Below are 141,069 nucleotides of genomic sequence, written 5' to 3'. Positions count from 1 at the left end.
TCCCAGCTACCCAGGACCCCTGGGTTTCTGACACTTCATGGCAATGTGGTCATTCTGTGGTTGGCCCATTCCATGCATTGCAGGGGGCTTAGCATTCTGGCTTCCACACCCCCTCCCCCAGGTGTGACAACCCAGTATGTCCCCCTGCATGGCCCAAGTCACCCCTGGTTGAGGACTGCTGCCAGAGACCATTTTGTCTGCTTGGGACTTCATACAAATGCCATTATGTAGTATGCACTCTTCATGTCTGCTTTTACTTGGTGTTACTTCTCTAAAGTTAACCCACATTTGGGATCCCTGGGTGGTGCAGCGGTTTGGCGCCTGCCTTTGGCCCAGGGCGCGATCCTGGAGACCCGGGATCGAATCCCATGTCGGGCTCCCAGTGCATGGAGCCTGCTTCTCCCTCTGCCTTGTCTCTGCCTCTCTCTCTCTCTCTTTCTCTGTGTGACTATCATAAATAAATAAAAAAATTTTTAAAAAAAGGTTAACCCACATTTATTCTAGTAGCTTGCCCCTTTGCACTGCTGAGTAGTAGTCCACTGTATGACCGGACCTCAGTGTATTGCTGCATCTGCTGTAGATGGAGGGGCTGAATAAAGCTCTGCAGATTCTCCTGTTTGTCTTTGGTACACGCGTGTGCTTATTTCTCTGGGGTGCACACTCAGGAGGGGAAGTGCAGGGTCCTGGCGTGGGCCAGTGTTGAGCATTAGTGGACAGTGCCACACAGTTTTCCAAAACACTTGTACCGATTTCCACACCTACCAGCTGTGAGAGAGGATGCCAGTCATGGGGCTCTGGTCACAATTTTTTTTTTAAAGATTTATTTATTTATTTTTATTTATGATAGACACAGAGAGAGAGAGAGAGAGAGAGAGAGAGAGAGAGGCAGAGACACAGGAGGAGGGAGAAGCAGGCTCCATGCTGGGAGCCCAACGTGGGACTGATAGCGGGATTCCAGGATCACGCCCTGGGACAAAGGCAGGCGCCAAACCACTGAGCCACCCAGGGATCCCCTCTGGTCATGATTTTAAATGCACTGCAGGGCCAGTGCAATCCTTTTGATATGCTCCAAGTCATTGTGTTGAAATTCATGGTAGGAGGAGTTAAGCTCACAGAAATCGACCAGAGTGCGCCAGTTTTAATAATGCTGTATCTGCCACTGGCTTATTCTCAAAACGATAAACTCTCATAGTTCAGAACAATATAAAACCCTTTTCTTCCTGTTGGCCATTTATTGAAGGCATGCTACGTAATCCAATGCTAGGCTAAACAGGTAACACCGAGTCTTCAGGCACATCTTCCTAATCCGAGGGGGCGGTGGGGCAGGATTAGTCCTGTTTGAAAACAAGGAAAGTGAAGCTTAGCTAGTGCTGCTTTGCAGAGCCTCACATTGTGCCCACCGTGGCGTAAGTCCTCTCTTGTCTGGTTTCCTCCTACTCTGATGTCACAGCCTCTGTGGAACGGGCAGATGATGTCCACTTCTTGTGGATGAAGTTCGCCTGAGTGACAAGGCTGGTCCCCTCTCCATCCCGCTGCCCACCAGGAGGGCAGCCCCACCCGCGTCCTGTGCCTGCAGCTTTCCCGGAGGGGCCACCACTTACAGCTTACAGCTCCTTACTGCCCTTACAGCTCCTGCCCTTACAGCTCCGCCACACCTTTCAGTGACACATTTGCCACCTTGAGAGCCAATTCCCAAAGCCTGGGGCAAAACCCTGAAAGCAAATACCCTCATCTAAAAGCATCACCAGTGGTTGTCTTTGTAGGTTGCTTTTAAAAATCTATCTGTATATGTATTCCGAGTTTTCTACAATGGGTCTTTTTTACTTTCTAAGTTTAAAAATACTTTGTGCTCCTGTGTCTCCAAGCTTGAGTTGCCAGCCCAGGATGGCTGGAGCCCCTCCTGTCCTCCACTTCCTGAAGACCAAGGGTCCTGGTTCCCCAAGACCTGCAGTTTGGTTTTGTTGCAACCCAAGGGGCTTATTTTGATTCCAGTAATTCGGGAACACATCTGCCAAGTCTACACCCTCTTGGAATTCATGTACTGGTTTGTGAAGGACCATGGGATTCACTGCGTGTGTCTGAAGCGCAAGTGTCTAATTGCACGTTTCAAATATGGGGTGTGCGAGCCTTTTGGGCATCGTGTGCCGTTCCATTGGGATGAGCTCAGCACAAACAAAGACTAAACCTAAGGATTAAATTCTCCTTTAAATACTTAGGGGTTTCCAACTTCTAGGGAAAGTATGCCTGGGAAAAATATCTTTGAGGTTTCATCAAACACTTGGAAAATAATCTGAAAAATTTTCCAAACCCTGGATGGTTCCAGCCTGAATCCTAATTGATACTTAATAACTATAGGGGCTTCGCCAGTCTATTCTTAGTACCGTAAATGGCTAAGGAGTCATCTGTACTGAGAATTTGTACTGGTGCAGATGAGGTCTGGGGGTCGTGCTGCTCTGACCAGTCTCTCCACCATCACAAACCTGTTTTCTTCCCCTCCTCTCCCCCCACCCCAAATACTTGCCCCACGGCCACCATTAACCATTATCAGAATCAGATCTTGAATCAGTTTCAAGTGTATTTATTCACTCTTCAGACCATCAGTTGAGGCACCAATTCAGTGCCAGGTTTGATTTGTAGTTACGGGGAGATCAGAAGTGAAAGGAGGTGAGGATTTGAACCAACTCTGAATTTTGACCATTTTGATGAGTTCACAGTCAGTGATAGGAAGCTGGGCCCAGGGAATAGGAGGGATGTAGTGCTTGGGTTACAGAACAAGACCTGTGGGTGGGGGAGCCCAGAGGAAGGGCAGACTGGGCGGGGTGAGTTCAGTCTTCTTCTTTCTCAAAATTATTTTCTGTCTTTCTTTGCTTTCTACGTTGATTTTACTTTTAGCTTGCTTCTGTCTACAAATAGTGTGCTGGAATTTTTTTTTTTAAAGATTTTATTTATTCATGAAAGACACACAGAAAGAGAGAGAGAGAGAGGCAGAGACACAGGCAGAGGGAGAAGCCGGCTCCATCCAGGGAGCCCGATGTGGGACTGGATCCCGGGACTCCAGGATCAGGCCCTGGACTGAAGGCAGTCACTAAGCTGCTGAGCCACCCATGGGATCCCCAATGTGCTGGAATTTTGTTTGGAAATGTATCAAGACCTAGAAATCAACTTGGGGAGAATGTTCAACTTAATTACATTGAGTCTTCTTCTTTTTTTTTTTTTTTTTTTTTAAGATTTTATTTATTTATTCATAGAGACAGAGAGAGAGAGGCGCAGAGACACAGGCCGAGGGAGAACAGGCTCCATGCAGGGAGCCCGACCTGGGACTCAATCCAGGGTCTCCAGGATCACGCCCGGGCTGCAGGCGGTGCTAAACCACTGCGCCACCGGGGCTGCCCCACATTGAGTCTTCTTAATCCATAAAACACAGTATCCCTCTCATTTTACTTAGGCCTTTTTTTTTTTTTTTATTTCTTTCATTGGCGCTTTGATGAGACCTACAAGCAACATACAAGTTTAGTTAGATTTATACTTAAGTGTTTCATTTTGAGGAATAATTGAAAATGGTATTATTTTCAGGATTTCTGTTATTGTCTATTGCTAGGATATAGAAATATAATTGAATTTTGTTTGTTGACCTCATATCCTGTGACCTTGCTAAACTCATTATTTCTATCGTTCTTTCATAGATTCCATAAAAGTCCCTATATAGACGATGATGTATGCAAATGGGGATAGTTATGTTTCTTCTTTTCTAATCTGTATGCCAGTGATTTCTATTTCTTGCAATCTCTCTCTGGTTAGACCTTCCAGTAAAATGTAGCATAGGAATATGGCAAGAATATATGTACTTGCTTTGTTTCCAATCTTAAGGGAGGTCATTTGACCTTTCCTCATCAGTTATAAGGCTAGGCAAGGAATTTTTAAAATGTCCATTGTCAGATTGACGAAGTTCCCTTCTCTCTCAGGTTTCTGAGCATTTTTATCATGAAAGGATGTTGAGGTTTTTTTTTTTTTTATCATGAAAGGGTGTCACATTTTTTTCTGCACCAATTTTGATAGTGATTTCTTCTTTAGTTTATTAATATGATGGAGGATGCTGATTGATAAATACTTTTTTAAAAATAAAATTTAAATACTTCACCAGCCATGCAATCCTGGGATAAACATCATTTGGTCATGGTGTGTTGTATTTTTTATATATTGCTGGATTCAATTTCCTACTATCTGTTGAAGATTTTTGTGTCTGTGTTCCTGATGCACACTGGCCACTTTGCATTTCTTGTATGTCTTCGTATGGCTTGGGTATCAGAATAGTACTGCTCTCAGAAAATGAGTTGATAAAGATTCCTTCCTCTTTTATTTTCAGGGAGACACTGTGTCGTTTCTTCTTGAAACATTTTGTAGGATTCACGAGTAAAACCATCTGGGCCTAAGGATTTCTTGTTTGGAAGGTTTTTTAATTTTAATTTTTTATTTTTCAACTCGGGATGGCATGAACTCATGACCCTGAGTTTGAGACCTTGAGCTGAGATCAAGAGTCAGATGCCTAACCGACTGAGCCTCCAGGCACCCCTGGAAGGTTTTTAACTATGAGTTCAATTTCTTTAATAGATGTAGGGACTCTCCAATGGTCTGTTTCACCTTGGAAGAGTTCTGGTAATCTGTGGTTTGTCAGGAATCTTTCCCATTCGTCTGTGTTGTTGAGTTTAAGAGGTACTTAAGCACAGAGGTGCTTAAACTATTATTTCATTAGCCTTTTAGTGTCTGTGTGGTCTAGTGATAGCTCCTTTTTATTCTGGATGTTGGTCCTGTTTCTTTCCCTCTTCTCTTTCTCTCTCTCTCTTTTCTTTATTTTTAATTTTATTTTATGGTCAGTTGTGCTAGAAGTCTGTCAAATTTTACTGGTCTTTTTGAAGTACCAGTTTCTGGTTTCATTGCTTTCTTCTATTTTTCTGCTTTCAGTGTCATTGATTTTTGCCTTTCATCTTTATTATTTCCTTCCTTCTGCTTGCTAACAGAGTCTGAGTCATCCAGGGAGCAAATGCACTTTGGTCAAGCACGCACAGCCGGGAATCTCTATTTTTAATATTAATAGTAAGCGCTATCACTCATTAAACACGTACTTGCACACTGACCCTTATGCACTTAGCAGTTACTAAACACTTCATAATTCTCTCATTTATCTGCCCAGCATCCCTGGAGGTGAGTCAGGGTTACTATCCTCATTTACAGCCCAGAGGAGGGAAGTGATTTTCTCGAGGACCCACAGCAAGGAAGTGTTCTGGTAAAGATTCAAACACACTCCCTTTTTTTATGGTGCCTTGTAGCCAGGATAAATTAAAAAATAAAGTTCTGAAGCCTTCCAGGTATAGCTTACCTTCTGCTGATGAGTTGCAGAATTTCAATATGTGACTGATCTCCCCTCCTCTCCTGAATAATCGACCCATCAGCCTCCCTATCAGCAGGTGCTCCACAGAGACCTCGGGTGGAAGCCAAGTAGCCAGTGCTCTCTCAGATGACTTCGGTTTACTGGTGGGAAATGTCATAAAGAACAGTTAACTTCGGAAAGTTTGTACATTTATGGCTTTCTGTTTTGATGAAGGTTTCTGGGAAGCTAGAGACCTCTTTCTGTGTAGAAAGCTGCCATTTCCCCACCAGTGTTGGCTCTTTCTACAGATGGAGCAAGCTCACGTCATTCATGGGAACTTCTTAACCTTCCCTTCCGCTGACCCGTCCAGTCTTGGTCAGCAGCACTGACTCAGAGAGGTCCGATTCTAAGGAGTTGGAGCCAGAAATTTCCCCGACTCCGTCATATTGATGAATCTCTGGAACAGGTCCGGGGAAATAGGGGGGCTACCCCGAGACCTTGCTGAGGCTGTGGGTGTGCACCAGAGGTGCTTCATCTGCTGCTCACACACTTGCACGGCTGCAGGAGGTAGACTTGATTGCTGTTCGCAGTTAGCATGCTTCCGTCTGCCCTCGGTTCACAACGAGCAGGGACTCTGCAGCTATAGGTCGGGCTGTTGAGCGAGTAGGTTTCGTCTGCTCCAGGCTCACAGGCTGCCTTGTCCTGGCAAGTCACCTGGCAGCCATCACCCTATGTTTAACAACGTCCTGACGGGGTGTTGGGGGGGGCCCTCCTGGCTTGCAAGTGCCCCGCTAACCATTCCCTCCTCTGTCCACCCCGCGAGATTCCCCACCGTGTGTTTTTCTTTGTTCCCTCTCTCTTCCTCTTTTCCTTCTTGTGCTTTTTTTCCCCTCCTCTTCCCTCCCACTCACTTTTCTTTCATTTTCTGGTTTTGCATGTTTCCCTCTGAAGTAACACGTGCTCACTGTGAACATTTTTGCTAGGCATGGAACGAAAAAAAAAGAACTACCCCATAATCTCATCATCCACATGAGTGATTTTTTTTTTTTAAGATTTATTTTTTAGACACAGTGAGAGCACATGAGGGGGGGAAAAGGAGGGGCAGAAGGAGAGGGTGAACCCTCAAGCATACTCCCACTGAGCACGGAGCCAGTCTCAGGACCCCCAAGATCATGACCCAATCTGAAACCAAGAGTTGGATGCCCAACTGACCGAATTCCCTAGGCACCCCTGAGTGCATATTTTCTTTTGGCCTTCTTATATTCCTTTTTTTTTTTTTTTAAAAGATTTATTTATTCATGAGAGACATAAGCAGAGGGAGAAGCAGGCTCCATGCAAGGAGACCTATGGGGGATTCGATCCAGGACCCCAGGATCACGCCCTGAACCGAAGGCAGACGCTCAACCACTGAGCCACCCAGGCACCCCTATTCCTTTTATATATTTAGGATTTCTTTCTTTCTTTCTTTCTTTCTTTCTTTCTTTCTTTCTTTCTTTCTTTCTTCTTTCTTTCTCTTTCTTTCTTTTCTTTCTTTTCTTTCCTTTCCTTTCAGATTTATTAGAGTGTGTGAGCAGGGGGAGGGGCAGAAAGAGAAGGAGAGAGAATCCTCAAGCAGTCTCCCCACTAAGCAAGGAGACCGAGGTGGGGCTTGATCTCAGAACCCCTGAGATCATGACCTGAGCCAAAATCAAGAGTTGGCTGCTTAACCAACTGAGCCACCCAGAGCACCCCTACATTAAGAATTTATATATTTAGGATTATACCCTTGGTATGACGCTGCTGTCCTGTATTTTTGCCTAGTGTATTTCATAAACTTTTCCCCTGGGGCCATGGAAAGAACCATCATTTTTTCTGGTTGTTCTAGGGATCCTGGTGTGCATCTTTAACTTTTTTGCAACCTAGTTAAGGTTACTATTGAATTACTCCAGAAAGATGCAGGACCCTGGCAATAGTGTATTTCCATTTATCCCTCCCCCTGACTTTGGGCTCTTGTAGTCTGCACACTGTAAGCCCAGCAAGGCAGTATTACAGTACTTGATTTAAACAATCCAGTTTATCGAGATGCTTGGGTGGCTCAGTGGTTGAGCATCTGCCTTTGACTCGAGGTGTAATCCTGGGGTCCTGGGATCGAGTCCCACATCAGTCTCCCTGCATGGAGCCTGCTTTCTCCCTCTGCCTGTGTCTCTGCCCCTCTCTGTGTCTTTCATGAATGAATAAATAAAATCTTCTAAAAAATCCAGTTTATCAATCTGTTCTTTTATTTATTGTGTTTTTGATATTGTATCTAAGACATCCTTGCCTAACCACAAGATCACAAAGACTTTCTCCTGTGTTTTCTTCTCCTAGAAGTTTAATTGTTTTAGGTTTTACGTTTAGGCCTAAGATTGGATGCAGTTAACTTTTGCATGTGGTATGAGGTGTAGATCAAGGTTAATTTTCTGCATGTGGCAGTTTTTCCAGCACCTTTTGTTAAAAATACTCTTCTTCCCCTATCAAATGTGTCTTTCACCTTTGCAAAAACTTGACCATTTATGTGTGGGTCTGTTTCTAGACTCTCTGTTCTGTTCTGTTGACCTCTTTATCTCTCTTGATGCCAGTACCACACAGCCTTGCTTTCTGTCCTATATGTATCAGAGTCTAGAGCAGCAGTGTAAATCTAACTTTGGGCTTTTCTCAAAGTTGTTTTGACTACTTTATGTTCATTGTATTTCCATATGTACTTTAGGATGTGCTCATTAATTTCTTTTTTCTTAAAAAAATTTTTTTTTTTGCTCATTAATTTCTACCAAAAAACAACTTGCTGGGATTTTGATTGGAATTGCATATAATGTATAGATCAATTTAAGTTCCTCAAATCCTGGTCCATGAGTGAGCATAGTGTATTTCTCCATTTATTTAGGTCATTAATTTCTCTTAGCTCAGGTTTTGGTATATAGGTCTTTTTTTTTTTTTAAGATTTTATTTATTTATTCATGAGAGACACACAGAGAGCGAGGCAGAGACACAGGCAGAGGGAGAATCAGGCTCCACACAGGGAGCCCAACATGAGACTTGATCCCGGGTCTCCAGGATCAGGCCCTGGGCTGAAGGTGGTGCTAAACCGCTGAGCCACCCAGGCTGCCCTAGTATATAGATCTGATCATCTTTTGTGGGATTTAGACCTAAGTGTCTTGTATTTCATAAAATATAATAAATGATAATTTGGAAATTTCTGTTTCCAACTGTGATTTGATTTGTCTGTTCCTTTCAGTTCTATAAGTTTCTGCTTTTTGTATTTTAAGCTCTATTATAGAACAGGGATTTTATTTTTAATGAATTGGCCTTATTAATCATTGTAATGAGTTCTCTTCATCCCTGGAAATATTCCTTGTTCCGAGGTCTGCTTCGATACTAATACCACCACTCTGCTTTCTTTCAGCCAGTTTATTTCGGTGGGTTTACATCTTTCTATCCCTTTCACCTGTTTGTAGCTTTGTATCTAAAGTTGGTTTACAGGCAACATATGTTGTGCCCTGCCTTTTTGTACAATCTGATAACCTCTGCACTTCAATTGTTTAGACCACTTACATTTAATATAAACTTTAGCAAAGTTGAAGTGAAACCTGCCATCTTGCTCCTTGTTTTCAATTTGTTTCATCTCTTCTTTGTTACTTTTGCCTCATCTTTCCTGCCTTCTTTTAGATCAATTGCATGGCTTATCTGATTCCAATTTACCTTTATTATTTGCTTACAAAAATTTAAAAAGTTGAAAGTTCATTAGGGGCATATAGAAAGTAGAGGTTTTCCCTACAATAATGAGACCAATTTCAAGACCATTGGCTAAGGAAAAGGTCAACAGTAAGGATGCACATTTGGATTTGCTGCCTCTGGTTACATGAGGACACAGAATACATCTAACACCAGAAGCATTTTATTCCTTAAGCTCACAGTTGTGGTATCTGTGGTTGGAATCATCAAAGGAGCAAAGTGGAGAGTTCTGGAAATTTGGGAGAGACTAGATAATGGGCCCAAAGCCCAGCCATCATGAATACCATGCTCACCACTGTTCCCCTTCCTTGCCGTTCTCCTTCCTTCCCTCGTGCTAAGGCAGGAAGCTGCATAGTCCATGTTCCAAAACTGCCCTGGCCAAAGGATATTTCTCTTAACTAGTATTTTCCAGTTCTTACTATCATTAAGTGCAGTTCTTGGGTTAGTTTGCATGTCTCTGCCATATCAATTTTAGGGAGCATTTGGGGGGCTGGTGATGTACTAGGCACTATATCCAGAGTTTTACCTGCACTAATTCATCTCCATCTCCCAACAACAGTCCTGGGTTCACACTGTTATCAGCTCTACTTGATGAGATCCAAGCCTTTAGGGAAGCTACTGGGATTTAAGCCTGGGGTGTCCACTGATCAGAACCCATGGTCTTAGCCCCTAGCTTTCCCAGGGAGGGTTCCATCTTGCTTAGATCTCCTAGTTCTGTCTTTCCTTCCCAGTGGCTGAAATGAGCCATACGTAACTTCACAAAGCCTTCTAAAACAGCTGCCATCTTCAACTGTGAGCCCTGTGCTTTGCTGGGGAGGCAGAGGGAGTGAAACACAGTCTCTGTCCTACACGTGCTTGTCATAAAAAGAGGTGAGAGAACAGGTAGCTATTGCACAGTGATGCTGTGTAATGAGGCACCTGTAACTCTGTGCCTCTGTCCTGCTCCCATATCTGCAGGTCAACGGAGAGCAAGGGCAGTGGAGTCACCTGGTCTAGGCCGGGCTCAGCTGGGCTTGCCTCCAAGCTGTAGATTTGATCCAGTTCTACTCCATACATCTTTGTTCTGTGCTTGGTTCTCCAAGGGTCACCTGGCACTGTCCCCTTGTGGCCATGGGAGAAACCCATTAGTCAAAACAAGTCACACAGCCAAACTCAAAGTCAAGAGGTGAGGAGTGCTCTCTGCACTCCAGAAGGCCGTGGTAAGCTCCAAGGCGATGGGGCCATAGAACAGTCTTCTAGCAGGGTAAAGAATTGGGCCCGGTAACTCAGTTTACCTTATACACCTCTGTAAAGTAATTTGCATGATAAATGGGGAAAGGGAGGAAGCTCTCCATGCTGAGGAACACAGTTGTCAGCAGCTGCCACCCCAGCCACATACCTTCACAGGGCAGGTCGTGTTTGTGCTGGGTCTTCCCAGGTGGGGATGGCATTCCTCAGGGAGAGGGGTAGAGCACATGCAAAGGCCCAGGGACACAAAAGGCCCCTGTGGGTTCAGAGGGCAGGAGAAAGTTGGGTGTAAGCATCTGCAGGTGGGGCACGGGGTCGGGTGCAGGAAAGGGGGATGACCCCAGAAAGCTGCCAGTAATGGAGCCAATTGGGATCTGTAAGCGCTGGAGGTGTCTCAGTCAGGCGTGGGTTTGCCCATGAGGCTTCTGGCTGCAAAGTGGGCAGAGAGTGGGCACAATAATGACTCATTTATGAGCTTTTAAGTGTCAGGTACTTCATACACCTCATTCACATCTGAATCTCATAAACAACCTAGTGAAATAGTTTTGTGTGTGTTTTTTTTTTTTAACATACAAATCAATGAATCTTTACTTACGTTAAAGTCTTTCCTCATTGGACAAGCTTGCTGAGCTGGAGGCTTGAATGTGCTCTCTTGTAGGGGAAGGGAAAGGTCAAGAGCAGCTCTTAACATGCCATATGATTCCATTTATTTGACATTCTACACCTGGCAGAGCCAGGGCGGGTGGGAGGTGGGGGGAGGTCGACTCGGGAGGGCCACGAGGCAGTGGATACATCCAGTGTTGTGTTGTAGTTACGTGGGTGGAGAGGTTTGTCAGAACTCCTTAGGCGGTGTGCGCTGTACTATAGAGGTGACCTCTCGTGGGGGTTGACCTCTCTTGTAGGGGTGATTTAAAACTCACGTCTGAGGCCTTCTGCTGGTGAGAAGGGGGGTCAGAAGAAGGGGATCAGGTCTTCAGAACACATGGATTGTGCCTTCCTCTTGTATCTCAGGGTACATGGCCCTTTCCCCTCCCAGCTGAGGCTCCCGTCTGCCTTGGGGGTGGGGAGAGACGACTGGGCTTGCTTAGCAGGAGCTCAGCAAGAGAGGAGGAGTGTGGCTCTTGCTTTTATGTCCTTATCGAGATGGTAGCCCTGAAAGCTAAAGTGGGTAGAAGACAAAAGAGTTTCCTAAGTCCCTTTGGCTCCCTTCCCACTTAGGCATCAGGAGTCAGGCCTGTTGAACTTGACTGACAAGCTAATTACCCAGAGGGAAGATAAAATCCAGGGCTTCATGAAAGAGGCATCCTTGTGGCACAAGGTGGGAAATCCTTCCCTCCAGGTTCCAGCTAGGGAGAGGGAAGATGATTAAGAGATGGAGGCAGTGGAGGTGAGAGCCACCTCGAAGTGTGATGTGGAGGGGAGACCTCTGTGCGCCGTGGCCCAGATCCAACGAGGCAAGGGGATGGGTGTTGCAAGCAAGCTGCAGCTGCTGGTATGGCCTGGTTAGCTGTGACCAGCCAGAGGTGAGCCCAGGCTTGCTATAGTGGATTGAGTGGGGCCACTGATAAGATATATCCAAGTGCTAATTCCCAGAACCTGCAAATGGGACCATGTTTGGGAAGAGTCTGCAGATGTGAGCAAGCAGCAGCTCCCAAGCTGAGTTCGTCCTGGATCACCTGGGTGGCAATGTTGAACGTTGTTGTAGGAAGAGAAGGCTACGTGAGGACAGGGAGCAGCGGTTGGGGTGATGTCGCCACAGGGGACATCTGGAGCCACCAGAAGCTGGAGAAGGCAGGAAGGATTTTCCCCTAGGCCCTTTGGAGGGTGCATGGCCCTTCTGACACCTGGATTTTGGACTTCTGGCCTCCAGAACTGGGAGAGAGTAAATTCCAGTTGTCTTAAGCACCCTCAGTTTGTGGTCATTCGTTATGGCAGCCCCAGGAAACTAATCTTGCCTCCTATGTCTTGTAAATGGGTCTGGAGGGTTGGGGGTGGGCGGTCCCCCATCAAAAGCACAAGGACCCCAAACCCTGTCCCAGGAAGGGCATCTCAGGAAGGGGAAAGCTGAGGGAGACACAGCAGTGAGAGGCTCCAGATGGCACATCCGTGGACCTGTGACCAGAGCCTTTCAAATGAACCAAGAGGAGATCAAATGAGAAACCGAGATGTGCTAAATGTCCAGTTTAAGTACTGCCCCCCGCACTACCTTCCTCACCCTTTGCTTCTGAGCATCTGCCCCATCCTGGGGAGGTGGGAAACGTGTGGAGGATGGCAGCTCGGGGAGACACCGAGGGTGTGCTGGGCTCTCTGCCCACGGCCTCGGCCCCTTGCCAGTCCAGCCAGGTCAGGGCTTCTGCAGGCGCGTCCAGGTTCCCCGTGGGTGGCAAGCTGGCTACTGCCCCCGGACAGTGCAGGCGCTCAAGGGCCGTGGGGGTGCCGTGCAGCCATAAGGGCTAAGGAGCCCACGGGAGTGGCTTGTGCGCACCTCCCAGGCCACGCACAATCTAAGACTGGTCACTGTCCAGTTTGCATCTGGAAAGTGTTAACTCTGATCACTAGAAAAATAATCAGGGCAAACCCAGGGCATTTCTGGTAAAGAGGCTGTAAGGAGGCGCCTGTTGGAGCCCGATGACTCAGGGCTATGCCGAGCGCTGTGTGGTCTGCGAGCCCAGCAGCCTTGCCTGCCGCAGCGCTCGCCTGGGAAGCGGCTTTGCTGCGCTCTGCTGATTCATGGTGGTTTCCCCTCGAGGGGTGGCACAGGAGCCCCTGGCCCAGCTCAGCAGCCACCCGAGGCCCTTTACAGATACAGCCGATCATGGGTCTGTGCCAGTGTCCCATGGCTGCTGTGACGAGTGACCCCAACCTTAGAGGCCAAAAACAACATAAATTTACCATCTCAAGTTCTGCAGGTCTAAAGTCCAAAATGGGTCTCACAGGTCTCAAGTCTAGGTGTGTCCAGGGCTGGTTCCTTCTGGGGACTCCTGGGGAGAATCTGCTTCCTGGCCTTCCGGGGCTTCCAGAGGCACCCACGTCCCTTGGCCCGTGGCCCCTTCTCCACCTTCAGCGCATGTCATTCCCACCTCTGCTCCTGTCACCCCATCAGCTTCTCTGACCTCTGACTCCCCTGCTTCCCTCTTATAAGGACCTCTGTGATCACACTGGACCCTTGAGGGAATGCAGGATAGCGTCCTCGCTTCAAGATCCTTAATCACATCTGCAAAATCCCTTTCACCCTGCATGGTGGGTGGAGCAGTATCCCCCTCCCCACAACATTCCTGTCTACTTGGACCCTCCAAATGTGACCTTATTGGAAAGTAGGTTCTGCACACGTATGAGGTCAGACTGGATTAGGATGTGCCCCGATCCAGGCACCGGCGTCTTGGGAAGGGAAGGGGAAGGTGACCAGGATGCACAGGAAACACGGCCATGTGAAGACGGAGGCAGAAATGGAGGCAGAGGAGACTTGGAAAGCCAGTGGTTGCCCACGACCAGCGGGAGCTGAGAGCAAGGGACATTGACTCCTTGATTTTGGACCTCTGGCCTCCAGAACTGGGGGAGCACATGTTTCTGTTGCTTTACCGCCTTTATGCGCTCCCCTTTTGTGGCTTTTCATCACAAGGGGTAAGGGGATAACATGTATACATAACATATATTCATTCATGTGACATAACATTCATGGGGGCCCAGAGTAGGAGGGGACATCTTTGGGGGTCATTATTTAGCAGTGCTGGAGACTGGCCTGGAGGTTCTGGGGTTCACAGCCTCAGCTGTGCACACATGGGCAGGTTGGGCAGCCCCTCTAGGCCTCAGTTCCTTTACGTGAGAGAGGAGATAGCAGCACATGCCCTGTAGTAAGCATGAGGACTGCCAACAGGCTCCGTGGGCCGTATTAAAAAATTTTATTCCACAAGTATGGAGTGGGGCACCTGAGCGTTTGATTGGGGCTCAGGGCTGAAGGCAGTTGGGCCCTTGGAGAAAGGTAACGGTTTCCTGTCCAGTGATGACCCAGCAGCGACCAAGCCAAGGGCAACGCAAATTTCCAACTCAAAGGTCAGCAGGGAGGCAGGACCTCGGCCTGAGCTGCATAGCAACTTGTATTGGTTTGTTGCCATAACAAAGTATGGCCGACTGGGGGCTTAGACAACAGAAATTTATCTGAGGCCAGTCATGGGAATGACCTCATTTTACTTTAATTACCTTTTTTTAAAAAATCATAATTTTTGTGTAATCTCTACACCCAATGCAGGGCTTGAACCTGGAACCCTGAGATCAAGAGATGGACGCTCCACCAACTGAGCCAGCCAGACGCCCCTCCTTAATTACCTTTTTAAAGACCTATCTCCAAATACAATGTCAATCTCAGGTACTAGGGGCTAGGACTTCAACATGTGAATTTGAGGGTGGGGGGGGGGCACAATTTGGACTATGTCAGAAATACAGAATATTCCCTGGGTTTTTTTTTTTTTTTTTTTTTTTTTTTACTGGACAAGTGGCTATTTTGGAGGGGAAATGTTTGACCTTCAGAATAATCTCCTTGACAATGTTTGTCATTCCAGGACATGATCTGTTAGTGTTGGCTGCATAACAGAGTGCCCCAAACTGTAGGGGCTTCAAACAGTGACAGTGTATTATTCTCACGTTCTGTAGGGTGGCAATCTGATGGTGCTTCTGTGCTCTTGCTGGGCTTACTCCTGCAGCTACAAGTGGCTGACAGCTTGAGTAGGGCTGAAAGTCCAAGGTCACTCATACGAAAGCCAGGCAGTTGGTGCTGGCTGTCAGCGCAGGTGCCTGGCTTTGCCTCCATGTGGCCTCTCATCCTCCAGGAGGCTGGACTGGGCTTCTATAGGGCACAGCTGTCCATGGATCTGAGAGATGAGAGCAAAGGCTGCAGACCCCTGAAGTCCCAAGCTTGGAACAAGTACTCTCACTCCTGCCATAATCTGTTGGCCAAAGTCAATCACATGGCCAGCTCACGTACAAGGGAAATGGACTCCACCTCTTGAGGAGACAAGGGGCAGGACACAGGGAGGTGTGGGGTTCACTGGGAACTTTCATGATAATGATCTATAATGATTCACAAGGGCATTTCTCTTTTTGAGAGACAGTCTCAGTTTTGGCTTGGGATGAAAGCAAGACCTAATGAGCACCAGCTCCCAGTCAATGAGCTGATGGTAGTGATCTGAAATACCTGCACACAGGATGAGGTCACTCTTACATGTGTCCCCAGGTCAAAGCACCTGCTAGGACTTGCACGTCTGCAGGACTTATGAATTCAATTATGCAGCCAAAGCCGATCACTGGCCATGGAAGGTTTGTCCTCCATCAGAGGCCAGTACGGCCTATTTAAGAGGAATGCTGAAGCCACCCCATCATTTGGAAATAAAAGTCTCAGTTTACGTGGTCTAGGTGAGAAGGAAGATGGACCTGGCACATTCTATTTATTAATGGCTTCAGTTGTTGCCAGTGCCAGCTAGTTTCTCAGGAGTCAGAGAGGGTTCTGTTCTACTCAGCAAACACTGGTGAGCGCCTGCTGTGTGGTGAGGGCACTGCATTCATCCTTCCTATTCTTTTTTTTTTTTTTTTAAGATTTTATTTATTTATTCATGAGAGAGAGAGGCAGAGACACAGGCAGAGGGAGAAGCAGGCTCCATGTAGGGAGCCCGATGTAGGACTCGATCCTGGGTCTCTAGGATCACACCCTGGGCCGAAGGCAGCGCTAAACTGCTGAGCCACCTGGGGTTCCCCATCCTTACTATTCTTTTGTCTGTTGCTGCATAAGAAACTATCCCAGCACCTAGTGGCTTGGGGCACAGCAGTCACTCATTTTGCTCATATGTCCACTGGATCTGGAGTATCCATTCCAAGATGGTGCACACATACCTGCACACTGGTACTGACTATTGGCTCCTTTTAAGAAGAGGAGACATCGGGCAGCCCTTGTGGCTTAGCCGTTTGGCACCGCCTTTAGCTGGGGTGTGATCCTGGAGACCCGGGATCAAGTCCTGCGTCAGGCTCCCTGTATGGAGCCTGCTTCTCCCTCTGCCTGTGTCTCTGCCTCTCTGTCTCCGTGTCTCTCATGAATAAATAAATAAATAAAATCTTAAAAAAAAAAAAAAAAAAGAAGAAGAAGAAGAGGAGACAAGAACAGAGCAGAAGCTGGAAGAGGAAAGAATCCTTCCATTCCAGCTCCAGATGGAACACAGCCCCACCAACACTTTGATTTCAGACTCTGGGTTCTGGGAGAAAACAAATTCCTGTTGTTTCTGTCCCCTCTTGGTGGTCATTTGTTACCAGCTCCAGGAAGCCAGTGCAGTGCATTCATGTACCCTGCTTTTCAAACTTTGGGCACAGACTACTTGTTTCTTGGGGTGGGTGTGATTAGGGAGGGTGCCTTGTAGGAGGTCATGCTTGGGAGGGACGATGTTCAGAGAAACAGGAGTATGGACAACTTGAAGAGCAAACACGGAAGGCAGGTTTCCAACAGTTAGCTTGTTTCCAGCCACTGCGCCGTAATGCGGGCTGTTACTAGTGCCGTCTATGGAGGAGGACGCCGGCAGACAGAGAAGGTGAGGCGGGTGTGATGGAGCTTGGATTCAAGGCCCACAGGGGAACTGGAAGCCCAGTATTGTGAGGAGGGGTGCGAGGCCCACTCCCCGGCAGGAGGGGGCCGTGTGGTTTCCATTCTGCGGCCTGGCCCTGGCACGGAGGGCCCCAGGTCATAGACGGACCCAGCACACGCCCTGGGGGACATGGGAGAATGAGCAGCATCCGGTGGCTTGGCTTCCTCCCAGGCTGACAGAAAGGTTTAGAATCTTCCCGAAACACCACACCCTGGGCGTGAACCTTGGGGCCAAGCCTACTCTGGAGAAGCCTGATTGTCTCCCAGGGAGAAAGCAATCACCGTGGCAGGATTTGCCAAAAGAGCTGGATTTCCGAGGAGTTTCCAGTCATGGTCATCGGTGTTCTCTGGCTCCTAGGCTCGGAGATTGGGGAGACCAGACGGCACAGAAACTCCGGGGAGGGCGGGAACCTGGGCGTGTTTGGACATTGGTTTGGGCTGACCCGGGTTAATGGTTTCAAGGCCCTGTGAGCAAGGAGTTTCATGAAATTATGACGTGAGGTCTCCTCTTTCGTAAGGATGTGAAGACTGAGCTGTGGGCCGTCCCCATCAGCCTGGCCTTCGAGTGCATCCACTCTACCTCTCAGTGCCTGCTGTCACGCTCGTGTTGCCTGACAATGTTCCCTGGGTGTCACTTGATTGACCAGGGATGGACATCAGCTCCCGACAGGGCCAATTAGATTCTCTCTCTAGGAATCAGAACTGGGAGGTGCCCGGGCACAACCTGAGCTGGTCCGTGGAACCAGGGGGATGTGAAGCCACACATGCTGGGGGGATGGTCACGTCCACAGGGAGTGGGCGACGCCTGGTCACAGAGGGAGGAGGAAGGGACCCCTAATCAGTGCAGTGAGACATGCACACAAAGTACTGCCAGGATGCCTGACACCCTCCAGGACTAATTCTAGTTCTTTGAGGGTCTTAACTGTCCTTGGGTTCCACAGCTAGCTACCATCCTTCCAGAAGACCCCTGCTCACCTGCACTGACTGCCCCCAAGGGTTGCCTGCCTACATAAATTGTAGAACTCACTGTACCCCTTTTTCTGCAGCAAGTCGAGCAAACCCATCCCACTCAGATCCCAGAGGACCACACGATTGGTACCTGTCAACCCAGAGATGTCACCATCTTTCCTGACCTTCTGGTTCCTCTTTCTAAGCCATGTCCATCACAAAATGGTACCCCTGCCCCATGTCTCCTTGTCTCAAATTGTTAGTGACCTTTCATGCATATTAAGGCTCCCTGACCTGGTAGCTGCTGAGCGGGTGTGGCAGGAACAGACAAGAAGCTGGAACTCCCCGGCCTTGACTCTTGATGTCCAGCCCAAGAGCTTCTGGTGAAAACAGCTGGTGAAGAAGATGTTGGTGAGAGTCCAAGACCCACCAGTCCTGTGGCAGCCTCGTCGAGATCGGAAAGAAAGACCTGGCCTGTGCTCTGAGTGGGAAAACCCTTGGGACTGTCTGAGGCGACCCACTGTTCTGCACCTCTGTGTGTGGCCTTCCTATCAGCCCACCCCGGTTCTGAGAGAACAGGTGGGCAGAGGGATGGAACCTCTCCCTGATGTCGAGACTGCGCTTGTACGCTCCCATCTCCAGGCTGGGCTGCATTCTAACCAGAAAAAACTTTTCCTTTGTCTCAAATACTCCATGACCTGACTCCTGCCTGGCTAGCAAACAGGATCCTTTTCTGGGATTTCCAAGGATATAAGTTTCCAGTCCCTTCCCACAAGGACTCCTGGGTGCATCTTGGCCTTTCCCCATGTTCCCCATGACACATCAACTTACTCGAATTCAAATATTAATTTTTGGAAATTAGATTCTAAGATGGCACAGTGATGGAAAATTGTTGATTAAGATTAAAATTCTGTCTCTTGTTTTAGTTTGCTGTCTCTAATAACAATAATATTAACTAATTCTTGCTATGTGCTAGGCCTTGTCCCAATTATTTTCTATTAATTAATGTATGCCTTTAAGCTATTTAATGTTTTAAAGGCAGCCCCCCCAAAAAAATCAAGAAAAAAATAAAGGCAGCCCCCCCAAAAAAATCAAGAAAAAAATAAAGGCAGCCCCTAGGGAGAAAGATGCCATAGTTATCATCTACCTTTTACAGATAGGGAGTTGAGCACTAGCCAGCGGCTTGGAAGTGGAGTTGGGATGGGGACCCAGCCTGACTGGTGCCAAACGGTGGCACCAACCAGCAAGTCACAGACTCATCCTGCCTCTTTGGAGCCTTGGAGGCAGTTGTCACTCAGTGAGGTCAGGTGAGTTGAGCAATGACACACAGCAGGTGCCTGGTAGAGTCAGGATTGGAATTCATCCGTGGACATGCGAAGATGGTGCTCATTCCACACGACTGCCTAGCTTAGCCCCTAAGAAAGATGGATTCTCTTTTATTGAGTGTCTGCTCAGTGCCAAGCTGTGTTTTCATGTATCTTGTCTGCAAATTCTGTGATCTCCATCTATTGAGAAGTGTGACCTGTGTCTTCTCTTCTTGACCTTTGTGGCAGGCTCGGTGATTCAACTAAGCATACTAAGCAGGAGTAAGGTTCTCTGATTTCCAGTGGTGGGTCACAGAAGGCCATGAGGGAAGTAAAATTCTGACTATCCTGAGACCACCTTCCAGGAAAGACCATGTAGGGGTACCCCAGTCAAGACCTCCCGCTGGGCTCCCACCACGTGGGTAACAACTCGGCGGATGTCCAGCGCCGCTGAACCTCAGATGCTGCCCCCCACCCCGCCAACATCTGACAGTAACCACACGAGAGACCCCTAAGGAAGGACCGTGCAACCAGGCCTTTCCCAGACGCCTGACCTGCAAAACTGTGAGCAAAATAAAATGGTGGTTTTAAACCACTACATTTTGGAGTTGTGGGGGTGGGGGGAGAGTTGACAGGCTCATGTGTGTGAGGCTCCATGTCCGAGAGGCATCTCTCTCCCTCTGGGTTTGTCTTTTGTCGAATAGGAAGTTGTTCTGGACCGGTCTGCTCACCAGTGGATAGTCCGGTGTTTGGAACAGAGCCTGGCACACAATAGATGCTTAATAAGTGCTAGATGAGTAAGGGGAATGAACCAAGAAAGATAACAGGATGCCTGTGTCTTTCTTGGCATTTGAGCTGCACCGAAGCCCTGGCAAGCGTTTGGGCTTTCTGAATCTGTGCCACGCGTGCCCTGCCCCACTCTCTCTCCTTCTTGGCACCCCCATATGCTCTGACTCCTCTGGATGCCCCCGATGCTTGAGATCCCAGAGGAGCCCTGTCTGCCCTGCTGGCCCTGCAGAGGACAGGGCTGGTGCAGACTGACCCTGCTGGAGCGTGTGGAAGGAGCAGGAGACCATTCCCCATCGTCATGCAGGGACGTGCCAGGGGAAGACAGGCTCCTCCAGCCCTTGTCTGCATGCAGTGGGCCAAGCCGCTAGCCTTGGTTTCTTCACCTGCCAGCAAGGGCCTTGGATTTACGCGTTTCAAAGGCAGTGTCTTCTGGCTCTAAATTGATTGGTATTTACCTGCACGGGTAAAGAATGCTAAATGCCTGCAGGCCAAGTGTGGCAAGAGCAAGGCTGCTGCTCACCAGCTGTGGGACTAAGGACACTCTTCTTCTGGCCTCAGGTGTCTGATCTGTGAAATGGGATCATTTCCACCCTAGCAGAGTCCTGTGAACCGGTACCGGTTCTTAATGAAGGGAAAGCGCCTGGCCTGGAGCAGAGTTTCTTCATCTGCACATTGGGAATGCGCACGGGTGCATGAGTGTGTGTGTGTGTGTGTGTGTGAGAGAGAGAGAGAGAGACAGAGACAGAGACAGAGAGATGAGTGGAGTTTTCAGCCACCGTGTAGAGGATGGGAGTAAATATAGCAAGTGTGTATTCTGTGCCGCAGTTTACAGAGCCCACACCCTTCCCGGTTTTATTTGCTACAATCCCGGGAGGTCACTTCCCTGTTCCCAGTTTCCATGTGAGCCGCAGAGAGAAGGGATTTGGTCAACGTGCAAACCCCTGGTGGAAAGTGCTTGGCACCTCGCCGGGCGCCCATGAGCGCCCAGGGGAACCCAGGGTCGTCACGATCGCGGAGAGAACCCGAGCGCGTCCTGCGCGCAAGCCGAGGTCTGGGGACGCGGGGTCCGGCCCGCCGCGCGCCCCCCGCCGCCCGCACCCCCGGCGCCCGCGGGCCTCCCCGGGGGAGGGGCCGGCCGGGCCGGGGCGGAGCGTGGAGGAACGGCCCTATCGGCGCCGCCGGGGGCAGGGTGCGGAGGTCCCATAAGAGCCGCGCGCCGAACCCGCATCCCCGACATCCCTCGGCTGCTCCGGCGCGGGGTCCCTGCCGAGCCGCTGGGCCCGCCGTGTCCGCCCGAGTGTCCGCGCTGCCGCCGCCGCTGCACGGAGGACGCCGGCGCGCTGGTGACAGGAGAGCCCCGCGGAGGTGAGTGTGACCTGGCTGCCCCTCCCCGGCTGCCCTCCGCCCCCGCGGCCTCCGAGGCGCCCACCTCCCCGAGCCGGGGCCGCCCATCCCTTGGCGCTGACGGGTGCGGACCGGGCGCCGCGCGCGACCTGCGGCTCCGACCGGCTCCACCGCTGGGCCTTTCGCAGATGGAGAAACTGAGGCTCACAGGGACCAAGGCACTTGCCCAAGACCTCACAGCCAGGGAGCAAGGGGGTGGGGGGCTCAAAGCCCGTCTGACCGCAGATTCAAGCTCCTGGCGCGGGTACTCTCGCCTCCCTTGCTATTTGCTGGGAGCATCTGTTGCGTTCCCGTCTGCGCGCGGGGCTCAGTAAGCGGAAGGCCGATGGGTGAGTGTGGCAGGGGGTTGGATGTGTCTTGTCTACCCACGTGTGGATGGCCAGGCCGATCCTAACGGAGCTGCTGTTCTGCTCCGGTTTACAGGGCCACACCCCTCTACGCTTTTATCTGCAACAAACCTGAGAGGTAGCCTCTCTCTTCCCATATTTCAGATGAAGATACTGAGGGTCGGGGAGGGGGAGCGAGGTGTCCAGTTAAAGCGAGGGCTGCAACCCAGCTCTCTCTGCCTCCAAAGCTCCGGATGGATGTGTCCGGGTGTGAGGCTTGCCAGAGTTCCTGCGGGCTTGGGAACACACGCTGGGTCTCTTCAGTCAGAGTGGACATCCCATACACTCCTTGTGGGGGAAGACTTGTGCTGGAAGCTGAGGACTCCACTCTGTGGTCCTGAGAAGACGGGCTGCCCTAGATGGCCAGAGCCAGGGAGGCCCCTCGTGTGGTACAGACCCAGAGCCTCCCTTGCCCAGGACTCGGCTGGGGGACGAGCCAGAAAAGGTTAGGCTGATGCCTGCTTGTCGAGGTCTACCCTGAACGGGGCATCTTTTAGCCAAAAGGTGAGCTGCTGCTCCTGCTGAGAGAAGCAGCTGGGGGCCTGTACTAATGCCCAGCTGGCCTTGCTAAGTGGGTTTGTAATTTTCCACCTTGAGCATTTGGGTGCCACGTTCTGGCAGAGGAGGGTGACCCTGCCTTCCCTAGTAGGGTCATCTAAGGTCTAAACCTGCCAGGGGAGAGCCTGGGGTCCAGCAGAACAAGATGAGGGGCATGTCCTCTTCCCCAGGCAGACTGAGAGGGGGCCTTCTAAGGTTCTCTGTGCACCTGATTTTCTGATCTGGTAGTTTCCACGTGGGAAAGAGGAGCAGAAGGTGTGGGAGCTGTACTGCTGGTGTGGCAGGTATGAGACCGTGCCCCTTCCCCGCATTTCCATCCCTGCCACATACATGGGCGGTCAGCCTCTTGATCCCCATTTCATAGCTGAGTAAACCAAGGCTCAAAGAGGTAAAAATGGTGCAAAAGGCCCCCTAGCTGATGTGCCATGCTGTCACCCCCTGGTTTGTCTGGTTGCAGACCCTATACTCTTAACTGCTGGGCCCTGCCTCCTTTAAGACCCTTCTCGACCCAACCACTAACTCCACTTTTGGACCTGACCTTCGCACAAAATGTGTTGTCTGAGAGGGGCTCCAGGGAAAATCTGTCAGCAGAGTTAAGCCCAAGTCCCCAAGTCCCAGTAATATACACCCTGGGGGGAGAAGGAGGGCGATTTTGATTTTTTATGGAGTCTCTTAAGATGTAGGAGTGGGAATAGTAATAGTAACATTTATAATAATACCAGCAGCTGACATTTACCTGACACTCAGAATGAGCCAGATGTGCCCAGGTTTTACACAGATGATCTCATGGACTTCTTTATGAGGCAGCCACTAGACTGTCTTCCTTTTTACAAGGAGGAAATTGAGTCTCGGTGTGATTAAGGCATGTACGCAACATGACATAGCCAGGGCTGGGGAGAGCTGCCCTCCAGGCTGGGTCGCACCCCAGATTCTGGAAGAAGGTGCTCATCCCGTGGCTAGCTGCTTGACTGTCACAGCTGAACTTGCTGGGCTTCACGGCTTCTCAAGCCATGTAGGATCTGGATCCCTGCCCGAGTTAGGGGTGGGCCTGGGGAGAGGATGCCCTGACACAGGGGCTTGGGCTCCCCTCTGCTGACAGGTACCAGTGTCAACATGCAGGGAGCCCTGCTCTGGGACCCAGATCAGTCCTGGCTCGCAGAGCCTGCCACTGGACTGGAAAGGAGAGCTGGCTTGGCAGGGGAGGGCCTGGGGCCTTGGCAGAAGCACACGAGGCCTCTGGAAGTCCCACACTTCATCCCTCCCTCAAAGACCCCTCGTTGGATATCTGGCCTTTTGTAGGTTGCATTTGAAAACTGGCTTTTAGAGGCGGGACCCTCAAATACTGACCTCTTTGGCCTTGTGGGAGCTGGAACGTTTCTTTGCTCTGTCACCAGTGTAATTTACTACGTATGGGAGGTGCCTCTGTGTCTGCTTGCTCCAGACCTAGGAGGATTTTTTTCTTTTTTTTGTAAACTCACTGGTTTTTGATCAGTCCCAGATGTGCAAACCCAGCATCACTCAAAGGGGCTGACGGCTTGTCAGGAAAGGAAAATACAACATGAGCATCATTGCACTTTATCTTCAGTTAATGGAGCTGAGTAGCTGCTCAGACCTTCTTGGGATGGGCACCCCGAGCCTCTCATAAAGTCTTAAATGAAACACGCTGTGTTCTGGAACAGGAAGGGTAGGGCCGATCTAGGTGGTGGGTGGTAGGACCTGCCATAACCTTTCTTCTTTGAAAAAAATTATTTTAATGTGGTAAAATATGCATAAGCACCAAATTTGCCATTTTAACCAGTTTAAAGTATATAATGCAGTGGCATTCAGCACATTCACGACGCGGCACAACCACCACCTCTGTCTAGTTCCAGAATGTCTCCATCACCCCCAGAGGACACCCTGCTGCCATTGGCCCCTCTCTCCTCGACCACCAGTCTGCTTGCTGTCTCTGTGGATTTGCTTATTCTGGAAATCTTATATAAATGGATCGATATAACATGTGGCCTTTTTTGACTGGCCTCTTTCACTCAGAGTCCGTCCACGCCGTAGCATGTGTCAGTGCTTCGTTCCTTTTTATGGCTGAGTAATATTCCATCGTGTGGATGCACCACATTGCAATTATCCATTCTTCCATCATTGGGAGTTCGGGTGGTTTCCACCTTTTGGCTGCCGTGAAAGGTGTTGCTGTGGACATGTGTGTGCACGTCTTTGTTTGGACATCTGTCCGCAGGTGTTCTGGGTGCGCGCCTAGAAGTGGAATTGCCAGGTCACACGGTCACTTGACATTTAATGTATAGAGGAAATTGTGTTTTCCTTCTTGGCTTAATCTTGAAGAAGCATAGACCCAGGTCATCTCGTTACACAATAGATCAAGGCCCTCGACCGTGGACGCAGGGAAACCTGGCATCTGGGTGTTCTGGGGGAGGTGTTGACATTCCAGTAGGGTCACAGTGGCAACTGGCAGAGAATCCCGTCTGAGGCATCGTGCCCCAGGCAGTGCAGTTGTGGGTGTTCACGGGCAGATACCCCTTGTCCAGGCCGGGAGGACAGGCAGTTTCTCATGGTTCAGCCCCAGGGAGATTTATCTTCTCTGATTGTCTCGAGTGCTGTGTCAGCTTAGACAAAAACCACAGATTCCGGGGGAAAAAGAAATTCATAATGCAGCTCATGCAATTTCTGGACCATCATTTAAAAAATATTATAAATTATGAAATCCCACATTTTCAATCCAAATTTCTGAACTGTGTCCCATTGTGAGTGAAGAAAGGCAATATCCCAGAAGGAAAAAAGAATAGAGCTTCCATTTCATTTGTAGTCAAATGGTCCTGGAGTCAAGCCTGCTCTAAAGTTCTTCTAGATTGGAAAAACAAGAAACAGCCCACTCTGATCTCCCTAGGATTGGGAGCTGGATGGTACCTGCTGGGATGGACTTGATAACGGCCTGAGAACTCTTTCTAGAACAGAGGCAAGGAAAGATGATTGAGAGTGCCCCAAGCGGAAGGACCATGTGTGTGCAAAAACTTGGAGATGGGGAGGGGCCTGGCACTCCTGGAAGGTGGCAGGAAGTTTGGCTAGAGTCTGAGCATCAGGCCCAGAGTGGCAAGTGTCTGCCCTTCGGGTGGTGTGAGTTTGGATTTTCTTTTCTTTTCTTTTCTTTTCTTTTCTTTTCTTTTCTTTTCTTTTCTTTTCTTTTCTTTCTTTTCTTTTTCTTTCTTTCTTTCTTTTTTTTTTTTGAGAGAGAGTGCACATGTGTGAGCAGGGAGGTGGGGGGGCTGCAGAGTTGGGGGGAGGGACAGACAGAAAGAGAGAGAGAGAATCCTGAACAGGCTCCAGGCCCAGTTTACAGCCCAAGTTAGGGCTCGATCTAATGACCCTGAGATTATGACCTAAATTGAAATCAAGAGTTGGATGCTTAAACGACTGAGCCACCCAGGCAGCCCTGCATTTTGATGTCCTCCTACAGGCTGTGGGGCTTGTACTTGAGAACAGATTACAGTGAAATAAGCAGTGTTCCCCAAAGCATGGGGAGCCATCCCCACCAGTCCCCAAGGTGACCTAGCCTGTGCACAGACCGCAAAGGCCCCAATCTATGGGCTGTCCTTTTAGGTCAAGGTGAATGTGGGTGGTGCTTTCCATGCCTAACGCTTCCCCTGCACCCCACTCACCCTTTATAGCAAAGACAGAGCACCCTCAGCCTAACAGCCTGTGGCTGGCATCCATGACCAGATGGGAGACCCTCAGTTTGTTCTGTTTTCAACACATAAACTTTTACTCTTGCCTTCCGTTCAAGGCAGATGGGATCATGTTCTTTGCAAACAGTGATGATGGGAAATCACCCTTTTCTTTTTTTAAGATTTTATTCATTTATTCATGAGAGACACACAGAGAGGCAGAGACATAGGCAGAGGGAGAAGCAGGCTCCATATAGGGAGCCCGATGTGGGACTCGATCCCAGGATCCCAGGATCACGCCCTGAGCCAAAGGCAGATGCTCAACCACTGAGCCACCCAGGTGGCCCAGAAAATCATCTATTACGTGTACATTTCTCCGCACCCTTGGTGTGGGCCATCTTACAGAAAAGTACAGAGTATGGACTATAGCAGGGGGCCGGTGAGAAGAGAGGTATGCCAAGGTGGGAGCTGGGGAAACGCTGAATTAGGGTGGGGCATGGGATTTGGGACTGTTGCGATCTGGGGCCATGGCTGTCAAAGTGGGGTCCCCCTCCAAGGAGGGCACAGCAGTACCTGGGAACTTGCAAGAAATGCAGATTCTTGGGCCCCATCCCAGGCTTCCTGAATCAGAAGCTTATGAGGGTGGGGCCAGCAATCTGGGTTTTAATGAGGCTCCTGTCACTTTCTGGCACAGGCCTGGATGTGAGACCTGCCACCTCATACAACTGATGAAGACTTGCCCAGGGACCCTGACACCGAGATGGGCTGGAGACAGCTGGCTAGTGGGGGTGGATGTGAAGTTGTGTGGAAGGTTCTGTGTCTAGGGCCTGGTGCAACCAGAGAGCTGTCTCATGGCCAGATGGGAGTGAGAGCCTTGGGGGCCTGCATGGCCACCTCCCTGCAGGGTCAAGACGCCCCTTGACATGTTGTTGGTAGGTTCATAGCTTTCCTTCTAGAAGAATGCTCAGCTTGTTGGCACTCATTGCTCAGGGGCCGGAGGGTCTAGTATCTTCTTTCAGAGCACATTCACTGCCCCTGGGTGTCCAGGAGCTTTCAAAGTCCATCTGTTCATAAGCCCAGAATGCCCACCCCCCGCCCCAAAACAATGAGCTGCTCCCCTCACGGCAGTGTCTACCGTCAATACCTCTGTGTGTACGGCTGTCCTCCGCCACCATCCCCTCTCTCTCTCTCCTGCCCCAAACCGGCTCCAACACAGCCGGTCTGTTCTCTTCGGGGGAAGCGCCTGGCCGCTGAAAACCCTGTTTATTCCCGGGAACCGTCAAGACTCGGGCTTCACTGGCACTGAAGGTATTTTCAGCTTTGGCATCGCCGGACAAAGTGCCCTCTCAGACTTGGGATGAACTGGGCCCTGTCTGGGAGAGTCGGTGTCTGGCCCCAGTGGGAGGCCCCGGCCGGCTGTGGGGCTTTCTCGGGGTTGCACTCTGAAGGGCTGTCAGGGGTCAGGCCCTGCAGCCTCCTGAGGCTCCTAGGGACAGCCTTGAGGATCTCCTCCTGCAGGCTGGAGTTTTCCTTGCTGCCTCTCATGCTTCCCTTGATCTGTTCTTAGAAGCCAAAATGACTTCAAACTTAAAAAAAAAAAAAAAGTTGTATTAAAGTTTCACATGCCAGAGAGGAATGCACACTCATTGGCTCGCTGGCGGGCGACTCTTCCCCAAGTGCACATGCCGGGCCACCGCCCCAGGGTGGGCTGCAGAGAGCCTGCCGGGCCCTGGGCCCCTCCCACAGTCCCGCCCCCAGGGGTAACCATTCCCCCCTCTAATGGCACAGGTTGGTTTTGTGTGGTCCTGAACGTGACATAAACAGAACCGAGCATGTTTAATCCCTGGAGTCTGGCTTCTCCTGTTGGGTTGCTGCCTGTGTCATTGCATGCTGATGGGCCTTCAAAGCATCAATCTGACCCTATCACCGTCAGCTGTACCGCCCCACTGATGCTTCAGGACTCCTGGCCACCTGGCCCTGCCCTCCTCTGTGACCCCGCTGTCCCCCAGCTCACAGATTTGTGCCTGTCCTCGGTCATGCCAACACGGTGAGCATCCCTGAGCCTCTGTCCTGGTGGTCCCTGCTGTCTGGAGTTCCCCTTCCTTGAGATTTCAGTGAGACCTTGCTGTCCACCCCAGCCAGAGCGGTCCCTGTCCCTTCGCCTACCGAGAGTTATCCCATTCCCCGGGCGCTTTTCTCACACCTTCTGTTTCTGTCTATTAGCTGTGATGTCTCCTCCCTCCCTCGAAGGCAGGCTTGCTTGCTTGCCTGCACATCCGGACTCCGTGGCCACCTGAGGGCTTGCCCTGAGATTCTTGTCCGCATGGCAGTGTGGAGATTCCATAGGCTGGTGCTGTGGGATTCTTGAGCACCAAGAGTTGGGTGAGCCGTGTGCCTTCAAGCTTGGTACATGAGCCAGGGGCCGTGACTCATCCTTCCAGATACCACCCAATACTGGTGAATCAGGCATTTCGGCAGAAGGCGGGTGCAAGTGCTGCCAGACCCGCAGCCTGGAGCAGAAATGATCGGAGGAGGGAAAGACACAGTCGGTAGCTCCAGAACCACTAGTTCTCCCCTCATCTTCTCACCCTCCCTCCTCTACGCCTGAGAGCAATTCAGAGCCTCATCGTCCTCTTGAAGGACTGGAAAATCAGAGGCTGAGGAACCTTCTGGGCAGCCCGAGGCTCGCCGTGGTGCAGTCACAATTCAAACCCGGGGCTCACCCAACAGCCACGCTTTCCCACACCCCCCTGGGGCAGCCCTGGACTGCTTGTCTTCGGGAGCCTGTTTCCTGATGCTTATCTGAAGCTTTGCTAAACATCCACACATGGGCAGGAAGGCAGGCGAGGGGCGCTAGGAGTGAGATACTAGGTATTTTGAGAATATATTAATTTTTTATCCAGTCACTTTAAAATGGCTTTTCTCATATATTATCTTGGTTTATATTGGACATGCCTGGTTTTTAGTTCTTTTTTTGAAAAATGAGTTCTTCTTTTGCCCAGGTCTTTATATATTCACAGTGTAGTAGTTAAAAAATCGAGGGGCACCTGGGTGGCTCAGTTGTGCATCTGACTCTTGATTTGGGCTCAGGTCAGGATCTTGGGGTCATGAGATTGCGCCCTGAGTTGGGCTCTGTGCTCAGGGTGGAGTCTTGAGATTCTCTCTCTCTCCCTGCTTCTCTCTCTCTCTCTCTCTCTCAAATAAATAAGTAAAATATTTTAAAAAAAGATTGGATGGGTTTCACATAGGCTCTTGTTAGCCATCTGTCATTGGTTGTGGGCGACCCGGGGCTGGGTGCAGAGTGGCCGCAGGGAGGGGAAGGGGCTGCCTCCTGCTGTGTCCACCCCGCATCCTGAGAAGAAGAGTTTAAGGAAAACCAACTGGATCCCATGGAGGAGGGGAGACACCCCCTTATGCCGTGGGTGTCTGGTGCTCACACCCAGACGCTCCTCTCTGGAGGTTCGGCCAGTCCTGGGATCTGCCCCAGACATGTTGCGGGGGGGTCCCTACTCCCCGCTCCCAGCCACGGCTTCATTCCTAGAATTTTGGGTGGTTTGTGGGCATGAGTGAGATCTACCCTTGGCCTCAATCTTATTTGTATTTCTCCTCTGTGCTTCAGAGGAAGAGCAGAGCCTGGGGCCCCCCTGGCCTTTCGGGTTTGCTGCTGCCCCGTCGGGTGGGTGTGTCACTGCATGAGCCTGGCTGACGCGTGCGGAGGTTAAAGCTGTCCTGATGTTTCGGAGAGCTGTCCCTACGGGCCAGGGCAGGCCAGTGATCAGAGTGTGACGAAGCATCGCATCCTGCAGGCATTCTGCGTGACTGGGAGCAAGTTGCTTATCTGTTTGGAGCCTCTGTTCCCCCGCCTCTAGGACGGGGCCCTAGCGGTGATCCCATCCGGGTGTGGAGTGCGGGGAGTGGAGGGCCCACTGCAGTGTCTGCTGCTCCGTGCACGCTCCAGAACTGTTGGCTGTGGTATTTGTGATAAATGTTTGTGGAGCAGTTAATACTCACTGGGGTATGAAGTGGAACAGGACTCAGTGCCAGCCAGCGGTGTGCTGGAACCGGCTCGTTACGTTTTGTTAAATTTTTCAGAAAGCTTGTGAGCCAGTTAAACACAACCATCATTAAACATCAAATTATATGAAATTACAGTTAAGTAAGTCCTAGGTAAAACGAAGGTAATGAAAACTCACAACTTAGCCCGCCCTAATCTTTTACTACACTTTACTATTATCTCTGCCCGCAAGGTGATTGGGGTGGCCCCATCCCTGTGATAGAAAGACCACATGATGGTGTGCCATCAAGAGTCCTTCTAGAAATTCCATGTGCGGTGAGCTCCCATGGGTTGCCTGAAATTGGCCACAGTGGGAATATTTATACCAAGGGAACTGATGAACACTACATATCAGGGTGATTTTTAAAAGTTTTTATTTATTAAAAAAAGTTTTTATTTATTTATTCATGAGAGAAATAGAGAGGCAGAGACATAAGTAGAAGGAGAAGCAGGCTTCCTGTGGGGAGCCTGATGTGGGACTCGATCCCATGACCTTGGGATCACGCCCTGAGCTGAAGGCAGATGCTCAACCACTGAACCACACTGGCGACCCCAATTTTTTTTTTTTTTGAATGTCAGTTGTTAGACCTTTACCAGCATACACTGGTTCCAGCCCTCAAGAAGCATGCAGTCTTCGCTGGAGAGGCTTAACACAGTGATGGTGAGGTCTTGGGCACCTACCACTTGTTAACTCAGCTAAGACTGAGCCCTGGAATGAGGTGGAGCTTCATGGCAGTCACGGCAGGTGAATTGGGTCATTGTCATCAACATGAATGAGTATGTCCCTATGTACAGGCAATTCCTGGCCAGATAGTCAGCATTAATGCCCTACACCCAGTTCATTTTATTTTTTTAAATTTTTAATAATTTTAAGTAGGCTACATACCTGATGTGGGGCCCAAACTCACGACCCCAGCATAAAGACTTGCATACTTTACTGACTTTAGCCAGCCAGGCTCCAGACCTGGTAGTTTATGACATCCTGGAACCTGCTTACCCAGAAGCCTGGGAGAAAGAGGCCATGGCTCAGGCATGAACTGAGCAAAGCATGTTTCCAATTTAGGGGACAGATTTTAACCCCTGCAAGCATTAGACATTTAATATGATTTTAAAAAATTAGTTTTTGGGACGCCTGGGTGGCTCAGTGCTTGAGCGTATGCCTTTGGCTCAGGTCGTGATCCCGGGGTCCTGGGATTGAGTCCCACATCAGGCTCCCTGCATGGAGCCTGCTTCTCCCTCTGCCTGTGTCTCTGCCTCTCTCTGTGTATCTGTCATGAATAAATAAATAAAATCTTTAAAAAAATAAAATAAAAATTATATTTGTGTCAAGGCAGCGATGGGACTTTGAAATAATGTAATGAAGAGAGAACAGTCTTCACTCCCCATTATTAATCCTGGCCTTCTAGAAACTTCTTCAAACAATGCATGTGGGGCACATGTAGCATCACCATCATCGTTATAACAGCTAATACTTATGAAGTACTCCTGTTCATGATCTCGTTCATTCCTCAGCACACAGCTCATCCCATGACCCTAACCAGGCCAGGTGGATGAATCCCTGCTCATCTGTGGACCCTCCGGCGAAAGGACGCTGCTTTCTGGAAGCCTCCTGGCACACAAGCACGTCCGCAGACCTGTCTGGCTTGTTCACCGCTGCATTGCCAATGTCAGACAAGCCCTGTAATTCCCCTGTACCCTATAGACGTGGCAGCCGGGGCCCAGAGAATGTACGTGCCCGCGCCACGCCACTGGTGAGGGGCAGTGTCGGCAGTTGGCTCTGCTCTGTGTGCCCAGACGGCCCGTGCGGCGGGGAATGATCCAGCCAACACCACGCACAGCCCTTATATGGCTCTCCGGACCTCGTCGGGAGGATGAGACCCGCACATTCATTTCATAAATATTTATTGAACACGGACTTGTCAGTTGTCGACGCTTCAGCAGCAAACAAGCCCGGCAGGTCTGGGGGTGTGACTCAGCAGTGACCCTGGAGCTAAATCTTAAGTGAAAGAGCAGGAATTAATCGGCCTGGCCCGGGCCAGGGAGGGGGCAGGTTGGGGCCGCGGGATGAGCTGTGGGAACAGCATGTGCAGGAGGGAAGAGCTTGGCACATCTCAGAGCTGACGGCCCACGAACTCAGGGCTGAGATTCATCTTCCTGGCAGGCTTTCCCAAACACAGGCCGAGGCGGCCCTGGCCGGAGGACGCCCGGAGCGCCCAGCGCGCTCTCTTTCTCTTATTGCTCCCCGGGGGAGGGTTGGGGGGCGGCCTTGCCCCGGAGGTAACCACGAGGAGACCCCGATGCTAGATGGGCCCCGGCGGGGGTGGCGGGGTGGATGCAGAGCTGATACCACGACGTGTGTTGACAGTTCCACCTGGGACACCTGGGTGGCTCAGCGGCTGAGCACCTGCCTTTGGCCCACAGTGTGATCCTGGAGTCCCAGGATCGAGTCCCACATTGGGCTCCCTGCGTGGAGCCTGCTTCTCCCTCTGCCTGTGTCTTTGCTTCTCTCTCTCTGTCTGTCTGTCTCTCATGAATAAATAAATAAATAAAATCTTAAAAAAAAAAAAAAAAAGGAAGTTCCACCACCTTGCAGCAAGCTGGATTTCAAGGCTCAGTTCCATCTTGAACCTGGCCGCACAGCCTCACCAACACCGGGCAGCAGTCTCCTAAACTCAGTTTTCTTTTCCGTAAAATGGGGTTGGAAACAGCCACCACCCTGGCGGCTCCAGATGCGTTGAAGAGGTCTGGGCAGTGTTGTAGGAATTTGATTCCCTGTGACTTTCATTTGCCAGGCTGGGGTCTTGCTGTTGGCCATGAGGCTTGAAAGCCTCATTGCTCCCCGCCTCCCCACCTCCCTGGTGGACTGACATCTGCATCCTCGTGAGACCTTGGCACTGCTATCATGTTTGTATTCTCATGGGCTTGGTTTTGCAATTGTGGCAAAGGAGAACCGTAGCTTCTGGTGAGTGTTTCTGCCGCGCGGTACGGCCGTCCACGACACGTATCTCAAGCCACCAGAGATGGGCCCAGGCTGACAGAGTGGAGGAGGGCTTCTCTGCCCTAGGGGAACCAGAGGTCCAAAGAGTCGATGCCAGAGGTCAGAGGTCAGCTCGCCATGTGGGAGTCAGGCGCGGCAGCAGAGGGAGGTTAGATGGGTGCCACGCCCAGTGATGGAGGCATGTTTTGATGAAAGGTCACTGTGTTGTAATGTTTTAGTCCCCTGAGGTGACACATGGGTGCCTTCTCAGTTCCAGAACCACTATCTGACCCAGAGGCCGGTGTGGAGGGGGCTGCCGCGGGGTCCTCTCCCCCACGGGCTGCTGCCAGGAACCCCTCCAGGAAGCCCACTCCCAGGGAGGCAGGGCAGTGTAAGGAGAGGGCCCGGGGCCAGACAGGCTGGGTCCCAGCACACTGTTTCTGCTCACCAGCTTTGCGACTTCGGGCTCTTCTGGAAACCTCAGAGGCCTTACCCTCTTCCTCTGTAATGGGAGCATTAGAACCCAAGCCTCTGAGTTATTGGGTGGGTGAGATGAGAAATCCAGGGACTGGCACACAGTAGGTCTCCCTCCGTGTCAGCCTCCCTGGTCGGTTGAGCGCTGTACTTGTCACTGGGAAGCCCCAGGCAGCCTCAGATACTGCCTGTGTCTCATTTAAAGAAAGGATTTTAATGTTGTGATTGTAGGTGGGAAAGGGGCTGAAGTACTTTGGCCCTAAGTTCTGGTTGAGCTGTTGGGGCAGTAGATGCACAGGCCTGGGCTGCCGGTGATGCCGCAGTGAAGTGGGCCTCGGCCTCCTGGTGAGCCGTGTCCCCCTTGCCTCCTTCCCACAGCAGCCAGTTGGGTATTGGGAATGCAGTCCTGATCATGCATGTACTGCCCGACGCACATATTAGGTTGCCAGAGGCCCTACAGGCCAGGGGGCTTCGCCCACAGAGATTGGTTTTCTCGCACTGCGGGAGGCTGGACGTCCGAGCCCCCACTGCAGGCAGGGCTGCTTCCCCCCGAGGCCTCTCTCCTGTGCCTGCAGGTGCCACCTTCTCCCTGTGTCCTTGCACAGCCCTCCCTTGGTGGGTGTCTGCATCCCAGTCCCCTCTCTTATGATGACAGCAGTCAGACAGGGTTGGGGTCCGCCTAGTGACCTCATTTTAACTTAATGACCTCTTGAAAGGCCCTATCTCCACATACAGTCACACTCTGAGGTGCTGGGAGCCGGGCCCCCAGCCTGTGAATCTGGGGGAGGCCACAGCTCAATCCAGAAACCCATACTTGTTTCCTTTGTGCCAGCACCATGTGGGGCCCCTGGGAGGAGAGCCACTGGCTCTGTCCTACAGTGCAGACTTAGCAGGAGTGGCACGATCCGGGCCTCGCTCCTCCCCAGCTCCCTGAGCTCTGGCCAGGCCAGAAGATGTTCAGGACCAGTGGTGCACGGGGTGTACTTCCTGTGCAAGCCATGAGCGGTGTGACTCAGGGCGTGTGCATTTCCCAGGCAGTGACTGGCCGAGGCGAGGCAGAGGAGGCCCTTGGAGAAATGTCTTGTCCCCGTCCTTTCGGTTGTGTTCTCCTCTGTCGGGAGGGTGTGACTATACCCTGTGAGTGATGCTCCCATGAGTGGTGCTCCCATAAGTGGTGTTCCCAACTTGGAAGCTGCCCTCAAGGCTTTACAATTTCTCTTTGGGGCCATGCAGACAAGGACCCGCCTACAGGTCCTGCGTGCAGGTTGTTCCGTCATGAGCACAGTGAAGGCACCGTGTCTTGTCTCTTGAAATAAGGCTGCACCAGTTCAGAACTTGCCCGAAGGATGCACTTGGAACCAGCAACTGCTTCCTTGTCTTTTCGTGCTTTGACATTGTTTCCCTTTTATTAATTGATAATTTAAAAAAACCAGACAAGTCCAAAGGATAGCAAGGGCTCCCCACCTAGGTCCTGTCCCTGTGGCCACCCTCCTTGGGCCACCACTTTGTGGGTCTTCCCAACTCGACCTGTCCCTGTACAGTAAACAGAGGTGGACAGTTTGCCTTATTTGCTTAAGATTTTTAAAATATAAATGATATATTAAAAAATCGAGACAAGGTCCGTCGTATTCTCCTTCCCAGATTTTCTTCCCTCACCCTGGAGTCAGCCAGCATCATGAACTTGGTCTGGTTGTGTTGTGGTTTTACCATATAAACACGCACACACACACCCCATATACATATATGTACATGCAAACACACAGACGTGTGTATGTGTGTATAACATATGTATATAACCTGCACACGTAGCATACACCTACATGTATGTATGCCTATATCCACATCTACCCATGATTTACACAAGATATGGTCTGTATGTTTTAAAATTTGCATAAATAATACCATTCGTGTCCTATTCTCCAGCTCACTTTTTTAACCCAACATCGTATTTGGGGTTTATTTGTGCTGATGCTTATGGGGCTCTAGGTTATTACACCTGTCGTGTAATACTCCACTGACTCCCCACTATTTACCTGGCCCTGGTGACAGTTGTTTGAATGGTGCCCACTGGTGATTTAAGCCCCACTCAGGCTTTAGTCTAGTTGAATCACATTTGAGTTGTATGAACAATTCATGCCCCATGGCTTCGGGGATGCCCTGGCCCTCAAGCTGCCAAGGCGCAGAGTGCAACAGACCCAGTTCCGTCCTGAACCCAGAGCCTGGTGGGTGCTCTGTGACGTTGGTCTCTGCTCTCGCTCCATCACGGATCACCATCTGGCGTCACTGTCTTGGCATCTCTGTCAGCTTGGCCTTTTGCAGCTGGAAAAATGTTCATATATGGCCGTGCAACTAACCCTGGAGAGAAGTCAGGACTCCAGGGGTCTGCATTACTGGTTCGATTCCCAGTAGGGCAGGCGAGGGCCCATGCACAGGTCCTTCTGTGCCGTCAGTTCCCTGGGGCTCTGCATCTCACCCACTGCAGAGGATGCCAGGCCTCCCTGCTGGACGGTGGCTATTTTTGTCTGAAGCATGGCTCGGTCAGGACCCTGGAGAGTTTCCAGGGTTGCCCAGTTCCCATGGCTCCTTGGCTCCCTGCTCTGCCTCGCACTCGTCCCTCTGCCCCTCTGCGTCGTGCCCTGACGATGCCTCTGCTGGATGTTGTCTTGCAAACCTAGCCAGCTGCAGCCATGAGAGCTGGCTCCTGCTCATGTGGAGGAAGACCAACCAATGAGCTCTGGTGGTAGGACAGGGCGTCCTGGTGGCCCAGGTGGCCCAGCACCCTGGCGGGGTCCTGCAGCCCCTTCCTCCAGCACTGCCCCACTGCTGGCGACTGTGGTGTTCCTTGCCTCTCTCCCCAGCCTAAGTGGGAGGTCCCCGAGTCGAGGCACAGTGGCCTCTTTCGTCTTTGTGTCCCAGGGGCTGCCACAAATAGATGCCTAGTCAGGGTTCCCCTGACTGACCGACTCTCCCTTGGAGGTGAAGCAGAGGCGAGATGTATGAATAAACACACACTCCCCAGCCCTGCCTTGTCCTCTCGGACCAGACAAGCCAGGATGAGGGTGACTGCACCTGTCCTGTCTGTGGGACCTTCGGTATTGAGCTTCCGGGAGCCTTGGTTTTCATGTCTGCAAAGTGGGCAGAGTGATAGCTGCTCTTCGCGGCTCGAGCCCAGGCTGGAGCTGGGTTCATGCTGACCGCCCTCCCCCGCCCTGCCCTCTGCTTCCCTTCAGAGCTCGCGCCCAGCACCGCCTCCGGAGCCCAGCCTGCCTCCCCTGCCCGGTCCTCGCCGCCTGCGTGGCACCATGAGCCTGAACGGAGTCGTCCCCTTGGGGCTGGTGCTGCTGGTCTGCGGAGCCCAAGGCTTTTTCCTGCCTAACGTCACCCACTTAGAGAAGCTGCTCAGCAAATACCAGCAGGACAAGCCCCACTCCCGCGTGCGGAGGGCCATTCCCCGGTCGGACAAGGAGGAGATCCTCATGCTTCACAACAAGCTGCGAGGCCAGGTGTACCCCCCGGCCTCTAACATGGAGTACATGGTAAGCGCGGGCGCTCCCACGGGGGCCGGGGGCCTCTGCTTTTGTCTCCGGGGTGGGGGTGGGGGTGGCAGGCTCGGGGTCTCCTGCCTCTGTTGTCGACATCACAGTGGCACTGGGGAGTCCCCAGGACAGAGGAGCCCGGCCCAGGCGCCCGCCCCTGGCTCCCCACTGGCTCTCCTCCACGCTGGTAGAGGCTCTCAGGGCTGGGCTTTGGGGAGCCCTGAGACCTTGATGTGCCCTTGGCCAGTGGGAGCCTCGGCCTCTCGTGGTTCTGTGACAGTCTGATGACGGAATGCCTCGCACAGGTGCTCACGCCTGGGGCCACGGTCACCGTTGGGACTGTGCACCTGGGCTGCCCTGCTCTGCTTGAACAGCAGCGGGGCCGAGCCCGTGAGAGATGGGGTGTCTGCCGGTGAGGGGCTGGCAGAGAGGGGACAGTGGAGGGTCTCCCACGACCCTGGGGAGATCCTGCACGTAGGGAGCAGAAGGGCTCCCCGATCCCTGCCTCCAGCCACGCCTCTCTGTTGCTGCCAGAACCACTTCCTGCCGTCCCAGCCCCACGAACACACCTGCTGCTTTTCTCTCCTTGTACAGACTAGGAAACGGAGGCCCAGCGTCAGAGCTGGGAGTGGCAGGACTGGCCGCGGGACCCTGACTCTCGGCCACCTCCATGCTCACTTTAAACCTTGGCACCCCCGCGGCTCCTGTCCGCTCCCATGGCCCCTCCAGATGTTTTATCTTGTCTGCTCAGCCCAGCCCCCCAACACCTCTCACGGTGCCCCCACCAGCCCCCCGAGCCCTGCCTCCTGTAACCTTCCTGACCTCCAGGAAGCCTGTCTCCTGCCCAGAAGCCTCAGGGCCCTGTGAGCCCAGGATGGAGCCCATATACTCATGCCTGGCACTTGAGGCCTCCAATCAGGAGTTCTTCTGTCCTGAGAGGCAGCTCCGTGTTCCCCGAGGATGCCACCAGGCCCTCCCTGCCCCAGGAGCCCTGTCCCCACCTCATGCCTCAGCCCATCATAAGCAAGCCTCCCTCCCTCCCCTGGACCCCACTGTCCCTTTCCTGGGTACCTTGTGCTCTGCTACAGGTAGCACATGTGGCCCATGTCCCTCCCACGTGCCTGCGGAGCCCCTCCTGAGCTGTAGGGCCCATCAGAGGCTGTAGGGCAGATGGAAGGCTCACCCTTCTGGGCACACCCCCCCGCCCCGCCCCCGAGCAAGGCTGTCCTTTGGGACCTGTGATGAAGCCATGTCTTCATTCCTTCCAGAACATTGCCCAGGCATTCACTCTGAAGGGGTTGTGCTAATCTTGGGAGGAAGTGTGGGCACTCTTCCAAAATACTAACGCAGTAGCTGCTGGCGCAGACCTTCTTAGGGTTAAAGGTTTCGAGAATTAGCGTAGAATTCTTTGTGACTTTGGGTGTGGACTCTTCCCCCATCCTTCCCGGGACCTCGTGGTTTGGCTTGGCCCCCGGGGGAACAGGACGCTCTCCGCCTCTCTGGACAGGTCAGCCTTCCTCCTGTCGCCTGCCCACTCCAAGGCGCCCACCAGGCAGTAGAGAATTTTCCTCGGCTAGGAGCTTGACTGAGCCGTAAAGCCCTGGGATCCTGGTTGTTTCCTGCCCTGCCTCCCGTGGGGAACAGACTCCGGTTACGATGGTCTTGTCGTCGCTGCTCTGTGCTCGTCCAGCGGGTGTACGGAAGATTCCAAGCGAGGGGGGCTCACATACACAGCAGGGGGCGTCAGTACAGCCCGGAATGAGCCTGCCATGTTTTCCTATTCGTTTACTTTGTGTTATTTCAGGATTGGAGCTGGGATCTGGGTGCTCAGGTCTAAATGGCCTGCCCGTCAGGGAAGCTGAGCCTTTATGACTATTGTTGGGGCCATCCCTGAGCAGGCATCGTGAGGCAGGGAAGGCAGTGCGAGGCCCGGCCGCTGCACCCCAGGGCTGCCCATCTGCTCCTGTCTCCACCCTAACAAGTGGCACCAGCTTGAGAGTGGCTTGAAAATCTAGCTTCCAAAAAAAAAAAAAAAAGAAAGAAAAAGAAAGAAAATCTAGCTTCCCGCTCAGCCCTGCCTGCAGGGGCTTCAGGCTGTCACCCTTTGAAATAGCCTTAGCCCCAAAAGGTGGAATTTAAAACTCCGAAGACTTAAGACACCCTATTTTGAGGTTTTATAAGTGGATAGGCTCTGGAGCCGGCCTGCCTGGGTTTAGGGTAGCTGCCACTTGGTAACCGTGTGACTTTAGGCCAGATTAGTTAGCCTCTCTGTGTTAATGCTTCCTCACGTGCCAACAGGGACAGGAAAAGTACCTTTCAGGATTGTTTGAAGGAGTTGATGAGACGATGCATAAGTAGTAAATAAATGTACTAAATAAAATGTTGCTATTTACTATTTTAGTAACTATTATTATTTTAGTGGAGTGGGACCAGCACGTGGTGACAGCACGCAGAGCAAGAGGCGATCCCTTAGAAGCAAGTCCACTGGGTTGTTAAAGTTCTAAATTCCTGCTGTGTGATCTTAGGCAAGTTACCTAACTTCTCTTAGTCTCAAGGGTTTTGTTTGGGTTTTTGTTGTTGCTGTTGTTTAGTTTTTTTTGTTTTGTTTTTTCTGTGACAATAGGAAGATATTCCCCAAGGGCTTATTTCGAGAACTAAATAAGAAAATGGTGCTAATAAGGTTCTCTGGCAAGTGGCAGGTGTTCAGGCAACAGGACCTAATACTGCCCCTGGCAAGCAGTAGGTGCCTAAGTTGATTTCCTTAATATCCATGTACTGTTTACTGAGCTGCTTTGCATCTCACCTGGAGGCTGGATGCCTGTTCATTCAACCCTCTCCCCAAAACCTCTTCCAGCAGCATCATTGGCCCAGATGGGGAAACAGGCTCAGAGAGGTGAAGCCACTTTTCCACAGTCACGCAGCCAGCACGGGGCAGAGCCTGGCACCACAGCCAGGCTCGCCTCACAAACACTCTCACTGGTGCCTCTCACTGCCCTCTTCTTTCCCTCTTTTGGCCCCCGGTCATCCCTTCATGGGGTAGAGAATGTTCACCTGCGCCTGTCCTTCAGTGAGACATGGACTGGTTGGTGGTGGGGGGGCATGTTCAGCTGGGAAAGCACAGGCTGAGCGGGAGGTGAGGAGGGGCGGGTGGGGCCTGGGGAGGTCTTTGAGGGCTGCAGTGAGTGAGGGTGGGGAGTTGGCGGGGGCTGGGCCTCACCAGGCTCGCATTCCCCCACACACGCACGCATCATTCTGGGGTGACAGTCCTGACATGTAATGCTGCTCTGGCAAGGCCACTGAGCCAAAGAGCCTGTTGGCTGTGAGTAACTCAGCACATAGCCAAACCCCTTTGTTTGGGAAACATCATTGTGACGTCCTACTACGTGCCAGGCACGGCTGGAGCTGAGAGGAGGGTGGGAGGTGAAGAATGGGCCTGGAAGGAGGCCTCGAATGCAGGGAGGGGAGAGCTGGGTCCTTGTTGGGCTGCGTCCTGTTGCAGACCACATGTCAAGTTTGCCCGTCTCCAGCCAGAATTTCAAAAGCCCTTGACCCCCAGAGATCTTCCAGGGCCCTTCCTGCAGCCCTCCTCATGGAGCTGTAAAAAATGTTATGGATGCGGACCAAAGGCACACAAGGTTCATGTTGATCAGAATAAACAGGGAACTTCTGAGAAGCTAGTGAGCCTCGGGCTGGGGTCAGTGCCTGCACAGGCTGTGCCTGATCTCCCTGGACTCTGGGAAGGGCCTCCGCTGGCCCTGTCCAGAGGGATCTTCATGTACACGCAAGCTGCCCCCCACCCCCCGCGTGGATGCTGTCTTATCCTTCATGGAGCATCAGGTGGTCCCCTGCTTGGAGACAGATTCATCACGTTGGTGCAGGTAGTTTATTTGGGAGGGGGTGATCCATAAGTCTAGAAGGCGGAAGGAGAAAGTCCGACGTCACGGCATGCTACGGGGGCTCGTGGTGGGAGTGGGGGCTTGGATCTGCTGCATAAGGGGAGCTGCAGGAGGATCACCCACCCAGAGGAGGCCTGTTCCCTCCCCGTCCCAGGCTGTGCCCTGGGCTTTGGAGAAGGATCCCAGGCAGAAGCGGCACAGGGCTTGGTGGGCACTAAAGGGGAAGGCATTGACGGCAAGAGAGGAGTCTGAGGGCTGAGTGTACCCAGAATGTCCACTGCAACCGAAATGGGGTGCATCAGAGGGTGTGCCCCAGGTCCCCAGAGGTGTCTGTTCTAGGCCAAGGCTTGCCCCTGGATCCTCAGGAGTCTCTGTCATTGAGGCAGGAGGTCGGGGAGGCGTGGGGCTTCATGATGTTCCATATCAGGGGGCCTCCCTGCAATTGGCACGGTCCGTGTCCCAGTCCCGAGATCCCAGGGCTCTTACTAACTGTCGTTCAGTGAGCACCTACTGTGTGCCGGGGGCTAGGGCTCCCCGAGGAGGGAAGAGCGCCTGCCTGCCTGTCTGTGAGTTGGAGCATGTGCTTGATGGCTGAGAGGAGGCGGCCGAGCAGATGGCTGGAGGGCCGCTTGGCGTCTGCTCCACCGCGGAAGAGCACTGACCCCACCGCCTTGTTCACCACGTTCCCTCCCGGGGAGTCATGTGTGTCCCTGGGCCAGCTGGGAGGCAGGACGGGCTGTGGACTCTGTTTCAGACCCTCTGGCCCAGACCCTGCCCATTCAGGGTGGGCTGTGCGGGGGATGAGCTGGATGGGGCTGCTTCTTTTTTTTTTTTTTTCCAAAAAAAAAAAAAAACAGCAGTAAATTAGGGACGCCTGGGTGGTTCAGTGGTTGAGCATCTGCCTTTGGCTCAGGGCATGATCCCGGGGTCCTGGGATTGAGTCCTGCGTTGGGCTCCCCACAGGGAGCCTGCTTCTCCCTCTGCCTGTGTCTCTGCCTCTCTCTGTGTCTCTCATGAATAAGTAAATAAAATCTTTAAAAAAAAGAAGAGCAAAATGCACAAAACATGAAATTTCTGTTTTGACCATTTTTAAGTGTACAGTTCTGTGGCATCAAGTACATTCACAGTGCTGTGCAGCGGCCACCACCATCACCAGGGCTTAGGCGTCCTTTCACTTCCCGGTCGAGGAGCCGAAGGCCATACAAGGGACTTGCCCAGTGTCCCGGGCAGGTGGGAGCCCGAGCTGGAGCCGCGAGGACTGCTGTGGGCCAGGCTCCTCCGAGTGCTCTGCTGCCTCTCCCCTTCCCGCTTGCTGGGTCAGGAACCCACCCAACGTATGCATAGAACCCTGTGTCCAAGAACTGCGCCTGGCCTGGGCTCCACCTGGGGCCCAAGCAGGGGTGAGGGAGCATGGCTGCAGGTTGAGACCCTCTACCCATCCCTGACTCTGGCCTCCTGGTGCCTGTGTGTCCTCTCCCTGCAGACCTGGGACGAGGAGCTGGAGCAGTCGGCGGCAGCGTGGGCTCAAGAGTGCATCTGGGAGCACGGCCCCACCGGTCTGCTGGTGTCCATTGGGCAGAACCTGGCCGTCCACTGGGGCAGGTAAGAACCGCCGTGGTTCCCTCCTTACCTGTGACTTGGCCACCGCTGCTGAGTACCTACTGGGTGCTGGGCTTGGCGCTCACTGTCCATAGTCATGTTTAGCCCTCAGGACCACCTGTGCCATTTACACATCGGGAAATGGGCTCCGCGCCCAGGGCCACTTCTGAGTAATTGGCAAAACGGATGCGAGCCTGCTTGTTGGCTCCAGACGCTGATCCCTGGGCCCAGGGTTTCTGGAGCTTGGGTGTTCCAGTCCACCTCCTTGAAAGGATTCCTGAGCCCGTTGCGGCTGGCCAGCGGGGAGCTGGCCAGGTAAGTGGGAAATGGGAATGTCGCTCTTGCAGTGCTGGGCCAGGGCGTCTTCTGTGCCCTGGCACGTCTGGGTTCTGCTCATTCTCCAAGGCCCAGCCAGTTCCATGTTGAGAGCAGCTGTCCCTCACCTTCCCCTCCTCATCTGGCCATGGGGAGGCTCAGTCTCACCCCCAATGACCCCATAGCTGGAGGAGGGTCTTGGGAGTGGTCTGTAAGATGTTGCCCCATGGGCCTTCCCCGGGGTCAGCTGAGTGCACCCCCGGCTCAGGGCTGGTTTCCTTCGTGGGGAACTTGCCTTCTGGCCAGTGTAGACTCATTAGCCGACCAGACAATGTGGTGTGTATGCAAGGCTCCGGGGTTTGGACCCAGGGCTGGCCAAGGGCTCAGGGCCCACCAGTGCTTTGCCTGTATCATTGAAAAGTTGGACTGGGCTTATCATATCCCCTCAAAGCACAGGTGGCCTGACTTGCGGTGCAGCTCTTTCCCAGCTCCGTAAGCGCCTGCATCGGTGTGACCGCGAGTGGAACGCTTCCCCTAGGTCCCTGCCTTTCCAGGATGGAACCTGCGCAGGTGTCCTGAGGGCTGCAGACGTGTGACTTTGCAGAAGTGAATCAACACGTTGTTTCTGGGTTTTTTTTTTGTCTTCCGGTGAATTCTGCTTTTTTATAAAAATCAGTTTTCCGGTTGCATGAAAAGAGAATGTCTACAGGGAGAAAACCATCATTCCACTGGTCTGGCTCAACAACCAGAATATTCTTGGACTCCTGTGTACCATCTGGCTGTGGGCCGGCATATTTTTACATATTGGTAATAATGGCCAGGACAGCTTTTAATTCTCCCCCCCTTCTCATACGATATCAGACAATTCTTCTGTTCCATAGAGGTCACGGCTATCGTCGTCGAGGCTGCCTTCGGGCTGCCCAGCTGCCAGCTGCCAGGTTACAAGTTAGCTGTTCCATCGGGCTAAGTGCCAGGACTGATGGCGCAAAGGCCACAAAGATCTTGCACCTGCTGGACGCAGAGGGCCATCTGATTTCACAAAGAGCCCCCCTCATCCTCCAGGGGCTCCCGCAGCAGCCTGGCCACGGCACTCCGGGGAAGCAGACGGGCGCGGGTGTCCCCACACGGCCCTGTAGCTCTGTGGCCGGTGGCCGCAGGCGTCCTTCCCCCGGCTGGCCCCGGCCACGTCACTGACCGCCACCATGAGCTCTGGGCTGTGACCGTAATTGTTACAAGACCTCTAACTGCCCGGCTCACCACAGCGCTCTTAGAAACGGCCAGACCCGTTGTGCCTTTTCTCTTGATTCGAAACCGTTTTGTTTACACTTGCTGGTGACGCTGACCTGACCGGGGATTTGCATCCAGTTTATTTTCTTTCCTGGGAGGAAAGTAAGGATGCCAACCCCGTGGATGGGGCCGAGCCAGGAGGCAGTGGTCACTCATGGAGATGACCAGGGTGGGGGCCGGGGTCTCCTCACCTGGGGGCAGATGAGGGCTCAGGTGACCAGATCCTAAATAGGAACTTCTTGAAAGGCTTTGCCCACGTGACAGCAGAGCTCTGCATACCTGCAGGTTTCCGCACCTTGATTTCATTTCCTTCCTTATACCGGAGTCCTTGGGTCCTCAGCAGCTGAAGAATGAAGCCAGTCATGACGAAACAGAAACCTGAGTCCCTGGGCTCTTGTTTGGGGGTGATGGAGACCCGTGTGCCCTCTTCCCCATAGCTGGCTATCTCACAGCTTTTAGGCCTTCCCCGGCCCTTCTGTGCATTACCTGGACAATTACTTACTCATTGTTTTTCTCTGCATTGACTTTAAATGGACTCACGTTTTAAATCAAGTTGTGTTTTAAACAATAATATCTGGGAAGTACGGGGTTCGTGGGCTGCATATATCTCCCCAAATATACATGAGGGTAAGTACATAATTGTAATATGAGAAAATGACTCACTGGGGGCCAGGAAAACGTTTCCTGCACACAGGTGGCTTGTGGACCACCCAGGAACACCCCTGGAACCCAGAGGGGCTCCAGGGATCCCCAAGGTACGCTCCTTGCAAGCTTGGAGTTTAGGCACTGACACAAGTGCTGGGCAGGACTGGGGGCGCTTCTCCCAAAGTAGCCCCTCCTCCAGCCTGCCCCGTGGGCAGCAGTGCTGTGAGCCACCATCTCTGCCGGGTGTCATGGGTGTCATGGTGGCCGGGACGTAACAAGCTGGTCTGCCCCCACAGGTACCGCTCTCCTGGCTTCCACGTGCAGTCCTGGTATGACGAGGTGAAGGACTACACCTACCCCTACCCCCACGAGTGCAACCCCTGGTGTCCAGAGAGGTGCTCTGGACCCATGTGCACCCATTATACGCAGGTAACACTCGCGGCGTCGGCTGAGACCTCAGCTCAGGACCCCCAAACCCCATCACTCCCCTGGCTGTGCAGGACTGCTCCCCGGTTGGAAAACTCTGCTCTGTCATCACCATAATTTTTTCCTTTAATTTGCTGTTACTTAAAGTATAGCTGCTGGGCTGAGCTTGTGTTTGTGAGGCCAGTGCAAGAGACCAACAGTCAGCGCTAGAAACCTGTATGGCGATTTCACATCGCTGGCACTTTTTCCACATGTGTGGTTTGTTTTTGTTTGGGGGCGGTGTGTGTTCCACAAACAGATGGATCTTCAGTGGGTTAAGGAAAAAACCCGGTCCTTCACTCCTTTAGTGCCAGCACCCTGTCTGTAGATCCAGGCCGGATTCTGTGGCCCCACTGTGCCTCGTCCCTGGCTCTGACACACGGATGTCATCTTTTCAGATAGTCTGGGCCACCACCAACAAGATTGGCTGTGCTGTGAACACCTGCCGGAGGATGAACGTTTGGGGAGATGTTTGGGAGAATGCGGTCTATCTCGTCTGCAATTACTCTCCAAAGTAAGAACAAGTTAACATGGTTGTCTGGGTTGGGATGCATTTGCCTGCCATGGAGGACCCAACAAAAATGAGCTTAAACGGTGAAATCTCTTTATTAATTCACAAGACATCTAGAGATTGGTGCATCCAATTCAGCTTAAAAGCTGAGCAGTGTCAGTGAGGACTCAAGCTCTTTCTGTTTTCCTGCTGTACCATCCTCTCTTCATGGTTCCGAGATGGCTGCGGAGCACCGGGCATCACATCTTCCCAAACCAAATGGAAGAGAATGGTAGAAAAGGGCTTTCTCTTAGGCCTTTCTCAGCCCTGGTCCACTTTCCCCTTATGTCACTGGCCAGAACTAGGCCACTCACAGACAAGCGGTAGGGGCACGAGGTTTCCCTAACTGGCTTCGACCAATGACATTGCTCAGTTGGCTTTGCAGGTCATCTTCTGGGACTCCCTGAGCAAATCAGAAATGGGAATAGCTGTCAGCTGGCCCACCAGTGGGGTGTGCCGTGGGGAGAGTCTTTTTTTCTCTGAAAATATGCAGCAGACAGCACTCCAGGAAATGTATTCACGCTAGACCTAGCTTTTGCATTTTTATGTTTTCCCTTCTAGCAAAGACCACATGGAGCCTCTGTGTCTCAGCCCCCCTCCTCCTCCCAGCATCCTGATAGCATCCGGGGGCCATATACCCCTCAATGTACTCATTCACCTCCTTTGCCCATCAAGTATGTGCTGCTTCTCAGAGCACTGCCCTCGCCGCGTATGGCCTGCGGTTTGCACGCTGGCCGCTGGGCTGGCCGCCGCCCTAGCACCGTGCCCTGCACACAGTGTGCCCTCAAGGCATATTTGCTCGGTGACTGAAATGAAACACAGTGACCTCACTTATTTGGTTTGGGTCAGGAGTGGCCTCGAGGAGGCGGGATGAGGGGAATCGCTGAGGTCAGGAGGAAAATACACGCTCTCCGTCAGGCGTCTGGCACGTCCGTGCTGGCCGTGTCTCAGCAGCCCACAGACGTGAGGGCAGGCGGATTAGGTCATCATCACTGGGGAGGGACGCCCGCCCCGTGCAAGAGCTGTGACTGGCCCACGATGGGGGCACCCCCCGGCAGAGTGGCAGGTGGGCGTGAGGGATGATTATCAGACTCTGTATATAGAGAAAAAATACACATGAAGATCCCATGAGAAGCCGCCTTCTGCCCTTCCCAGTGCCCAGCTGCTTTCTTGGAAAGAAGAACACGTAGGATACACACTGGTCTCAAGCGTGCGTGTGCATGGGCTAGCTGGCGCCGGCGGCTGTGACCAAGGGCCAGGGGCTGCGTGTCCCCGGGGGAGGCACGGCGGGGCCGGGAGCTGGTGCTCCTCTTCCTCGCTGCATCCCCACATGGCATTTCTTCAGGGTGTGCACGCAGAGGGAGGCAGGGAGGCCGGGGGGTTCCCCGGTGTCTCCTCTTCTAGGGACACCGATCCTGCTGCATCAGGGCCTTCCCCTGTGGCCTCATTTCACCTCACTTACCTCCTGGGAAGCTCCACCTCCACACACAGCCACCCTGGGGGTTAGCGCTTCAACGTAGGAATTACAGGTGGTGGGGAGACACACAGTCAGTCCGTGGGACGCATGTATACCCACGTAACTACCACCCAGCTCAAGATGGAGCATGTCTCCAGGGGCCTGGGATGTCCCCCGCAGGGGCCACCATTCCCACATCTCTCCCCGCTGGTCAGTGTGCCTGGTTTGGACCCTCACGTGAACCGACCAGCCACGTCTGTCCTGCTGTGCTCAGCACGTCCTGCTCACCACTGTGTGTTCGAGGTTTGTGTGCTGTATTGCCTGTTCACAGGGCCATCCTGATTGCTGTGTGGTACTCTGTGGTGTCCACGGCCTCTTTCCTCAGGAGTCTGAGGGCCTGGCCATGCAGGACGCTGACCTGGGCACCAGAGCTTGCGGCCAGCACCCACAGGGCCCCCGACTCCCTGGACAGCCATCAGACAAGCTTGTTGGTTCAGCAAACGCTCAAGGAGCACGCGGCCCTCTTCATAGGCCCTGGTCTGAGGGCCGCCACACCTCACCCCCTCACCGCCTGACCTCCTGCTGTCACCCTTGTTACAGAGAAGGAGACAGAGGGTCAGGGCTGAGGGCAGCGCTGGGGTGGCGTGCTGGCAGGGCCGAGTGCAGCCCGGGGAATCGTTCTGGACAGCTCGCCTGAGGGAGGCCGGGGCCAGGCTTGGCTTAGCAGCGGGGCTCTGGCTCTCCTTCCTGAATGAGCAAAAGGGTGACCGACCAGGTCAACCCTGAAGGAAGTTTCTAGAAGGAATCACAGAGATGGGTCCCCAGTCACTCCAGCTTGTGCTGCCAAAGGCCCAGGCTCTGAGAGAAGGGCTTGGGAATACCGCTCTGCACCTGCTACCTGGCCCCTGGAGAACTTGAGAGGGAGGTGGATGGTATCCATGACATCCAGAGGGACCTTGGTCCCCACCCCAAGGGCAGAGTGGTCAGAGGCTCTGAGCCCCTCCCCATGTGTGCTGTGTGACCTTGGGCAGGTCACTTAAGCTTTATGAGCTCTAGGAGCCTCCTGGGTGTTGGCAGGACAGAGGGACCTGGTTGATAGGAGCTAAGTAAACACCAGGTCCTCCCTAGAACATGCTGATATTGAGAAACAGCTTAGAAGGAGGGATCTCAGCAGCTTCCAGCACAAAAGTATTGGGGCTGGGTTAGGGGTGGCCGACAGCGTTCAGTCGTGTGAGGCAGGACACCGGGAGATGCAGGGCTAGGTGGTGTTGCACACAGCAGCGCCACGGGCCGAAGGTGCTGGGGAGGAAGGATGTGTCGCAGCTCCCCACGGGGATCCCTCTAGCATCCATCCAACCTCTGGGCAGCTGTCTCTCTTCCTCGTACCTGGCACACAGCGTCCTTCCTCCCCTGGACAGCCCAGGCCCTTGGGCGGTGGCCCCCTGACGGTGTTTTTGGCATGTCCGCAGGGGGAACTGGATCGGAGAAGCCCCGTACAAAACCGGCCGGCCCTGCTCCGAGTGCCCGCCCAGCTACGGAGGCAGCTGCAACAACAACCTGTGTTACCGAGGTAGGAAGTGACTTACAGGCCGCCCTTGGTGGCCGTCCCTTCTGTCTGTGGGTCCCGGAAGAGCTGTCGTCACACGGGAACACGAGCACTGAGGTCAAGATGCCTCTGCCTTCCCTCCCCCTGCCTGTGCAGCCCTGAGCGGCAGGTGTCCCCCTCTGCGGACCCGGGGGTGCACAGCGCCCAGCTCCCTGGGGACACAGGGCTGCGCTGGCAAGTCCTTCCTGTACACATCTCCCACGGCCACCGCCGGAGCGGATGCTGGATGCACACACGTCCCTGCCAGTGTTGGGCTCATGGTTTGCCGTCAACACACAACAAACAAGAAATGCAGAGCGCTTGACTAGACGGTGCCCGTCCCGGATGACCCCCTCCGGGCTCGGCCAGGCTTGTGCCCTGGGTGGTCGGTCTCATCCTTCTACCCTTGTTTGCATCTTGCCGATGCCTCACCCGATTTGTCATCGCTGCTCATGCTGCCTTCCCCCCACGGCTGAGGCAGATCCCTGGCTTTCAGAGGCCGGGTACCTGTCCCCTTGATTCTAGTCAGCCACCAAGGTGTCCCCACTACCCCCGCTACTGTAAGGAGCGCATCTTGCCTAAGGTGCTGCTCACGATTTTCAGTATTTTCTCAGGCTCTCCGCCAGGAGGGACAGAGTGGGGCCAGAGGGATGAGCCAGGGGTTTGTGTTTGGGATGCGCTGTTCATGTGGCTGCACCTGCAGGCCCTGTGACAGCAGAGAGGGGCGTGTGGGAAAGGGCAGCTCTCCACGTGGGGCTTTCCCTGTCAATCCAGTGGGCTCTGGGGTGCAGAAACAGATGGGCTAGGGTGGGGGTCCCAGACCTGCTCGGGGCCCAGGGACCCTGTCATCCTGGCCAGCCGTTCACCTCTACTTCCACCCATTGTGGGGGGCAAGGGTCTGGACGTGTGACAAACCTGTGTGTGCTGCTCCCTGGGCTGTGTGTCATCCACGAGCAGCAGAGCGGCTAGGGGCAGACTTCGAGCCTGGTTCTCAGACCCTTCGGTCACTCTGACCAGCAGGAAGATGAGCATGACAACACCAGCCTTCCGTGGGGGGTCCGTATTTGGTATGAACGTATTGAACGCCTGCTGTGTGCAGGATGTTGCTGGGGGCTATCTATAGGGATGACCATGGGACCTGACACTTAAGGCCCTACCCTCCTAAGATTGGGATTGCCACACAAGCAGCGACATGTGTCTTCCTGGGGAAGTAACTGATGTCATGGGGCTTATAGCAGGAGCATCCACTGTTTTCTGGAGGGGTCAGGGAAGGCCTCCTGAGCAGGTGGCCCTCTAGGAGGGGGATGTAGCCTAGGGGTGAGAGAGGGGTGCTTTTGCAGGGGCAAGAGCCCACGTGTATGCCTTTAGGTGTGAGGGCGGCGTGGCCCTGAGCCCGGGAGACAGGGAGGCTGTTAACTGAATTCCTCCTGCTGGCCCAGCCGTCTTCTCTGTGTTCGAGGCAGGGCTCCACACGCCGTAGTGAAACCCCCCTAATATCCCTGCTCGGAGTCCTGTGTTCACAAGACACGTGGGTTCTAGAGTCTGGCATACCTGCATTAGGAAGAGCACACCCGCCACACTCCAGCAGCAGGCCCCGGGTAGGCCACCCCCTCTCTGAGCCTCAGGCTCCCTGCCTGGAAGTGGGGTCAGTGCAGGACAAGACCATGGGTGGAGGCTGGCCCTTGGGCCTGTCTGGGCCCTTCCCCGGGTCCCTGGCAGGCCGAGCCTGTGGCTGCTGTCCAGTTGCCCAGGAGGGGGCAAGTCCCCCGTCAGATCCTGAGTGCTGATTTGGGGACTGAGAGAGAGAGAGAGAGAGAGAGAGAGAGAGAGAGAGAGGGCTGGCCATTGAGGCTTCTCTTTGTGTCTTCCACTGTTCTTCACTCAAGCCTAATCTCGTCACAGGGCTACTTTGGGGGCCCATCAGGTGCACAAGCCAGAGCTGCTCCGGCTAGGGCTCATCTCTGTGGTTCCTGCAGGTGCATCCTTGGGCCTACTGCTTGCTCTCTCTGAACCTGTCTGTCCATCTGTGACCGTAAGAGTTGAGTCCCTCTGTAGAAGCTTTCCTGGATGGAGGATGTGGAGAGAAGGGTGTGAGATGCTAGCACAGCAGCCTGCACATAGTGCTTTATAAACACCCCCATTCCATTCCCCCTCCCCGAGAGGAGTGGGGGTGGGTGGTACGACTGCACTTACCACCTTGTGTGGGGCCCTTCCTCACCTGGTGGGGACTGTAGGCCCTTTCACCGCCTGGAGGCCTCATCCATGTCACAAACCTGGCAGATACCCGTTCCCCCTTGGAAACACAGCTCTGGTGTCACACCTCCTCCAGGGAGCCTTCCCTGACTACACAGGCAGTGCACCTGTGCTCTTTCTGCACCCAGACTCTCCTTGAACCCCGGTCACCTGGTGCTACAACTGCCAGTTCGCTCTGAGGACTCCAGGGTCATGTAGCAGATGTGTTCTGCATGCCATCTGAACACATATACTGCCCATACCCACAGAGGATCATTTTCAAAGAACAAATGCACACAAAGACACCTTAGATGCTGGGTTGCCCACCCAGTGAAGCCTCTGTGCTTGTTTTTTTATTTGTGGTGGAAAATACCCAAGTTCCCTTGGCAGGCGTCCCAGTTTTCTTAGCTAACCATGCAGAAAGTCTCCTGTAAAGCAGCTTATCTGCATAAGCTACTTAATAAGCATTGATTGAGGGTGCCTGGCAAGGCCTTGACCTATAATGGAGATAGAGCAGGGATAAAGATAGACCATACGAGAAGCTTCCGTCCCTCCAGGAACCACGTGGCGATCAAGGGCGTGGGCTTCATGGAAGGCCAGCTTGACACTCAGCTGTGTGAGCTTGGGCAGGTAGCTTAGCCTCTCCAAGCCTTGATTTTCCTTTCTGTGAAATGGGGCTGACTCAGGGTTCCTAGGGAGCCAGGAGAGCACGCCAGGCAAGGGCCGAGCCAGCAAGTCATCATTCAGTTGGTGTCCAGCAAACATTAGCTCTGAGTGCTGTCACTACCTACAGAACCAGGTAGGAGTCTGGAGGCTGATGTGAGCGATGCTGTGGGGCCCGAGACCCCTGGTCTGGAGCTGGACGGTGCACACAGTAACCTTGCCATGAACTTGGGCATGGAATTTCCCCAGGTCTGCGCTGCTCTGCACAGAGGATCTTAATTAGGATGTGCTCAAATACAGCCTGTCCTCTGGGTAAGCATTCCACTTTTCATGTGTGTGTCTGAGGGCGAGGACTGTCTGCCCATTTTCTTAAATAGTGAACCCTCAAATGCTTTAGACTGCTTTACCAAACTATATTCGGCTGAATAAAGCCACGATTATGAGGTATAAAAATCCTAAAGGCCAGTGGAAGAAAACTCGGCTCATTCCAGAGATAGCTCTGGCCTTCCGTGAAGCACAAACCTGAATAGCCACATTGACGGGAAGAGCAGGCCAGAATCAGATGTGTACCGAGCGGGGTTTGCAAACCCGGTGTCTTCGTAAAGATTTTGCCTATAGCTTTGGGTGACAAGTGGTGCTATCAGAATTCTCACCGTGAATGTCTTTAAACTCAGCTAAGACTTTTTTTTCCTTTTTCTTATTTTTTACCCGAAAGAACTCAAAGACCAAAATCTTTAAGGGTTAGCTCATCCTTCATTCAGCAAATTTTGTTGAACAAAATTGTTGTGGCTGGGAGCCGGGTGTCTGGCGAGGGGGAGTGAGGCAGGCTGGCTCCTGGCCCCAGGGAGTTTGCAGCTGGTGGGAGGGGCAGGTGGTGGCGACATGCTGTGAACCCTGATAAGGAGGGCCCTAGGGCTCAGGACTGCCATTCCCTACCTGCTTAAATCCCACCCACCTTCCTCACCCACGGTGGTGCTTGTGCTTGGGGGACTGGCCTGTGAAACAGATGCAGAGTGACCCTGCTTTGACAAGCGCCAGAGAATTTGCCCTGGATTTGGATGCTTGTTTTGCATAGCCACCAAACACCTGGTCCACCTTTGGAGACTCTGCGAGGTCGTGGCTCCTAACAAGAAGCGGGGATGAGGCTAGAGGGTTGATGAGCACTTGCTGGCACTTGAATTTTAATCTGGTGCCACAGAAGAGGCCTGGGAGGCGCTCTATGTCACCTTCACCCGGGGGCTCCCAAGGCAGGGTTTCCAGCTCTGGTCCACAGACGCCCTTGGGGGGTGGGTGTGCACACCGTAAGGGTGGGAGGGCTCTCCCGGCAAAGGTGCGCATCGTTAGTGCTGGACAAGGCCTTGCAGACAAATAAAAATAGCAAGATTTTTCTGTGCGTTGGCTGCAATTTACAGCGTGGTAACCTGATGGCCTGCAGGTGGGTGCTGTTGAGTGCTCGCAGGTGTCTTTCAGGATGGAAACTGGAAAATACTTACAAGAAATGGAATCTATGGTTAATTAACATGCTTGAAACCTGGGGGTCATGGTCATGGGTTGTCAATGAACGTGATAATACTGGGGTTGGGAAAACTATGAGGACCTGATGGAGTCACTCTCTTTTTAACCTGGAGTTGGGTCTTTGGCTGGTTGTACGCATTGGACAGTGAAGCTTCGGTGCAGAGAAAGGCGTTGAGTTGGTTGAGCAATGACTCACAGGGGCCCAGAATGGAGCAGAGCGTGCCTGCGGCGGGGTGCAGCGTGGTCCAAGGACACCGACTCGGGTCTCCTGCACCACGGTGGGCACAGAACCTAGGAAGGCTCCCCTCCCCCCAGTGAATACCTGGGACCAGAGGGACCTCAGGGGAGACGGTGCCAGTTTGGGGTCAGAGGGTGAGGCAGCCTCCTGGAGCCGCCTCTTTCGGGCAGGTGGTGGCGTGCAGGAAGAGGTGGGACAAGAAGCCACTGTGATCCCCCAGGTGCCAGCAGCAGCAGGTTTGCACCTCTGGCCTGCCCGGCTGCCCCTGGTCCAAAGCAAACACGGCGAGCAGATTGCCCGGCCGCTGGCCTTGGCCGTAGAACTCCACCTGGCTGGCTCTGCTCCGAAGCGTAACTCTCTCGCTGCCGCTGAGCCCACTCTTTGTGAACGTGAACCTCCAGCCAGTTCAGTTTCACAGTTGCTGTTTTCCCCACAAAGTGCATTTTTGTTGAATCCTCTGTGTTATCTCTTTTGCCCTCTCCACGATTAAGGAGACACTTACAGCCCCAAACCCGAAACAGATGAGATGAACGAGGTGGAGGTGGCTCCCATTCCTGAAGAGAAGCACGTGTGGGTCCAGCCCAGGGTGGTCAGACCCACGAAGCCCAAGAAAGCGCCCGCGGTGAATTACATGAGTGAGTGGGGGCTCTGTCCCCTGCCCCAGGCCTGCAGGGCTGCGGCCACCTCTGTGTGTGGGGGTGCATATAGCGCTCCTGCAGGGGTGTGGGGAGGGGAGTAGGGGTGCTGGGGTTGTGTGGAGAGGTCTCCAGGTCAGCAAACAGTGGGGAACAGGGTAGGGCGTAGCTGCAAAAGCACAGCCCTAAGGTATTTTTTTTAAATGATATCTTTAAGTCGTTTCAAAAGCTAGCATCCCAGGGGTGGTGCTTGGGTGGCATTCCCCCCTGGCCAGTATTTTAAGGTTAGACCTTATCCTTTCAGGACAAGGGGGCCAGCCCAGGGGGCCTGGGCTAAAACTGGGTTCTTCTGGGGGTGTCAGCTGGACGTGGCTCCCCAGGGCCAGCCCTGGTGAACTGTGGCCCCTCACCACCCCATACCGGCTGGTGACTCGGACCCTCACTGGCCTCTGAGACTTGGTTTGCTCATCCAGAAAAGGGGGCAGTAGGACCCAAGCAGGGTTGCTGTGAGGACGGTTAGCAGTAATGGGGGCCACCCAGTGTCAGCTCTGTAGTTATCACCACGGTGCCTCCCAGGGCTCCCCACGAGGCTCCTGGAGGTGCCCAGGTGTGGAATGTTGTTATGTTCACCCCTCATCATGCTTTTCCCTGCCCTGCCAGCTCACTCAGCTCACAGCTCCCTTTGTTCTGCCCTCATATGCTCTGTGTCCCCAGTGTAGTGCCTTTACTGAAGGTTCGGAGCTCACGGGCACGTAACAGGCCTGGGCTGTGTGCCGGGCTTCTCGGTTTCCCCCTAAGCCTCAAACAGCATAAAATGCACCACCCTCCCCCCCGGGCCACGGTTGTGCTCCTGTTTTTTTGTTTTTCAGCTGCTCCATCCCTGCCCTGCCTGATCAGTCTCTGTCCTCTTGGGCCTGCCAGTGTCCTTCCCCGGGGAACTTCTGCCCACCTCATCATTCTGTAGCTTTCTTTCACCAGAAAATACTCTGATGCCCTTGTCTGTCCAGAGGTTAAAATTGTTCCATTTCTAAAAAAATTTTTTTTAATTACAAAATAATATATGTCTTTTGGACCAACTCTAACACTATGCCAAGATTCTGATGTGTCCCTAGAAAACAAACAAGGAAAGCTTGACCAAAGCCATCTTGGCTGGGGAAGGCCTGTAAGTCCTACCCTTCTAGAGCCTTCCAGGGCTTTGGGGCACTTGGTGTGTGCCAGTCCCCCTTCCAAGGCTATGCTGACTTTCTTGGTTAATGCTCACAGAAATAGCACCCGCTGGACTTATCCCCGCTGCTCAAAATGTGGAAACCAAACCTCAGAGACAGGAGGGAATGTGTCCAGGGTTGCACTGCTACTCTAAAAGGGTGGGCCTGGGATTCAAATATCGCAGCTGAACTGTGCAGCCGTTGGGCAGCACTGCCACTCGGGTTATGACCTGGATCCCAGGATGTTCCAGAAGGTTCATCGGTGTGGGGGGTGGTCTCTTTTAACTCAGACCAATCCTTCCGTTTGCATGATGTGTATTATCGCACTTCCATTCTAGCCCAAGTTGTCCGATGTGATACCAAGATGAAGGACAAGTGTAAAGGGTCCACGTGCAACAGGTAAGGTCTAGGCTGAACTTGTTGTTGACACCTGCAGCCCTGTGAAGGGCTGCTGTGGGCTATGGGTCACCTCACAAGTTAGACTGACCGTGATGTCTTGGAGGTCTCTCTGACTGCCACCATTTATTATGAGCCTGGCACACGAAAATGGTCTGTGTCTGTCAACTCAGAGCAGGGCTTCTGAACCGTGATGTACTGACGCTTAGAGCCAGATAATTCTTTGTGGCAGGGCTGTTCTGTGCCCTGGAGGGTACTGAGCAGCATTCTGGCCTTAACCCACTGGATGCCAGGAGCACCCCCACCTCTAGGTGAGATGACAAAATATCTCCAGTAATTTCCCACCGTTCCCTGAGGGGTAAAAATCACTCCCAATTGATAACCTTTGACTAGGGAGTTGGCCCAAGCCCTGGGTCTCCTCCCACCTGGACATATATCCCAGTTAAGTATTTCATCCCTAATGGGGAGGAGAGGCCTGAATTATGGATGCTCTAGGTTATTGGCCTGAAAAGAGTCCCCAGACTGTGGATGTGCAAGTAGCAGATGTGCTGTAGACATGGAGATCTTGCACGGTTGGGGCTCCATTCCACCTGTGTGTGTGAAGGGGGTCACAAGGCAACCCAGGGTTCTGTGCCAGGGAGGTCAGGGAGGGGGCCATGGGAGGGCACGTGTGAGTTGGCGCTGTTGGCCACTGACAGATCCAGCAGGACTGCGGTCTGTGAGTCTCCACTGAAGGAAGAACTGTCAGTGTATTTATTCCCCTGGTAGTTGAATGAATTCATCTAACTGATGGAGTCAGTATTGTCCATTCAGATGTTGAAGAATGTTTGCCAAGAAGGATGGGTTTGGTTTTGGCAGTGCAGCTGCTAGGCCGCTCTTTCTGGCAGCGAATGGCCAACAGGTGCAGTGGCCTCACGCAGAACCTCGGGCTCATGGTTGGAAAACCATGTCAGTGGTAGAGTGGTACTTACTTACTCCTCTTCCTCCAGAGTCTGGCAACCGTTCATCTAAAGGTGAATTGTGGTATTTAGCGCATATGCTAAAAAGAGAAGGTAGCAGATCCTGCTTTATACAATGGGGATTTGGGATTTTGTTTGCCAGGAGAAGCTTCCCTTGGACTTTGGCAGGAGTGTCAGGAAGTCAACTTTGAACAACCCAGGATGAGGTCGCTCAAGGGCTCGTGCAGCCCAAGAGCAGCTGGCCAGCAAGTACTGCAAAAGTAAAAGCAGTCAGTTTGTTGGTGAGATGAGCAACATGTGGCCATGAGGGGTGGTGGTTTAACTGTCCCTGTGCATGGCGTTAGGGCACATTCGCATGAGGCTGGGGTTTTCAGAATGCTGAGATGTCCCTTTGCAATGATGTGCCCTTCTATACTGCAAGCTCATTATGAGAGCAACATGCCTGAGTAGTCAATGCGAAAAAATTATAAGGTTTGGAGACCATCCATCAGGTGGCATTGAGAAAGTTCCAGAGTTGGTAGGTGGGACCCTCTGCAAGCAGTGAGAAGGTGGGCGTCCATCCACACATAGACTATTTGAGGCCTCCAATCAAGAACTATAACTCTCCCACCTGCAAACACAAGTGCATCCACAGTCTGTCTCCTTAAAGGGATCCCATCACCTGATGCTTTGACAAAAATAATATTTACTGGGCCATTTCTTTTCTGATCTAAAAGGTATTCTTGTTTATTGTAAGTAATTCAGGAAAATTCAGGAAAAACAACAAAAAAGTTTAAAGAAAAAAAACCCCCAAATGTCCCAGCATCTTCTTGATTTCCATAGCAATTTGATGTAGTCCCTTCCTGTCTGTTTTCTGTGCCCCGGTGAGGTTACTGCTGCTTATGCATCTTGTGCATTACTGTTTTCATTTAAGATTTTCCAAAGTCAAATATTTTTCAAAGATTTCATTTCTAGCAGATGCATCATACTCTAACATACGACCACACAAACATATGTTTGGCCATTGCTTTGACAGTGCTGGCTTATTTCTAGTTTTTCATGATTATAAACACTTGGAATAACATGTGGGTCTTTCTGACTTCTACCTTGGGTTATACACTTACAAGGAAAGTTCAAGAATTGGAGGATATGAATTTTTAAGGCTTTCCAGAAAGTTTAATTTATGCATTTTCATGGGCATGAGCATTATCATTGAATTTTATTCTATTAAAAAAAAAAACCTTGCAATTTGGCACCTGGGAGAGGCATCTCCTTTCAATTTGTACCTTCTTTGATGACTGATAGTTCAGGATTTTGTGTTTTTTTTTTTTTTTTGGTGCCTTTAAAGTTAAAGCCACATGTCTCTCTTCTGTGAATTGTCCTATTTGCGTCTCTGCCTTCAACACGAATCTCAAACACGTGAAAAGAAGGTCAGATTGAATCTAGAATGGTGCGCATGGGACTATGAGCTCCAGCCTAGGGAAGTTGTGACTCGCTTGGAAACAGTAAATTGTGTATCACTGAAGCTTCTCTCTGATATAATAGTAAAGCTTTTGTAGGAGACAAACCCAGATAAGTTCTTGGCGAGATTTCATCAACACGTTCACCTGTGAAAGTCATCTCCTTTCTTTTCCATTAGGTATCAGTGCCCCGCAGGCTGCCTGGAGAGCAAGGCAAAAGTTTTTGGGACTCTCTTCTATGAAAGTGTAAGTGTCCTGTGTGGACTCCCACCGTGTGTTTGTAAAGGAGGTTGGTGGTTCCTCATGATGAGATTTCCTTTCCACCCCTCAGCCTGAGAGCTGATCCGCACATATCTCTGGGATCACGGACTAGTAAAGCCACTTTGGGGAACAGGGGCTGACCCTCATGAAAGTCCGTCTCCATTCTAGACCTAGCATTAATGTGCTCCACTGGATGGGGAGAAAGGGCTGTTTGTCACTGTTCTTAGTTTGTAAAGCACCTCGGATGAGTTTTCTAAGATAAGCTACTCCAGGAACAAAGACGTGTTCTAGGGAAAGGAAGGTCAGAAGTGGGGTGAGCTTTGGCCTGACGTTTCAGCTTTTTGTGGGTTGAGGACAAACATCCTGGATATGTCTAAGAAGCCTGGACAAAGGCCAATTCAGATGGACTTATGGTGCCCCGTTCTTGCCCCCAGTCATCCAGCATATGCCGGGCCGCCATTCACTATGGAATCCTGGACAGCAAAGGTGGCCTGGTGGATGTCACCAGGAACGGGAAGGTCCCCTTCTTCGTCAGATCTGAGAGACATGGTGTGGAGTCTTTGAGGTAACTATTCTGTGATCAGGATTCCTTAAAACATTTTCCCCCATGGGTTATGAAAACATTGTCGAAATTTCGAAAAGCACCGAACAGTATAATGAAGGAGGGGGAAAAAAAACTATAAAGATAAACTTAACTATGTAGCTCAAAAATCACCCCATAGGCGAATTACCGTCTTTCCCCCAAGTGGGTTTTTCTGTGTTTAACTTGGCTGAGTTTTGACCCTTTCTTGAGTTTATAGGTTTCTTCCTGATTAGCATCTTTTCTTTCTAGAGAATGAGGCTTTTCATTTTAAAAATATATTTACTTTTTTTGCAAGATACTGTTTTTCAGATAAGGCCTGCAGAGGGCTGCAGGGAAGGCTGTCCTCCCCATCCTGACTCTCTGGGGAGCGGTGGGGGAGGCCACATCGTATTCTGTCCATAGAGGCATAAAGTAACAGGGAGCATGGAACCCAACAGTGGCCAAACAGATTGACTGTACCCTTCCCCTGGTCTGTGACCTTGGGCCAGTCCCTTCTGAGTGGCAGTACCTCGCTGGTCAAAGAGGGCCATGGTAGGACCCAGCTAGTCCACAGAGGTACAGCCAGCCAATCTTTAAAATGATAAAGTTCTTCAACAGTCGCCAGGAAAGATCTGTCACCCAGAGCCCTCAGAATGCACCCCTCCTCATGCCCGGGAGCCCCCTCCCCATGCAGGATTTAGTGTCTGGCCCAGCAGGGACACTGGGGACCCTGTCCCAGCTTCCTGCAGCCCTGGGCCATGTGCATTGCATCAAGAGAGCTTCCCCGTGTCAGTGCCCTTCCCAGGGTCTGCAGCAAGGACCACAGTGACCAAAGCCCCTGTGTGTGTTCCAAGGAGTTCCACTCAGGACATTTCAAAAACCACATGAGTCATTCCCCTTTCAAAGGCCTGGTTCTTCAAGAGGTCTTGCAAAATTCCCTCTTCGTTTTAGCTAGGGACTCAGGGGTTGTGTAAACACAAGAGCAAGGAAGTCTAAACGGAAGCAACATATTCTCGGAGGCCCAGTGACCTAATGCTGGCCACACGAGGCTCAGCAGGGGCACCAGGTTTGGGGCCCACGTGGCCCAGCACGCTTGTCACAGAGCTGCTTCTGGGCCCTCCCAACTGCCAACTTTGCATCTGGAACAGAGTTCTTCACATTTTAGGGAGTCTGCAAACAGCGACACAAAGCAAATCAAAGCTTTATTTTCTCTAACCTCTAATTGAAATGTAGTATTTCCTGCTGGTATGAACGTTGGCCCCAAACCACAGTAGCATTAGCAGGGCCAGCAACCCTCTCACTGGGACAAATCTGGTTGTTGCGGCCATCTGAAAACACGGTCTCTGCCATCATTACCCTGAGACAACAGCGGTTAGAAGACTCGCCTCTCTATTGTGTTTTTAATGCATTCACTGGAATGCAGAGTCGTTTTAATACCTCTATAACAATGTCATGAGTAACTGATTCTCTGTTAATCTTGTAAATATATCATACACATTTTATTTTTTTTTAAATATTTTATTTATTTATTAATGAGAGACTTACAGAGAGAGAGAGAGGCAGAGACACAGGCAGAGGAAGAAGCAGGCTCCATGCATGGAGCCCGACATGGGACTCGATCCTGAGTCTCCAGGATCAGGCCCTGGGTGGAAGGCAGCGCTAAACCACTGAACCACCCAGGCCGCCCCTATCATACACATTTTAAAGTCACTTTTCTGTGAAGAGGTCCATAGGCTTCCCAAGGCTGCCAGAGGGGTTCTTGGCACAGAGAAGTTTAACGAGCCCCGCACTGGAATGTTCTAAGGGTGAGCCCTACTCTGGAATGTTCTAAGGGCTTTCAGGCTGATGAGAAACAAGTAGGAAAATATAAAGTTGAGGCTGAAAATAAAATAAATGCAGGAGCAATCTTGGACTTTTAGAAACGATTGTTTGCATTTACCTCCTGTTTTCTTTTCTAGCAAATACAAGCCTTCCAGCTCATTTGTGGTGTCAAAAGTAAAAGGTAAGCTGGCCAGTCTGTTTTTATGGAACTGTAATACACAGGTTATCTTGGGTTTTCCTGGAGATGTCATTCTCCTTAGCTATTGATTGTATTTGATGCCTGTTAACACTGCTGTGCTTAGCCCTTAAAAAGGCATTTGAAAAGAGGCTCCTGATGAGGTCAATTCTTTAACCGGTTCCTAAACATATCTGAACTTGGCATTGGCCCTAAATTGCTACCCCAGAAATGTGGGCCTGAGGTTCTCAGCTGAGTGTTGCAGAAATGCTAATGCCTGGGTGTAAAGCACCTGATAGGAGATAGTCTGTTCCTGCTGGTCCACAGTAGCAACTGGAGCCCTGTGTTGAGAAGGGTGCTGAAGCCCCATTCTGAGCTCATTAGAAAATAGGGCTTGATAGACCAGTATTGTCTGCCATGAGGACCAGAGGAAAACGCAAGGAAGTATGTGGCACATGTTTGCCATCTCTGGCCCAGCTTTTCATATTGCCTATAGTTTAAATTGCCTACGTATTTTTCTATTGTCTAGGGTACGTTCATTCAGCAGGGTGGGCTGCATCCCTGCGAGAGCATGCCAGAAGCAGAAGGGGAGCTGTGCATTATAGTTGCGCAGACTGGGCACTGGACCAGAATAGTCTCAGGCAAGCGGAGGCGCAGGGGCCCTTCCTCAGGAAGCTGGCCTGCCAACCCTTCCTTTCCTTTGGGAAAGCAGTTCTTGTCGTCATAGCCCCTGGATGCACAAAGATCTGGTTAGATGATTTTATAAAAACATGTGGTAGTTTTTTTCCTTTTTACAAAAATAATGCCTATTTATTCCAGATAATTTAAAAATATGAAGAAGCATTAAAAAATTATTGGCCCATATTCTTCTACTTAGAGATAACATTTGTGAACATTTGGGAAGTACTTTTATAATTTATTTTCCCATGATTGAGTATGTGCGCTGGTAATAAACTGATACACTTTTAAAAATTGCAATGGAATTACATAAATTTGGTAACGTGATTTTTTTCCCTAAATAATAATGTATCAGGAAGATGCTTCTAGCCTTTAAATGGTGTTCTAAACCTAATTTTAATGACCTCCCCTGCCTTTCATGATATAGCAACCTGTGGCATATAGAACCAGTCCCCTTTGTTGGATTGCTACACACAAATGTAGGCTGGACCAGAGGCTGGCAAACTACCACCCTCAGGGAAAATCCTGCCTGCCATCTGTCTTTGTAAATAAAGTTTTATTGGCACACATCACACCCATTCATTTACACATCTGCTATAGCTGGTTTCTGCTCCTCCAGCAGTGTTGAGTGGTTGCTACATAGTCCATAGGGCCACAAAGCCAGAAATACTTAGCCTCTGGTCCTTTAGGAAAAGTTTGCCGAGCCCTGGACTAGCTGACGACACCCTCTCAGAGACCACAGGCAGCCAGTATTAGAGCCACTTTCAGACCTCTGTGACCTTGAGGATGAGCTCTAGACCAGGAATCGGAAACCTGCCCTCCCACTATGCCCTATGTGGACCCAGGATGGTCTCTGGCCTTTGGGCCTCTGTTTTTCTCCTCTGTGTAATTAGAATAATACCTGCCGTGAGGATGGGGTAGGGGAGAGCTTCAAAATAGAAAAGCAGATAAAAGGTATCGTTGGTCCCATGGAGAAACTATAGGGGGTGATAACACTCCTGAGCCGTAGACACACTCAGGCCACAGGGCATCTCATCCCTTGAGGGGCCTGAGGTGAGGTGCCAGTCAGTGCCAAGACTCAGCACCTGCTGGCTTCTTGTCCCACCTCTGTTCGAGGACCCAGTGAGCCCCCAGGACCTGCTTGTCCAATGGGCTGTTTCACAGGCTGGTAGCCTGAGACCCCAGCTTGCCAACGACCTCACCGTTTCCCATCATGTTCCTGTCCCCAGTGCAGGACCTGGACTGTTATACCACGGTTGCTCAGCTCTGCCCGTTTGAGAAGGCGGGGACCCACTGCCCGAGGTAAGGCCCACTGGCATCTGGTTTTGCAAATACAGGGGCTGAGAGGAGGCATCATGCTGAGTTGTGGGGGAGGGGCAGGGGGTCATCTCATGAAATGAAGCACAACTGCGTTCTAGGTGTGGCCCTTTGGTGCAGACACCCAGAAAACCGACTTCTTCATGCTCAGAGTTACAGACCCGCTGGACTCCTCCCTGAGACCACGGTTCCCAACCCTGGCTGTGGGATAGAATTGCAGGACGTCACCTTATTAGGAGCTCCAGGCTGTCACCTGTCTGCTTTCAATCAGTTCCTTGATCCTTGTGCTTCATCTGTGACATCTTCTATGGGTCATTTTAGAACCAGCTCATTATACCCCAGCTTTTCTGGGGTGTAACTTGCACACACTAAAATCCAGCCATTGTTAAGTATGCAATTCTACGAGTCTTGACAAATGTACCCAATCGTGTCGCCACCTCCACAGTCAAGCTGGAGAATGTGTTCATCATTCCAGAATATCCCCTCTCATCCCCCTCTTCCTCCACCTCACACCCATGTGTCTGCCAGCCACTGGTCTCCTTTCTGGCATTATAATTTTGCCTTTTCTAGCATTTCATACAAACAGCACCATCATAATATGTAGACTTCTGTGTCTGGCTTCTTTTACTCTGCATAATACTTTTGAGATTCATCTGTGCTGCGAGCATGTCGGCTGTTCCCTCTGTCGTGTTGCTATGTGGGGTTCTATTCTGTGCACAGAACACAATTCGTCCAAGGAATAGGTTTTACATGTGTTTACCCACACCTTAATTGGCTGGTTTTCGGAGGATGATGATTGGTGACGTAAAGTAACCTTTGGTAATGTTGGCCTCTGAAGTATCTGGTAGTCCTCTTGGAAGCTATGAATCCATCTCCTGGGCCTCTAGGCCTATGGACTTTCCAAAAGACTCACCTTAAAACTAACATGTAGACACCCTCAAGGTGTGTGCAGGGAAGAGCCTTGGGAGGGTGCTGGTGATGGAGAAGACACTGGGTGGGGACCCCCACTCCTCCCCTCTGCTGCTCACGTTCCCCCTGGAGCTTTCTCATTGGCTTCTACCACCAACATCACCACCATGCCGATCCCCTTGGAATATTCAATCAAGGATGACAACTTTTTATCAAGTATTAAATAGTTAACCCAAATATTCAAGAGAAGCAGAGGAAATTATTTCAGAAAACATAAAAGAACAAAGATCTTGATCTAGTGCAAGCTTACAAAACACAGGTTTCTGACCTGCCATTCTAGAAAAAGTAGGAAAGAATTTTCTTCCCCAAATTCTTTTTTCTTTTTAAAAATCTCACATACATCTTCCTTCTCTCCTCCCACCTCCCCTCACACCTGCCCCCCTTCCCCCCAGACTATTTTAACTTCCCAATGCCTTTGCCTGGCTCTCTTACCTGCCAGAATCTTATCTGTTGTGGGGCCAGATGGTTTCCAGCCACCATCTTGGTTTCTTGGTCTCTGGGTTCCAGTAACATGGTGTATTGTTGCAGATAAAAGCTAAAAAACCTTTTCTTAAATTCATGCTTTTTACTGATTTGAATCTCTTGTACCACTAGGACCCACCCATTTCCAGTTTGAGGCATTCTCCTCATCCCCTATGCCTTTAAAAGGGATGTGGTGACTGACCCAGTGGTGATCTAACCTCTTCTGCCTTAGGTTATCAGTGCCCCTTCCCTGGAATAGTCTGACTCACTGAGGTGAGGGCCCTCCGCCCTTTCCGCCCTCACCCAGGGAAGTGGCCTTTAAAAAAAGTCTATTGATTATAATCTCTCTGATTATGAGGTACCCATAATATGAATTGGCCAACACCCACAAACGAAGGTTCAACCTCTCCCAATCCCATATTCACCTCTCTTACATATTTATTCTTTTTCACCTTGTTATTTTTGCATGTCTCACTTATATGGAATTTAAAAATTCTGTATGCACTGTTTACAAAGAGGGAAAATATCTACCACTGCTAGGGTGGGAGAGGTATATTTTTTTTCTGAAAGAGTAAACTGTATGGTTGTCTCCTTTCCCATGTAAGAAGTTTATCTTGAAATTCAAATAGGGAAGGCCAGCTGCTTCTCAAGAACTTTTGTTTTCTAATGATCATAACCATCATACAAATGTTTCTTATTTTCCAGAGTTCATTGCCCAGCACACTGCAAAGACGAGCCATCCTACTGGGCTCCTGTGTTTGGAACTAACATCTATGCAGATGTGAGTATGCCAGCATTTTCCATGACCACCTCTCAAAGCATGCTAAGACCTTAGAAACCACGTTCCAAGGCCTGGATACCAGAAACCTGAGATCTCATTCCTGTGCTTCTAGCTAAATTTAAATAATTTATTTCTGCAACCCTACCCTTGTTTCCCCATTTATAGTGGTATTAGTACTTCCACTTATGTATGCTTATGAATGCGGATGCAGGTGTACCTCATGTTATGAAAGTGTTTTCATAGTTTGGTACATTGAATCCTGCTTCCCCATTCATGTGCATTTTTAATATGAGGGCTTTCACATGTCACATATATCATTTCCCCAGATATTTAATAATCTTTCCAGCTCTCTGCTGCATTTATAGAACTGGTCCACTCTACTCACTGCACTTCTTTTTGGCTATATCTTCACTTAGCTAAAAGCACATGGAAGGTGCTACAAATGAGACTAATTTACTACTTGTTCATAACCACTCTTATTACACTGGAGTCCATTCTTCCACATTTTCTTACTAACTTTAACAAGGAAGCTTTAGCTTGATTTTTCTGAGTGAATCTTCCAGAATATAGTCTGTTCTTTCCAGTTGCCCAGGGTTGAGGGACATGGTGTCCCAAAGATGGGAATGTGGTCATAGCCCTGTGCACCAGGCTGTGTGATGTTCTTGCCAAGTTGCTTACCTCTCTGTAGAATTAGCCAACTGGGCCTTTCAAGTCCAAGGAATTTTTGAGGCCTAACATTTCATGATTAGTTCAGCATCACTCATCCCCAGCTAACATTTTTACTCAACTCTTTTCCATCTTCATATTAATTGTTCTCTCCCACCCACCACCATAATCTTTGCCTCCCTCTGCTTCATTTGTTCCAAATTCCTATAAATATGAGGTCACTAAGTTCTGTAAAGTCAAAGCAACCTTCACGACTACCTTTTTTTTCCCCTCATCTTTTTTCTCTCCTTTTTTAAATGAATTTTTTTCTTCTCAGAAGCCATTCAGCCGAAATTGAGTTTTAAAATTTTAATGAAGTAAAATAATGTCTATTAATTGTTATACCAAATGTTTGACCCAAAGCCTGCTATTAAAGATGGAGACTTTGATTTTAAGGACTTAAAAATAAAGAGATAGGCCAAATGATTCTAGCGAAATACAGAGAATAAAGCAGGCGTGGGATCCCTGGGTGGCACAGCGGTTTGGCGCCTGCCTTTGGCCCAGGGCATGATCCTGGAGACCCGGGATCGAATCCCACGTCGGGCTCCCGGTGCGTGGAGCCTGCTTCTCGCTCTGCCTATGTCTCTGCCTCTCTCTCTCTCTCACTGTGTGCCTATCATAAATAAATTTAAAAAAATAAAAAAAAAAAAAGCAGGCGTGACAATATTGCTATCTGAAAAGTGGAATTTAGGGTTAACCATACTGAATAGGACAACACAATTCATTGCGCAGTAGCACAAATGGTATAATTTATGAAGATAAGAGATCAAATATGTACGCACCAAACAACATAACAGCTAAACATATAAAGTTTTTTTAAAAACGCAAGGAGAAATTGATGAAAATTAACAAAAATATAAAACTATCTTTTACTATGTTTTAGGTTCTTTAAAAACACCATTTCTAGGTATTATTGTCCCCATCTTATAAGAAAGTAAAGTGAGGCTTAGAATAACCTGCCTCCAAATCACATAGCTAATACAGAGCCACGATGAGATGCTGTGAGGTTATGTCTTGCTTTAGGTTCTTTTATTTCCCTACTGTACTCTGCTTTGTTTAAATGTACCTGCATTCATAATTACACTGATGTGAATGGGCACGTGAGTGAAGACCTGTATGCAGTCTTTAACTTGTTCACTAGGGTTTTGAGCTTTTAGAACCACAGTGCTCACCGCAGGACTTGGCACATAATGATTGTTCAGTTAATGTCTGTTGAAGGAATAAATAAATAAAGATGCTACATTAATCAATGTTTAAATATTAAGCTCTTCAGAAAATAAAAGAAGGAAGGGAGAAAGAAAGAGAAAGAGAGGGGAGACAGGGAGAGGCGAGGGGAGGAGTAAGGAGAGAAGGAAAGGAGTTCTGTCCATCTCAGAGGTTCTTTCCTGGCCTTGGTTTCTAGGTCACTCTGTATTCTGGGAAATGACGATGCCTTTTGGAAAGTGTCTGTTTAGCTAAGAGATTTATTTTGGGAGAGTTGTCTCCAGATCTTCGAAGGGCCTAATAGAGCCACCATTCCTCCTGCTCACCCATAGTGCATTACTTGGCAGCCCCTTCCCTCCGTGGTGAGCTGCCTACAGGAACAGCAGCAGGGTGTAGCCCAAAGAGCAAAGTCTTGGTCACAGATGCAAATTTAAGACCTGGTTGCGAGATGGTGGATGAGCCTTTCTCCTACTCCGAGCCTCAGTTTTCTTATCTCTCTTCCCTGTCTCCTTCGGCTGCTGGATAAGTTCTCACACTTGGGCATACATCAGAATCCCCCAGAGGGCTTGTTCAAACAGATTTCTGGGCCCCACCCCAGCATTTCTGACTCAGTGAGTCTGGAGGAGAGCCAGAGAATCTGCATTTCTGACAAGTTCCCAGACGATGCTGATGCTGCTGGTCCGGGACGACAGTCCCTTGAGTGTTTTCAATAATGGTGACGGTGACAGTGATGATTATGGTGGTGCCTAGTTATCTTATTTACTAACATCTACTGAGTGCTGCCTGCAGTGAGCCTGCATTCAACCCCTGAGCTCATTGTATCTTCCACATAGTCCTCTTAGACTCTTCCTGGTCCCATGAGGACTAATGGGCAGCTTGTTGGCTATGGAGGGCAGTCCTGGCTCAGCTGTTTGCCAGCTGTGTGATTTGGGGTAAGTCATTTAACCTCCTTGAACCTCTTTCCACTCCTCTGTTAAGAGAGGACAATAATACCTACCTTGCAGGATTATTGAGAGATTTCTCCATCACTGCACAGGGAAACTCATAGAACAGGGCCTGCCTTGGTAAATGCTCCTAAGTGTTACCTATGATGATCCCCCCTTTATATCAACAAAATAGGGGCTCTCGGGGTTAAAGCAGGTCATTCAAGGCCACCTAGCTGACAAGTGGTAGAGGCAGGGTGGGTTCCAGCCTCACTGAGACCACATTTGTGGTGATGGCAGCAGTTAATAAGCATGCAGATGTTCGTGTTACTCGGGCCCTGAGGAAAGTGGACAACCTGTATCTTTATAGAAGCTTGCCTCACGAGGGGAGACACATCTGAGGAAGGGAGAGGAAGGGGAAGACACGGGTTTGCCCAACGTTGTGGTTGCGTGAAGAGGTGTGTGTTGATAATGGACGATAGCTGTGCCTATCTTGTGAGAAAGATCCGGCTGGCTGGGTGGTGTTCATACTCACGGCTGATGTTATCACAGAAAACTTTCTGTGCCACTGGTGTCCAGAATTCCTCTGGGGACCGGAGGCAAAGGACAGTCACAGAGGGCGCAAAACCAGAGCACCCCACCTTCCGGCAGCGTTTAGTTCAGAGGATGCGCCTCCCCAGGAAGGGCCTGCGCGAGGTGGGATCGGGGCCCTCCTGGCACTGCCGTGGAAGTGGCCGCTCGGTCGGTGGAATGAGCTGCAGCTGAGAGGCGGGAGGACTGCCAGTTCGGCCCACGCACGGGGACAACCTGCACGTCTGCATGCACGCAGCGTTAGAGCGCCCGAGAGGCCCTGCCTCCTGATCCTCGGGTGCCTCACAGCCTTTGCAGAACTGGAAACTTAATGGATCGTTTTTTCTGAGATGATCCTTAAGAAGGCTTCCTCGTACAGACAAGGCAACTGACTGTCCCCGCTTCCCTGGGCCTGAGGGGGCGCCCACATTCGGCGCTAGCATCAGGGTCCTGCCCACCCTACGGACTCCCAGAGCGCTGCCTGCACCCCTGGGGCCTCCCAGAGCCCGCTTTGCTAAGGAACCTGCCCTCGTCCGTTTATTTATCAGAGAAGCAAAGATGTGTCAGGACAGGATCGGCCGTGGCCTTTGGTTCCTCACTTCGTCACAGGGGTGAGCACTCCCACGTCGTTGGTGCGAATGCTCGCTTGGGCTCTCGGGCTCTGCCCTTTCCACAGCCCTCGGCATCCCCGGGAACAGGCCGGGCGGCCTCTGCTGCTGAGAGCCTTATTCTTCGTATGCAAAACCAGTGGCTTCTCGGGCAGGACCTGGTTCTGAAGGAGGGGGCAGGAGCCCACAGCCTGGACGGGGGTCCCTAAGAGGGACTGCCCGGGCTCCCAACAGGCTGCAGGTTCAGAGCAGCCACACGTGAGATTTCAAATCTGGATTTTCAAAGAGCCCACTTGAATCCGTTCACTCGCGTCTGGTGTTAGGAACCTGCTCATGGGCTGCTTGTCCCATTCAAAGGGCGGTTTAGGGTACGAACTCCATTCTACATTCTGTGTCTGCACTTGGCCACTTCTGATGCCCCGTGTAAGTAGAATCACACAGGGTTCTTCTGCACCAGCCTACTCTCTTCAAGAAGGAGGTGCCGGCTGGGCTAACCAGTGGTTGGAACCTGAGTCACCCCCCAGGGGATTCCTGGGTCCCAGGCACTGCGCAGACAGGTGGTCTTGAGAGACAGCCAAGCCCAGACCCACCCTCCTGCCGAGTGACCATCATCTGGTGGTGTTTGCACACTGGGGGCACAGCTAGCAGTGGCCTCACCTCCACTCCCTGCGTGGCACATGTATGGCACAAAGCATCCTCCCCCATCTACCCTCAACACACACGGAGTCTGCGGGTAAAGCCACCAGTCATGGCCACGGCCATGGCCACAGGTCACTCGGTCATGAATGAAGGCAGGGACTAGAGTCAGTCCTCCTGCCCTGTAGACATCGGCCTGACTTTCTGTCTTCAAGTTGGCAGGTTGCTGAGCTGGACTGAGCAGCTTGCTCCATCAGCCTGGGTGAACACGTTATCAGATGTCACTGGGCCACCCTCCTGGTGACTCTGTTTTCTGAATATTTGGAAGTCATCAAACTTTAAGGGACCTCATCCGTGGAACATGTTTGTAATAAGACAGTGATTAGAAGCTGTGTTGGTGTCTTAGGGCTGCTGGAATAAATGTCCACAGACTTAGGAACCTCACACTACCTCCTTACTGTCCCACAGTCTGGAGGTCAGAAACCCAACACAGGCCTCCCCGAGCTCAGGTCAAGCTGTCGGCAGAGCTCTGTTCCTTCTGGAGCTTCCAGGAGAACCGGTGTTTTCCTGTCTTCCCCACTTTCCAGAGGCCGCCCACAGCCCCTGCTCGTGGCACCCCCTCCATCGGCAAAGCCAGCGGTGTGGTATGCAGTTTCTCTGACTCTGCTCCCTGTACCCCCCTCCTGGAAGGACCCTTGTGATGACTCCTCACAAACTCCTCGCTTGACTCAGTCACCTCTGTGGCGCCCTTTGGCCACCTGAGCTCACACGGTCCCAGGCTCGGAGACGGGGATGTGGACACCGTTGGAGGCCAGTACTCTGCTGACCACAGAAACATAGACTTTGCTCAACCGGAATCTCTGCTAAGCCACATTCTGCATGACCCTGGCCAAGTTCTTGAATCTTACAAACCCCATGCTTTCCGGCCTATAAAATGGGAATAGCGGTACTCACCCATCCCATTGGAAGATGAAATGAGATCACAAGGCAGAGGCAGTCAGCCCAGGGCCTGGCACTGAAGAGGCTCGGAGTTAGGCATTAGGTCTACTGGGAAGGAGGCTGGTGGCCCCACAGATGGATCGGCTCAGCCCCTGTATGCAGCCCTGGCTACTCGTGAGAACCACCTGACCAGTGTGTAATTAAAATGCTGAAGCTCAGGCTTCCCCCACAGCAGCAGAATCCAGTGGGGTGGGGAATGGGGGGCCGGGCGCTGTCACTGAGTGAAGATGCGGCAGGTGGCTCTGGGTTGCAGTGAAGACTCATGCCCACTGCCAAGGCCAGGGCTGGATTTTACTCCAGGCTGGATGACAGGATCATGGAAGTGGCAGGAGAATGTACTTATGTGGTTCTTCACCTTGAGTGTGTCTCACATCACTTGGCCCTAGTCGGGGGCAATTCTGATTTAGCACGTCAGAGGGACCAAGGACCAGCCACCCCACCCCTGAATGAATCTCCCCAGTTTGAGAAATCTTGATTAATTAGTCCCAGACATTTCATCCTGAGGATCATTTTTCTCCTGGATAAGTAAAGACCCTAAATGAAAGTTTAACTCAAGGATGGGTTTATTATCCAGAAATTCAACTACTCCATAATCTTGGAAAACAGCACATCCTGCCTCTACTTCAAAGCCAGTGGCTCCCTTGGCCCCTAGAATGAGCCTAAAATCCCTTGTGGTCCTCACAGCCCCACATGATGGGCTCTGTTCACCTCTCCCTCCTGTCTTGCCACACTCCACCTGACTTTCTGTATTCCAGCCACCCTGGCTGTCTTTCTGTTCCTGGGACATGACAAGTTCACTCTTACCCCAGGACCTTTGCACAGCCTGTTCCTAGGCTGCGGCCAATTCTTTTTTGTCATCCAGATATAAGCTCAAAAGTCACACCAAGAGTGGTCTTCCCTGATTAACTGTTTAAGAGAGTGCCTCCACCCAGTCATTTTATCTCATGAGCTGGTTTTTTCTTCACAGAGTTGCTTGTTTGCTTGTCAGGCTCCCTCAACTGCATGAAGGCAGAGTCTTTATTTTGTTCCCTGCTGGGTTTCCCTGCATCTAGCACAGTGCCTGGCACATAGTAGGTACTCAGGAAATACTTGCTGAATGAAGGAATGAGTGCATGAATGAATGGTGCCAGGTTTCTCTGGAGAGACCCCTGAGAAATCAAGGTGGTGATGGGTATTTCCTAGGGGTAACTTGATCAATGCCCCTTCCCCAACCAGGCCACCAAGTACTGGTTGGCAGTGGCAGGGTCTTGCCTGAGAGCACAACATCCTTGACGTTGATCATAGCTCTTCTCGCGCTTTTAGAGTTCAAGCATCTGCAAGACGGCCGTGCATGCAGGAGTCATCAGGAACGAGAGCGGGGGCTACGTGGACGTGATGCCTGTGGATAAAAAGAAGACTTACGTGGGCTCACTCAGGAATGGAATCCAGTCTGAAAGGTAGGGCTGCGTTCTCTGGCTCTTGACACCCAAGGCCTGCCACGGGTGCCCCCTGGGGCCCCTGGGAGGAAAGCCAATGACCTTGACCTTGAGAGTAAAACTCAGGTAGGCTTGCACTCATTCTCACCAGAATACCCAAGACGAGCCTGTTCTTTTCTTTTCTGTTTTAAAGATAAGAATGCTTTTCTATGACAATATGTCTTTGTAGACAATTTAGAAGCATCCAATAAGCCCAGAGAAAAACAATCATCCATAGCTGGGGGAGTTGCTGTGAGATTTTTGGTGTGTCTCCCTCTGGCCCTTTCTCTGTGCGTGTTTGAGTGTGAAACAAATAGGATCAAATTATGTTGACACGATGGTTCTCATTTGCAACATGGTAGTATAGGTACATTCATCACAGGAGTAAGGGCAGAGGGTCTGAGTCCAACAGACCAGGCTCTGCTTCTCACCAGCTTGGTGACCACGAGCCAGCCATTGATTTCCTTGCACCTCACTGTTCTCTCCTGTGATATGGGGTCAACAGTGGTCTTGGCCTCACAGAGTCACTGGAAGATTAATCCAGTGGCTGTTTGGTACCTGAGAGCAACAGGCCCTTGGTAGAGGAGAGTTTATTACTCTGTATTTTCACAGAACAGATTCTCTAGGCTGCTCCTAAAACCCACACCCCGTGTCACTGCTGGTGACCCCACGCCATTGCATCCAGTGAGCGTACCACACCTCACTTCCTGGTTGGGCAGTTCAGCACTCCTCCACCCTGGGGCAGGCGGGGGGCAATTGTCACCATGATGACCATCCTCACAAAGGACTGTCTGAAACTGTCATGCTTGTTTCCTGAAATCCTTGGAAGTGACATTCTCAGATCAAAGACCAAGAAACGTCTAAGGCTTTGGGTATGACTTTCCAGAATGTTCTTCAGAAGGGGTCCCAGTACCACTTCAGGCTGCCAATCCATTTTCTGGCACATGCTGTTCAGCCTCACATGTGTCCCTGTTGTCCATGGAAGCATGTCACAGGCCTTGCAGCCCAGGAATCCAGACTCCACGCCCAGGGTCTCCTCTTGAGACCCCCTATGACCTCACATGAGGCACCAGCCTTTCCTGAGCTTCAGTTCCTGTATCCGTGAAATGGGACTTATGACTCATCTTCCCTGAGGGCAGATCCCCATTGGGAGTATATTTGTTCGTAGGGCTGCTGGGGCGAGGTACCCAGACAACAGGGGGCTTATACCGTAGACACTCATTTCCTCGAGGTGCTGGAGGCTGGAAGTCCCAGATCAAGGCGTAGGCTAGGGATAGGGTAGGGGGGACTTCCTCCTGAGGCCTCCCTCCTGGGTGTGGAGATGGCCACCTTCTCCCTATATCCTGACATGGTCCTCTCTCTGTGTGCATCTGTGTCCTGCTCTCCTCTTCTAAGGACACCAATCAGATTGGATCAGAGTTCACCCTTGTGACCTCATTTTAAACTTCATTATCCCTTGAAAGATGCACTCCAAATAGGGGCACATTCTGAGGCACTGGAGGTTGGGACTTAGCCATAGGAATGGGCCAAGGGGGGACACAGTTGAGCCCGTAGAAGAATGGAATGGTGAGATTTTATATTTGAGGGGCCTTCTTTCAAAAAAGAGCGTAAAATCAAGAACACAAAATGTGCCAGGCCCCTGGAAGCGTAGGCTCCCGTGGCCCCCCATCCCCCCGGGCTGCCTGGGAGCCTCAGGACGGCGCTGTCACAAAGACGCCGCAGAGTGACGTGCAGATCCCCCGCCCCAGGGGCCCACACAGGAACTCTGCCCTGGGCCCCGACGCTGCAGCCAACAACTTCTGTGTCTTCTCCTGCAGCATGGGCAACTTTGGGAAAAGCTTAATGAAAGGAAATTCCATTGATTTAATGGGAGGGAAATGAGGCAGCTGATGAGGTGGAATTTCCCGGCCAGGCTGGAAAGAAGTCCCAGGACCCCCCTCCTCTGAGCTCTCTATACCCCTGAAGAGGAACCGGTCATGCCGAGCAGCTTGGCCGGCGGCCTCTGTACTCGCTGCCTGGCTCCTCCCTGAGGACATCGCAGTGGCTCCCTGAGGGCTGCCACATGGCTCAGTGTGCAGCCCCCCCGAGGTGGGTGTCTGGGGAGAGCTGGGGACTGAGATGGGTCCCCAAAGTGGCTTCTTTCCCACTGTCACTCCCACCCCTCCAGACCCCAGTCGTTCTTTCTCTCTTCCCGAGGGACCCGCCCAAATTGCCACTATCATTATAAATATCTTCCAGGCACGCTTTCCCAGGCCCAGAGGGGGCTGATGCCCACTGCACTGTTCAGAGGTTCTAGTGAGTTTCTGCAGCATCTCCAGAGTTGAGATCCTGCTTCCCTTCCTCCTTGGATGCTCTCTTGTGCCTCAGTTTACCCACCTATAAAGGGGAAGGTGATAGCACCTACCCCCCGGGGTAGTGGTAAGGCAGTGGATCTCAAACCCAACCCCACAGACCAGCAGAATCCAAATCAGCTGGGAGCTTGCTAGAAAAACAGATTCTGTGGTGCTCCCCAGACCTGCTGAGTCACAGGCTCCAAGAGTAGGCTCTGGTGGACTCAGGAGGATGATATGAAGGTGGTTAAGTCCCTGGAACTTACAGGCACTGTGTGGGATTCTGATATTTTGCAATTAAGACTCATTTTTTCATTACATATTCATGGGGTTCCAGGACCAGTGCTGGGGTCCACAAGCAGCTAGATGACAGAGTCCATCCTGCAGACACAAAAGGGAAGGACTAGGCCGGGAGGGCGTGCGGGGTCTGATGACATTTAGACATTTGCTCCACTGCTCGCCAGCTGGGTGTCCTCGGGCACGATGAATCCAGTAGCCCTTATTGTTATGTTATACCTTATAAGGTCTGCTGCACACCTCAAGGTGCTGTGGTTCTTACACACAGGGCCAAGCGACTTGTGCATGAGAAACAGTCTGTATGGATTGTCTTTCAGGACGAGGGGGAAAGCACCTTGCAGGAACCCCCTCTTTTATCCTTGTATCTGTCCTACCAATGTGCACCCACTATCAGGGATCATATACTTGGCAAGCCCACACGATGTCCCAGGCACTGGGATCCAGCAGGGAAAATGTAGCCTACCCTCTGCCCATATGGGGTGTGTCATCCAGTGGGGGTACAGATGATGAGACAAATAAGCCCTGCAGCTGTGGGGTCCCAGGCATCACTGTTAGGGAGGGAGGTGCAGGCAGCTGAGCATGTCAAGCAGGGCCCCACCTCACTATCTGGAGGCTCCTCCTTGGTGACATGGCTCCAGCCATGCGCTACCCACCCCTTGTTCAGATGGGATCTTGGCAGCCCTCTGCACAGAGACCAGAACTGAGAAATCTCCCCGGAGCCTGTTCCCATTAGGGACTGTGGGAACGAAGCCTGGGGCTGGTGGGGCCTTTCTCTCCAACCTCTGCCGGTATCCTAGAGTAGGTCACAGTCGGTCCCAAGGGAGTTGTGGATGCTGGACACTCTGGGACCCATTCGCAGCAAACTTCATTCCAAATTTAGGGAATCCTTCAATCACACAAACAAGAGCCTCCTGAATAGAATTCTCAGCACATGGGCCAAAAGCTGCTACAAAGCAGCTTTGGTTTAGCAGTGGTCTTTTTCTAGAAGAGGATTTCCTGAGAGTTTTGAAAAATGAGTGTGCAGAACTGGGACACTGTGAGAGGACTGGAATCTTCTATCTCACACACATGCCTGCAAAGGATAGCAGAGGAAAGGAAAGGTGTCAGGAAGAGCTTTTGACATTGGGACTGGTGTTTCCCTGTGTATTCTCGTAAAGAAGCTGGACATCTGGATGAATATTGGTTTAGGAATTTGTCCTAGACCAGGACTAATTTTTTTTTAACTGATTTCACAAGGATATTGGGAAATAGACCAATGATGACAGATAGCATTCTTGGTCACTTTGTTTTAGCAAATACAAGCCATATACAGAGGTCGATGGTATCTATGTGGATGGACTTCCATCCAAAAGTGGACTATTCAGGTAGCATTTGTGGGGCAGCCTCTGTGCCAGGCACTGTCCTCCTGGGATACATCCAGGACACACTTGAGCCACATAGTTTCTAGTGGACACAGTAAAAAAAGAAACAGAAGGGAAATTTTAGGATTTATTTGATTTAATCCAGTGTACCAAAAGTGTCATCATTTTAACATGTATTAATAGGAAATTATTGATAAATATTTTTTTAATAAATAAGACCTTGGAGATTTAGTGTGTATGGCACACATGCAGCACATGTTTGGGTGAGCCCCATTTCAAGTGCTCAGAAGCCAGTGTGACTGTCGGGACTCGTAGGGTTGGGTGTCTGAAAACCACTTAATGCATACAGAAACTCTGAGAAATAGAGACTTAATGGTTGTTGTTTCCAGATATCATGTGCTCTGCACCCTCCCTCAAGCCAGCTGGACCAAGGCTGGGTGTCAGGTTCCCTCTGCTGTGCAAAGGGGTGGGTTTCCCCCTTCCCGTCCTCTAGGATCTATACATGCTGTAGCTCATCTCATTCCCCCAGCAGCCCCAGGAGGTGGGGGACCCCAGTTATCCCCACTTTATCAATAAGGAGAGGGAAGCACAGAGAGGTTAAGTGACTTGTTCAAAGTCACCCAGCCGACAAGCCACAGAGCCGAGACTTGAACCCAGGCTGCCTGCCCCAGCACCCATGCCCTTCACCAGCACACATGACTCCCACCATAGATAGGTCCCTGAGCCTGGGGACAGGCCCTGCCCAGGAGTGGCCACTGAGCCTACAGAGCTAGGGTACACTTGTTTCTATCTTTAAAAGTATTTATTAGAAAAGAAATACAAACTTACTATTTAAATACTAAGTCTAGGGAGAAAATAAGAGTCGCCCACAGCTGCCCTGTTAACCTCTGTTAATTGGTCATTTATAGCTTTCTAGGCCTTTCCCCCCCGGTGCACATACAACACGCATAAAAATCAAAACGGAGATCATGTTACACTGTTCTAGACTCTTACCCCTAAAGAATACTTTTATATTTCATGAAATAGGGGAAGGGTTTTGATGGGGTTTGGGCTTCTGTGGGGTAGTGCGTTCATCCCTGTGTGTGTACCCGCCACGTGCCAGGCACACTGTCCTCTCCTCGAGGGGAGCACAGGGTTTAAACCACATAGGAAGGACGATGTTTGCCTCTCAGCGTCCTGGAGCTCCTGCTGGATGCCCGCACTGACCGCGGGCTTGACGGGAACGAGCTCCCACCCTCTTCCCACTGCCCCTAAGGAGTGGATGCTTCCACGAACAGATGTGGGAGCGGGCTCAGAAATGGACTAACCAAAGTCCTGCAGTAAGCTCTGAAGCCGCATCTGTCTGATTCTCGTATTCTCTGAAAGATCAGTAAATGGATGAGACTTTGGGAGAATAGGGTTCGAATCCTCAAAACAAACAAAATACATACACAACATACCAATGTATACACACACATGCATATGTACATATTACATGCACATGTGTACATAGAAATGATATTTCTTTAAAGATTTTTATGTATTTATTCATGAGAAACACAGAGAGACAGACACAGGCAGAGGGAGAAGCAGGCTCCCTGTGGGGTCACGTCCTGAGCCCCCCGGCGTCCCTAGAAATGATATTTCTTAATCATAAAAAAGAAATCACACACTTAAAAAGCCAGAAGGGCAGTCCTGTGTTCCTTTCCTACTGCCCTTTTGACGCTGGGTTCCGTGACTCTGTGGAGCGAGCTGTCAACTGGTGGGTAAGCCCGCGGTCCCTCCCAGGACAGGCCGCCCCGCGCCCGGAATTGCCTGCTGTGCTGTCATGCAGCTTGTGTCATGTGGCGCCACATGCCCACTGGTCCCTCCCTGAGTGATCCTCGCCTGCAGCCCTAGGATGCAGTGGGATGTTTGCAGCTCCTCTCGGGCCTGCAGCCTCCCCCTCCCACTGGGACCTGGCTGGGCTGATGTCGTCCTCAGATGTGGCGCGCCACAGCCCGACTGCCCAGCATAATGGTTGGGGGCCTCGAGACACCGGGGTCCCCATCCTGGCTGCGCCCAGAACCAGTATTCGATTTGGGACAAATTGCATCATCTCTCAGAACCTCAGTTCCTTTTCTGTAAGCGGCAAGAACCTTAGAGGTCTTGTGGGGTGGCCGAGAGGGACACACGGGGTGAGATTATGCAATGACCTAGGTGGCATCCGGCGGGCAGTACAGGTGGCCAGAGCTGCTGGCCCCCAGAGGTGTGTTCCCACCAAGGGGCAGGGTAAGCGATCAGCACAAGGCTGCAAACCCCTCACCAGGGCTGAGTTGTGACCCCCGGAGACTGCAGACCCTGGACATTTCCTAGAGCTCCCTTGTCACAGCTCGGCCCAAACAGATGAGCGCTCTGTGTGCCCCGAGTCAGCTAGAGCCCCACCCCCAACACCGCAGGCTTCCTGGCCACACTGGTGGTGCTCCCCAGCTCTGCAAGGGACTTCTGTGTGGCCTTTCTCTTCCTCCCTCCCTTCCCCCCTCCTTTCCTTCCTTCCTTTTTTATTTTTAAAATGAGCGAAACCTCAAGAAATCATTTTAATTTTAAAATGATTCTGAGAAATTAATTTTAAGGGATTAAAAACCTTAATTTTAAGAAACGTCAAAATAATTTTAAGAGATGGCTACCACTGAACATCCCACACCCAGAAATGACCAGTGCAAACATGCTGGTGTGTTTCCTTCCAAATTTTTTTCTGCTCACAAACACCTTATTGCTTGTTTTTGTTTTAACCTAGAGGGGTCAGACTCCCTGTATTGTTAGGTTAACTGTCTTTTTTCAATCAGCAGCAGCTTGTGAATGTTCTCCCAAGCCACGTCCCAGGTAGCCACGCCATCGTGTCAGTGGCTGCACACTATTCCCTTGTGTGGACAGACCACTGCTTGACAGACATCCACGCTGTTTCCTTTCTCTTTTCTGTGATAAACAACACGGCAGAGAACATCTTTGCACAAGCCCGTGTACTTTCCCAACAGTGTCTTAAGATAACTTCCTTTTGGCAGATTAGTCACCAGAACTCCTCTCTCTCTCTCTCTCTCTCTCTCTCTCTGTCAGCAGGGCAGCACTTCTTGCTCTGGGTTAGGCCTGCCCCCAGTGGCTTCCATGGTGGCAAGAATGAAAGCTGCTCCCCTTACCACCCAAGGTCACAGCTGATGCAGCCCTTGCCTGTCCCTCCAGCCTCTCATTGCATTGTTCCTCCTCACTACCCTTCACACACTGGCCTCTCCATTCCAGGGACACACTGAGACCAGGGGCCTTTGCACCTGTTGTCACCTGACTCTGAAACCGCCCCCCCCCACCCCTGCAGCTGCCATGTATTCCTGTGACAGGGGCCCCCTTGTCATTCAGCTGCTGCCTCCTCACCATGCTCGGTCCCATACCCCGCATCCCTCACCTCTGCCCTGCTCTGATCCCATCTCCCAGGGCCTGTCACTGTCTGAGATGATCTCTTACAGGTAATTTGCTGTTATCTCCCACCCCCAGTCTCAGGTCCATGAAAGCAGGAACCTCCCTAGTCCTGCTAACCCCATGTCCCCAACCCCGTGCCTGGCACCTGGTGCTCAGCTGCACACCGGCTGAATGGCAAATTGCTGAGTTCAGAAATTTATTCAGAACTCACTGAGGGGTTTTTTTGATACATTTTATGAAAATGGTTTAAACCCTTTACTAAAATCGTTCAATACCTTTTATGAAAATTGCCCGGAAATGCTGTGCCAATTGACACTCCCTCCTCCTACATATGGGAGTTACAACTAATCCAAGGAGAGAATCGGGATAGGAGGGTGAGGTTTAGGTCTAGGGGGCAGGGAGGCCAGTTTACATTGAATCAATCACACCCACTCTTCCTCAAATACACAGCCGCTGACTTAGCAGGACTGGGGCTCGGTCAGTGTTTGAGGCACAAACAAATGGGGACCCACCTGGAAGGCTTTCCTGAGTGGCCCAGACCTGCAGGAATTCTTTGCCTGAGACAGTGGATGAGCCTGACACTTGTCACATTGACACCCTCGGCGGCGTCAGCACTCTGGTCTGATGTGATACATCAGGTCCCAGTCAGCAGGGCCTGCTCTTGCCTCCGAGGTGGATGGCTTGCTCACTGGGGATGCTTGGTAGATCCAGGCAAGACGTCTAGGTACCTCGGGGCACTTGTCTGGACAACAGCCTGAATGGCCCTCTTGTCCCTGGGTTGTTTAGGGCCCTGTGTCGGGGGAGAAACCACGGCCTCATCTATAGATTTTTACAGAAGTAAGTCAGAGGCACAGACCTTGGTATTTTTACCAGCGTGGCTTGCCCACCATGAGGGATAACTGAGAGCCTTGAGGCTCCGGGTGGTTCTCCCAGACTGTTCATTTGGGCAGAAAATCCGGGGAAATCTTGCAACCCAAAGTCCCGAGGGGGGCCCTGGAACCTGAGCTTTCCAGAAACCAGCAGGGCAGCTGGGGTAACCCCAGCCCCAGCTCGGCCACCCTCTCTGTCCACAGTCTGGTGGGGAGCTGCTGGCAGGGAGGCCGGAGTTCTGCTCTGTCTGGACTCCTGGCTCTCCCTCACAGCCCCATCTCGCCAAATGTTCCCATCTGATATGTGTTTCAAAAGTTCAGTCCCAGGGTAGCCAAGAGCTCGGAGCTGCCATGAGGGAGGGAGAAGATCCCCAGGAATCACCGGATCCCCTGCTTCCTGAGGACTGCTGTCCTTACCAAGCAGTCTGAGAGGGCGATGGCCATCTGTCTGGTCTGGTGGTTTCCAGTCTGGGTCCCTTTCAGCTGGAGGGGAGACTCTGCTGGAAATCAGGCTTCAGTCCTGGCTGGGCTGTTAATCTTATGTTCAGATTCATTCATAATGAGCAAAATGCAAGTTAAAACTCTGTTTGGATGCCATGCCCTACTTTTGAATGGCTGAGCACCAAAAGCTGGATGCCACGCTGTGCTGGCGAGCTCATGGGCTGGACCGGCTGCCTCAAGTGTTGATAGGACTTGTCCATTGGTGGAGCCATCACAGAGGGCAGTTTAGCAAGCTGTCCAGGTTGGTCCTGGGATGCCCAATTCCCCTCCTCGGAGCTTATCTGCAGGTGCTCTCAGACTTGTGTAGAAAGTCCCAGGGACAAGCTAGCACTCCTTGGCGTTGTTTGCAAGAGCAAAATATTATGAGCTACTAAATCTCCATTAATAGGGATCTGGTTGGCTGTCATTGGAATCCTTTAATATAATAGAATATTGTGCCGCTGAATATAAAGCACGGGGGCCTCTTTGTGAACAGCAGCCCACCACAAGCTGTGTGACACACAAGGGCCAACAAGAATGTGGAACCCCTGCAAGCCCCTCGCGTGCTCCTGGCAGGGAGGCAAAATGGGGCAGCTGCCTCGGGAAATAGTTTGGCAGCTTTTTAAAAAGGCAAACATACATTTAACGTATGGACTCAGCAGTGCCACTCCTCGATCTGTATTCAAAAGAAAAATGTGTCCGTACAAGCACATGTCCACACACATTCACAGCAGCATTTCTCATAGTAGCCGGAAGTGGAAAGAATCTACATACCCATCAACTGGGGAATGGATAAAGAAAATGTGGCCTATCCCTGTGATGGAATATTATTCAGTCACAAAAGGGAGTCAAGTACAGATCACGCTACCACATTGAGGGATGAGCCTCACACACCTCCTGCCGGGCGAAAAGGAGCCAGGTGCACACGGCCGGGTATGGCATGATTCCGTTTACGTGAGATGTCCACATCTGTACGGACAGGAGTTGCCGGGGTCTGTGGGAGGGGAACTGATTAAAACTGGACGCAGACGATCTTTTGGGGGTGATTATGATGATCCAAAAGTGGTCGTGGTTGCACAACCCTATAAAATCACTAAAAAAAAAAAATCACTGGATTGTATATACTTAGGGTGAATTTCATGGCATGTTATACCCCAGTAGAGCTGGGTTTTGCTTTGTTCTAATTAATTTATTTATATTAATTAACATAATTTATAATAATTAACACAAATAAATATAATTATAAATTATAATTTATAATAATTAACATAAATAATTTATATTAATTAACACGCTGGTGGAGGAGGGACAGAGAGAGAAAAAAAAAATCTCAAGCAGACTGCCTGCTGAGCATGGAGCCCCGAGACGGCCCTGAGATCATGACCGCTCAACCAACGGAACCACCCAGGCGCCCCATCAGTAGACCTGGGAGGTTTTTTTGTTTTTGTTTTTGTTTTTTAAAAAAATCTTTTGCTAGCTAAAGGATTTAACTGCTGCCCTGAGAGTGGCTGTTACTAGCTGTGTGACCTTGGGGAAGTCCTTGCTTTCTACTGTTTCTGTTTTCTCACCTGCCAAACAAGGCCACTAAGGGCACCCGCCCCCCGAGGAAGGTGAAAGGGCGGGAAGAGAGCGCTTCGCAGCGTCGAGCCGAGGGGGCCGCTCTGTTTTAGTAGCGGTGCAGTGCGGTCGTCGCTGTCACGGTGCCGTCCTGCCAGCCCGCCACATGGCCACCGGAGGAGCTCGCAGGTGGCAGCCCACACCAGGCGGAAGGCTCGTAGGCCTCGGAGGGGCGCTCAGTTCAGACAGATCGGGGCTGGGGGTCCCAGAGTTCAAGACCAGAGCTCCCCGCCCTGCCTGACCCAGATTCAGACCCAGGCCCCGGGAGGAGAATGGGATCTGCCAGCTGTTCCTGGGCGCACGCAGCAGCTGTGTTTGCAGCAGCTGCGGGGAGGTGGCCCTCGGCCACAGTTCCCCACCTGGGGCACGGGGGCGCCCGGCTCTCCCTTCCCCGAGCTAGTCTCTGTAGGAGGCCCTCCAGATCCTTCAGTAATACGCCCTCTGCCTTCTTTTTCAGCCTGAGGACCCCTCGAGACGGAAAGGCCTTCCGGATCTTTGCCGTCAGGCAGTGAATTTCCAGCGCCTGGGAGAAGGGGGCGTGCGTCTTCAAGAGGGCTTCAGGGTTTTGCTTTTTATTATTATTTTGTCATTTGGGAGGGGGGTGGGCTGGGGATATAGAGAGGCAGGAAACTTCCTTTGAATGGCGTTCAGTGTCACACCCTTTGTGCCTTTGTCTCAAACCACACGGAGAAGCAGCGTCCTTGGGGGCCTGGCTGGACAGCTGGTGACTGGTCCTGCTGAGGCCCGGGGGTCCCCATCGGCGCGCCCGCTCTGCACAGATGGTCACCAAGGTGCTCCTCCCCAGTGCTCCTCCGTGGGTGGGAGAGGGTTCCAGGCCCCCGGAGCTGGCAGATGTGGAGCTCATGCAGGGAGGCACGCAGGGGCGGGAGGAGGCATAATGAACACCCGAAGGGCGAGTTTCAAGAATGGAATAGAAGGTGGCTATTTAAAAACTTTGAAAACACAATCTGTCCCTACCAGTGGAATAAAATGGGGTTAATGTTTGCTGGTCAGACAAATGGGCTGGAACCAGGGGGCTGGGGAGGTGAGGCCGGGGCCCTGCCCTGGCACCTGTCCCTGCCGGCACCCCGCCTCCCGCAGGCTGGATCTGTAGACAGCAGTGCTGGTTTATTTAGAGTTCCACGGTAACGCCGAGATTTACCATGTCTTTGTCCTTCCCTTTGTCCACGTGGCCCGTCTATTTGCTTCCGTGACCTTTGGTCTCATTGAGGACAAATGAACCAGGATCCTTTCTTTGCCCCCCACCCGTGTGGCTCCTGGCCCAGCCCAGACTGGTTTGTGCATCACGTTCCCCACCAGGGTCTTCGCTTTGCAAGTGGTTCTGTTGGCAGCCCACTTTTTTTTTTTTTTTAAACTTAGTATCAGTTGGTTCCACTGAGGTGTCTAAGAACAGCCAAAGGAGGGCTGTTTTGTTGCTGCTTTTAAAAAGTGACAATTAAATATGCAGATTCCCCGATCCATCTGATGACCTAGTTTTTAGCAGTGGGAGGAATGGATTCCTTGGTACATTCCTCGCCCAGGTTAGCAGCTCTGGTAAGAGGAACAGTTTGTGGTTATGAAACCATCCTGCGGTGTAATAGCAAGAGACGGTAACACTCTAGAAAGATTTCTCTTCCTGTTTTTGTGGAACAGCCCTTGCCAAATGCTCCTCGGGCTCTGAGGAGTGCGGTGCTCTCTGGCTTCCACTTTACAAAAGTTCTTCATAAGCCCAGACCAAAACCCACAGTGAAATAAAATACCTTTTTGTAAATAGCATTGCTTTGCAGAAGGTAAAATTCCACCCTCCACCAGCAGGCTGGCCAATCTATCACTTCTGTGAACGCCAGTTTTAAATTTTAAGTTCATTCTTCATCAAAATATTGCAAAGGCAAAGGAACTAGCAGGCAGTTTTTTTAAAAAAAAAAAAAAAAACAAACGAAGCAAAACTAAGATGATCTGGACAAGGAAGTCTACCAGGGGGAGTAAGCTGGTGTGTTGTTGAGAGCACCCCTACTTCGTGCACATGCTGGAGGTAAACAGCTTCCCTCCTCCACCTTTGGGGAGGTGCTATAAGCAGTGCAACTCGTAGCCCAACAGAGCTGAAACTAGCAGAGCTGTTTTTCCTTCGTGCACTGTGGGCTCTTAGTAATTTGTAGGTTTTGACAATTTGACCCCAAATGTCAGAGCATAAGAATTTGGTTGGCCTGACAGTTATGTGTCTAGTTATAGCCAAAGATCTGAGTACTGGGAAACTTCTGGATTCTAGGTGTTGTGCTGCTGGACTCTCCATCAGACTTTGCTCTGCCACCAACCTTCTGTGGCCTGTGGCTTTGTTGAGACTACAGGGTTGGGTTTTTAGAATTTGAGACAGTCCAGGGGCTCTTCCCATGGGTTTGCCATGGAAGCATCCTACCCAAGGGAGAATCTGAAACATCTGGTGCTGGTGGACCCCATCCACTATTTTAAAGTTGATTTCCCCGACTGGCAAATGCCTCGGTAACCGGCCGGCCCAATGGGATATGGGATGGGCAATCCTCACCCAGAACCGGAACTTGCTCTCCTTTCTGTACTCACAAACATTTTGAAACTGGAACCGTTTGTCTTCCGAGAATGGAAACAAGGCAGCAAAGTCTAAGCCCCTATAATCAGAGGCCACCTCTCACTTTGCGTGTTAACGAGACCCACCGTGCCATTGGCACGGAACCCACAGAAAGATGACAAATCAGGCCAACAGTGTTGCTGGGTCTCCTGCCTCCAAAATAAAAAGTTCTCATTTCCTTCAGATTTTTGCCCTATCATGTTCTGAGTTTTTATATTGTCTGTAGGCTCACTCAGCCCGCAGCTTACATGTGTGCTTTTTTCTATGAAAAATGATGTATTTTACTACTTCCTATGTACAAAAGTTTATTGTAAATTTTGTGTGTGTGTGCTTTGCATGAACGGGGGCCACGTTGCTGTTGTTTCAATAAAACTGGTTTGATTTCTAAAGTGTTTCTGTGACGTATCTCTTCTGGACAAATTTGAACAGTTTGTGAAATGTTTAAAAACCTCCTCGAAGGCTCTTGGCTCTTGTCAACACCACTTCTACTAAGTGTGTCGCATGTAGGCAGGGAGATGCTGAAGGCTGCAGTATTTTCTGGAGCCTCAGGGAAACCTCCACCTGATAAGTGGGAAGAAACGAAGCGATGTCACAGAAAGTGTGCAAACTTCGTGTAGATGGGGTGGGGTGGGGGGGCTCATCAAAAATGCAGATTCTGAGGGCACCTGGGTGGCTCTGTCAGCTGAGTGTCTGACTTTTGATTTCGGCTCAGGTCATGATCTCAGGGTTGTGAGATCGAGCCTTGCATCAGGCTCTGTGCTGGGCATGGAGTCTGCTTGAGATTCTCTCTCTCCCTCTCCCTCTGCCCCTCCCCCACTCACACACTATCTTTCTCCTAAAAAAAAAAAAAAAAAGACAAAAAGAATACAGATTCTGGTCCTGCAGCTCTAGGCTGGGGCCTGAGGAGTTCTCATGAACTCCTAGTGACCAGCATGCTGCTGGTCCCCGAGAGCATACTGTAGGTGCCAGCTAGAGGCTGCTCCAGGGTCCCGAACAAAGCACCATAGACTTGGTGGTTTACACAACACAGATTTATTATCTCCCAGTTTAGGAGGCTGAAATCCAAGATCAAGGTGGCAGCAGGGTCGGTTTCTCCCAAGGTATCTGTCCTTGCTTGCTCAGGGCCACCTTCTCCCTGAGTCCTGTGCCCTGTTTGTTTGTTTTTTTAAAGATTTATTTACTTATTTATTATTTATGATAGACACAGAGAGAGAGAGAGAGAGAGAGGCAGAGACACAGGAGGAGGGAGAAGCAGGCTCCATGCCGAGAGCCCGATGAGGGACTTGATCCCGGGACTCCAGGATGGCGCCCTGGGCCAAAGGCAGGTGCCAAACCACTGAGCCACCCAGGGATTCCCCCCCTGTGCTCTGTTTGTACGTCCCTAGTCCTACTGGATCAAGGGCCTCACCTGTATGACCCCATTTAACCTTAATTAACTAACCCCTTAGAGGTCTCGTCTCCAAATACAGTCATATTGGGAGTCAGGGCTTCGACATATGAACTTGGGGAGGAGGGAGCATCAGCCCCTTTTGGTGATTGGTGTCATGTGTCCTTGTGTGTCCCAATCCGCCATAGTCATGGGAGGGTTTCGGGGGCTCGGCTGATCTTTCATTTCACTGTCAATGCTTTTGCTTTTGTGTTCTCAGTCCCCTGATATGTTCTTTCCACTGATGGTGGGGATAGCTTTCCTCTGTAAAATGTTGATTTAAAAATAATATATGAGCACTTGTGCGGCTGGATTGCAAAAATCATGGACATTGGATAATAACTAATGTCCGGCAAACACTGGTTTATGACAAGAGCATGGCCAAGTCTGTAGAGATGACCCCACTGGCAGCTCCCCACAGGGCACTGGGGAGCCTCCCCTGCCACCGCCATCCCCAGATCTACAGTCTCTTCCTCCTGCATCCAGAAGTTTTGACATCCCACGATGTCACCATCCTGTGCTCACCCCCTAAGCTCCCAACATGTAAAAGTGGTAGCATCGGCTGGGGAAGGTGGTAGCCACAAGGCAGGGGCTGGCTTCCTCCTCGCAGAATCCACTGGAGACGAGGCAGAGAGTATTGCAAGTTCATGCTGAGGCTGTGGTGCCTGCAGCCCAAGCTGCTGACGTGGGTTGCTCAGTGCCAGGTGACACAGTGACTGCGAGCAAGCACCTGGGAGTCCCCAGGGAGCCTCCACCTCTTACCAGCTCTGGGACTTCAGACAAGCTGCTTTGCTTCTCTGGGCCTCAGGCTGCTCATGCACACTTGTACACGAAATGGAGATTTAGCACACACATACACACACACACACGCACACCCGCCACGGGGCAAGGATGATATCAGGTGAGCTAAGATAGCAAAGTGCTCAGAGGCGGTGCTTGAATAATGATTTGCACCTGTCGGGACAGTTTTGGTTGCTGAAAACATAAATCCATCTAATGGCCCCAGGACTTGTTAGAAATGCAGGATCTCGGGGGCTCAGCCCAGACCCACCAAACCTCTGGAGGTGGGGCAGCACCCTGTGCATTAACAAGCCTCCTGGAAGATTCTGGCGCTAAGGATATGCAAATATCTCAGGTATGAAGGAGGGGGGGTGATTCCTGGAGCCGCTGCTCAGTGATGTAATGTGAGGACTCCTGGAGGACACCTCTACAACCCTCACCCCACCCCCCTGTGCTTAGGAGAGCTGCCACCCCGCACACTGTCCCCACGCACGGGGCTGAGACAGTTTGTTGGGTGGGAGAGGTAGGGCCTCTTCCCACAGCTTGTCTGCTCTCATCGGGGAAGAAATCTTTCCTGGTGTCACCCAGTGGGCCTGTTTTAAATCCCTTTCCTCATAAAGGGCCATATGCCCATTCTCAGGTTTGTCCCAAGCAACTGCTGACAGAACAGGAAGTTCCCATAAGAGTGGAGAGAGGAAGACCAGGGTGCCTCGAGGGCTGTTTTTTTTTTTTTTTAAGATTTTATTTATTTATTCATGAGAGACACAGAGAGGGAAACAGAGACACAGGCAGAGGGAGAAGCAGGCTCCATGCAGGGAGCCCGATGTGGGACTCGATCCCTGTCCCTAGGATCAGGCCCTAGGCTAAAGGTGGCACTAAACCACTGAGCCACCCAGGCTGCCCAGGGTTGTTTTGTGTTTTTTTTTTCTTCCCCAGGGCTTTTTTAAATACATGAAGATTTGCTTCCGTCAGGGTGGCACAGTGCAAGAGTCATGAGTGGGGACCCAGTTGTGTCTGAGTTTGAATCCCAGCTCCATTCTACAAGCTGTGTGATGCTGGGCAAGTTCCTGAACCTCTCTGAGCATCATGGTGTCCTCCGTAAAAGGGCAGTGACACCAGGGTCTGTTCCATGGGGTGGTTATGTGGATTAATGAGGTCACACCTGAGAATGTTCACACTCACACTTGGTGTGCACACAGCTGCCACGTATGTCACTCTGTTGTTTTGAGGTGTGGAGCTTATGCCAGTGGGCGTGTGTCACAGAGAGACAGACTACTACCAAATACAATAAAGATGTTCTAATCGGCAGAACTGCCCAAAGATGAAATGGCTTATGTGAAAAGGGAGTGAGCTCCCTCTCCCTAGAAGGATACCAGCAGAAGCTGGAAGAATCTTGGAGCTGAATGACTTTAAGTATTCTTCCCTGATTCTGGTTCCCAGCAGAGACCTGCCTTTCCCCCACTGCCCTGCCCAGAGGGCCCTGAGGACCCAAGGAACAGGGGCACCGAGCCATAAAATCCTGGATCCTCAAACCATGGCACCTTTATTCGAAAAAAAAAAAAAAGAAAAGAAAAGAAAAAGAAAAAAAGAAAAGAAAAACAACCTCTGGACCTATGTAGAGCCATTGTGTTGTGTTGGGTCATTTTTGTCATTTATTCACGTTCTGTCCAGAATTTCACACCAAACCAAAACCTGTCCTAGACTGCTACTGGGGCTTAAAAAAATCTTTTAGACCCTTAAAAAATAAGGGTAAGTGGATGTTGTTTCCAAGAAGCATGGAGAGGGCCCCTAAACCAATCCCTCCCATCAGCACCTGGCCAGGCTCTGAGGTGGGCAAAGAGGCCTCTTCTGTGCCCTGGCCACCCCATGCTGATGGGAATGGGCCAGCTGGTCAGCAAGCAGCCTCCCAGCTCACCTGACCCACCCCCTTACACCCTCGTGGCTGGCTGTGGTCCCCGGGGTGTTTCCTCCCATCCACTGCCCCCTCCCCACCTGACACAGGAAGATGGTAAAGGGATTCACCTAAGAAAGTGCTCACTATGTGCCAGGTATGGGCTGGGCACCAAGTATGTGCTGTCATTTACTAAGGACATGTCTTGCAAGGACTTGCTCATTCAATTTTATTTGTCAAGAGAAATTCAGGTGCCATTCCACTGTGTTTGTCAACGTGTCTGCTAAAAATGCATTTGGTTGCATGTAACAGAGACCCAAGCACAGTGGAAGGTGGGTTCAGGGATACAGTGCCTGGGGAGTCCCAGGTGGCCGTCCCACTTCCTGCTCTGTCCTCTTGAGCACCTGGCATTCCTCCTTATGGTCAAAAGATGACTGCTTGATCTCCGGCATGCCATAGGCATTCGGCAAGGAAGAGAGACAATGATGGAGGGCAAAAGGCACATGGTAGCTGTCCCTTTTATTTCAGATATGGTATTTTTTCAATTCTAGAATGTCCATCTGGTTCTTTTCCTAATTTTCTAATTTTCCATGAACTTTTTCATTTTTTCCCATGTATTTTGAAGATATTTTCCTTTATGACATCAGCATAGATAGATGTCAGCTAATTCTTCTGTCTGGGTCATTGTGGGGTCATTCACCTTTTCTCTTGAGCAAGAGTTGGCATACTTTTTCTTGAAGGACTCAACCAGTGAATATTGTAGGATCGTGAGCCATAACGTCTCTGTTACTAAGACTCAACTGTGTGGTTGTAGTGTGAAGGCTACCATCGATCAGCACCAGTGAATGAACATGACTGTGTTCCAGCAAAACTTCTTCTTCTTCTTTTTTTTTTTTTTTTTTTTTAGAGAGAGAGAGTGCATGTGGCTGTGGGCAGAGGGAGAGGGAGAGGGAGAATCTTAAGCAAGCTCCAGACCCATCATGGAGCCCAACTCAGGGCTTGATCTCACAACTCTGAGTTCATGATCTGAGCTGAAACCAAGAATCAGACGCTTAATTGACAGCCACCCAGGCACCTATAAAACTTCTTTTTAAAAAGCAGATGGCCAACCTGCAAGCCATAGTTTGCTGACCCCTTCTCTTGAGTATGGACCTTTTAGAGACATTTCTTTGTATGTCTAGTCATTTTGGATTATAACTTAGACATTGTATTAATGCATCATGGAGACTAGATTGTTACACTTTAAGCAGGAAATTAACTTGTCTGGACTCAAATTCTGAATGCTGTCCCTATTGCATTTCAGCCAGCAGCTAAAATAATTCAGCTTTTGTTGACCTCCACTGCTCTGCTTGGAGTCTGCCCTGTGCATGCATGGTTCAAAGGTCAGCTAGAGACTTGGACCCTCCCCTCCTGCAGCTCTCTCCTTTCTGGGGTTTCCTCTCTACTTTCTAGCTGCTGTGTCCTCTGCTCCTTAGTAGACCTCAGGTCCTTAGTAGACGTTTAGCCAACCCTGCATGGTGTTGATTGGCCTGTCTTCAAGCAAAAAGTTAAAAAATGTGTGAGACTCATGTAATGTAGTCCCCTTCCTCCAAAGGTTGACTTCCATGTTTCTGCCCGTCTTTGCTTCTCTCAATAACCATCAGGTAGTTGTGTTTTATATTTTTTTCTGGAGACTATAGTCTCCGTGTATAGACTAGTTGGTTGGGTTATAGCTACTCTGCTAGTACTGGAAGCAGAACCCCTGAGTCTATGACTTAGAAAAACAATGAAAGAAATAGCTTTCCCAGGTGTGTCAGCCAATAAATCTCCACTTACACCCCGATGGCCTGGATTGGGTTCCACAGCCACTCCCAGCTATGAAGGAGTTTGGAGATATGTGTATTTTTAACTGTGTACATTGCAGCTCCTCCTGGAAAGGGGGTCCTGTGGTGAGGTAGAGTGAGGGAAGGAGCCTTGAGCAGGCAAGGTGTGGCCCTCCTGGGAACTTACCACAGGTGTAATAATTTCTTGGGGCCACTGTAACAAACGACCACGAATCTGGCAGCTTAACCAATTGAAGTCTATTCTTTCACAGTTCTGGAAGCCATAAATCTGCACTCTAGGTGTTGGCAGGACTGCACCCCCTCTAAAGGCTCCAGGGAAGAATCCTTTCTCGCCCCATCCAGGTTCTGTCGGCTGTAGTTGGATGATCCTTGGCTTGCAAGCACATCTCTCCTGTCTCTCTCATCTTCACATGGCTTTCTCCCTGTCATTGGATTTAGGGCCACCCTAAATCCAGGATGATTCTATCTCAAGATCCTTAACTAACTATATCTGCAAAGACCCTATTTCAAAATAAGATCATGTTTTGAGGCTCCAGGAGGTCATGTATTTAGGGAGACACTATTCAACCCAATCCAGTAGGTAGAAACATATCCTGCAGGCTGAGGGATGGTAGCTCTCGGGCATCTTATCTCCCTGGGATTTTGTCTGAACCCCTCTGCAGCTTTTCTCCATCAGGGCAGCACTCCAGGGGTTGCTGAGTGGCATGGCTTCAGTTTCTAGACTATGCTCAGTCTTTTTCCTCTTCAGCTTCTCTTGGCTCGAACCTTTAATAGGACACTTCTGAAGGGCAGGAAAGGAACCTGGAGCCAGTGGGTCTGGATTCAAATCCCAGCTCTACCACTTATGATCTGGGAGTCCCAGAACAGGTTACTGAACTTCTCTGTACCTTAGTTTCCCCAAATGTAAAATGGTAATCAGGTTGTTTTGAGGCTCAAACAAGTTAACATCATTTTTTTAAAGAAGCATTTGGAAGCCTGGGATATAATAAAGCTTTATACATGTTAGTTGTTACTGCAACTAATACCATTATTTTAACAAATGTGTTGTGCTTTCCCAGGAATTTTTTCCCTCTGAAACCCTCCCCTGGGCCTTCCAGCAGCAGCCCCTGCTATCCTGCCTTCTACATCAGTATGAACAAAAGGGTCAATTTTGACTTTTAAGTTTCTAGACAGACTTTTTGTTTTGTTTTGTAACTTTTTATTTTTACATAATTTCAGACTTGCAGGGAAGTTGCAAGAATGTTACCAGAATTCTCAAATAAACTCTACTTGGATTCCCCAGACATTAACATTTAACCACGTATGCTGGATCCTTTTCTTTTCTAAATCATTTAAGAAGAGGTTACAGACTTGAGACCCTGTTTGTTCTAAACATGTTTAGTGTGTAATTCCAACAAATCAGAACATTCTCTTACTTAGAGAGGTTTTCTTACATAAATCCTGGTGTAATTATCTAAATTGGGAAATTAAAGTGGGTACGTTATATGATCAAATCTACAGATACAGACCTTACTCTTATTTCACCCACCCGTCCAGGCATGTCCCTGTGGTAACAAACTCAAATCTTGAATCATTCGGTCTCCGTGTCTTTGTAGTATCCTTGACTCCGAACGAGCACTTCACTGTGTCTTCACCTTTTATGTTGTTTTAAAGATTATTGGCCAAATATTTTGCAGAGTGTGTCCCTCAAATTGAGTTCATTTGGCATTTCTTCATTAGGAGATTCTAGAGTCACATTCTGGAAAGGAATCCCCCACAAGTGCTGCTATCTCTGTCTCAGTGTGGGGTAGCAGGACGCACATGTCTGTTCATGCTCTTGCTGTTGACATCATTTTTGATCATTTGGTAAAGGTGGTGTCTGCTAGATTTCTCCACTGCGAAGGTCTTTTTTTTTTTTTTTTGTAATAAATAATTATCTTAGGGAGACATATGTTGAGACTATATAAATATCTCATTCCCTACTAATTTTAGCCTCTACTGATAATTCCTGTCTGAAACAAGTGTTCTAGGGTAGTTGTCAAATGATAACGTTTCTAATTACACTTTTATTAGTTGGCATGATCCTGGCACATGCCCTCTTCGTTTATTCACACACACACAAACACACTGTATTTTGTATTTTATAAATATATGGCATATATTTATATATACTTTATTTATGATATACACACATATACACATTGGGAAGGTGCACTGATTCTTGTTTTATGCAGGGAATCACAATGCCTTACTCTTTTTTTGTTTGATGCTCATTCATCCCATATTGGACAGAGGGAGCCCCTGCCAGCTGGCTTCTGTGTGCTTTTGACATGGCCCTATCCGTTTTGGCACAGCTTTCTGGCACAAGAAGATGTTCTGGGCTCATCTTGTACTTTCCTTGCCCCAACCCTGGAATCAGCCATTTCTCCAAGGATCCCTGGTTCCTTTTAGTGGAGTTTATATCTAAATAGACATAAAACTCCCTGGCAGAGAAAACACTTTGAAGGAAAGGATGCTTGCATCTCAAAAGCCAAATCTCATGGAACATACAACAGATTTGGGGAGAGTCTGATTCTTCACCTACCCAGGCTCTCCAGATAATAGGAGAGCAGAAGCCTAAAGCCGGGTTCTGGCGATCATCTGAGGGGCTCCCCAACCCATGAGGTGGAGCTCCCTCCTACTGGAGAGGCTTAGAGTTTCTGATGCTCGTTTCCCCAGACTCCTTTGCAGCTAGGGTGCACACAAGTGGCTTGCTTCCCTGACTTTGAACTGGGAGCCTCTGATGCAAAGAAGTTAGTGTCCAGAGACTTCTCTCAGAGGAACGGTGGGGGCTTTAGGAGCAGTGGGTAGGGATGACAGATTTAAAGAAAAGAAAATATAATAATAACAATAACATACATTAATATATTATTCATTGTTTATCTGATTCCAATTGAACTGGGTCTCCTGTGTTTTATTTGGCAACGTTGAGTGTGGGGCTGACAAGAGAGTCCAGTTTCCCACCCTGCATGCCCACACTCAGCCACCCAATGGGTAGGTCCCAACAGATGAGTTCTCTGGTGTGATCTTGGCCATTGTTTCCAGCTGTAGAACCTTCCCACCTGGTCCTACAGCCCACCCTGAGATCCTGTGGGGTCCTCCTGTTCTCATAACAAATCCCTCTTCTGTTTAAATGAGTGCAGGGCACTGGGAAGGGCCACTTGTGCCCACCTCTTATGCTGAAGCCAGGTGGGAAAGAAGGGAGGAAGCCCCCAGATCAGTCTGAGAAACTAGAAAGTAGAAGGGACTCATCTACTTCCTTTCAGAACTTGGAGAATTCCCCAGCCCACAGGCTGAACCAACCATCCATCCCTCCTTCTTTCCTTCCTTCCATTGTTCATCCATCCATCCATCCATCCATCCCTCCATCCATCTGATGATTATTGAGCACCTACTGTGTTCTAAGCACTGCTGTAGGTCCTAGAGGTACCACAAATGAAAAAAAAAAAAAACAGACATAGAGGTGTGGAGCTTATATTTGCATGGTGCGGCAGGTGCAGGCAGGAGACAAGAGAACAAATTACCCATTTTATGTGTCCAGTGTAAGAAGTGCTATGAGAAAAGAAACCAGATGAAGGAGGCTGGAAGTGCCAGAGACAGAGGTTGTTGATATGTTAAACAGGGTGGTTAGGGAGGGAAGGTGAGGTCAGGTCCCTGAGAAGGTGACTTTGTAAAGGGGGCACAATGGAGGTAGGGTGGAGTCAGACGTGTCAGAGGGACTAGAGGCTGAGAAGCTGAAAAGGGAGTGTGCCTGGTCCCAGGGACCCCAGGAAGACAGCACAGAGGGAGAGGTGACCTGAGGGCAGGCGGGGGCAGCCATCAGTCGTGGGGAGGACCTCAGCTTCCAGTCCAGGGAACTGGGGAACCATGGGAGGGCTCTGGGCTGAGAAGAGATGGGCTCTGACTTCCATTTCTAAAGGAATGTGAGCTCCAGGAGGAGGCAGAGGGTACTCTCAGAATGAACCAATTTAAACCAGAAATAGAACCAGGCTGCTTTTTGCACAGTGGCCAGTTTTCTTCTACTGAGTTTGTTAGCTGTGAGGGTAGGGAGGGGGGAGGGGGACCTCGAGAAATAAAGGTTCACTACAGAAAAATAAGGGGCACCTGGGTGACTCAGTGGTTGAGCTCAGGTCGTGATCCCAGGGTTCTGGGATCGAGTCCTGCATCAGGCTCCTCACGGGGAGCCTGCTTCTCCCTCTGCCTCTCTCTGTGTCTCTCATCAATAAATAAATAGAATCTTTAAAAGAAAGAAAAAGATAAGTGCACCTTTCCTTGTCAACCTGGGTGTGTGGCTCGAAAACTCATGATGGCTCAGCTGCATCCTTGCATTCATTCCTCATCACGAGCCCGTGAAGCAGGCAGGTGTGGATGTGTCCATTGCTGGGTGAGGAAGCTGAGGCCTGAGGAGGCTGAGCGCCTTGCCAGGCCCCGTGACCCTGGCCCTTGGCCCACCCCAGGCTACCTTCCCTGCGGAGCTCCTCTCTCCCTTCCCGCCTGAGCTTCTGCTGGCTCACCTTCACCTTCTGTGGGACTTTGAAAATCAAGATGGAAATTACCGAGAGCCCAGGCTGCCCCTCTGTCCGCCTGCACCACTCCAACACCCCTGTTCCCATTGGCCTGGAAACAGCCGGCTCCGGCCAAATGGGTCAATTGAGAAGGAAGCATTTGCGAGGGGTGTGGACATGTATTGCCCAAGAAATAAGGTGGTCTTGTCATTCAGGGCTATGTGAGGGCACAAGAGGGCAGGGATGGCCCAAAGGTTCCAGAGTGACCCCAGGCCGAGATTGGAGAGGACCGTCCTCCTCCCCTGGCCAGCCAGGCCCGGAGCAGGCATGATGGTCAGGAGCCACCTTCCCTGGCTCTCGAGGCCTCTGGGATGACCTGCCCACTTCCGGAGGAGGTTGGCAGAGCCACGAGACGTCTGATCCCAAATGGAAAATTGAAACCATGATTCTCCGTCACTGCAGCCATTTGTCACCGGACAAGGACGCATATAAACAGCTTAATAGGAACCAGACCACCCCACCCGCTCCGCTCCTTCCCGGGGCCTCCCCTGCTCACTCGGGGAAGGGAGCAGACACGGTGCAAGGTCAAGACAAAGGGGCCATTTGCTCCTCTTGGCTAACCCACCACATCTGGTCTCACGACAGCCCGGCGACGTAACAGCTCTCAGGCCCATGAGTCCACGAGGAAGCTGAGGCTTGAATTCCACCATTTGGCCAAGGAAATGCAGGCAAGGGGCAGCACCCAGATCCTGGTCAAGGGGCCCACAGACCCAGCTGCCCTTTGTGAATGTGGTGGTCGTGCCAGGGACACGCAGCCTGGGCTTGCCCGGCTGGACCAGGGCACCTGCACCATGTCCCAGCGCACCCTGCCTTGCTGGGCGAGCTCAGCCCCAGCCCCTCCTCCTCGGAGCCCCAGTGGGGAGCCTACGTGCCTCAGAGACTCATCACAGGTACCCGATCTGGCCTTCGCCCCCACACAGCAGGACGGCTCTGAGACTCGGTTTCCCTCACTGCCTCACACTCAGTGCTTCTGCCTTCTGAGGATGCTGTCCCCACGTCCCAAGCATATGCCATCAGCACTCCCTCCCGTGGACTTTTTTCACCCCAGCATCGTCACATGGGGGATAACTGAGGAGTTAGTAGCCCGTGGGTTAGAGTCCCAGCATGGCTCCTCTGTGTGACCTCGGGTGAGCTCCTTAACCTCTCTGTGCCTCTCTCCTCAGCCGTACCCGGGGGACGGTAATAGGCCCAGCCTCATACAGGTGCCGGGGCTTCCAGGAGATAGTGGGTGGAAAGAGCTTACAGCAGCACGTGGACACAGCCAAGCTGCTGATTAACAATAGCAAAGCCCCGCACACGTGCTTGCTAACGTTACGATAAATAAACACAAACAGCTATAAGGATCGCGGAGCAACAATGAGCATTTATACCAGTAACACTCTGATGAGCGAGCGAGTGAGCAGACAACCAGACGGATGGACTGGCCCTGCAGGAACGTGTGTGTCAGCCTGGTTCCGCCGTCCCGTGTGTGCGGACACATGTGTGCGCCTGTGTGCGCGTGCCTGCGCATGTGGGTGTGTGTGAGTAAAGGGAAAGCCCTGGGGGAAGGGAAGTGAGGGATGGGTGAGTACATCCCATGTGACTGAGCCGCTGTCCCCAGGAGCGCTGTGATGCAAGCTGTGTCTTCAAGATCGTGTGAGTGAAACCAGACAACCAGTGTGTTCCAGGAAGGCTTCCTGTGTCACGTGCGCTAGGCATGTCTCAGCTCTTACAGACATGAGCTTATCCATCCTCATGACATCCTACCATGAGTACCATCTTTATCCCCATTCCACAGATAAGGAGACTTCGACACAGAGACGGTAAGCGACTTACGCCAGGTCACACAGGCTGGAGCAGTGGGGTAAGAAGCATGTCCCTCGCCCAGGAGCACGTGGCAGCCACACATCGGGACCACATGACAGGACGTGAGTGCTGACCAGATGCTGGGGCATCTATTTCATCATGCACTTAACTCCTCCAAACTGGGCTCAGAATGGCTGTCATAGTTTCCAACTCATGGGAAGAGACAAGACGAGAAACGCAGTCTTGAGAATCAACAAGTCAGAAAAGACCAAGACGGGCGGAAAAACTGTTGTGAATTAGAGGGACGAGAGGGACGGCATGACCACAAGCAACCGGGCCCTGGAGCCCGGGAGCAGGGACGGCTGTGGAGTGCTTCACGGGGCCCCTGAGCAGCACGGGCTGCGGGCTGGGTGACCGTATCGATCACAGGAGCCTGAGTATACATGCTGTCACGCTCTGATGGCACTACGTCCTCGTGAGATGTTCAGCGCCCCGACTGGGATCGTGCTACTGTCATTAAGGGATTCCTGTTCGTAGGGAATACGCATATTTCCATTTAGGAACAGAAAGGATCGGTGTCTGCACTTTACTGCTGAATGGGATGGGAATAAACCCACAGGCACACACGCAAACCGATACAGCAGTGGCATCAGTGCAAACAACTGGTTAATCTGGGTGGAGCATGCCTAGGAATTCCCTAGATTGTCCTTGCAGCTTTTCTGTAAATTTGAAATTATACCAAAATAAAAAATCATGGGCTATAATAACAAAGAACAGCAACAAAAAAGACACTGAACCCGTACTGTCAACAGTGCCGTGTGACCCCTGGCTCAGGTAAGGGACACCCGCATCATCGAGGCAGGCCCGTGTCTTCTCAGCCCGCTGCGTGGCTGCTGGGCATCATCAAGCTCAGGTGTGCAGACTGCTGCTCAGCGTGTCAGAGGGGCCACAGGTGCCCAGAAACCCTCACCTCCTCCCCCCAGCTCCAGGGGGACAGAAGCACTTACTGTGCACCCGGCATAAGAGTTGACCCTGGTGGCCCCAAGGTCAATGAGACAGACCCACCCCTGCCCTCTGAGGACCACCAGATGTGGGACCAGGATGAGGAGGCTCCAAGGCCGAGGCGCAGGTACCAAGGGGCACCAGCTTGTCTAGGGAGGGTGGGAGTTGGAAAGGCTCCCAGGTGGGAATAGTTTGGGCATGAGGAGGGGAGAAGCTAGGGGAGGAGGGAAGAAGGCAACGCGTCCCCCTACAAGTCTATGCAACAGGCACTATTAACCCTTTTTAGAGGTGAGAAACAGGCCCCAGGTGTGTCATTTGCTCGCCCATGGTCTCGGGGCTGGGGGCGGTAGCCCTGGGATTCAAACCTGACCACTGGCACCCCTTCCTGTAGGAAGGAGGGGTGATGTCTACAGGGAGATGGAGCCCACTAGAGCCCACAGTGGGGGGCACGGGCCCCAGGGCTTCACCCTCATTCTGCCCCATGGACTTTGGTCCTCTACCTGTCACAGCCCCTCGGGTGTCCTGGGAGTGGGGAGCACAACAGGTGTTGACCTGCAGGTAGGGAATCGGGGAGGGGGGCAGGCCCGGCTCCACTGCTCCCAAGTCCTGGATCTGGAGGCTAAGCCTCCATGGTCTTGTCTCTAGAACGGACACGGATAGCGCACCGGGCATGGGCTGGGTGCTCCGCAACAGACTTTATAGCCACAGCGACGATGCTGAGCAGAATGACGATCATCTCAAGGAGAAAACACTTCGTCATTCTCTCCGCTTGTGTCCCAGATGCTACGGAACTGGTCCAGATCTTACTATTTGGCCACCTCCTTTCCTTGCAGACTGTGTGGGTTTATTTTTCCTCTGGTTGCTTTGCCAAAAGCCAGAGTAACAACCCCACAACACCTGCCACTTGGTAAGAGGATAATTTTTATTATTATTTTTAACCAAAAAGGCACTGATTACAGCAGGAAATCCTGAAGTGTGGTCAGCGATGGGTCCCAGCTTGGTACGCCCAGACTCTCCACGTGTCACCCCATGGGGGCCTCTTCCTGTGTCATTTCTGCCCTGGCCTCAGAGGCCCCATGACCTAACCCCAAAGTATAGCCAAGGAGAGGGGGTTTAGAGGCTGGCCACTGGAAGAGTCCAGCAATTTCCTTTTAGGGCTGGACCTGTGACCTCAGGCTACCCCGGCAGCTGTCTTTAGAATGACCCCCACCCCCCCGGTAGTCTTGACTGTGGGTTGCACACATGCATGTACACGCAAGCGCGCTGCGCACACACACACACACACACACACACACACAGGCGGCTCACTCATTGATAAAGACAGCCAGCAATTGGTGTCATTGCAGGACAGACAACAGTCTCCAAACCACGAGCAAGGAGCGAGAACAGCGCTGTGGGGCTGCCCTTGGAACCCTGGTCCCCTCCAGCTCCCGGGAGCAGGGAGCACACAGAACCCAGCAGGGATTTGAGGGACCTCTGTCTCCCGTCTCCACTTCCTGCTGAGCTATGTCCCTGGCGATTCTCTAGACCAAGTGCCAAATCTATCTCCCTGATAAGAGAATCAGGGTGATCATGTCATCCTCAGCGCTTCAGGCGGCCAACACCTAAAGTGCATAGAGTGATTGCCTATTGCTGGGTGATCACTAATCCCAAATTCCCCTGTTCTTGGTAAATGGGCAAGGATGGAGAAAGCGCCATGCCTCCACCGAGCAAATCCTAACACCCACTCTGACACTGTTTACGGGCGGCCCCGAGAGTGTTGGCATTCATTTCATCTACGATGCATTTTCAGAGTGCTCATAGCTCATTGCTCTCTGTGTGGAGAGAGCGGCTCCCAGAGGCCTCATGACTGGAGGAGGGTACATGGGAGGCCCACAAATACCAAGTGGGTGGCATCTGGTGCCGGGGTGGGGGGCGGTGTTTGTGTGTGCAGAACAGGGAGCCTTCCTGGAGGAGGAGTCTGGTCTAAACCCCAGGAGCAATGGACTACAGCCATTGAAGTTTTAATCGAGGGGGAGAGTGCAGTGATGTGATCAGATTTGCTTATTGAAAGCATGTTCAGTGCATGGACAGTGTGGAGAGTGGAATGTTGGGATCCAGAGTGGAAGCCAGAAAGCAGGTGGCAGCCATCGCCCAGCCCTGGTGAGAGGTCACCAGCCAATTATTTCTAAGGTGCTTCTTTAGTGCTGGGCGGCAGGCAGCTTGGGGTGGCAGTCGTGGGGGTGCAGAGAAGTGGGTGTATTGAGAGAGATTGGGACGGCAGCGCCACAGGACTCGGGGGCCGTGGACTCTGGGAGAGGAGGAAGCAGGGTCAAAGCTGCCCCAGCATACCTTGCTTAATTAGCTGAACTGGACCAACAGCGGTGTCCGTCAGTCCAGGTACCTCTTGGCCGAGGAGAGAGAAGGGGGAGAAAACACCTCTGTCATCTTAAGTTAGAAAAGGACGTTTGATCTTATTTTTTTTTCTTTACAGTGTGTGGAAAAAACACAGGAAGAAATTTCCTAGCATTTAACAGAGGTTCTCTGTGAACAGGGGATCGTCTTCTTTCACTTTTCTCCACTTCTCAAGTTGTCATCAATGATCGCACTCTAATACTGTGATTAGGGGGAACCGCGTGAAAATACACATATTTTCCATGAAATCCGTGCTGCTAGTGGAGGTTGTGTTTCTGTTTTCTCTCTCGAGTCACTGGCTGGTAGAAGCCGGGAGAGGGTCTCCTAAAGCTGAGAATTGGTGGCCCTCGGTGGCACCTTGCCCCCGTCCAGCAGGATGCGCCAGTGGGGTCAGCCTTCGAGGTGCGGGGCTACCCTGGAGGAGCCACCTGCTCCAGCCCCCAAACTGGGTCTGCAGACTGCCTTCCGAATTCCAGCAGTTTAGTGTAAATTTTGTGTTTTAGCCTCTGTGTTGCATTCTCTTCCTTTCTCCCGAAGATACGTGCAAACCACAGCTTGACATGGTTGGCATTTTCCTGCAGCTCTGGGGCCTTTCAAAAAAATGAGTGGCGTTCCCTCCTGTGGCTCCCAGCCCGGAGACAGCTCTGGTTTGTTTCATGTCTGGCCCCGACCAGATAGGGTCTGGGTGGGAAGAGCCGCTTGGAGGAAACCTCCATTGGGAAGCCATGTGTTTGCTGGGACTGGGGGGAGGGACAGGAGATTGCTGGGGTGCTTTGAAAGCATGAGCCTGAGAGATGGGGCCTGGTACATCGGGGCTGTGACCTTCAGGGACAGTCTGGGGAAGCCGTGGCTGCACTTTGCTCTGGCCAGAGGGACCGCACTGCTCCCAGAGTGCACAGGGAGGGATGCCCCACCCCCCAGAGAGAGGGCCCAAACCGCTCCCAGAGTGCCCAGGGAGGGATGCCCCCACACCAGAGAGAGGGACCGCACTGCTCCCAGAGTGCACGGGGCTGGATGCCCCCCGCCCAGAGAGAAGGCCCAAACCACTCCCAGAGTGCACGGGGAGGGCTGCCTCCCACCCCACACAGTGAGAAAGGGCCCCCCCTCTGCTCTGCACTGGCAGCCCCTGAGCCTGGGCAGTCTTGCTTCTGCAGGTGCAGGGCTGTGAGCCGGGTTCCTGCGACTGTCCCTCCTGGAAGCTGGGAGAAGTCCTTCTGCCTTGCCGAAGTAGTAGTGATAGTAGCAGGAATTGTAGCAATAATACCAAGAACAGCAATACTGACAGTAACGATCCGAAAAGAAACTGTAGGAAGACTCGTACAGTCGTATCAGTAGCACAGTGGTAATGGCATGGACAGTGGCAGCACTTTTAGGGCCGTGGTAGGAGTGGTCGTAGAGGAGGAAGCAGAGGGATAGTGGCGGCAGCACTAATAGCATCAGTAGCAACAACTGGAGTAATGATAGGAAGAGAGGAACGAGCGGAGCGACTGTCACCGTCCAAGAGGCGTGGTGATGGCAGCAGTAGGAACAGTGCTGGTGGTAGTGATGATGGTACAGGTGCTCACTGCAGCACCAGTAACCGTGGTGATCCGAACGGCGGTGGTAGTAATAGCACGTGTGTATCCTACAGACAGTGCTGAGCCCCCACTGTGTGCCCCGCCGTGACCTGAGCGCCTACTATGTGCCACACCCTGCGCTGAGCACCATGGGGGACAAAGCAAAGATGCCCCGTCCTCACAGAGCTTAAATTGCTTTCTGTGCTTGCATCCAACGTGGTGCACTTTGTGGGGGTCGAGGGGTTGAGGACTAAGGGAAGGTTCTCACTGCCAGGCCTGGGACTGGAGGTGCCATCCCGGTGCCCCCTGGCCCAGTGTGTGGAACATTCAGTCTGTCCTTGGCTCCAAGCTGACCCAGCGTCCAAAATTCCCCTCTGAACCAGTTACATAAGTGTTCCCTGAGGCCTGGAAGCTTCCAGATGGCCCTGCGGCCCACCCTACCAGCTGCTCCCGGGATGTCGGCCCTGGCTACTTTCCTGGGCCCTGGGATTCCTGGAGCAGCCTGACCCAGAGCAGCTGCTGAAACACTGGGGTGAGGGGGGAGCAGGCGTGCTGAGTGAGCACATCAGCCTCCGAAAGTCTCTATGTGCTCCTCGCCCTTCCCAAGAACAGCTACGCCCAGGGACAGAGCTGGGTCCCTGTGATCCTGGACATCTGGGCCCATGGCATAGACTGGCCTCAAGGAAGGCATGCTGGTGACATCGCCTCAGCAGAACAGTCCACACTTGTCCCTCCTGTTTTACTTGGACATGTTCCCGATCCCTCTTGTGTGATGAGCTTCCTCCCACCTGCACTCAGGTCATTCTCATGGCCGCATCCAGGGACCACAGGTCCCCAGACCCCCAGGTCCATCAGATCCCTGGAAGGCTGGTTTAAAGTGCCCATTCAGGGGGGCGCCTGGGGGGCTCAGTCAGTGAAACATCTGCCTTCAGCTCAGATCACGATCCTGGTGTCCTGGGATGGAGCCCTGCATCGGGCTCCCTGCTTTTCCCTCTGCCCCTGCTCATGCTCTCTTTTTCTCCCAAATAAATAAACAAAAACCTTTTAAAAAGAGTTAGAAAAATAAAATGCCTGTTCAGGGCCTCCACCCAGGGAGTCCAATCCCCTCAGTCTGGAAGCGGGCTTGCGGGTCTTTATTTTTGGCAAGGTCCCCAGGTCGTTTTAATGCAAGTCTTCTTAGGCCACACCTGGGAGAAACACTGACACAGATGGTATATCCTCCCTTCACATGATGGGTGAGATGCACATGGGGGAGGGGATCTATTTTATCTCTCTCTATAGATATATTTACGTAGTTAGCCATATATATAGATACAGATATATTGATACATATCATGAGTTTCCTGCAGCCCCCATAACAAATGATCACAAACTACATGGCTTAAAACAATAGAAGTGTACTCTCCCACTCTCTGCAAGCCACAATTCCAAATCAAGGTGTCACACGGTCACCTCCCTCTGAAGCTTCTAGGGGAGGGTCCTTCCTGCTTCTTCCTGCCCCCGGGGGCTCCGGGGTCTGTGGCCGAGTACTCTAGTCCCTGCCTGTCTTCACACGACCTCTCCCTTGCTCGTGTTCGCTCCTTAGCTGTGTCTTATGGAGACATGTGTCCTTGGGTTTAGGGCCCACCCACATGATCCAGGATGAGCTCTTCTGGAGATCCTTAATTACAACAACAAAGACCCTATTGCCACATCAGGCACATTTCCAGGTTGAGGGGGTCAGGATGTGATATATACAAATTTGCAGAGTCTCTCACAAATTGGCCTGCAAACAAAAGGACAGTAAAGGTGCCTGAGCCTGGCTCCACCTCCAGGGTGGGGCCCCCAGCTGTGCCTCATGCCCCCCTTTCAGACTGGGCGGGCTGTGCACTGCAGTCAGTTCAGTGGTTGATCAAATGGTAGATTTAACTTAGAGACCATGACTTCCAGCCGGTGTCCACCTGTTAGCACCTATATCTCCACCCTTATGGTCTCCCTCCCTCCCCGGCCTCTCCTTCTGCTCCTTTCCTGTCCCCTCTGATGCTGACCCTGGGCCCCTGCCCTCCCATGGATCCACCCTCCCTAGGAGAGCTCATCGCATCCCTGGCTCCAGGCGCCCTTGACGCGAGAGAGCTGTTGTCTCTTCGGAGGTCCGCAGCGTTCTAGGGCCCGCGGGCCACTGGCCCCTCTGCTTGGACACCTCCCTGACCCCTCAGCTTACCAGTTGTCAAGAGAGCAAGCCTCCTAGCCTGTCTGAGCCCCCACAGCTGCGTCCGTGAGATACGGATGGACGGCAACCCAGACCCTGGACGCGGCCGCACAGGAAGACACCGAGGGAAGCCGAGCACGGGTTAGGTCTCGGGATCAGAGGTTAGTGTCTTGGTGAGCAGATGCAAACGGCACACGACCCACCTCCAGGTCAGGAGCCCAGTGCAGCTGGGAGACAAGCAGGACCTCGGCCAGGTTCTATCACATTCCAGGGTCAGAGGAGACAGTTGCTCTCCAAGGGTCTGGAAGGACATCCTGCCCTTCTCTTCTCCACGCGTGAAACAGGAAACCAAGGGGGAGATTTCCTGTCCTTCAGCGATGAGCTCTGGGACTGACAGAGGACAATCTAGAACTTGGAACTTACTCTTGCTAAAGTAGAAATGACTGACAGCAGATCAGTTACCGAGAAAGAGCAAGTACAAGGGTTCTGGCCTTGGGGTCCCCTGGCTTTGGTCAGCCATCAAGGGGCGCCTCCCAAAGGAGGTGGTGCAGAATTGCCCGCCACTAGGGGGCAGCAGAGCACCAGGGATCAATTTAGCAATCTAAAACCAGGGGTCCGAATTAATACTCCAATAAGTTGCAAAACTCCTCCCCGACCCGGTCTGGGTAGCCCCTCTTCTTCACTCCAAACGAACATGTGCTTCACTGGCGTATCCTACATAGACCACCGGGTGGAGGTCCAGAAAGGGCCCCGAGGGAAACAGGCATAATTTCTCAAACACAGTTTTGCCCACATAGAGGCAGAAGCACCTTACTCGTGATTTGAGGGAGGTTCCTACGGACCAGCCCCAGGACTGCAGACGTTCTCAAAGTGGGGAACCCCGGGCCAGCAGGACCAGCCTCACCCGGGAGCTTGCTGGAAATGCAGATTCTCCGAGTCCACCCCAGACCGGCAGCCTCAGAATCTCCGGGGGACGGGCCCGGCCCTATGGGTTTAGACAGGCCCCAGAATCCGGGGGATTCTCCGGGCACAGCTCAGCCTTGGGGATGGCTGCTTTCGATGAATCAGGCCAGCCGGGAGCAGCGATTTATTTGCCGGTCTGTGTCGATGTGGCTTTGAGGAAGAAAAGGCAGAGCACGGTGTGGTGCAGCATGGGACCGGGTGGTTGGTCTAGAGCAGGGCATCCACCAGTGGTGGTCACGGTGACGGGTGAGTGAGTCAGCCACGGTCGCACAGCCTCAGGACCCAGCCCCAGCGATTTCCACAGGGAGGAGCTAACCGGTGACCTCAGGGCTACAGTTCTCCCTGATGAGCATGGATGCGGCTCAAAAGGAGTAAAAAGGAGCCACAGGGCCCTTTCCAGGCACTAGAACGAATAGAGACCGTCCCTCGGGAGGAATCAGGAAGAGAGGGTTCAAATCCCTGCTCCGCACTTACAAGCTGAGCCACCCTGCTCAGTGGCTCAACCTCTCTGATTTCTCTATTCCTGTCTGAACAGTAGAGACGGTAACAGCACCGGCCGCCAAATCAGTGGGCCGCGAGGATAAGCCGATTCCCGGGACCCCTGGCTCATAGTCAACACTCAACACGTGTCCATGAACCTTCTTAATAAACAAGCCATGTGTGTGGCAAACTCCCGTTTTCCCAGTCCGGCTGTTCCCAAGGTTAAGCAGACTCCGTGTATGACCCAGCGATTCCGCTTGTCAGGAGACATCCGAGAGAAAACAGACACAGGTTCGCGGAGAAACCTGTCTGCGATGCTCCAGCAGCTCATCCCAGCAGCCAGCGAGGGGAACCTCCCAACCATGCACACCCAATTTTAAGGATGCAACATGTGCTCCATCCCGCTGGAATCATACTCAGGCCATAAAGATGAGTGAGGGGCAGGTGCCCGCCACACCGCGGACGCCCCTCAACAGCATCGGGCCGTGTGAAGGAAGCAGGCCACAAAGACCCCAGGGTGTTTGCCTGCCATATAAATATGGGAGCGTCCAAACAGGCAAATCCACAGAGGTGGAAAGCAGGTTCATGGTTGTTGGGGCCGGGCCGGGGGGGTGGGGGTGGGTAGGGAGATTGAAGGTGAAGGCTAGGCAGAGAGGGTGATAGAACGTTCTAGAATGAACTGTATTGATAGCATGACTCTGTACACACTATGGAGTCATACACTTTAAACCACAGAACTGTGTCGTGTGTGAATTAGATCTCACAAGAACTGTTAAAAAACAAAAACAAAAACCCATGTTTTCCCCCATAAAATGTCCTATGGCTATTATTGTTCTTATTGGGACTGAGCCCTAGGTAACCTGCGAACATTTTAATTTTTACCAAATTGACTGCTAAGCAACAAAGGTTTTAGAAAAGCTACTCGAGCTCAGTTTTGTCTCCCAGGGAGAAGGCTCTGTCATGGGCATCCCGTTCAAGGTCAGACCCCTTAACACCAGAGCGAGGCAGGCCGTCAAATTGTGAGTTGTTTTGAAAGGTTGCAGGCTTGCCAGTTGCATTTTGTCTGTAGACTGTGCAGACCTTGAGGTGGGTTAAGCCCCTAGGATCTTCAGGGTCTTGGGGTTCGCTTATCAGAAAAATTCCAGCATCCCCAGGTCCAGGGAGGCGAGCTCCAGATGCACAGCTGTCCTCGAAGGCAGCCGCCAGGGAGGCCTGCCCGGACCTTATCTCCAGAAGGCAATGTCCCCACCCTGCTCCAAATGTTTGTCCAGAAGGAGCTGGCCCAAGCAGAGCCGCAGCGAGCCAGAGGGAAAGTCCCCAGGGAAAGGAGGGGCTCTTGGCACGAGGCTGAAGGATTCTCCATCCCCTGCCTCCTCTCCTGCTCAGACCCTCCTCTGGCTTCCCATCAGCCTCCCATGGCCTTCAGGCTGGCGGGGGCCTCAAGTCCTGCAACCCTGCCCCTGTCTGCCTCTGTGGACTCTCCTCAGCCCTGACCTGTCGCCTCACTCCCCACACCCCTGGGCCTTTGCACGGGCTGTTATGGGAAGGCTCCACCAGGTCCTGGCTGTATGCCCTTGGGCCAGTTACTCTCTTCAGGGCGTCTGTCCCCACTGTAGGGTAGGGAGCGTCCACAGGCTGCTTTTGAGAACCCATTAGGTAAAGCATGCCCGGGTGCAACTCTGAGGCCCACGGGTGAGCCAGTACTCTGACTGGCTCCCACCTACAAGGTGGCTCCTTCTCTGGACTCAGCCTGCTGACCACCCACTCACTTCCAGCTACCGTTTCCCTCCTGCCTTACTTACCCCAGAACCTTCCAGAATATTCAGGCACTGTGGAACTCCTGAGCTCTTCTCTGATAGTCTGGTGGCCTGTTTGCTCTTTGGTCACAATGACAGGTCCTGGAAGGCTGGGTTCCCGTTGCAGTGCCCCCAGCATGCCCTGCCTCCCCCCGCTTGGCCATTGTGGGCTCTTGACAAAGGTTTTTGTAGATTTTTTTTTAAAAGGTCTTATTTGTTTGTTCATGAGAGACACAGTGAGAGGCAGAGACACAGGCAGAGGGAGAAGCAGGCTCCATGGGCTCCATGGGCAGGAGCCCAGTGTGGGACTCATCCCAGGACCCTGGGATCACGACCTGAGCCGAAGGCAGACGCTCAATCACTGAGCCACCCAGGCGCCCCTCTACAAAGTTGTTCAATGGAGTGAGTTTTCGGAACACTCTCTCTGCCATTATCTTACTGGGTCTTACTGGTCCCTGGAGGCAGGAAACAAGCTATTGCTCTGTATGTTCAGAAGAGAAACTGAGGCTCAGGGGACCGAGCTGAAGGCCAGCCTCCTCCTCCTCCTCAGCTCCCCGGGGTTCCCAAGACAGTGGGAGAGGGCTGCTGGCTGAGGGGGAAATGTGGTGCCGTGCACAGCCCCTCCATGCCTGGTGCAGCTCCTGGTGCCATTTAAACGAAGCCACCAGGCCCAGCTCAGGCAAGAGCTCATGCATCCTCTGGGCGAGGAGAACCTGCACCAGGGCACAGGCCGTGTGTTTGCTGGTTCATCAGTCCCGGCCCTGGAGCAGGTGGCCAGCCAGGGCTGGACGAGCCGCTCTGCCTCCCGGCCCAGCCCGAGACGCAGCGCACCAGCTCTGTTCTCTTCCCTGGCGGGAAAGGAGGGACCCGGTCCTAGTGGACCCCGAGGGCCACCCCTTTGGAAGCAAACGTGGACAAGCTGTCTAGGCCGGTGAGAGGACATGGTTTTTGCAGCTGACTCCTGCACCATGGTGCCCAGAATGAGCAACAGGGGTGTCTAGAGACAGGTTCAAACCCTGGCTCCCCTGGGTCCCTGCAAGGTGACCTTGGGAAAGCACTGACTCCTTCTCCCATGTCCGTACCCAACACAGGGGGATGGGTAATAACACCCTCACCCTGAAGGACAGGCATGAAGGGAAGTGCGGGGCCCGGTGCTGGATGCATAAGCCCTTGGTTAGTATTAGTTATTTATAAAAAGTTGGCTTCTTTGTAAAATTCATCTGAAGTCCTTAAGGAAGAGGCAGAGTGGGAGAAAGCTGCATTTTCAGGGTGGGGAGGATTGGGGGGTTCCTGTGTGAGGGAGGATGTGGATGGCTGGGTGGTGCTAGAAGCCTGGGCGCTGGGGGAGTAGAGGGATGGGGCCTGGGGGTTGGTGAGAGAGGTTTTGGGGGGCCAGGGGGAGTCATGGAGAGCGAGCTGCTCTAGACGGTGGAGGGAGAACAGGAGAGAAGCGAGTGTCCAGCACCGGTGCAGGGGCAGACGGGGCGCGTCCACTGCAGCGCACTCTCGAAGCTCCTGGCTGGCACAGGGAAGGTCTGACTCTTTCCTTGAGGGAGGAGGCAACTTGGGGAGCCTCTGGGGCCCTCAGGATTTGTCTGGGTTAATATGACTGTCATTAGCTGACGGTGGGAAAGCCAAGTCTGGGCTTGGTGGCAGGTGGCTCCAGAAAGGGGTCTTTAGGACGCCGCAAGGTCAGGTCCAAGTCTGGGCTCAGCCCCCACACTCGGAGCAGGGCCTGGCAGGGGGGCGGGTGGTAACAGGGAGCCCCAGACACTGTGAACTCACATCCCAAGCAGGAGGCCCCAGCTTGGCTTCCCGGCTGGCCAGCACGGCGTGTTAGTGAGGGCCACCTCGTGTAAGAGCGGGTCAGGACATTAACGGCTTAAAACCTCGTCAGTGTACTCCCGGTGCAGGTCTGGAGGCCAGAGACCCAAAATGAGTCTTCCAGGTAAAACCAGTGCAGGGCTGATTCCTTCCAGGGGCTCCGGGGGAGGATCTGGTTCCTGGCCTTCTCCGGCTTCTGGAGGCACCTGCATCCCTTGGCTCGTGGCCCCTCCTCCACCCTGGGTGTGCAGCCCTGGTCTCTGCTTTTGCCACCACATCTTCTCTGACTCCCCGCGGACCCTTGTGATCACCCTGGACCCCAGGACTCTCTCCCCACCTCGAGGTCCTTAACCACATCTGTGGTGTGTCCTGTAAAGTCACCTAGTCACGGTTTCTGGAGATGGGAACAGGCACATCTTTAGTCCACCTACCACGTGCCCTCTACCTGGGTTTCAAGTTAGGGTTTGTTTTTTGTTTTGTTTTGTTTTAAAGATTTTATTTTATTTATTCACGATAGACATAGAGAGAGAGAGAGAGGCAGAGACACAGGAGAGGGAGAAGCAGGCTTCATGCCAGGAGCCTGACGTGGGACTTGATCCGGGGACCCCAGGATCACGCCCTGGGCCAAAGGCAGGCACCAAACTGCTGAGCCGCCCAGGGATCCCCATCAAGTTAGGGTTTGAATGTAACAACTTTCTTCCAATGTCTGCCACCAATATCCATCCCCTTCTTCCTTTGATGGTAGAAGGCCTCCGCTTCACTGAGCCTAAGATTTTTTTTGGTTTTTGTTTTTGTTTTATTTATTTATGATAGTCACACAGAGAGAGAGAGAGGCAGAGACACAGGCATAGGGAGAAACAGGCTCCATGCACCGGGAGCCCAACGTGGGATTCGATCCCGGGTCTCCAGGATCGTGCCCCGGGCCAAAGGCAGGCGCCAAACCGCTGCGCCACCCAGGGATCCCCAGATTTTTTTTTTAAGATTTTGTTTATTTATTCATGAGAGATACAGAGAGAGGGGGAGGGGAGACACAGGCAGAGGGAGAAGCAGGCTCCCTGCAGGGAGCCCGATGTGGGACTTGATCCCAGGACTCCGGAATCTCGCCCTGAGCCGAAGGCAGACGCTCAACCGCTGAACCACCCAGGCGTCCCAACTGAGCCTAGGATTGCTCATTTCGCAGCCTCGTCTACAGTGAGGAATGACCACATGGCTGTCTGGCCTGTGTGGTGGGGGCAGGAGGGGTATGTGGCACTGCTGGATGGTGCCTTTAAAAAGAATGAGCATGGCTCCCTTTGCCTTTTCCTTCCTCCCACCAGCTGGGATGTAGCCAGGATGGCAGGGTCTGTGGCAACCACTTTGGATCCAGAGGTAAAAACCATGTGCTGAAGCTAGCAGAGCTATCCTACTAGCCCTGGACCACCTCCTTCTGGACGATGAGAGAAATACTGTCTATCTTGTTTAAGTCAATGTATCAGGGGCCTCTTTGTCACAGCAGACAATGCTGTGGGTATGCCATACCCTAACTCAGACACGAGGACCTATGTGTCAGAGAAGTTGTCTCAACCCTCGCCTTACCCATGACCAAGGGCCTCTGACTCCTCTCTTACACCTCACCACTGCTGAGCTTGTGGAAACTATAGGCAAGATCGTCGAAGCTTCCTGACTCTGGCAGAGAGGGGAGACGTTGCCAAATGCTCATCGTGTGCTCAAAGCCCTGGCCACAGGCCATTGGCATCACCTCAGAGCTTGTTAGACACACTAACATCTTCTGCATCTGCCCCTGCACTTAATGAGACCCTCACTTGGGACCTCTGATCTCAGCTCTCCAGGGCCTTGTGTTCAAGCTGTCCTTGAGTCCCCAGGGTGGTCCTTTGGGCCCCCCATGTAGGAAGTGGGAAGCCGGCAGATCTAGGTTCTCCACTCCTGCTTTTAAAAAGGTAAAAGCACATTTTTTGTTTTATTTGATGAGGTTCTGCACAGATTAATTTGCTAAAGTGGAGGAATCTGGACACCCTGGTCCTGGGCTGGGTTCCCTCCAATGACCACATCAGGGATTGTTGGAGGCTCCAGGGCACAGGGCAGCAGAGAGGCCACTGCAGAAGAGTCAGGAATCCCAGGTCTCTCAGGCGTCACTCGACAGTTCCCCCATTTCCTTTGGAGGAGGCAATCTCCATGGCTGGAAAGGCCTGCAGTCTCATCTCCAGGTGCATTTGAGGTCCTTATTTCAAATAGTGTTGTTTTTAGATCATTTTCATTCGTTTGGTGGATAAATGTTTACTGTGCACCCGGCACTGTTCTGTGCATTAGGAGTAATGCACTGTTCATACCCAGCAAACTTCTCACATGGTGTTTGTATTTCCTTACATGCGTGTCTGGGAAAGAGACTTCAAAGCAGAGGGAACAGCCAGTGCCAAGGCCCTGAGGTCAGAGGTGGCGGGAGAGTTTGTGGAACACTGTGGCTGGCTGGAGTGCTGTGGCTCGTGAGTAAGGAGGGGCAGCAGGAAGGATCAGGGAAGTGGGGCAATCAGGTGTATGGGGGGGCCTAATCTGGTGTAGCAGATCTGCTGATATCCCCTGTCAGTGTGCCCTCCGACTTCACCATTGCGGTTCACACCAGCAGCTTCTCACCTGAAGTGCCCCAAGGCATTCTCTGGCGGCAGGACCAAGTTCACCACGCATCAGGGCCCTGGAAGAGCTAGAGAGTCGTAGGACCAACTTGTGCCAATTTGCCCAGGACACTCCCGTTCCTAGCACTCAAAGTCCCAGAGCCCAGGAAACACCTTAGTCCCAGGCAGACCAGGATGGTTGGTCATCCCATGGAGGAGTTAATGTCCTGGGGGCAGCCCCCTAGCAAGGAAGGACAAGCGTGAGTATGTAAACACTGGCTCCCTGCCCCTCACACGGGATTCTCCAAGTGATCCCCGGGGGTCCCAGCAGGATGCCCACCCAGGACACCTGTCATCCCCCTGCCTGGCCTCCCTTCCACATTCCATCACTTGTGCTTCCTGGGAACACATCCCCCATAAACTCTTTGTACCAAATACTTGTCTCAAGCTCTGCATCTGAAGGACCCAACCTGAAACATAAGGCAGAGGGACTAGTGAATACTGTGGGGAGACAAAGCCACCCACTTGAGCTGCCCTGTCTTTTCGGGAAGGATCTTGGGATTTGGGGGTATCCCTGTTCTGAGTCTCCTCCAGGCCTGTGCTAAGCTTGGCCTTGAGTCAGAGCACATATTGCAGCCGAGAAGCCAGAACCATGGGGTGCCTCCCCAGACACTTAGGTCATCCCAGCTGCTCTGCTGCTCTGCCGGTTTGGCCTCCCCAATGACCCTTCATCAGCCTCTTCCCCGCAGGAGGCAGCCAAGGTCATAGCCAAAGGTGAGTGGCCTTTGTCCTCCCGTGGCAGCAGGGTCACTTGCAGGCACCCCTGGGCTGAGAAGCAGCTCCCTGCCCACTGCCAGGCTCTCTGAGGCCGCAGCAGCATCTCTGTGCTGACTCTGGCCTGGGTGCTCCGCCGCGGCTTGGTGTGGAGCCCAGGAGCTGACGCTGGCCTGCTGACCCGGCCTGCCCGTGCTCGCCCTCGCCTTCACTTGGCTCTGCTGGTGCTGACCTCGAATCCTTTTCTTGGCCTCCAGCCCCGGCCTCTCCTTTCTGATTGCCAGGGGATGCCCAGATGTGCCTGCAGGGGCCCAGACTGAGCGTGCACTCTTGGGCTGGCGTGACCCTCTCCTCTCGGGCTGGCCGGGCAGCGGTGGCTGCTCAGAACCAAGGCCAGGGGGACTCCCCTTGCATCGCAGTCCCGGGGATGGCGGCCGCTGGGGCACACCTCGGCCGGACAGAGCAGAAGCGCTGTCCTCTGGACGTGGCTCAGGCGGCAGCAACCCTGCCCAGCCACGGCCCCCTCCCCACGCTCATGGCCAGCCTGGAGTGGAAAGGTGGTGGCCGCAAGGAAACCCCTTTCTTGCCCTAATGACCTTTCCAGAAGTCCCCTCCCCCAACACCTGAATGGCATCCTGCCTTAATATCAGCTCTTACAAAGTTTTTTGTTCTCTTATTTATTTATTAATTTATTTTTAAATTTAATTGACAATTTTAAAGAGATTTTATTTATTGATTGATGAGAGACAGAGAGAGAGAGAGAGAGGCAGAGACACAGGCAGAGGGAGAAGCAGGGTCTCCGCAGGGAGCCCAAACCAGGACTCGATCCCAGGACCCCGGGATGATGACCTGAGCTCAACCACTTTCTAGATTCAAAAGACAGCCTTGCTCTTAGAGGCCTGTGTGCCCCGGAGCCAGCGGATCCCTTACCCTCCCTGCAGCCTCTCGTTTTCCTGTAATAAGTCCCTTCCGTGTTTGAGCCTGGAATCCAGGTGTTGACCAGTTCCCTGTGCGGCCCTTGCGGTGTGAACGGATGTATGAAAACACGGAGAGGAGGAGTCCTTGTGGTTCAGAATGTTTCCATCTTATAAGAAGAACTGTGACCATTTTTAAGCGTGCCATGCCCGATCTCTGTAATGCTCTCAACGTCCCCTTGAGGTGGTTCCAACTGCTGTCCCCATTTTATGGGTCAGAAAACAGAGGCCCAGAAAGCCTGAGTAATTTCTTAGCCCAAAACACACAGCAGGACTCAGACTTAGATCTCTCGGAGAGGCCAGAGGGGCCCCCGGTGATTCACTGCGGAGCGTCTAAAGATTACTTTTGGAATCAGCATTTATTTTACTCTTCTGGCTTCTTGTGGGTTTTGTTTTTCCAAATCAAAACCAGTTGTTGTTGTTTTTGATTTAGTAGGGTCCAAGCAGGACCTCCCCAAAGCAGGAGGAGAGGCCTTTCCAGAATAAATGGAAACCATTTACACAACAGTTGTCAAATGCGTTAGCAGGAAATAAATCATATAGAATAACGCTTGAAAAGCTGAAATAAATCTGTGTGGGCAGCTGGTTTAACCCCCAAATTGGTTCCAGCCTTTAAAAAAAAAAAAAACATTTCCCCGATTTTTCTTATTTCAGCTTTTTTTTTTTCTTACGCAAATTTTCCAGACCTGGCTTTCTGAGATGTTGTTGGTGAGTCAAACCATTCTGCTTATCTAAATGGTAATAAGGGCCACCCTGGTTCCTAAGTGTCTTCATTCAGGCACAGACACCAAGGTGACCAGGAAGGGTGTCCAAATGTGAGCAGGTCACAGAGGGGTCTCAGGCTGTTCCACCTGATGCTCCGCCAACCCCTTCCTGTCATGGGGTGGGAGTGGGGGGTCCCAACCCAGACCTCCTGAAGCCACAATGCCCGGGAATCTGCATTCTGAGGCCTATCTCCTACCCCCATCCCCAGCCCTGCTGGAAGCCTGGGTGGCCACAATGCTCTGCCACGGCTCCTGGAGCAGAGGGGAGGACCTGAGGCCTTGACCTGAGTGTGTTCACCCTAGAAACAGTTCTTCAGAGCAATGTAGGCTTCTAGCACCCCCTGCCCGGCCAGCTGGGTGGCCAGGCCTACCCCAGGGCCAATCTCTGCCGGTTTGGGAGCCAAGGGATGGCTGAGGAGCCCCGTAGATCATCTTCCCATTACCATAACGTTGACAAGTCCCTTTTATGTGCTTCCACTTTGCCTTCCTTCAAAATATCAAAAATATATCTAAGAAAAGTTAGATGTTTCTGAACACGGTATCACTGAGGAACCCTTGGGAGTCAAGACAAACCCTTTGGGGCTTTCGAGGTTTACCCACTGGCCCAGCGCACCTGTCACTGCGCTTCCACGGCGTCCCAAGCCCAAACACAGATGGATGTGAGCCAGCAGCTGTGCCCCTGCCCACCCTGGCCTGACATCCGGGAGATGCCCTGAGTGATAAATCATTTCCCCGGGGGCCCCGAGAGCTTACAGTGGGCTGTGACCCAGCTTAGGAAGCGGGGGGCTGTGTCCCCAAGAGCTGAAGGGGTGGGGAGGGGGCTGGGCAGGCATTCCTGACAGAGGCTGCAGTGCAGGGGAAGCCCCACGGTGGGAAGGACGTATTAGGGTTTGAAGCCTGTAGAGGGTCTGGTGAGAAAAGGTCTCATGCATCACAGAATGTTCCAGAACACCCTGCCCGTCCTGCTCGTCTCTGGCCATGTGTGGGACAGGATCCAAACGGGATCTGCCTCTCAGCTGTCCCTCTAGTCATCAGATGTGACATTCCTCAGGTGCCCTGGCCCCTGTCCACTTGGACCCCGTCCCAAGTTAGCCAAGGGCCGTCAGCGGAGATTGGGAAATCGGGTAAGGTTTTCCAGATGTCCAAGGCAGATCCGGGCCTGGCTGCTAAGAAGGACAGTTTGTTTGGCTTTCTGAGGTTTACAAACAGCAGGATAATGTTCTCGTCCTCTCCCTCGTGAGGGCTGCGCGTGAGGAGGCGGGGGCCAGGGAATGCCCACCCTGCCGTCCCCAGGGCTCCAGGAGGCGGAGCCCTCTCTGGCCTGCCGACACTGGCCTTTGAGGACTCCCGGCTTGTTCCAACTGCTGCTGTTGCTCATCCGCATCCGCCCTGCACCCTCTGCATCCCAGAGCCCACCTGTAGGGACTGGCTGCCCCAGGAGTCCTATGTGGTTTGGCCAGTGGGAAAAACCAGCAGGGGCTGGAGGAGATAAGTGGGTGTTCACTCCCCCAGTTTCCTCTCTGTGGACTTGGGGGCTGGCCATGTCCCTCAACTGCAGGCCTGGGTGCTGCACACAGACCTCCCTGGCTGGCCGATGGCTCCCTCCTCCGGCCCCACATCACCTGCCTGCTGCCCCCTCCCATCCAGGGAGCAGCCCACCTGGTGGCACACCTGTCCACCTGAGCACAGATGGCTCCCAGACCCTCTCTCAGTTATCCTGATGTGGGCATATGTCCATGGGGCCTGCTCTGCCCAGCTGTTGTCCTGGGAGGTGGCTTTCCCTCGATCCCCTGAGGACTGAACCCAAACCCAGGGAAGTCCTGTTCCATGACCACCTGCTTCCAGCCTAGATCCCCAGCAAGAGAGAGACCCCACTGTGTTGTGCAGTGGACAGGCTCGGCTCCGTAAGTTCCCAAAGCCTGTGGCCATCTTAAGAGGGGATCCTCCTAAAATGTATTTCGAATGTAGGTACGAATGTAGGTTGTGAGAAGCTAACTATGTGATAAAGTGTGTGAGATTTGAAATGGTGTGGATGTGATCCACCCCAGTTACCCCTGAAACAAACACTCTCCCCCTAATAAAATGGGGAGAATTGTCAGGATGCCAGACAGGTGACAGGGAAGGAGGGTCAGATAAAACTTGGCCAACACCCCAGGTGTATCGCAGTGGTGTAAAGATAATGGTTGGTAATCATCGGAGCCGTGTGCACAGCACTAGCTCATGGTACACATTTTCACAGCACTATCTGCCAGGGGCTGCTATCACCCCATTCCACGGAAGGAAAAGTCGAGGCACAGAGAGGTCAGGTGACTTCACCCCCAGTTAAACTGCTAGTGAGTAGCATCACTAGTCTTGATTCCAGGTCCATCCGACCCTGAGCCCATGCTAGTAACCCTCCCATATCCCCTAAAACCCACCATGAGGATTACCATGGTCCACTCGACAATCTTTTTTTTTTTTTTAAGATTTTATTTATTTGAGAGAGTGCACAAGCAGTGGGGGAAGGGCAGAGGGAGAGGGAGAAGCAGACTCCCCACTGATCAGAAAGCCCAACACGGGGCTCGATCCCAGGACCCTGGGATCATGACCTGAGCTGAAGGCGGACGCCTAACCTACTGAGGCACCCAGGTGCCACTACTCACTCGCCAACTTTCTTAATTAGAGACTCCGGTTCACATAATCTTGAACATCACCTGGACTAATAACATCCCAGGCTCGGTGTTGACTAAAAATATCATCCACTCTGATCCCTGAAGGTCTCTCTAAGTCTTGCGTATCTTCCGTAACATTTCTGTTCCCTGTTCAGGGAGTAAGGGATGGGTTCTGTTCAGCACCCAAGTACCCAGATTCCAGCCCCCAAAGAGAAATAGGGAGGCAAATCCCACAAACACGAGGGAGGTTGTGCTTCAGTCTGGCCAGGCACAGAGGATTCCGGGACATGCCTTTGACGTGAGCATAGCCCCCCTGCAACCCACGAGGCCCCCCGGCCCCACGTGGCGCCACCCCACACAGACGCATTCACCCGTCTGCCGCCAGGCTGAGCTGAGGCGCCGGCCGCTCTGACATGGGGGCTCGGCCCCCGGGATGTGGTGGGGAGGGCTGGTTTCAGATGACAAGACACGTCGCCTGTTTTCCCAGATAGATGTTGAGCATGCCCTCCCTCTGACTCACTTAGTGGCAGACGCTCCTGTGAGCAGCCCCGCCAGGAGGCCCCCCCAGCACTGCAAACCCCAACACACAAACAGCTCATTGCTCTTCTTCCAGAAGCTTCTGGAGGCCTTTGTGCTCTGGCCCTTGACGATCCTCACTGTCCATCCAGTCCTCCAGAGGCTGGAGCAACTCTCTCCTTTCCTTGCTTGTTCAGGTGAAAATCTGCATACCCACGTTCCTTCCGAGGCCCTCCCTATGCTCACATCCCTACCCCCTGATGACTGCACAGCTCCAGCTGGTCTCCCCAGAGTTCAGCCTTGCCCAATGTGGGGTTTTTGATTTTTAAACTAATTTCCTGGGGCACCTGGGTGGCTCAGTGGTTGAGCATCTTCCTTCAGCCCGGGCGTGATCCTGGAGTCCTGGGATCGAGTCCTGCATCAGGCCTGCTTCTCCCTCTGCCTATGTCTCTGCTTCTCTGTGTCTCTCATGAATAAATAAATAAAATCTTTAAGAAAAAATAAAACAAAATAAGATAAAATAATTTCCTGAAGTGAACTCACATAACATAGAATTAACAATTTGAAGTGACCTGTCTGGTGGCATTTAGTACATTTGAGATGTTGTATAACTATGAGCTCTACCTACTTCACAAATGGGTCCCCCCCGCCCCTGGCCGAGTAAAGCCCCATGCAATTAGGCAATTGCTTCCTGTCTCCTCTCCCACCCCTAGGCCCTGTCTCTGGATTTTTCTCTTCTGGACATTTCATACAAATGGAGTCACACAATATGCAACTGTGTCTGGCTTCTTTCACATGGCATAAGGTTTTGCGAGGTTGTAGCCTGTGTCAGTGCTTCATTCTTTTTATGACAAAATAAAATTCCATCATATGGCTAGACCATGTTTGCTTTATTTGTCATCTGTTGACGGGCACTCAGGTTGTTTCTGACTTCTGCTACTGTGAAATCCATGTGTAAGCACTTATATTGGTCCTTAGTTTCCTTTCTCTGGGTAGGTACCTAGGAGGGGGACGTCCAGGTCATAAAATGGCTCTGTGTGTAACTTTTTGAGAAGCCTGTGCATGTCTACACATGCACATCCTTTAAAGGTGGAGGCTAATTCCCCTCCCTCTGGCGTGGACCCGATCACTCAGTCTCACTTCTGGCAGTAGAAGCGGATGGAAGTGATGCTGTCCTACCTCCAAGGCTAGGCCCTGGGAAGGTCAGCCTCTGCCTACCTCTCCCTCTCTTGGGTCATTTGCTCTGGGGAAAGCTAGCTGCCACGCCAAGCCCTCGTGGAAAGAGATTGAGGCCTCCTGCCAACAGCCAGCACCAACAAGGCAGCCATGAGTGGATCCTCTATCTGCAATCAAGCCTTCAGGCCTGCACATTGACCCCAAGAAACCCCAAGCCAGAACTACCCCACTGAGCCGTTCTCAAATACCTGGTACACAGAAACAACGAGAGATCATAAATGTTTACAAATTAGTGTTGGGATGATTTGTTACACAGCAATGGCTAACTAATACACCCACCCACACCCATGCATTCCCCCCACAGCAGCTAGAAACATGTGTGCCATGTGGACAGAAACAAAGGAAAGAATAAGTGAATAAATGAGGGAGAAGAGAAAGCTCTCTTTGAAAGAAAGCATCTCTCTGGCATCCATATATCTACCAAGATAACTGCCAACAAATAAATGCATTAGGAATGGTGGAGTTAGATCATCAGTGGATGCTGAAAATCTCACAAGAGACAATGTTTGGAGGAATAGGATATTTATAGTCTCAAAATATTTCCCCACACATCATTTATAATTTACAAAGGGGAAAATGGTAACTTTTCAGTGGATTAAATAGGCAGACACAAGCCTAATCAAGTGGTCAAAACTAACGTCGGCAACCTCTCAGCCACCGACGCCAGTCCCTGCCATGCCTGGCAGGTGGGGTCCGAGCCTGGTGGCCCTCATGCGGCTCTGCAGAGCACTCTCCCAGTCCAACAGGGCTGCCGTCAGGCAGAGGAGAGCACCAGCTGTGGCATGGGGAGCACAGGCCACAGGGCATATGGCCCTTCTATCTAGAAGGTTCACCTGGACTCGAAGCTGGCCCTATTCCAGAATGGGCTGAGTCTTCTGCTCATTGCTTCTGTATTTATGTTGCACATTTGGGGCGAGTATGCTCATTCACAGATTCAGCTACATCCATCTGTTTGTCATCGTAGAGGAAGGGAAAAAATGCAACATATCTTGGACCAAAAGCATAGTGATTTTCTGCTCATGAGAGAGAAATATTCTGTAAGCTTACTGTTTTACAGGGAACGTAAGAATTTATTTTGAGGAATCGATTTTTTCCTAGGGCTAATAACTTTTAAATTTATTTAAAAAAAAAAAAAAACACTAATGTCATCCACGTGAGACCAAAACAACATCGTGTCTCTGGAGGAAATGCACTCGGAGGGACAGAGCATCACTTTTGCAGTATTTGTGCTCCAGATGCAGCACCAGAGTCCAAGTCTAAGACTAGCCCAAACTTAGGGACATTCTACAAAATAACGGCCCCATATACTTCAAAACTGTGACCACAAAGATCAAAAGAAGGAGGAGGAGGAGGAGGAGGAGGAGAAAAGGCCAAGTCCCCTATTCATGAGGAAAGGAGATTCAAGAGACCTGGCAGGTAAATGCAATGTGGTGTCCTGGGTATTATATATATTCTAGAAAAAGCAAATATAGCTGCAGAAGACAGAACAGGGGTGCCTGGGTGGCTCAGTGGTTGAGCGTCTGCCTTTGGCTCAGGTCGTGATCCTGAGGTCCTGGGATCAAATCCCGCATCAGGCTCCCCACAGGGAGCCTGCTTCTTCCTCTGTCTACGTCTCTGCCTCTCTCTGTGTGTCTCTCATGAATAAATTAATAAAATCTTAAAGAAAAAAAAAACGAAGAAGAAGACAGAACAGTACGTTGACGAGATTTGAATATGAACCAGAAGTGAAATGGATTAGATACGAGGATGGTATTTGTGTGAATTTCTTGCTTTGACCTTCACACCGTGGTTAAGTAAGGGAATTGCACACCAAAGTCTTTTTAACCACTTTATTGAGGCATGATTGACATCCAGAAAGTTGTGTTTAATGCGCACAACTTGATGAGTTTGAAGACATGGATACACCCATGAAATGATCAGCATAATCTGTGCCATGAACACATCACCTCCAAGGTTCCATCCATCCATCCATCCATCCATCCATCCATCCATCCATCCATCCAGTGATAAGCACACTCAACGTAGGAACCACCCTCCTGGTTCACAGGGCAGCATTTTTGATGACAGGCTCCATGCTGGGCCGTAGGCCTGTGGGACTGACTCATCTTCAGAACTGAGATTACATGCCCGTTGACCACTCTCTCTGTTCCTATGAGTTTGACTGTTGGCTTCATCCTGTAAGTGGCCACTTGCCATGTTTGTCTTTCTGCATCGGGCTTATTTCTTAGCATCACGTGCTCCAGGTTCATCCATGTTGTTGCAAATGTGAGAATTTCCTTCTTTCTTCAGGCTCTATAATAATCCAAGGGATGTATTTGCACATTTTCTTTTTGAGGTTGCTTCTATCACACTGAAGTGTGTCCGAGTGAAATTGTCTGCTGGCTGTGACTTACTGTCACATGGCTCAGGGAAGAGACATGTACATACATCCACCCAGAGCAACACAGGGGTGTGAAGCAAATGGGGGCAAAACCCGAACAATTGGTGAGTCTGCATGAAGAACACACAGAAGGTCCATGCACTATTCTTGCAACTTTTCTGTGAGTTTGAAATTATACCTTATATAAAAGTTAACAGTCAAAGGGGTGCCTGGGGGGCTCAGTCAGTTAAGCATCTGCCTTTAGTTCAGGTCATGATCCTGGGGTCCTGGGATCGAGTCCCGTGTCAGGCTCCCTGCTCCGAGAGAAGCCTATTTCTCCCTCTCCCCTGCTCCATGCTCATGGTCTCTCTCAAATAAATAGAATCTTTAAAAATAGTAAATAAAAGTACCAATTAAAAAAATATTCAGGTAGCTCAGTGGTTGAGCATCTGCCTTTGGCTCAGGGCATGATTCTGGTGTCCTGGGATTGAGTCCCACATCGGGCTTCCTACATGGAGCCTGCTTCTCCCTCTGCCTGTGTCTCTGCCTCTCTCTCTCTGTGTCTCTCATGAATAAATAAATAAAATCTTAAAAAAAAATCAGTTCTGGCCAAAGCAAACAAATGGTTTGATCCAGGCAAGCCTACAAGCTGCCACGTTTCAGTATTGGGACTGGACTGGAACCAATGTGAGTGCAGACTTGCCTCACTTCCCCACCCAAATTCCCAGAATGGAGAGTAGTGTCACTCATGAAATGGGTGGTCTTACTTTGTCCTTGGGTCGGAGAGATAGAGCCCAGAGGCTAATGGGACAAAAGGAAGGTTCTGGGACAGTCCAGGAAAGGAACTGAGTAAATGGAGCCTTCTTGCTGTTCCTCACACATGCCAGGCACACGGCCACCCCAGGACCCTTGCACCTGCTGTGCCCTCTCCCTGGAATGCCATGCCTTGGTGATCTTACTTCCTTACCATCCTCTGTGAGACCTTCCTTTCCTGGGCTACCCCAGCTGAGAGTCCTGCAGCCGCCCCCTACCCCTGCCAAAAAACTGCATTTCCCTTCCTTTTTTTTTTTTTTAAAGATTTTATTTATTTATTCATGATAGAGAGAGAGAGAGAGAGAGAGGCAGAGACACAGGCAGAGGGAGAAGCAGGCTCCATGCACCGGGAGCCCGACGTGGGATTCGATCCCGGGTCTCCAGGATCGCGCCCTGGGCCAAAGGCAGGCGCCAAACCGCTGCACCACCCAGGGATCCCTGCATTTCCCTTCCTTATTTATTTGTTCCCCAGAATGGTTTTTGAAAATTTTTTTTCATTTATTTTCCTTTTAGAAAGGGAGAGGGAGAGGGAGATAGAGAATCTCAACCAGGCTCCATGTGCAGTGCAGAGCCCAATCCAGGGCTCAGTCTCATGACCCTGGGATCATGACCTGATCCAAAATCAAGAGTCAGATGCTTAAACGATGGAGCCACCCAGGCGTCCCTTGAAACTTATTTTTATTTACTTGTTTTCTTGTCCATCTCTCCCACTGAAAGATAAACTCCACAAAGGCAGGATTTTTTTTGTTCTTTTCATTTGCTGTCAAATCCCCCGTACCTAGCAGGGTATCTGGGACCGAGTAGGCTTTTAATAAATATTTGGCAAAATCAAAAAGACAGGAAGAGGCAGGGAGGGAAGAGGGAAGGGAAAAATCCCAAATCTCCCCTCCTCCTAGGCCAAAGCTTCTTCAGCTCCATTTGGGGGCCCCTCCAGCCTCCCCCCCAACTTCCTACTGCCACGTAGGAGAGCTGGTCTCCAATTTGGGTCAGCCCACGCTCAGCCCGGAGCTGTTGGCCAGGGAACGACCTGGCCTCTCTCCAAGGACTGAGTCTTCTTCTTAAAACCGATTGACATTTCCACTTAAAAAAGATATTGTCCAGCCCAAAGAAGCCCATTGAACACTTCCTGCCTGCTGCTTGCTCAGCTGGGGCCTGGCCCGGGCCAGCTCTGACTTTTTATCCTATTTGGGCATTTAAACAACCCCCTGCTCTGGCCTGGTTTCGGGGGCCCGTGACCCACCTGGCATCTATAGAGCCATTTCCCGCAGGCAGCCCGCTGCCCACTTCTCATTAACAAGAGGCAGAGCAGGGGTCCAGCCTACAGTGCAGATCCTCAGTGGGACCAGCAGAGCCGGGCTTCATGGATGGGCCCAGCCAGAGGCTGGCACTTGGTCTTGATCATACTCTAATTCCCCCTCATCTTGGTCAGAAAGTTATGTGGTTAATGTAACACTGTGGACGGGCCCTCAAACCAGCCAGAGAGAAGGTGCATGCTTTCCACCTGGGATGCCAGATGTGGATTAATATGAACACCTGGGGCAGCCCTGGTGGCTCGGCAATTTAGCACCACCTTCGGCCCAGTGTGTGATCCTGGGGACCCGGGATCGAGTCCCGCGTCGGGCTCCCTGCTTGGAGCCTGCTTCTCCCTCTGCCTGTGTCTCTGCCTCTCTCTGTCTCTAGGTCTCTCATGAATAAATAAATAAAATTAAAAAAAAATATGAACACCTGATGACCCAGGCATGCTATCCCCGTGGGCACACCAACAGGAGGCATCAACAGCCCTTGCTTTTTTCAAGGAGGAGCTCACAGGCAGAACAATTAATTAATGGCTCTAAACCGGTATTAGAATTCATGTGTGGCCACACAGCATTTTGAGGCCTTTGTTTATGCTGAATTGTTCTCTCTGGGTCCCCCTTCCTCTCCTCCCCCATTTAGGCAGCAGCAAGCCTGGCCTCGCTGCCTGGGGAAGGTGTCTGGAAACTCAGGTAGGGAGAGGCGGCCTGGCTTCCCAGTGTACCAACCCCATGGGGAAGGCAGAGCCGAAGCGGTGACACGGGCTGGCGGTGCAGCAGTCCTCGTGTCCCACTTCTGGGCCAAAGGCAGCGGATGGGTCAGGATGGGCAGCACCGGGGCTTGTAACAAGCACACCCTGAGTGCCGGTGGCTGAAGACAGTACAGATTTGTCCCTTGCTTATTGTCCACATCCACGACAGGTGAGCAGGGCAAGTGCGCTCATCACAGACACCCAGAGACTCCAGCGAAGGGAACAGCTGCCCCCTGACTGTGGCCAGGCGCCGGGCTGGAGGGGCTCGGCCTGGCCATTCAGTGCCCTCGCCTGGGCCGTGGCCGTGGCCCTGCTGCTCGCAGCTCATCCCCTGCAGGTAGCCTTCCAGGTGCCCAGAAGGGTGGGGATCCAGAAGTATTTGGTGGCTGGCACCAATGTCCACCAGACACCCTTCCAGCAGCCGTCAAGCAATATTGGCGTCGTGTGGGCTGGGGAGTCTGCGCTGAACAAGGTACAGGGAGAGTCTAGCTGGGGAGACAGTCAAGACCTAATAGCACCTACGGCGAGTGCTGCAGGGGAGGAGTGCAGGGTGCCAGGGCGGCCACTCAGGGCCATGGGCCCTCATCCAGGGGTGTTTGCACAGCCTCCCTATGGGACTGGGCTGATGTTTAAGGGCGAACGGACAGGACGAGTAGGGTCCTGTAGGTGAGTGAACGAAGGTGGAATAGACTTCTGAGAAGTGGGCAGGGGGTTACGGAAGCCCTGCGGCCATAGGGGGTGTCGGCTTTGCCAGGAACTGCGAGACAACCATTATTGCTGGTGAGAAGCCAGGAAGGCCGGCAGTCACATCATTCATGGCCTTGTACGCCGGATTTAGGGATCTGGCCTTTCTCCTAAGAGCCATGGGGAGCCATGGAAGGTTTCAGAAGGGGAGTGGTGATGTGGCAATGGACAGTGCCCTCTCGTGGCCCTGGGAGGAACGGCATCTTCAGTGCTTTGGGGCAGCAGCAGGCTGTAGAAGGTGCAGCCAGGACCTGTGCTGGGCTTGGTTCTGAGCCTTCCTTGCAGTGTCTGTAGGTACAGTCCTGTCTGCCGTGTCGATGACTGCTCACAGCTCACAAAGGCCAGCCTCCCAAGGCATGCCACCAAGCCATGCTCTCCAGCAGACCCCAGATGGACCTGCCACCACTGCATGCAGCAGATGCAGGCAGCCAGTCTGTCTGGCCTGGGTTTCCCCCAGCCAGTGCCGGGTCTGGGTCTGACTTCAGACTGGGGAGGGAGGGCTTCTGATCACCGTCCCCTTAGTCATCTCTGACCTCTGGTCTCAGACCTTGGATGAGTGTGTGCGTGTAGGTGCTCTGACACACAGACCGCGAGCAGGGACGGGATGATGGCAACTCTAATCCTCCGCTTTGCCGGAGGCAGATAAGCCCCCAGCAGCCAGAAGATGGGGATCTGGTGGCTGCCACCCACACCCTCCCTCACACGCTCGTGACGATTCTGCCTGAACCCACAAACGCTTATCGCAAAAGGCAGGCAAGGGGTTAGCCTGGCTTGGGCACTTCTGCAGAGCATAGCCTCGAGCTGGAGACTTTTAGCAGCTGTTTTTCTTCATTTTTTTTCTGTGTATTTCAGACAGGATGACTTGAGCCAACTGGACTTTTTGGAAAGAGGGATGAGATGTTTTTCCCCCTCCATTTTCAGAAGGTAACACCCATGCCCGGCATTAATAGTGCCAAAGGGATGGTCAGGGACCTCGCCTTCCTCTCACCCGAACCCCCTTTCCCTCCCAGTTAGCAGCTTCTGTCCTTCCAGAGAGACCAGACATATCAGGGCAACCACATTTCACCAGTTCCTGTGAAAATTTGCTCCTGTGAGTGTGCTCTGTCCCTTGCTGGCTGCTGGCTTTGCTTCAGGGGAAGGATATTATAAAACAGCTCAGAGGGGCACCTGGGTGGCTCAGTGGTTGAGCATCTGCCAGTGGCTCAGGGCGTGATCCCGGGGTCCTGGGATCGAGTCCCACGTCGGGCTTCCTGCATGGAGCCTGCTTCTCCCTCTGCTTATGTCTCTGCCTCTCTCTGTGTCTCTCATCAATCAATAAATAAAATATTTTTAAAAAATAAAACAGCTCAGAGATTTTCTTTTGGGGTTCCCCCCCATCACCACTCCCACTGATGTCACAACCAGCCACAAAGTGCAGCTTATCACTCAGGGCAGAGGAGAACTGATACAGGGGGATAAACACTCAGCGCTTTGAGCTGTGAAATAACTTTCTGACGTTTTCTGGAATCCTTACTCAGTGGTCTTGAAAGTCGGGCTGTCAAGGGAACTGCACGTTTCTGGAATTCCCAGACCTGGTTGCTCTTGCATGAAGAACCGCACGTGGAAGACAGACCTCAGCATGAATCAGAGGGGAAGCTGCAAGACGCAGCTGAGGGAATAGTACATGGAAGGGAAGAACAGAAGAGGCCTGCGCCCGGCTGCGGCAGCACGGTGGGAGGTGGAAACCGCATAGAGATCGGGGTCCAGCCTGGGAAACAAGCACCTTGACGGGGGCAACTGAGTGCGGGGAGCTGGGCATGCAGGCCACAGGACACCGAGGAGCCACACAGCTGTGCTGTGACCTGAGCTCAGCAAGTGCAGGAGGCAGTCCCCCTTCCCCATTCTAGAACTGAAGGGACAGATGTGCCGCGATCTGGGAGGGGGCAGGAGCCATTGGAGGAGACCCTGGACCACCAGAGATGTAGCCACAAGGAAGGAGGGGACACCTGGCTTCTCCTCCAGGGTCCCCACTGGCCTCGGTTGGTGGACTCCGGCACCTGGGAGATACAGCCGCTGGGGATCCTGTGGCACAGAGGATGGGAAGGCCCAGGACCCCCAGCCCAGCACCACCTTCACGTGGCCCGGAGCCTGACAGAAGAACCCTGTTTCCCACGGCTGTGTGCAGCATGTTCAGAAGTTGTGTGGGCCTCAGAGGGGCAAGTGGGGTATGGCCAAGGGGATAGGTTGGTGCACACCTGGGGGGGGGAGTCACCAATGCAAGGAGCAGAGTGACCCTGGTTGAGGATCACAGAACAGCCAAGCTGGGGACTGATCCAAATAGCATCTGAGTTCGGAGTTCCACAGCTCAAATAACGTAATGCAGGTGACCGAACACTGGCATGGTACTCAGGATGCCAAAGCCCTGCCTCGAGGGCCTGAGGACAGTCTGAATAGATTTCATGAAATGTGAGAGTGGAAAGTACTTCTAAAGAGCCAATATGATTTTAATTATGTGTAAATAAATGTAATTTTTAAAAAGATTTTTAGGTAAAGATTTTATTTATTTATTCATGAGAGACACAGAAAGAGGCAGAGACACAGGCAGAGGGAGAAGCAGGCTCCATGCAGGGAGCCCGATTTGGGACTTGATCCTGGGACCCCAGGATCACAGCCTGAGCCAAAGGCAGACACTCAACCGCTGAGCCACCCAGGCGTCCCGAGATTTTATTGATTGATTGATGAGAGACACAGAGAGGCAGAGACATAGGCAGAGGCAGAAGCAGGCTCCCTGTAGAGAGCCCAATGTGGGACTCGATTCCTGGGCCTCAAGATCACAACCTGAGCCGAAGGTTGATGCTCAACCACTGAACCACTCAGGTGCCCATTTACACTACGTGTAAACATTATAATAAAGAACAAAACACAAGAGCACAGAATGATTCACTCACTTTTGCACATCTGAATGCCTGTCCACAAATTCCAAAAGCCTTACTACAGTAGTTGAGAAATGCCCACCACATGCCATGGCCTTCGCTGCTCCCCGAGGTCCACGTTGCTCAGTGGTGTCCTTGGCATCTATGTTTTTCCTCAAACCTTTCCTCCTTCTGCATTCTAAGTCGTTTTTGGAGTGAGGAATCACTTCTTACTAGGAGTGGAGTTGATACTTATCTCCCTGTTTGGAGAGACAGGGGGTACTAGTTAAGTTCAAACTAGCTGCTAAAATAAGCCAATCTCCACATTTCAGTGACTTAACACAACTGGAGTTTGTTTTCTGCTCAATAGGGCAAAGCAGGTGTTAGGTGGGGAGACTTAGGGACCAGGCTCTTCCTTCTTTGACTCCACCACCCACCAGCAACCCTTGGCTTCAGCCTCCTGGCTTCAGGCTCCTGGGTAGGGCCAGAGCGAGGAGGAGCAGGTGTGGGAGGTCTTTAAGAGGTGCTCAGGAGTTCACCTGTATTCAGTCACCTGACTGCAAGGGATGCTGGGAACTGTAGTCCATCTGGCCCAGGAGGAAGAGGAAAGGGGCGGGTGGTGAGCAGCCAGCATTTGTCCCCCTCCACCACCACACACACACACACACAGAGGCCCCACGAGAGTGCCTGTATGGCACCACAAACATCCCTCAGCAGGTGGAGCTGGTCGGAAGCCCACTGGTTTGATCTTCATTCCAAGGCCTGTGGGCCCAACGCCAGTCTCACTGCCACGCTGCTGGGACGTGCACCTGGACCATCATTCACTCCCTCACAAGCAAACATCTGCAACATCTACAGCATGGCTAAGACTGGTTCCCACTCCCTGAGGGCGTCCTGTGTCCCTGGAGCCAACAGACCCAGGAAGAAAGTGCAGAGCAGGGGAGTGAGGTCAGAAATCCACTCTGTGCACCTGTGCGGCAGGAGGCTGCCTCGGAGCTTCAGGTAGAGCCTCACAGCAGAGGTCCACTCGAGAAAGGACGCCACAGTCTCAGCAGGCAGCCTGCTCTTTCCCGTGGCTCACCCAGTGGCGCCAGGCCTCGGACCCTCACCATTGGCACCCCAGCTCGCCTCTCTGAGCAGGAACTGGGCTCTTTGAGCTGCAGCTTATGCGCAAGTGAGTCACTCATGCATGAGGCTGTGACTCAGCCTGTAGGTTGGGTTTCTCAGGGCTTTTGGCCACGGGGCAAGGTGATCCATCACCGTGTGTGTGGGGGGGGTGCTGCCCTATGTACAGTAGGATGTTTAGCAGCACCCCTGACCCCCTAACCCCTAGAGATCATTAGCATTCCAGTCTCTGTTGTAACAACAAAAATGTCTCCAGACCTTGCCAAACGTCCCCTGGGGGGCAAAGCAGCCCCAGTTGAGGACCGTGAGTTTAGAGCAATGGTTCTCAGCACCTGATTACACATTTGGATCACCTGGGAAGCTACAGAAGCTTACTGGTCCGGACCCAGCAGGTCCACTCCTAAGTAGGTGGCTGAGGTAGCTGAGCGTATGCTTCCAGAGCACGCAGGCCCATGTTCCCGTCTGCTTTGTTATAATACTAATAACTAAGAGCAGCTCCAATGACCGTCAACAGGAAAACAGATGAACAAATCATGATGTATTCCTATAGCGGAATAATACTCCTCAGCAAAGGAGGAAAAACCCAACGTGTCTGAATCTCACCGATGTTAAGTGGAGCAAAAGAAGCCTCACACCCCATGTGTGTGGAGCTCTGCAACAGGCAAAACCAATCTGTTGTGACAGAGGTCGGGAGAGTGGCTATTGCTGGGGGGTATGTTCCGGGATGCTGGGGATGTTGTGTCGTTATCCACAGGGTGACACAGGGGGGCACATGTGTATAACACTCCAGGCTGTGCACTTGCGGTTTGTGCCTGTCGTCATATGTAAGCTCTTCCTGGCGCTCGTTTGCTGTGAGCACTGTAGTAAGTTACCATAAACTTGGCGGTGTAAAAGAACAAAATTTATTTTCTCTCGGTTCTGGAGGCCAGAACTGTGAGATCAGGGCATCAAGGCCAGGCTCCCTCTGAAAGCTCTTGTCTCTTCTGGCTTCTGGTGGCTGCCGGCAGCCCTCGGTTGGTGGCCACATCCCTCCCATCTCCGCTTCTGCAGTCACGCTGCCTTCCCCTCCGTGTGTGTTACGTCTCCTTCTGCCTCCCTGTAGTGATGCAAGTGCTTTGGGGCCACCAGATGATCCAGGATCCAGGACCGAACTCAAGAGCATCAGTCATACCCACAAAGTCTTTCCCATGGAAGGGAACATTTACAGGTTCCAGGGATTGGGACCTGATATCTTCGGGGACTGTTGTCCAGCCTGCCATATACCTAAATTAAAAAGAAATTTTAAAAATTACCAGCGTGATGGACCCACCCTGCACCAATTGAACCAGATTCTCTGCTGTCTTTGTTCACAAGTTCCCCTGGGGTCCCGGTGTGCAGGGTCCTGGAGGACGTGCTTCCCTTCTGCTCCATGTGCTGTGGGGCGCAGGGAATGCACATTTTGTGTCTGTCACTTTAGCACCAGCACATGGTTGACCTGATGGACTTATCAAACACCGAATGAATGAACACGCAACTATAGACACTAGTAAACTCTATATTTTTACTCATAATACTTTTGACACCAAGCAGTTCTTCGGTTTACTGTGGATACCAGCTGGGTGTCCCACAACTTCATTCAATCCTGACACTACCTGGAGTTAGTGTAGACCCCACAGGTTAGGGCTCAGACCCATAAGACTGCCGCCACTTAAATTCCAGTCGCAAGAAGCAGGACCCCAGACTGCCCACACTCCTGTCTGACTTGGCTATACTTTGAGGGTTCCCATGACACCCTCAGGTTTGATAATCTGCTGTATCAGCTCACAGCACACAGGAAACCACTTTCCTTGTACTGGTTTCCTTTTACATTTACTGGTTTATTATAAAGGATACAAATCAACAGCCAGGTGAAGAGGTACATGGGGGCGGTAGGGGGAGAATCCAGTAGGAACCTCTGTCTCCTTGGAGTTTGGGGTGCACCACCCTCCTGGCACATGGGTGTGTCCACCAAGCCAGAAGCTTTCCAAACCCCTGCATTGAGAGTGTTTATGGAGGTTCCATTATGGAGGTGTGATGGGTCCCCAGCCCCTCTCCCTTCCCTGGAGGTTGGAGACAGGGCTTCAGATTCCAACCTTCTAATCACACGGTTGTTCCTCCGGTCCCCAGCCCCATGCTGAAGCTATCTGGGGGCTGCCAGGGATCACCCCATTAGCATCGACTCAGGTGTGGTTGAAGGGGTCTTTTTGGACATAAAGACACCACTTTCACCACTATGAGGAGGTGACCGGGGCTTCAGGGGCTCTTGTGGCAGGAACCTGGGACAAAGACCACATATATATTTCTTACCACAGTAGAGGTTGCATGTTGTCACCGTAGACTGGAATGATTGAGAGTCAAAAGACACAGCTTCAAACTCCAGCCCTGCCCCTTACTGGCTGAGTGACCATGACCTCGGCTGAGTGACCATGACCTCGTCCCCTCCCCTGTCCCACCCTGTTTCCCCACCAGGAAAGTGGGGATGCCAGCATTGTGGGGAGAATTCATGAGAGGATGTCTGTCCTTGCAACCTGCTTAAAATCCAAAACAAATGCACTTCTCCCATGGGAAGCGTCCCACGCTCAGCCTGTTTGTAAATACTTCTGGGTAAATCAAGGTCAAAGATGCTGAGTGTTAGGCCAGAGGGATTTTTGTGCCTACCTCTATGTGGGCAGAAGAGAAATGGCTGAGCTCTGCTTGAAGGCAATGAGGAGGGACTCCTGAAGAATTTAAGTGGGGATGGTTTAGGCCCCTTTCTTTAAAAATTATTCTTTAAAGATTTTATCTATTTATTCATGAGAGACACAGAGAGGCAGAGACACAGGCAGAGGGAGAAGCAGGCTCCATGTGGGGGAGCCCAATGCAGGACTCGATCCTGGGACCCCAGGATGAGTTGAAGGCAGATGCTCAACCGCTGAGCCACCCAGGCGTCCTGGTTTAGGGCCTTTTGAGGAGAGCTGCAGACACCCTTCCAAGTCGTTGACATCCTAACCCAGGTTTCCTCTGCCTGCACGACGGTACACCTAGTGCCATTGAGCTTGATGGGGGGGGGGGGGGGAACTAACAGAAGAAAATAAATGCCAAAACAACAACGAAAGCCCCATGTTGGAGAGCTCAAAGTCTGACAGCCCTTCCACAAGAAGCCCTGCTTGGTTTTTGATTTCAGGCAGGTTTGTGGGGCAAGAAAAGGGCCCAATCCCATGGAAATTTCCTAGTAGGGTTTATTTTGAAGCAAAGGTTTGGCAGCCCTGACCCAGTCTCCTTGGCTAGACAGTACTTCTTTGAAGAGAGTCAAAAACAGCAGAACGATGGGAAATGGTTCTGGAATGAGCTGGTGTTAGTGGAATCCTCTTCATCCAAAAAGAACTGCCAGAGACCAGGCCAGGCTTCCCTTGCTTGATGGAATTCAACTCCACTCACCTGTGGTCAGCAAAATAACACCCCTAGCCCCCAGACGTCCTTGCCCTAATTCCCGGAACCTGTGTGTATGTGACCTTGCGTGGCGAAAGGGAATTTGCAGATGTGATTGAGTTTGGGATCTTGTGATATGGAGGTTATCCTGGGTTGCCCAGTGGACCCAATATAACCATCCAGTCCTAAAATCCAAGAGCTTTTCCAGCTGTGATCCAAGAGGAGAAGGCTCTAAGAGATACAATGTTGCTGGCTCTGAGCTCAGGCAAGGGCCCTGAGGCCAGGAATAGCTTCCCTATAAGCTTCCCTATAAGCTGGAGTCGGTTGTCCCCCAGAACCCCCAGGAGAGCAGCCCTGCTGACACCTTGATTGAGCCCAGAGAGACCCTGGTTAGAGATCTGCTAACCTCTAGCCTCAAGACAATAAATCTGTGTTGTTTTAGGTGCTAAGTGGAAATGAGTTACAGCAGCAATAGAAAATTGGAAACGTCCCCTTTCTTGGGCACCTACGATGTGCCGGTGTTGCTGGGAGGGAATTCCGAATCCTCATGACTGCTGGTGACGTGAAATTTGTGATCTCGTCACAGCTAAGGAAGCTAAGGCTCAGTGACATGATGGGACACCCAAGAGGCCCGATTGGGGATGGAACCCTTGGCTGAGTCCAGCCTCCCGGAGCCTCTAGCTGCTCACAGGTAGGATGGGTGTGCAAGGGTGATACTTTCTTCCCAACTGCCACTGTAGAGCCATTATCATGTCCACTCTGGCTTCCTGTGTGCAAAGACCTCCCCAACAGACACCATCTGGGTGGATGAAGGCTATGAGGCTCCCACTGGCCAGAATGGGAGGCAAGGTGCCTGGACCCCCATGTAGTCCTGATGGCTGTGTGACCTCAGGCTGGTCCCTACACCTCTCTGGGAAGTGTGTCGTTTGGGTTGGCATACACTCCTGCAAAGCCAACCTCTGGGGAGCCTGTGAGCCACCTCGGTCCCCCTCCAGAGGACTGCCCAGGGTGGCGGCTGCTGTAGGGTCTGTGGATGCAGCCTGGGAAGTCGCACGGGGCCCTTATGACAAGGATAAGCCCTTCTGCTATCCAACAGGCAAAGGCATGGATTTCTCTCTGCCAGGAATTCCCGCTCTAGCCGTCCATCCTCACCCAGGCCTGTGTGCAGGGCTGGGGCTGAGCTGCTGCGCTTCCTTCCTCATGTCACGGCCCAGGCCTGGCCCAGCAGCAGAGCTCTGCATCCTGGCATGGCCTTGCCGCTGGGCAACTAGCTGACGTCAGGCCAGCTGCCTCTTGCAAGAGAAACGTGGGGAACTTCCATCTGTGAGGGCAGGTGGGACAGTGCAGGGCTCTCCAGCCATGCTTGCCTGCCCCCTCCCCCAAACATGGCCAGGAGGGGACTGTCCCTCTACCCAGCCTTTCTGACTCTTCAGTCAGCATGGGAGGACGTGTCCTCTGAAAAGATATGTTACCCCCAAAGCTGCGAGTGCCCTGGTTTGGAAATAGGATCTTTGCAGATGTCAGGTTAAATGGGGTCCTGATGGGCTAGGGTGGGCCTGAATCTATTGGCTAGGGTCCGTATTAGAAGAGAGGAACATCAACACTGCCGGAGGAGGCCACGTGATGATGAGGCGGAGGCGGGAGTGACAGGCCCATAAGCCAAGGGACGCTGAAGGTTGCTGCAGGCACCAGAAGCCGGGACAGCAAGCAAGGGTCCTTGAGAGAGAACGGGGCCTGCCCACACTGGGATTTTACGCTTTCGGCCTCTGGAGCTGCACATTTGCTGTGTTAAGCTCCCAGTTTGAGGCAGTTTGTTACAGCAGCCCTGGGACATGCACACGCTGTCACTGTCACCCACGTCCCCCTGTCAGCACGCTGAGGGAGCACGAGAAAATAGGCCAGCGTCCTCCCAACTGAACTCATCCGAATCCAAGGGCTGGCCTTCTTCACAGCTTGTGTGCTTACTTCATTGTTGGGGGTTAAGCTGCCCTTTTTGTGAAGGGAAGGCCGCCAGCGAGAGCCCATTCTGCAGATGGAAAGCCTGAGCATCTCCGAGCGCGCCCATGCGGTCACCCCACACCCCGCCACCATATCTCTTGTTGCCTGACGATCCGATGCATGGAAGTGGGTCAGCCGCCTTCCTGCCCAGATGTTGGACCAAGTCCTCTGAATTCCCGGCAAAAGGGAGAGGTCTACAAGAAATTTCAGAGCTCAAATTAGGACAGTTGCCTGGCTCGGTGACCTGCTTCGTGGAGAGCTTGGGAGGTGACTCCAGCCTGGGCAGCATGACCCGTTTCCATGAGTGCAAACCACCCTTAGCCCTGTTGAAACAGAGGCGGGCTCCAGGCCCGAGGTTGTGGCGGCTGGACTCCGTGAGCCCACTGGTCAGCCCAACCCAAGCCGCACGGCCACCAAAAGCCACCAGAAGCCACAGGAGTCTCCCCACCCAGGTGACCTCTCCTGCTCTGTGCAGACCCTGTTGTCTGCTCGAGCACCCACAGCGGCGCCCATCCCAGGGAGGGTCAGACGGGGTACCACCTCCCTTTCCCTCCCTGGAGCGCGCCAGGCACACACCAGCTGCCGGGAAGGCCCATGGGCACTGTGCATGTGGGCAGGGTGCCGTTGTGCAGAGCCACAGGGGCCGGGAGGGCAACCGCCAAATGACCCATCTTCAAGCCCTGGAACCTCCGTATCTCAGAAGAGGACACCAAGGCTCCCAGAAGAGGAGCGGCTTGCTCACGGTCCTGGTATTTACAGCCTCCCACAGGGACAAGGAGGCAGGTGTGTCCTGCAGGGCACACAGTGGGTCAGACAGTTGGGGTGTGGGAGAAGTGGAGGCACTTGGGGTAGGAGAGTGGAGATGGCTTGAGGCTGCGGGGGGGGGCATGGGGCAGGGGTCATAGACCATTCTGGGAGTCAGAACTCTCTGGAAACACAAGTAGACCATAGCTGGGGTTGACTGGGTCAGCTCAATATTAGCTCTAAGCCACGCAGGGGTCCTGTCCTTCCCAGCTGGTGAATGCTGGGCTTCCCGAAACTACGTCCAGTAACTAGCTAGCTCTCCCCACGGATGTCATCTCTCTCATTCCAGTTTCTTGGGCTCAAATCCCCGATGCCTCATTTTCATTCAGATGCTGGGTTACCACCTGTTACTTCACCTTCAAAATGCAGCCCCAGGCCAGCCACTCTCCCAGCCGCAGGCCTCCAGCTGGCCACGTGTCCCCTCGCCCTTACCTCTGTGGTCTGTCCCCGTGCAGCAGGTCAAGGGATGCTCCTGCGCCTCCCCAGCTTAGAAGCCTCGGCGGGCTTTCCATCTGTATTGGGGTGAATGGAGTCCCCCTCCCCCCCACTGTTCGCATTCATCTGGAACCTGTGCATATGAGCTTATTTGGAAATAGTCTTGGCAGAGGTCAAGTTCAGATGAAGCCCTACTAGAGTAGGGTGGGTCCTACTGTGATGACTGGATACAGATACAGGGGCAGACAAGCATGTGAAGACAGCCAAGGGATGCCTGGGGCTCCGGAAGAGCAAGGAAAGGTCCTCCCCTGGAGCTGTCAGGAGCTTGGCCCTGCTGATACCTTGATCTTGGGCTTCCGGCCACTAGAATTATGAAAGAATGTCTTTTATTTTACACCACATAGTTCACTTTGTTACAGCAGCCCCAGAAAATGGATGCAGTGGCCAAACGTGGAGCAGGAACACTGCACCCGCTATCTGCCTGGTGGAGACTTGCAATGCCCATCATATAGCAAAGGCTCTGTGAAGTCCTGCAAGGAAGAGCATGTTCCTTTTCCTGAACACATTCCAAGGCAAAAGCATCCATTCTCACCTACCCTTTAACCTCTTATGTGATACCCTTTGGGAAATGTTGACTCGAAAAGCCCTAAGATCCTCTCCAGACTGAAAATCCTATGGCTTTTGGAATTGGAAGCCAGCCCATGAAATAAATAGAAATTTATATGCATACTAATTAGGTGCTATTTTTAAAAATAGCCAAAGCATTCTTCCATTTGGGGGGAAGCAAAATCAGTCCATGGAAGAACAACTGTTCTCATTAACCAATCAGGTATGAACACCACTGACCACGTAGGACCCTCCGTCGGAGCTCCATCGATGTGTGAATGAGGACAATTCTATTGTGCAGGATTATTTCCTTGGGCTGTGTTCCTAGAAGTGGAGTGGCTGAGTCAAGGACTTTGTATTTTTTTTTTAAGACATTTGATTCATAGTGTCAAGTTGCTGTCCAAAAAGTTGTACAGATTTGAACTTCTACCGGCACAAACAAGAGGTCCCCACTCCCAGCTTCCATGCCAGCACTGGGCATTATCATGCTTGACACCTTGAAATTGTCCTTTTTTGACCACAAAGGTAAATAAGAACTTTTATTGGGTTATCTGAGTTTCTGTTGACTTGTGTCCAGAGCAGCCTGCCCGCCGGCCCATCCCGGCCAGTGCAGGACTCTTGCCAGTGACCAGGCAGCGGTGCCCTGAGGTCAGGCCAAACTTTTCAGAGGAAACAGCAAACCTCACTCAGATTTGGCCCGAAATGTTAAACTCTGAAAAAGAGACGATTCAGTGTCATTGGATCCTTCCCCGGGGGCAGAGCTGGGCAGGGAAAAGAGGTCAGGATTTGGAGGCAGGGGAACCCGGGCTTTGTCCCGGCATGGCCCCTTCCTAGCTCTGTGACCTTGGGCAACTCCCACGATTTCCTTGTGCCTCCGGGCTGTCATCTTTGGTGCGGGGTCATGACAGTCCCGGCCTCTCTGAGCTGTGCTGAGGGTTCCATGATTTCCTTGTCGTGAGATGGGCTTTGCGGGTGTAACCCTCATATGAGCCGGGGTTCCAGATGGCACAGTCCGGGAGAGAGCTGCAGACCTTGTGATCCAGCCATCGCCTGGGGACAGGAAGGAGTTCGAGTTTTTACTTGCAGTTCCCTAACAATTAAAGAAATCTACTTCTTCCCCCACAATAATCTTTCCCAAATCCTGCAGCGACCCCAGGATGCCTCATTCACTCACTGCAGACCTTGCCCGCCCCCCCTCAAAGCCAGCTTCCGTGTTTGTGCCTCGCCTCCTCCCAGCCTCAACCCTGCTTTGTGATGAGGATGAGTTTCCTGCCTCCAGTTTTGCTTGTTTCCCCATTCCTTTCTCTGAGATCTAGATTCTCTGCAATAACGGGGGGGAGCCCTCACCTGTGTTCCCCTGCCGCCATAGATCCCTGTTCCATCCATATCTCTCCAGTTCTTCCTGGAACCAGCCTGGGAACAACAGGGTTCCCTGTTTTGGAAACAGGGAGAAGGAAGACAAGGAGGTGAAGGCAAGACATCCTCTAATTGATGGGGGACCAATTCGCGCAAGTGCATTCCCGTCTCCTCAGCCCTGGGCTCCCCTCAGCTTTCTTTTCTTTTAACTGAAGCCCCCCAACATCTTCAGGGTCTCCTCTTTTTTTTTTTTGAAAACATAAATAAGGCTTTAATTTGGCAAAATATAATACAATGCCTTCTGTTATCCTTGATTCAGGGTCTCCTCTTAAAGAACATGTTCCTCCCTTGCCCTCCCACTGTCCCCAAAGGAGAGGTGAGAGAGGCCAGATCATAACCTGAACTTTGCAGCCAACGTGGCAGCCAAGCCTCAGGAGGGAATCAGGTGGTGGGGGGCCTGTCCTCTGCTCTGGGAAGGGTCCCGTGGGTGTCTTTCCCTGCGTTGTCCATAGGCCTTGGCTGGTCCCCAGCCTTGGTCCTTACGCAGTGTGTCTGCAAACAGAACACAGCTGCACGGTCGCCTCTTTCCCCCATCCTCCCCCTCCATGCCAGCATCCTGAGGGTACCAGGACACAGGCCATGTTTCCCACTCCCCCTGAGCCTCAGCTCACTGCCTCGGTTCCCCAGCACACTCTGCTCTGGTGTGTCCCCTCCAGCCCCAACAGGAGGGTAGCAGCAAGGTTCGGGATGGGAAAAAGCTGGGGAGGTGTGGTCAGCCTGGAGTCGGTCAGCTCCCACTTAGGAACGAACTATGTGGCCTCAGGTGAGATACTGAATCTCTCAGAGCCTCAGCTTCTCATCTGCAAAATGGGTGTGATTCCAGAGCTGGGTAGAAACAGAAAGTGTTAGGTGTGCTGACATGTGGCATGGATGATGGCAGAGATGACCCTTGCCGTCTGTTCATCCCCCAGCCGTGTGCCAGGTGCTGTTGGCTCTCCATTCACCACTCTGTTTTAGGAGGACTGCCCACTCCTGGAGCTACCAGGAGAAACAGAGGCCGCCGTGCTGGTTGCCGACACAGTGCCCGTCAGCCACAGCCAGTGGGTTTCCATGCTCTGCTGAGCATATGGGCCCAGAGGAAGGGCCAAGACCCCGGGAAGGCTTCCTGGAGGAGGTAACATCTGCTCTAGGCCTTAAACAATGAGTAAAAAGCCGCCATTCACTTTTTCATTCATTTGATTACCTTCATCTCTGGGTAATCCCTTTCTGGCCTGGCCTGGGGCCCAGGGCTGAGGGTCAGGGTGCTGAGGGGCCCCGGGGCCTCCCTCCACGGCAGCCGTGTGTGGTGGAATTGTATGCAGCAGGGAATGACAGAGCTCTCCATGAGGATGTGGACTGATCTCCAAGATACACCGTTAAGTGAAAAACAGCAAGGTACCCGACAGCATTATGTGGCCATGATGCAATAGCCATATACACGTGCATACATAAGCGTGCATGAGTGTACGGGTGTGCGTGGTGCCCAGGGCAAGGACTGGCCAACAAGTTACTCTCTGGACACCTGTCTGAGACTGTGCTCCCAGAGAGGATGCTGGCCACTAATCTGAGTGGCCCTCGGGTTTGCAGAGAGCCAGCAAGTGGGGCTTGGAACAAGGCCCAGAGGGGCAAACGGGCTGGGCTCCCAGGGGCCGCTGAGTGATACTGAGGCAGATGTGCATAATGTGTGCACAACACAGGCTGGGGTACCCCTCAGCCCTGAAAAGGAGCGGATCTCTGACCCAGGCTACAACACAGATGAACCCTGAAGACACGCTCAGAGAAAGAAGGCAGCCACATCTGTAAGATCCCATCTATAAGAAATGCCTGGCAGAGGCAAATCCGCAGAGGTGAAGGAGATGGGGGTTGCCAGAGGAGAGGAGTGGGGTTCATGGGCATGGAGTTTCTTGGGGTGGGTGCCCGGGTACTCTGAGGATGCAAAATGCCACTCGGCTGTTCACTTTAAAGTGGCTAATATTAGGTTGTGTGAATTTCACTTCAGTAAGTTATTTTTTTTAATATTTTATTTATTTACTCATGAGAGACACAGAGAGGCAGAGACACAGGCAGAGGGAGGAACAGGCTCCATGCAGGGAGCCCGATGTGGGACTTGATTCCGGGTCTCCAGGATCAGGCCCTGGGCTGAAGGTGGCGCTAAACCGCTGAGCCACCAGGGCTGCCCCTCAATAAGTTATTTAAAAAGGAAAACAAGGAGTGCCAGCCTGGCTCAGTTGGTGGAGTGTGTGACTCTTGATCTCTGGGTTGTGAGTTTAAGCCTCGTTGGGCATAGAGCTTACTCTAAAAAAAAAAAAGAGAGAGAAAAGAATGATTCAAATGCTATTCTGGGTGCACATGCTCTTGCGGGGAGTGACTGCCAGGTACAGGCAGGTTGGCCAGGTAGGAATTGGCTCAGGGAACCCATGAATCTGCATTTCCAGGTGAACTCTTCTGATTTGACCAATGCCATGGGGCCACATCCAGCTCATACTGCCAGCTCACAGCCTCTCCTGTAGCCGGGAGCAGGGTCCCCACCCTGGTCCAGCACCTGGATGGCCGCCCCCACTCCTCGGGCTCTGCTGGGAGTAAGGAGGGTAGATGGAAAAGTACCTCCTAGCAGAGAGAAAGGCCCAGATAAACATGAAGACGCTGGTGGCTTTTAAAGACATGAGCTGCAGCCTGTTTAAATTTGTGGGGGATTGCAAATGTTTGCTCTGGTGGGACTTTGTTATAAATGGACTCGGTTTTGTTTAGCTGGTTAAGTTTTTGTGTTTAAAAAAAAAAAAAAAAAAAGCCTGAAAGACCATCTTAACTGAGAACACTGTGTTAGTCCAGAAAAACCAAGAAAAGGGCAAAAGACATGGACGAGGAATGCAACCACCCGCTGCTCGTCGGGCGGGGCGTGCGGTCTTGCTGAGGCTACGAAGCCCTGCGCCCCGTAACGGGCGCTGCGGCGCACGGGCACCCCGGTCAGCCCTCGAGGCCCTAATCCTCCCACAGGCTGCACGGGGCTGCGCGGGGCAGTACTGTTACCGCATCAGTCTGCAGATGAGGACACTGAGGCACAGAGGGGCAGGTGCCGGCCCCAGGTCACGCAGCTGGAAGGTGGCAGGGATGGGAATGGAGCCACGTGGGGCGGGCTCTTTCAGCCGTATCTCGCGGCCGCTCAGAGCCGAAGCGG

General features: G+C 51.9%; 1 protein-coding gene across 2 annotated transcripts; it reads left to right on the top strand.

The window, feature by feature from the left end:
* The first annotated feature begins 21,213 nt into the window (after positions 1 to 21,213).
* CRISPLD2 (cysteine rich secretory protein LCCL domain containing 2) lies at positions 21,214 to 85,631 on the top strand. 2 transcript variants are annotated; one of them, XM_041771681.1, is made up of 15 exons: positions 21,214 to 21,364; positions 36,754 to 37,059; positions 42,439 to 42,557; positions 45,098 to 45,230; positions 45,665 to 45,780; positions 48,742 to 48,842; positions 53,997 to 54,140; positions 55,684 to 55,744; positions 58,319 to 58,385; positions 58,835 to 58,965; positions 60,921 to 60,964; positions 62,866 to 62,938; positions 65,090 to 65,165; positions 72,112 to 72,245; positions 83,101 to 85,631. In XM_041771681.1, the coding sequence occupies exons 2-15, from the start codon at positions 36,826 to 36,828 to the stop codon at positions 83,153 to 83,155; spliced, it is 1,488 nt and encodes a 495-aa protein (XP_041627615.1). In that variant the 5' UTR covers positions 21,214 to 21,364; positions 36,754 to 36,825; the 3' UTR covers positions 83,156 to 85,631. The 2 variants fall into 2 exon arrangements, with proteins under 2 accessions (XP_041627615.1, XP_041627616.1); XM_041771682.1 differs by lacking the exons at positions 21,214 to 21,364; positions 36,754 to 37,059 and adding an exon at positions 40,731 to 40,937.
* Positions 85,632 to 141,069: the final 55,438 nt, after the last annotated feature.

This window comes from Vulpes lagopus, chromosome 10 (genome assembly GCF_018345385.1).
Source record: "Vulpes lagopus strain Blue_001 chromosome 10, ASM1834538v1, whole genome shotgun sequence".
Lineage (NCBI taxonomy): Eukaryota > Metazoa > Chordata > Mammalia > Carnivora > Canidae > Vulpes > Vulpes lagopus.
This window is presented reverse-complemented; position numbering and strand designations above follow the sequence as displayed.

What these genes read in the sequence shown, in the direction of transcription:
- CRISPLD2 (XM_041771681.1), top strand. Translation starts at nt 36,826, where the DNA reads ATGAGCCTGAACGGAGTCGTCCCCTTGGGGCTGGTGCTGCTGGTCTGC. An exon ending in AAAGGGTCCACGTGCAACAG is followed by an intron (nt 55,745 to 58,318) that starts GTAAGGTCTAGG and finishes CTTTTCCATTAG; the next exon opens with GTATCAGTGCCCCGCAGGCT. An exon ending in TGTGGTGTCAAAAGTAAAAG is followed by an intron (nt 60,965 to 62,865) that starts GTAAGCTGGCCA and finishes TCCTGTCCCCAG; the next exon opens with TGCAGGACCTGGACTGTTAT.